The following is a 107,260-nucleotide window of genomic DNA, read 5'->3' on the forward strand; positions in this document are numbered from 1 at the left end:
ACACATTACAGGTGTGGGCTTAGAGGGATTGTATAGTTATTGGTTTAGACCGGGGAGGTGAGAGGAAACTTCCCTGTTTAGACCTAAATTCAGGTTTCTAACATCGCCATTTTTTTTTTTTTTTTTTTTTGGGGGGGGGGGTTAGGTAATGAAAAACCTCTAATGAAATGTGAAAGAACAAGTAAATTCAGGAGGAATTCAATGTTTATTTTAGGAAAATTTGTTTTAAAATGGCTAATACATCAGAAACAGAGCAATCCTATGAAAAGATGGGACCCACATTTTATTACAATATCTTTGTTTAACTTTGTTTTTGGATGTCTCAGCCATTCCAAAACTGAATTTCATCAAATAAACTTTGAATTCCTCTTAGAATGGCATGCTCTGTGCTATTTCATGAGTGGTTTCTTGGTATCTCCAAAAAAAAAAAAAAAAAAAAAAATGAACAGCCCAATCCTCATCTCCATCAATACTATATCATCCCTTTAATAGACAGTGTTATTACTGTTGTTATTATCATATTGCATTACTATTACTGGTTCCATACAATCTCCATGTCACAGAAATGGAAGCCCATTTTGCAATGCTTGAAGGGTATAGAGAAGTAATATTAAAAGTGATGATCAATGTTACATCATACTGCTCAAAAGTATTTGCAACACTCATGCCCTGCAAACTGTACCCACAGTGAAAGGGTATAATATGCAGTCCTATCACAATATCAAAACACAGGAACAAGAGCTTTTCATTGATGACATTTCAGGCCATCATTCATTTCTGAGGGAGCTCCTGATCTGAGGCATGGTGACTTTAAGATCAAACTCACCCTGGGTTCTTGTAGAGTGCTACCGATGTGAGGTATTTCATGAGACATCTGGTGTTCCAAGTCTACAGGTGCAGGATGGAAGAGAATCATAAATAAAGATAATAATAATCATGTTTACGTATCTATTATTGGCCAGTGTAGCACTAGGTTTCATAATATTTGATGATGTTTGATATACACTGTATATTGAAGTCAGAAAGGTCATTATCAGAAAATATAATTTTGGAAACGGTGAAAGGAGTGACTACTGTGGTTCACCTAAAGACAATCTTTTGTCTGTCGTACAAAATTAGTAAATCCAGAGGTATTTGTGTTTTCCACATAGAATATGGGAAAAATATTTGGAAAGGATATGCTTTCGTAGTATATACTTCCAACTTGAAAAAGATATTCCAAAATATTACATGTGTGCAGATATCGGTTTCAAATTGCCATTAATTTTCAATTGCATAACCAAACAAATGCTGTATGCAGGGTAGAATGTATACAAATTCTTGAATCATTATGAATTGAAACATTGCTTGAGTGTACATATGAAATGCGAAGCAAGCTAGAATTTGCTGTTACTTTCACTACATGAGAAGAAATTGCAGCATTCTCATCTTTAAAAGTGGTTCAGTACAATGTAGATGAGTTTTAAAAGTCCTAATGAATATATCCCTTCACATGCCAGAGAGAGAGCAAATGAATGGAGACCAACCTTTCCAGCACCACTCTCCCCACTGACCACAATGGACTGATTTGGACAGCCGAGGGCATAGCGCAAACTGGAGAAGGCCTTCTCAGCAATGGCAAAGACGTGAGGGCTACCATTCTGTGAGAAAAGACAATGTGTCTGTTGCAGTCAAAACCTGTAGCATGTAAGACATAACTGTAGTTTCATCCATCCTAGATTTTGTTTTTCCTTTACACAGGAAAGCTGGACAAAGGAACAATTAAGTGCACTTCTCATTAAAACGTCTGCATGAACACAACAATTAGTCCTACGAAGAAACATACAATTAGGAGTGGATAATGACTGTTCTGTGCCTTATTTCACCTTGGAGAAAGGATTTAATGTCATGATTATTCTTGTCTATTTGGGACACACGATCATTCTGTCCACCAGCTTCTGAAATAAAACGTTACAAGCTAAATCCTCACCTCAACCAGAGCTGTACAGTCCCTTTAATATGTATTATTTGACTTGTTTGTCCACCCACCTGTGAGTTGCTTTGCTGGTGGTAGCTCTGGATGACCTCATCTTCATAGAGACCAGGAATCTCTTTGAAGGGGTTCAGTGAGACCAGCGTGATGCCTGCCTTGCTACAGACGTGAGAGTTCAGGAACCGGTGTCTGAGGCTCTCGAGAACTGAGGAAGAAAGTAAAGAGATCTTTGATTGGAGGACCAGTTACAGGCTGATTTAAAGAAGTTTGATATGAGCTCATGAAGAAATGCACCATGAAATCATGTTACGATTAACAGATTTCAGTGGCACCTTTGAACTAACAACTGTATCACTCCTTTACAACAGGTCAAACTTCCACTTGACCAAAGCATTTGATGGTATGATGGGCACCACTTAAGAACGAAGAGAAGCTCACAGTGATAGAAGAACTATAGTTTGAGAGGCTATATGCAAATTAACATGGTTCAATGAGAACTTCTTGTTCTGTCCCTAGCAGTGTGCCCGGAGCACATTCAGGTATTCTCGCTTCTTCACATTAACAATAACAGTTTATATACCACTCATCGACACACACATGCTTACTCAAACACACATTGAGTAATTTTGTGTTGTAATTATTTTTATGTCATACATAAAGAATGTATTTACCTGTCAAGCCTCAAAGGCTTTTACTGATACATTATGTACATCCTATGTCATTTTTCTCTATTATAATGCACTCTGTTTGTTCTACTGCATTAATATGCTACAATATTTTGATAAACATTTTCATACCTTTACATATTGTGTATATATGAATGCTTGTTATTTTACTATTTTTTATCTGAAGAATGAAATAAAACGAATGAATCAATGAATCAATGAATTTGATGCAATGCACTCTTTGTGAGGTGGTACTTTAGTTATACAGTGTAGGACTAACAATGATTGTAAGTTTTAAAACATCCCTAGGTTTGCATTCACCAGGAGTGATTTGAGTGCTCAGGAGAGAGAGAGAGTCAAAAGAGATTGTTGGTACTGTCTAAGGGCTTTTCAGTTTGAAGAATGACATCATGACAGTCACTGTTGCGATCTCATCCAAATCAAGATCTCACCTTCTGCTTCATTCAGAGGCGACAGCTGGGTCAGGTCGTCAACCTCCAAGTAGTTGTTACTACCACGCAGCAAAAGCACATCCTCTTTGATAATGGGAATGTCCCGCACCTGCATAATTAACGCAAGACAGACATTTGAATCAATCACAGCTCTGTGACATCCATCCATAGAGAATTCCTTCCGCATTAACCCTAAAAAGGCTGGGGGGGGGGTTTGAATCAACCTCCCCCCTCGACATTTTTCGCTACTCCACCGCACGAAATTTTTTGACCGCGTCGTTTGCTGACTTTTTACTTTCAAGTCTCGCACATCTTTTGACACCATTTTCGCGAAAATCGCGCATACCGTTACGACGCTGAAAATTAGTTAACCCTATTTTAACTGGGCGAGGGGTCAAATTCACCCCCCCTCGACATTTCGCGCCACAATTCCGCAACGCGTGAAGATTTTGCTGCATCGTTTCATGACTTTTTTTATTGAAGTCTCCCGCATATTTTGAGACCAAATTTGCTACGCCCGGGTACACTGTTCTGAAGTTACGCAATGTTTTGCATATGCATGTCAACCCGAAAACAGCTCAAATTCATGATTTCGTGTACAAATCCAATGCAAATTGTGTTCTTTTGTTTAATTGATATAAATTAGATTATTTCAACTTTTGAACATTGAAATTACTCAAGTCTAATGTAAATAAGCTAGAAAAAGTGCCTGCAACAAATTTTGGAAAAAAAAACAATAGAAAAAAAAGTCAAAAAACAATAAAATACATAAGAAATTAACAAAATAATAAAAAACAAAAGAAACTGGTTTTGATTGCGCTATTTTTTACAAGAAAATTGTTTATGTCTTGAGGAACTCTGAAAAAAAATTTAGCAATCCTTCATTCTTTCTGATGGAGTTATAGGTGAAAATATGATTTCATGCATAAATTTGCATAATTAATTTATTAAAAAATATAAAATCAACATTTTTCTATTGTATGACCATGCAATCTTGTAGTTGACATCCGGCTCTATGTTCAGGCAAAATTTTGCAGCGATCGCGCGATCGGCGACCGAGATCTGAAGGGGGGATCAAATTGACCCCGTAAAAACTTGGTCTCATATTATACCATTATTAGTTATTATTGTTACCATATATTAACAGTGCACAAGTTCTAGGAATTGCCATAATATCAATCTTTCACACTAGATACTATCATTAAAAGCTCTTGAGAAGGATATCTCATGAAAAAAAAATTACACCTGCATAATAACATGTACATCGGTTCTCATAAAATTGCTTTTTGGTACTTGATAAACGTAGTGATGATATTGCATAAATATGCTTTCAAAAAAAAAAACCCACTGTACTTACTAACTGACCAGTAAATAAACAAATTACAAGGAAGGCACATGGAAAATTGATACAAACAGAAAAGGATAACAACTAACTGAATATCATGATGGAGGGATGCTTTGCCACAGCATAGAGCAAAGTTCACTTTTCTTCGTACCTGCATCATCTGCCCCTTTAACCCTAAAAAGACTGGGCTATTTTGGTAGCTCGAAAGACTGGGGGGGGGGGGGCCTCAAGGGCCCCCCCCCCCCCAAGATCTCGGCCGTGGATCGCGCGATCGCCGCGGAACTTTGCACAATGGTAGTGTGCGATGTAATCTACAAGATCGTGTTTTTAAATTTTAGAAAATAGTCTTCTTTTATTTTATTTTGATTAATTATGATAATTTATGCGAGAAATCAGAATCTTTCATCTAAATCAGTAAATAAAGCTCCAAAAGTGCTCATTTTTGGTATGATTATTCTTTGTGGCATTCTTAGCAAATGTGCTCGAAAAAAAATTCGGTATCAAAATTAATTTCTTATTTATTTTATTGTTTCATGAATTTCTTATGTATTTCTTTGTTTTTTCGACCTTTTGTTTTTGTTGTTTTTTGTAACAAAATTTGTCACAGACACTTTTTGAAGCATAATACTCCTAAAACAAACTAATTTTAGCCATTGAGAGTAAAAATAAGCATATTTATATGAACCATGTGAAAAAACTCAATTTGCATTGACTTTGTACACAAAATCACATTTTTTAGCCATTTTTGGCCTCACGTGCATGTACAAAAAGTCATGTAACTTCAGAACCGTACCCCCAGGCGTCACAAATTTGGTGTCAAAATGTGCGGGAAACTCAAAAGAAAAAAGTCATGGAGCATCGCGGCGAGAACATTGCGTGTTGCAGAGTAATCGTGCGAAATGTCGAGGGGGGCCTCTGAGGCGCCCCCCCCGTGCAGTTAGGGTTAACCCTACTTGTAACTTACGGGGGGGGGGGGGGGGGCCATAATGGCCCCCCTCGACACTTTGCGCGACATCTCCGCAACGTGAAAACGCATCCACATGGCGATTCATGACAATTTACCTTGAAGCCTAGCGCAACTTTTAAGACCAAATTTGTGACATCTGGGTACGCGATATCGAAGTTACACAACATTATGTAAGTGCATGTCAGACTGAAAATTGCTCAAAAACGTGATTTTGTGTACAAAACCAAGGCAAATCAGGTTTCTATCTGAAATTCGTAATTGTATCATTATTTTACATTTTAGTGATTAAAAGCAATTAATTTTATGTTTCTTATGATTGAAATAGTGTTGCCAATGATTCCCAGTGAAAAAAAACACAATAAAAAACAAAAAGTAAAAAAAAGAGAGAAATACATACGAAATTATAAAAACAATAAAATACATAAGAGATTAAAATTGATTTAAATTTTTTTTTAACCTAAATTAAATCAGAATTCACCAAAGAGTCCTTAAGCAAAAAATTTTGAAGTTTGGGGGCTTTATTTAATGATTTCCAGCCAAATTATAATTTTATGCATAAATTAACATAATTAATTCATATAATATAAAATAAAGCGATTTATTGAAATTTAACAACACAACCCTGTAATTTGCGTCATGAGTGATGTGTGTGCCAATTTTTGTAACGAACGTGCGAATCGCGGCTGAGATCATAAGGGGGGGGCATCATGCCCCCCCCCCCCCCCAGGACTTTAAGCTCACAAAATAGCCCAGATGTAAGTTAGGGTTAAGTACTGCACAATTGGTACACTTACCTCTCCATTTTCCAAGCACACTGGAACTTTCCCATTTTTCGCTGGTCCCGCAATAGTTGTACCTTGCCAGGCTTCCTGAGAGTCTGTCCTGGTATCAGCCACCCAAACTCTCATGCCCTGTGTGGATAGATTACTATATATATATCTTTTCAAGAGACACCAAGCACAATAGATTCCTGAGATTTTTGGCTCATCATTTTGACTGCATCAATCAGCACCTATTCAACATTAGCCATTACGTTGAATTCATCATACAATTCATAATATTTTTATTGGATTGCTGGAAACTTCCACTTGACACCAAGACCCTCTCCCAGCGATTCCTAAAGATTGAAATAACACAATTTTAATATATGGCACGTCTCTTGCAAAGTCCACACTCTGTAGTGAATAGAATTTATTGCATCTTTATAAGTTTGCAAACTTTTCTTCAACAAAAGTATCAGAGTTGAGGTGTCTTTTCTGATTACACTCCATGAATAGATTCTTTGAGACAACTTTCAAAGGGCTCCACAGTAACTTTGTGCTTCCGAAGGTTTTGTTTTTGTTTTTTTCTTTGTAAAGAGAGATGGATACACCTCTATCATCAAGTGATGTTGAATGACAACATTGTCATTGAAAGCAAAATTAATATACATTGTATTTACGAGCACAAGATAGGAAGTCCCTTTCCTCATCGGTCCATTTCCCTATAGATGTGTATGCAAGCGAGGATTAATGGGAAGGGGGATGGAGGTTACCTTCTGGAAACACCTTTTGGGTTTTGTCACTGGAGGCTTGCAAGGTACCACTTTCTGCCCATTTTTCTGGACCTGTAGGAAAACATACAAATATACATAATGAATGTCAGGCATTGAGTACTAGAGTCCTCTATAACATTTACAAATATGCAATGCTATTATACAAATGATGCACAGGATAGAGTGCGTTAGTGTAGGGTATTTACAATTGTGAAACATGCACGAGGCGAAGCCGAGTGCATGTTGCACTACATTGTAAATACCCGAGAGTGAGCTACGCCTACACTAACGCCACGAAATAATCCTGTGCATCATTTGTTTTATAAAATGGGTCGAAAATTCGAAAACTAACATCATTTTTCAGCGTTTTTCACGTACCTTTGTGGGTCAAGACGTCCGAAGATGTTCGTCCCAAACTTTTACGCACGTCACACTCGCGGAAGTCCCGCACATACAGTACAGTGTGTATAAGTATAATGGGGGGTTGGGTTTCCGGACACCCGCATGAAAACTTACTTATTTTACATAGAATATGCACCCTTTACCTTAAAGACTTGATATAGACTCCTCATATAGGCCTACTAGACAACATACTCTGAAAACGGCGTGAGAATTAACCTGCTAAATCATTGGATTTGCTCTTCAAAGTGACTCCATGTACGCGTCCGGTCCCATAACGCTTGGTCTACTGTACTGTACAAAGTGTACGTATAGTACAGTATACGTACGTACGCCACATATGTTATGCACAAGGGAAGACAGGCCGGCCGGCCGGCAGCCCGAACTAGAAGTTGTTTACAGGATTGACAGCGCGTACGCGTATGCATGCAATTCATCAAAGGAGCCGCCGCGCGCACAGACGATCGGCAATCTACCATAGGATTACAGGCAGTGCAGTTGTACTGAAGTAAAGGAAGGAGGTGTGTCTCATTTCAGCACTTCCTATTGGCTACATTCTTGAACCCATTTTATAAAATAGGCCTAGATCCTACTACAAGAACTATAATTTTACTATACTAGAGTAGATTCCACCAATGTAGGAGAGTACCTACTACTAGACCTAGAGCACAAATTTTATGTTTAACACACTGTTGCCTCTACTACTAGAATCCAGAATTATATGCATTGCCAGAGCAACACACAAGTATGTACCGTACAAAGTCTGATAAAAATAAAAGGAAAATTAAAATGTCTAATTTAAGTGCAAACTTTAAAGAGCAAAAGCCAAAACCGAAACAAACACTTGTCACAAGATTATGACTCATCCGCTCAGAACAAGATTCAGCTTTATTTCCATGATAGATCTAGACAGAGTCTATAGTCTAGACTCTATTTTTAATACATTTTTTGACCAGGGTCTACACAGCATACTCTTTATGGGGAATATTTCATTTGCTATTTAATTTCATTTTGTGTAATGTGTTTTACTGTGATTTGCATTCTTTGATTGCCAAAGGCAAAATTCAAATACATTTAGACCAGTTGTTTAAAGAGACTAATGACGACCATAATCACCATAACAATAGAACGCGGGATTAAAAACAAAAGCAAAAGCAACACAAAACAAACAAAAAAATAAGGTAGATCTAACAGTTAGGTTTCTAGTCTAGGCCAGGGCCCGTCCAGTATCCGGAAAGGCGAGAATCACCTTTCTCGTACGCAACTTCGCCAATTCGGATTATCACTCATATCATGTAGCAAGTGCCAAGTGTCCAGTTAGACCATGATACCATCATCATCATCATCATCATGCCAGAAGCAAGAATATTCAAGGAACATGGTTGAATGACAGAAGCAGACAGACGGACATTAAATTTAGACACGTTACCGACCATGCCGAACACGCGTGCTGCGGCAGAGACTTCTAGTCCTACCTCCAAACAAATCAAGTCCAAGAAGAAACTGAACAACACTAGCTCTAGTCGGTAGTAGTGATATAGGATTAGTATTGCATTGAATGGCCAGTGCAGGTTTGTTTACATTAAACCAATTCTGCTTAGTGGTTATTTTCTACTTCTAAGTTCTAAAAGAAGCTCTAACATTAACAAATTAAAAGGTTAGATATTCTAATTCCAGATCTAAGTGAATTTAAGTTTAGGCCTAGATCTATTCTATGCCTAGGGTAACACCCCCAGTATTCAGTCAACACCATCAGTATTCGGTCACTTAAGCTTTTTTGTGATATTTTTCAAACTAAAATAATACATACATACATTATATCTACAGCATTGTATGTGAAATACATGTATATCAAATTTCTTTAATCTCAAAAAAAATTTTCATTTTGTTAAACATCACACAGAATTTCACAAAATCCCCAAATATACAAATGTAATATCACCTTGAAAATTTCCCAGAATACGGTCACCGCGACCAGTATTCGGTCACGCGATATGCGCGTTCAAGGCAGCTGAAAAATGCGCCGCGCGCTACCTTGTTGGTGCAAAATTGCATCGGCAACGTTGTGGCACCCGTTGGTGACCGAATACTGGGGAATCGGCACTTGCATTCAACCCTTGTACATTGAGACACTGTATCGGCACGTAGGGAAATTTTGTTTTTCGTTTGCGTTTTTGAGGATACCATCACACTCCAAGCTTGCGATAAGCAAAAAAATCCAGCGAGAGAATGGCGTATTTCTCAATTTTTAGCGCTTTTTCGGCGACCCGTACTCTTAAAACTGGGTTCAATCCCCGCGCTTTTGAAAAGGAGCGCCAATTCTGAACTTTTGACGGTAAAATTTGGGATTCTGGATGGATTTTTGGAGGGGGCTAAGGGGGGAGTTTCCTGTTGTGAATGAGTGTGCAAGTATGTGAATTGATGTGATTTGCGTGTGTTGTGACAGTTGAACTTACTGGCTGGTGACAAGTGATAAGTGACCGAATACCGGTAGCTGACCGAATACTGGTATGGATGGACCTACATAACTACACATCGACCGCCTAATCTTTATTTGCTTGATAAGAATATTTAACACTAAAATTCACGTAAAAACTTGACCTACGTGATTGAGAAAATCCAGCACTACATAAATGCCGTTGTTCCCTTTTCGATTCAAAGTTTCAGTGCAAAAATATCGCCGTCGAACTTGCGTGGCCTCGTTTCAGCTCCCCGAGGTATCGCTATACATCGGTAATGGCAATGCTCCTAAATATTGAGTAAATGAGATCAACCGCTGTTTTTGCATTGACAATGCACACAACCCGAGTTGTAAATTTGTATTGAACACCGTGTTGTACGAAGCTTTTTTTTAGAAATGCCATTGACATTGCATTACATGTACGATTCGCTTGAAAATATTCATTCGAAATTTTGTCCTTGATTAAAAGTAAATGGACAGTGAATTTTTGCGTTTCCCACCCATCCTCATCAACTTGTCAAAGCTAATCCATTTTTATGTCATATGTGCTCTGCGCGCAGTGCAGTGCGTACTACCAGATCTAAGCATTCTGTGCGCCAAAACTACGCGGTAGGTTTCAATAGAATAAGGGTGGTCGATATGTAGAGCTACCATACCCTCGCTCTGCCTTATCCTAACTGGTTAGACCTTATCTAATTACTAATACTAGTTACTTGCAGGATTTACTTTAGAACTCTGACACAAATTTATTGTATTTGTAACATCATTTGATTTACTAACAATTAGTAACAACAGAAGGCCTGGCTAAGTCAAGTCTATTGACTGTATATGAATTAGATAAAATACATGTAGCAACATAACAACATTGACTCTTTAATTGATACAATTTTCTTCTCTCATATTAATTAATCAATGAAATAAGCTCATTCGGAGTGCGATGTCTTAATTACTCTAACAAAAGTCTAGGCCTAGATCTAGCTAGTCTAGTCGTTAAATTGGTCATGTCACACACACGTAATCAAACGTCAGGGACTGTAGCACTAGCAGTGTAGGACACCACTCGGTAGACATAGAAGTGCTGGACATCTCTGCAAACTGCATGTGCCTGCAGCCCACTTTGTAAATCATAAGAATTCGACTAACCTTGTTATTTTGAGAGCTTGCACTAACCCTTTTATCTGCATCATTTGGTTGTAACTCCCTCAAAATGCTCGCCATTGCGTTGAAAGATACTACACACACAGGGATGTACGTGGGTAATGTAAACGATTTTGAATTTCGCTCTTTGATCCGTGACGTTTCTTTTCATTTGTGATCGATCGTATACACATACTGAGTAATGCCCACAGAGGGCGCCACAGAGAGCCGTTTGTCCCGTTTGTCAGTGCCGTTTGTATGATTGTATCCACACTGCACACTGGGTGTTACAAAAAGCATTACCCATTGAGCTTTTTTTTATGAAATCTGGAGTATCTATCTGGGGACGTTTCATCAATTTAGTTAGCGCTGACAAGTTGTCAGTCTCTGACAATTTCAGCAAAATCCTTGGTTTTGATTGGCTGAGATGCTCTGGTCACTGACTGTTACCATGGTGATTGTCAGAGACTGACAACTTGTCAGCGCTGACTAACTTGATGAAACACCCCCCCACGGGTAACACTGTTATTGATATGAGCTCCGCCGGCGGAACGTTTTCAAAAGTGTGTGGGGGGGGGGGGGGAGGGGCATAACAAGCAAAAAAAAAAAAAAAAAGGTTGTCAGCTCATCTTTCTCATTCCATATCTGGGTTTCTTCAGCTGACAAGCAAAAAATAAAATAAAAAACATTAAAAAAACACAGAAAACAAAATTGATAAAGATAAAAGTAACCTTACCGAGCTCGCGCTCACACTTCGAGGTTTTTAGTGCCACTTACGCACTTCCGGTGTAAAAAAAAAAAAAAAAAAAAAAAGTTGGGGCCAAAATGGTGACACCTTATGTATTTGTCTATATGCTGCAAAAAAAAAAAAAAAAAAAAAAAAGTGCGGCGGGGGCGAGCCTCCTCCCCCCCCCCCCCCCCCGGCCCACGGGTTTCGCTGGCGATGATGAGTATATAGCTGAATAGTGTACAATTTAGTTGGAGCAAGGAGGTACTAGGCGAGCTCGCCTAGTACCTCCTTGGTTGGAGATGATTTGAATATGAAACCATCAATCAGTTTCACTAAATTCATGATTACAGATTTTGTTCAAATTTCAACCCTCTGTACAAAATGAAATTTACACAGGTACCATGATGTGTATGTCACTGTCAGTGTGTGCTACAATGACCCGGGAGAATAGAGTATACCACGAATACCATTTCTTCAGAGCTCTGCTGAAAGGCTTCTGGTCTCTTGCTCCAAGGCACATTAATGCTTTATTAATAATTCGTGATAGACTGCCCTGGGCACTGCTAGTCTGAATTCATGGTAAAGGGTAAAATGCATGCACATGAGAGAAAAAAAAAGTAAGCACATGATTTCACGTGCTTGCACACACTACATTTTAGGATGAATAGAGACTTGCTGGGAAAGTGAAATTTCTCATGAATATGTGATAGAGGATTCAGACCCTGTCCATTGTTCAGGACTATTATTGTCTGGGTGTGTCTAACCACACACTCTCATCATGGACCTAATACTAGTATACATGGACTGTTCACGGCAGTCTTTCTTTGATGTAACCATCGTCACTGACACATGATTATGTGCATCTTAAAGGACAAGTCCACCTTATACATGTGGATTGAGTGAATGCAACAATATTGGGTAGAACACATCAGTGAAAGTTGGGGGGAAATCGGGCAATCCCTTCAAAAGTTAGGAATTTTTAAAGTATCTGCACAGTCACTGCTGGATGAGAAGACTACTAGAGTGTATGATGCACACATGCGTACAACGATATAAGGAAAATACCAAGAGAACTTCCCAAAATTTTACTTTTTGAAAAAGGAGCACATTTCCTCGACTCGTCACTGACGTATTTTAAGGGCAATATTATTCCCCTTGCCTTCTGAAAGAGGGAAGTCAAGTATTCTTTTATTATGCGAGAAAAGTGAAAATATTTTGAATTTTCCTTATACTACTGTTTATATCGTTGTACACTTGTGATATCACAAGCCGTAGTAGTCTTTTCATCCAGCAGTGATTAAGCAATAACTTCAAACATGCATAGCTTTTAAACGGATTGTCCGATTTCCCTCAACTTTTGCTGATGTGTTATATTAATATTGCTGCATTTACTCAATCCTCCTGTCTATGAAGGCGAACTTGTCCTTTAATGAGTTCATTCAGGTGTCTGGACAATAACGATTGTATGATCATGTATCGTCACTATACGAATAATAAAAGAATCGTTTCCCTAATTGTTTCGCTGATGTGCTGATGAGGAGCAGCAAAACCTGGGATCATGACAAATTTTGTGTCAAAAGATGTGTAATTGCTGATTCGCACATTTTCGCACACGCATAAGACCTTGCCTAATGGCAAGATATGTTCTGTTCTCTACCATTACCGTCCCTTTTTGCTCTGGAATAAGATGCGGAAAAGTGAGAAATTGAGATCACAAATGACAATCATTCTGCCAAAATGTTAGCTTTCTTTTAAAAACTGCCTGCGTCTCAGAAGTGAAATTGTTTGAGGCATGATTTCACAACATACACCACAACTGCACATTCACTTAACTTGATTTATTGTGAGTTATTTTCTTCTGCGCACATAGTTTTAGATTTCTCGAATCTCCGTCTTGTTCTTCTCCCGGCTTGCTGGCGGTGATGATGGGATCAAAGTAGCAGTGAAGCATGATAAAATGTCTTTGTGACGCTTTTGAGATGTACAGGGGCATGGATTAATTAATGATAACATGAATGTCCTTGTATATTAGGTCCATGCTCCCATAGACATCAATTATTGAGCCCTGTGCAAAGTTCAAGTTTTGTACAGAGAGGGGTGAAAATGAAGCAAAATCTGAACCCTATAACTTCAAGATATCTCTTAGATTAAATGAAATTGAATTAAGATTTCATTTTGAAATTACCTTCAACAAAATTGCACACTATTTATTCAGCTACATGTATTGCTCACATCAATGTCAGTGTTATCTGATGTATAGTTTTTTAAGGGTCAAAAGTGGGATTTTTTTAGTAACAAATCACTTTCTCGACGTGAAAAAACAAAGCTGGGGCCTGACGCTGGAGTGGGGGGCTCGGGGAGGGGGATCTTATTAACTTCTTCTGGTGGAATCGAGAAACACCCCTTCCCCTTCCTCTTTACGTGCCAAAGAATTACGGGTTTTGTGATTTTACATTCTTTGAATACATTGCAGGTAATGAGGGTGTTCTGTTTTGTCTTGGTCAACACTTTTTTTAACTATAGAGTAGCATCTCTTAAGACCTATCAATTAAAGCTACAATAATCTTAAAAGCAACGATATCTTCTTTCTCAAGGGAATAGTCTCTTCAGTGTTGTCACAACCAGTGCACATGACATTATAGCAGATACAGATACTTGATTAATCTGTCTCTTATGCACATTTTGTAATTCTGGTGGAATCGATTCAGTATAAATAGCTGAATAGTGTACAATTTAGTTGGAGATGACTTGAATATGAAAACATGAATCAGTTTCACTAAATCCGTGATTAATCTTTAAGTTAAGTTCCAGATTTTGTTCAAATTTGAACCCTCTGCAGGCCGTACAAAAATTAATGAACTTTACACAGGAACCAACGATGTGTATGTGAGTGTGTGCTACAATGACTCGGGAACAATAGACATGAATACCACGAATACCACCTCTTCAGAGTTCTGCTGAAAGGCTTCTGGTCTCTTGCTGCAAGGCACATTAATGCTTTATTAATAATTCGTGATGGACTGCCCTGGGCACTGCTAGTATGAATTCGTGGTAAAGGGTACAATGCATGCACATGATTAAATTAGTAAACACATGTTTTCATGTGCTTGCATACACTACATTTTAGGATGAACAAAGACTTGCTGGCAAAGTGGAATTTCTCATGAATATGTGATAGAGCATTCAGACATTGTCCTTTGTTCAGGACCATATTGTCTGGGTGTGTCTAACCACACACTCCCATCATGGACCTAATATACATGGACTGTTTACGGCAGTCTTTCTTTGATGTAATCATCGTCGCCGACACATTAATTGTCATGATTATGTGCATCTTAAAGGACAATCCACTTTCATATACATGTGGATTGAGTGAATGCAACGATATTTTGTAGAACACATCAGTGAAAGTTGGGGGAACATCGGACAATCCCTTCAAAAGTGTTGAATTTTTAAAGTATCTGCACAGTCACTGCTGGATAAGAAGACTACTAGAGTGTATGATGTCACATGCGTACAACGATATAAGGAAAATATAAAGAGAACGTCCCAAAATTTTACTTTTTGAAAAAGGAGCACATTTCCTCGACTCATCACTGACGTATGTTAAGGGCAATATTATGGGGGGGGGGGGGGGGTCCCACGAGACCGACACCCACGAGTCATACGGTCCACGAGACCGACATCAATATTAGGTCCATGAGTCATGCAGCCCACGAGTTATACGGCTCAGGAGTCATACAGCCCCTGAGTTCGACACTACGCACAAAAGGCTCACTAAGCAATAAAGGCTCATGAGACCGACACTAAGCAAAGAAAGCCCACGAGGCCGACAGTAGGCAAAAAAAAAGGCCCACGAGACCGACACTAAGCTAAAAAGGCTCACGAGACCGACACTAAGCAAAGAAAGCCCACGAGACCGACAGTAGGCAAAGAAGGCCCACGAGACCGACAGGATAAACAGCGCCATCTACATGTCAATCACCTGTACAGGGTGTTCCATGAACGGAAAAATAACATACTGGCGGGTGTAATTTCGTAACGCTATCATTGAAAGATGTTGACCATCTTTATGAAGGTCATCAAATATGTATTTCTACATACTTCTGGGGAGGGGGGGGGGGCAAGTGTGTCAGGGAGCGACATTGTTATCAAGTAGAAACATTGAATTGTATTCTTCATGCCCCCGGCCCCCCCCCCCCCCCCCCCCAAAAAAAAAAAAAAATAGAAGAATTTATATTCCTCATCCCCCCAAAAAAGAGACAAAAAACACAAATGGATTTGAAAGAGGACAATAACGATGTATGGATTAATTTTAGAGCTTTGATAATGCCATCGTGCTATTTTTAATAGGCTTTCCCAGTTTTTAACTAGAAGATGGACAAGATATAAATTTTACCTCTTCTCTTTCCCGATTCACTAGTTGCTTATTCTATTTTAAATATTCTACCCTCCTGCTTTGACGTTTTGCAGTAAGATCTATTTGTAATTTTCTCTGTAACTACAAGTATAATTTAATTCTAACTGATTAAAACGTTTTATATCGCAGGGATTCACCTCAATTTTGTGGCTTGTGTTATTCTCCTTCCGAACAGTACATTTTATCGTGAAATACAATAGCTGCTTTCATGGATGCATCTGGTTTTTTTTCCCGAATCCCTAACGCTACCTTAATAGAACGATTACGTTATTTATTTTTATTTTAATTAATACTAAATCAACAACCCTCGCAGGTTTATTGTGGAAAGATCTGTTACACATTTTTACTGTACTTTGTTCATTATTTTTTTCCCACAAACACACACCCATGCAAACACAATTAAAGATCCTGATCATTTGGGGGGGGGGCAACTGATGGGGTAACCCCCTGCCGTTCTTTTCCATCTCTCATATTTTCCTATGCTATTATCAGGACACCCTATATAATTTATTGGTCTATAGGTGGCGCTGTTCATCCTGTCGGTCTCGTGGGCCTTCTTTGCTTTATAGTGTCGGTCTGGTGAACCTCTTTTGCGTCATGTCGGTCTCGTGAGCCTTGTATGCGTAGCGTCGGTCTCGTGGACCTTTTAAGTGTAGTGTCGGTCTCGTGGGCTTTGTTTGCTTACTGTCGGTCTCATGAGCCTTTTGTGCGTAGTGTCGGTCTCGTGAGCCGTATAACTCCTGGGCTTATTTTACTTGATGTCGAACTCGTGGGCTTTAATTACTCGGTGTCGAACTCGTGGGCTGTATAACTGGTGGGCTGTATGACTTGTGAGCTGTATAACTTGTGGGCTGTATGACTCGTGGGTTTCGGTCTCGTGACGTGCACCCCATATTATTCCTCCTGCCTTCTAGAAAGAGGGAAGTCAAGTGTTCTTTTATTATATGGGAAAAAAATGAAAATATTTTACATTTTCCTTATATTGCTCTTTATATCGTTGTACACTTGTGACATCACATGCCGTAGTAGTCTTCTCATCCAGCAGTGACTAGTATAAGCAGAAACTTCAAAAATGCATAGCTTTTAAACGGATTATCCGATTTCCCTCAACTTTTGCTGATGTGTTATATTAATATTGCTGCATTTACTCAATCCTCCTGTCTATGAAGGCGAACTTGTCCTTTAATGAGTTCATTCAGGTGTCTGGACAATAACAATTGTATGATCATGTATCGTCACTATATACGTATAACAAAAGAATCGTTTCCCTCATTGTTTCGCTGATGTGCTGATGAGGAGCAGCGAAACCTGAGATCATGACAAATTTTGTGTCAAAAGATGTGTAATTGCTGATTCGCACATTTTCGCACACGCATACTTGCCTAATGGCAAGATATGTCTTGTTCTCTACCATTACCGTCCCTTTTTGCTCTGGAATAAGATGCGGAAAAGTGAAATATTGAGATCACAAATGACACTCATTCTGCCAAAATGTTAGCTTTCTTTTAAAAACTGCCTGCGTCTCAGAAGCGAAATTGTTTGAGGCATGATTTCACAACATACACCACAACTGCACATTCACTTTTCTTGATTTATTGTGAGTTATTTTCTTCTGCGCACATAGTTTTAGATTTCTCGAATCTCCGTCTTGTTCTTCTCCCGGCCTGCTGGCGGTGACGATGATGGGATCAAAGTAGCAGTGAAGCATGATAAAAATCTCTTTGTGGCTCTTTTGAGATGTACAGGGGCATGAATTAATTAATGATATACCATGAATGTCCTTGTATATTAGGTCCGTGCTCCCATAGACATCAATTATTGAGCCCTGTGCAAAGTCAAAGTTTTGCACAGAGAGGGTTGAAAATGAAGCAAAATCTGAACCCTATAACTTCAAAATATATCTTAAATTAAATGAAACTGATTTGAAATCACCTTCAACAAAATTGCACACTATTTATTCAGCTACATGTATTGCTCACATCAATGTCAGTGTTATCTGATATATAGTTTTTTAAGGATCAGAAGTACGATCTTTTAGTAACAAATCACTTGCTCGACGTGAAAAAAAGAGCTGGGGCCTGACGATGGAGTGGGGGGGGGGGGGGGGGCTCGATCGGGGAGGGGGATCTTATTAATTTCTTCTGGTGGAATCGAGGAACACCCCTTCCCTCTTTGTATGCCAAAGAATTACGGGTTTTGTGATTTTACATTCTTTGAATACATTGCAGGTAATGAGGGTGTTCATTTTTGTCTTGATAAACACTTTTTTTTTACTAGAGTAGCATCTTTTTAGACCTATCAATTAAAGTTACAATAATCTTAAAAGCAATGATATCTTCTTTCTCAAGGGAATAGTCTCTTCAGTGTTGCCACAACCAGTGCACATGACATTATAGCAGATACAGCCACTTGATTAATCTGTCCTTTACGCACATTTTGACAGTGATTTGTATTAACTATAGCTCCAATAATTCTGGTTGGTGTCTTGCATGGGCGTAAAACGGCCATGACTACAAAAGTCAGTCGTAAGAATCATGATACATCTTCTTTTGATCTCTTGTCAATTTCCGAAAAATATTTTAAGAAGTGATTTTATGGATCAGTTACCATCACAGTTGAATTCTCTAGTTTGTGTTAGTACCCTATCACTCATCGCGAGTAGGCCTAGTATGTCTATCCCTGCATGGGTAGAATCAGGACATGGAGACGACAGGTAAAATATTATGCTGACGTCACCTGGCAACCCATCTTATTCTTCCCTCATCAGAGCGTCTGTCAACTTTTGCACAGCAGTATAAGGAGGAATAACAATTTCACACTGGGATGGCTCGTCCTAAGGCATCCATAATGGGTGATAATAATCTTATAGTTCGACATGTATCAAGCCTGCAGGCTGGTCATGGCAATTGCTTCATCACACCATAAGTCTGAAGAAGTTTTGTTTAGGCTTACTAAAGGTTTGCGACTGTGAGATACTCTCTTGCTCAAAGGTCTCTCTTCCGCCAGTCCTAAGTTTGTGGTGAATGGCGGCGCTTTTCATGAAAATCATTGTCAAGTGTTCTATTGCCTGTTATTGTGCATGTTGTCTTTCTTCTGGCAGTAGGACATAATATTATTATAAAAGAGTGTTTTTGTTCATCGTATATACAGAGGGGAGAAAAAAGGAACAAAATCACAGACAAGAAGAGGAATTAAAATAAGGAAGCATCTAATCAGCATGCGATTATTTTTTAAATCAGCATCAAACATCCTTTACTTGCCATCACTATTTAAATCATGCTGTTCTCTGATAGCTATGGCTTGTCTACTACAAAATAGCGTAGACAGGTAGAAAGCAAACAAATATATATATATATATGTGTGTGTGTGTGTGTGTGTGTGTGTGTGTGTGTGACACACATACACACACTATAGCTTCTGACCACACGAGCAAAGAGAATTAAGGGTTTGGGACGAATACCGATCTAGGGCTTGCAATAGCTCAGTCGGTAGAGCACCGGTCTAGTAATCCGGAGGTCTCGGGTTCGAATCCCGATGAAAACCCATTTTCTTTGCTCAAAGTTTTCGCCATTTATTATTTGTTTCTGGTCAGTTTTCCCTCTCTTGTTTCAATTTATATTACAAAAAAAATAAAAAGCTGCATCGCTTCGGTGATCCCTCGCATTTATTCCAAAGTTGATTTACGTCCTTTGGGTCTATGTCAGGTTAACGTGTGTGTGTGTGTGGCACACATACACACACTATAGCTTCTGACCACACGGGCAAAGAGAATTAAGGGTTTGGGACGAACACCGATCTAGGGCTTTCAATAGCTCAGTCGGTAGAGCACCGGTCTAGTAATCCGGAGGTCTCGGGTTCGAATCCCGATGAAAACCCATTTTCTTTGCTCAAAGTTTTCGCCATATATATATATATATATATATATATATATATGTATATATACAAAAATAAAGTGAATACATTACACACTTGACGGAACGACTGTATTTATGTAAAGGGCAATGATGGAGTAACACTAAAAAAGAGGGTCTGAACCAAAAAGATAATACAGATGAAAGATAGAAATTAAATGACAAGCATAGAACAAACGGTACAGCGAGATTTAATTAGCCCTATAATAAAAGCATATGGAAAAATCATTCACACGCACATCATGACACGAGATTTCATAGAACATCGGGCAAAATTTCACCTCTAAATTGCAGCAAAATGTCGCAATCACGCCCCCCCCCCAAAAAAAAAAAATAAATAAATAGTAAATGAATAAATGAGTAAACAAAGTGATATACATTGTCGGTTAATTTCTGGACTTCTTATTATGAAAATTCAGGTATAACCGAACACCGTGAATGATGGATCGAGATCGGCGATGGCTGATGCCAGTGACATCACCCATCACATTATTGAAATCAACAACTTGCCAAAAATGTTGGATCTATATCAGCTACTCGCTGCTCCATTCTCTTGTCGACATGGAAAGTGTCATCTTCAACAAATCAAGTTGGGTTAGCCAGCTACGAAATTTCATTTCCTTACCGTCTGCAGGGGCGACGCAGCCGTGGGGGCCGTGGGGGCTCGGGCCCCCACACTTTTTGTGCACCATACAAAGGAATACACAATTGGGACACATCACTTTGGGCCCCCAAACTTTTTTTCAACCCGAAAGTACGTAAGTGGTACTAAAATAGAAATAGGTAGAGATCTTGGAGAGAATGACATGAGGACTTTTTTTTTGTTTTTTTTTTTTGCTTGTCAGCTGAAGAAACCCGGAAGTGGACGGGGAGAGATGAGCTGAGGACCTTTTTTTTTTTTTTTTTGCTTGTTAGCTGAAGAAACCCGGAAGTGGACGGGGACGGGGAGAGATGAGTTGAGGACCTTTTTTTTTTCTTTTTTTTTTTTCTTGCTAGCTCATGAAACCCGGAAGTGGGCCCCCACACTTTTGAAAACACTGCGCCGGCCGTGGTCTGTAAATCTTGTTACCTCAGTGATGTTTTCTATGTTACGCGGATTCTCTGCATTCATTATTACACTGTGCGCGCGCACGATTGATTGCGCTGGTCTAGAACATCGCCGCCTTGTATTGCGTCCAAAAACTATAGATGAAGAACGAATTACCTATCTGAGGTTTTCTCAAAATTTCCCAGTCTCCCATTTGACTTTAATTTCTCACTCTCCAGCATACATATGATCTTTTGATATCCCACAATGATTATTTTGGGAAAATTACAGTAAAGAGACTTCCAGTTTTTGGGGGGCATATTCATTTTAATCGCCATGATCGTCAGGTCCCCGTTTCATAAAACTTGTTATCAGTGAAAACTGCCACATTTCTATGACAAATTTGCTCTCAGCCAATCAAATGCAAAGATTTCAGTAGCTTGTAACAACTATGACAACTTGTCACTGATGACAAGTTTTATGAAACGGGGCCCAGATCGAACATCATCTGTATACAGATTGGGAAGGCGAAGTATGATAGGAAAGGCTAAATGTCAGTTCTCGAATCGTCGGAATTTGATACTTTGTACCCGCCACCGCACATGCACTCATGAACTCTCGTGAACACTCCGGGGACCTTGTGTAATGCATGGGCACGAGTTGCACCCACACTTATACACATAAGAACTTTAACCTGACGCCACTGTAAACATAGGACTCGTGCAGCTGCGAGCACGGCTCGTCGTACACAGGTTGACAACTGTTCTGAAACTGGGAGGAAAGAATTGGGGTAAGAGAGATCAGGGTTTCTTGTCCGTGAGTAGACCGTCTCTGATGTGTGATTGGCTGGATTATCTTTTTACATCTTTTCCCTGAGGCATGCATATTTAACTGCTAGGTCCTAACACAGGAGAAATGACTGCTAACAAAGTAAATAAGGTAAACATAAGGATGGATTGATGCACTGCTCAGTTCGAGAAATAGGGGAAGGGAGGCGTTATGTCAACAAAATTTAATCGCAGTGTAGTTGTTTCCGAAGCAGTTATCTTATTGATTACTTTACTCTGTTTATTCTCTTTCGTACGTTCAATTGATGATACATGATGTTCAGCCAGAGATTCCATAGCCTTTCTAGAAGGCCTTCCGCTATTGATTGCTGGCGTCGACAATCGTTTTGATTGTATACATAGTACAATGGCGGTTATCATGATTATCTCCCACTGTGACTGTTAAAGATAAACAACACAACAATCAAAGTGAAAAATAGCCATCATCTTTGCCATCACCATCATAAACTCAGATTGGCTGTCAATCATTAATGTTCAGCGTTTTAGATATCTCTGTAATCATAAGTTTAGTAATTTTGTTTATCTTGTCATTATTTCTTTTTGATATATTTTAGACATGAAGATGCATCGGATTTGGTACTTATCAGTAACAGGAAGCAACGTAGATATCTTAGATAATACTATTCAATTCAGGTATACTTTTTCTTTATAGTGTGTATACCTTGTGCTTGTATACTTTGTATACTTTGTATACTTTGATCGCATTTTCTATGATTATGGAAATAAAGAATTTAAATTGAAGAATATGTAATTCTTAGCTAATTCATGATAATTTTGTAATCTTGTCATTTATTGTAATATGTCAAATGCATGAAGATGCATTGAACTTGGTCTCTTGCAGTAACACGAACCAATACTTTTCATATCCCCACCCCTTAAATGAATGGTACAGTAAATTGGTTTAAAAGGGGCTGCAGGTTTCCAACTGTCTGTGTGTGTGTGTGTGTGTGTGTGTGTGTTTGTTTGTTTGTTTGTGAGCTAATGATATATTGGTAGATGCTTTGAATGAGGCTTTTGATAGGGGGAGTTCACAGAAGGAAGGGGTAATAACACTTAATGAAAAGGAAGGTAAAGATAATTTTCAGAAAAAGAATTATAGACCAATAACACTTTTAAATGTATAGGTTATAAGATTTTGTCTAAAAGTGTTAGCTAAAAGGCTTAAAGAAGTTCTCGGAGAAAAAAAAAATACATTTTGATCAAGTAGGATATATTCAAAATAGAAATATTGAGGAGGCAGTACGCCTGAAATTAATAAATGTAGACATTTTGAAGATGATAAAAATAACCCTATTCTTTTTAATAATAGACATATTTGTATAAGAAATAGGATTGTAATTTGATGAGGATTTGTTAAAGAAGGGGGTTGTTCAAAATAGATAGTGGATGGAATACATATGAAACCGTATTCTTTATTTTTGGAATTTAGGTACTGAAAGCAAAGGATTATTGATATTTAATGATATGTTTAACGTTAGTCCAAATGATTGGAAAATGAGAGACCATCTGCAGATTGGCGTTCAAAATTCTGGTATTAGATTAAAAATTGGGGTCAGATAGGCACATTGTCTCATTCGAATTCAAAGTAAATATATGATTACTTTATTAGACATATTAGACAAATTTTGGAAGATTATAATATACAAATACGAGATGGGTGCAATCAATATAATTTGGCAAGGAAGAAACTAAGGAAATATTTTTGAGAATAAGACGTCCAGTAATTTGTCGTAAGTACAGGGAATTTCAATACAAGTCACTACATGGTGCCTTACATACTAAAGAACACCCTTATAGATTTGGATTTGTGTTTAATAAATCATGTTCCTTTTGTAAAAAAGGAGGAGGAGACGTATTCGCATTTATCTCTGCTTTGTGAACAAGTTCAAAGAACTTGACAGGAAGCGATAGATTAGATTTGAGGGAAATAGACATCAGTGACTGAAATTTGATTTTATGGGGATCTAGGAAATTCTCATAGAATCAAAATGTGCAATTCCTTTATTTTCATGATATGATATATCATGTATTTTTCCGGATCAAAAAGGAGTGCTTCCTTCAATGAAAGAAATTTTGATGATGATTATAGATTGTAAAGATCAAGAAAAGAAATTAGCGATTAAAACTGGTAAAATAGGGCTGCATTTATTGAAATGGGAAGAGTTGAATATTTAGGGAATCTATTTGTAGTACTTTGTTGTTATTGAACTTTTTTTTATTATTTTGTCTGGCAGGCTGTAGGATGTAATTGTTTGGGTTTATATTGTTGTTTCTACTTTCTTACACACCCATAATTAATGCTTCCCTGGCAGTATCAGCACTGTAAATGTGTAATTTAAGCATTTTATTTATGTTGTTATAATGAAATTTATGTTATCTTGTCTTGAATTAATTTATATATTGTTTTATGAAAAAAAGATTGACCAAGAAAATCTTATGAAATATGAAAGAACATGTGATTATTAGAGGAATTCAGATTATTTGATGAAATTGATCTTTAAATGGATGAGATATCCAGAAATGCGATTCTAATAAAATGTGACAGACCACGACCTTCATTAGGATCTATTTCTTTTACCTTTTTCTTTATTTTTGGATGTCTCAGTCATTTCAAAACCGATTTTCATCAAATAAACTTTCAATTCCCATTAGAATTGTATGCTTTAAGTGCATTTGATAGAGTGGTTTATAAATATCTCGCAAAACGTTGAAGCTGATTCCTCACCTCAACCAATATTATACCATCCCTTTTATTGGCCCCTCCCCTTTCGGCTAAAATCCCTTGATTCTTTTCCTCCCATGCTGTCGATATGTGATGCACATCACAGAAAGGGGACAGCTAATGACGCATTATACAGCGTCTGTCATTGCAGCCAATTTATATGGCACTCCGTCGATCCAAGGGGGTGGAGGAGCTCTTCCACCGGCCTGGTTGAACAACATTACCAAAAGGCCTTTGCCAACAACCATGAATTGAGAATGTTTCTATCGTTATCGAATTCCTGAAGTACAATTACTGTAGAATTTGGGAAAATGAACAATGACGAAGAAGACAGAAGTGATAACCAGAAATACAGAAGCTAAAGGAGAGAGGGAATCAAAAGGAGCATTAGATATAAACACGGAACGAAAACTGATACATGTACTGACATTGCGGCGACGCGAGGGGCTATAATATAGAGAATATGTGACGATTGTTTGTGAGGGAAAAATAGAGAGAGCTTGAATATGTACACCATTTCAACAACACCCCAGTTTATCTTCAATGCCTTGTCCTTCTCAGCTCCGTTTCATTCCTCCAAAATAAAGGTATTGTAGGTCTCCGAGAAGACACAAAAAGCTTTTCTGCCTCCCTGCACATCAATTCCATATCAAGGTCCAATGCTCAGACGCCACTCTGGGAACATACTTATAGCAGACAATCGCTCAGTAGGACAATGATGAAAGAATCCACGGAAAGAAAGTAACTGCAAAATTGAGAATGCTAATGGTGTGCTCAAACAGGTGAGAATTTCGTGCAAAACATGCAGCGTGCCTCTTTTCAGCGACACCTGCACCTCATGAAAGGCACACATTGGGTATGCGTAGCTTCAAATTCTGGTAATTCTTTAATAGACCACGTCCATGTTTACAAAGCTATATTGTTTCGGGAGTTTTTTGTTCTTTCAACAGAATGCACCGAAAAATACGTAAATTGGACATGCATTTCAAGGAATATATACCTAGGTATAGCAAAGAATAACATGTTCATGTCTGTAGACATTACAAAATAAAGCATTATTCATACAAACATATTTATACATTCTGTGAAAAAAAAAGTCGTCCAAGGGAAGATCTCTCGATTTCTACTATATTTTTGAATCTCTCATTCTCATTATTTCTCTCTTCTTTCCTTTCTCTCTCTCTCCCTCTCTCTCTCTTTCAACATAGTTTATCTGAGAATGCTCGTCTAACCCGTGATATATTACACCAGAATTTTTTTAAACCAATCTTAGAATTGTCCCGTACATCAATCAGCTTTAGTATTAAAGCAAAAAGTCACAGTGTGTCGTGACGGGTGCACGTCACGAGACCGACACCCATGTGTCATACAGCCCACGAGTCATATAGCTCACGAGTCATACAGCCCATGAGTTTGTTTGTTTGTTCATTTTCCATCTGAGAAGATGGCTGGATAGCCCATATTCAGCTTCGTTAAGCTGGTCTTCCATGGGGTCCAGCTGGATTTAAGGTGGGACCACTTCACCGGGTTAAACACCCTGCTCTTTACGATGAATGAATGAAGTGGGATCATTTACGTGCATGAGTTGTTACTCTTTCGTACACGGGACCTCCATTTTATGTCCTATCCGAGGGACAGAGTGTTTGCCTCTTTCTAGAGGGGACGGTATGCTTACACACAACATTGCTCAGTCCAGACTCGGGTTCGAACCCGGGCCGAGTGATCGTGAGGCAGACGCGCTACCGACTGAGCCAACTCACCGCCCTATGTTATACAGCTCAAGTGTCATACAGCCCATTATTTCGACACTATTAAAGCTAATAAGGCCACAGTACTGACACATTAAGCCCCGTGTTATATCTGTCGAACTCATGGGCTGTTTGTGTCTAGTGTCGGACTCATGGGCTTTATTTGCCTGGTGTCTCTTGGAACTCATGGCTGTATGACGCGTGAGCTGTATGACTCATGGACCTGTTTTCAATGTCGAACTCGTGGGATGTATGACTCGTGGGTGCCCGTCTAGTGGGATGACCCCGTCGTGTCTTGTGAAAAGAAAATGAAATAACGAATTCAATAAAGTGTGATATTAAATCATATACCATTAGACGAGATACTAATGAAGTATTTGATAATTCAGCTAATTGAATGAATCCGTATCTCTTCATTGATGATTTTAAAGTCGTCATGACGTCATGATTATAGTCATGATAGCAAGATGGCGAGAAGACGGGATCTCCTAACACGAATTCTCTATAAAGGGTTAGATACGTTTTCTTCCGCGATAAGGGAAAACTTATCGTGATATTAAAGTGATATTTACGGTTGAATGTTTCGTCTATGTCGATTTATGCTGTGATCTTAAGTAGCTAAATCTGCTAAGCACTCCTTATCAGCTGTTCATCTGTATTTTGATACTAGTATGTGGAAACTCTTTGTCACGACAAACAAAACCAAAGTGGTTTCTAGTGGTCGAGTTCGCAGGTACCCAATGGATGATTCCATTTACCTTGAAGTGTTTTTTTTTTTTATTTCAATGGTCTTTTTTTTAAGTTATGAGAAAAGAGATTAATCAACCTGGCTTAGTTTCGTGTTCGCAGGTAGGGCCTACCCAAGGGAGTTATGTATGATTGAATTTACCTTGGAGTATTTGTGTTTTTTTATGGTCTTTTTGTTTTCAAATTTTTTGAGAAGAAATGAATCGATCACACTGAGTTAAAATATCATTATGTTTAATGTGAAGAGCAAAGCTCGTAAGCAGTGGTAAGTTAACTTTGCAAGTTGATGAGCAGTGTGAAATATTGAATGTCCTTGTGGTTCCGATTCTGCTCAGTGGTTGTGTGGATTGGGGCTATGAGAATTTACCTTACATTGGAATGTTTCATAGATGAAAATTAAAGAGATCGTTAGGATTTAAAAGTTTATTAGCATTAAAAGATTACCTGCAGACTAGTCATTCTTTCATCGTTGTGTATTCATGTCTCTTGTCGTGAACATCATTGGGCCTAAGCATGTACATGACTGACCTTTGCGCAATCTAAAATAATTCCATGTGTATCAATATTTCTTATTTCGCTAACAGTAGGTGTTGAAATCAAGTCAAAGATATTGCCTTGTGGTAGTTATGGTTGAGATGGGGCTTCAGATTTCCAACTTGTGTGTGAGATAATGAGAAACCTCTTGGGAAATAATTATGAATGAGCGTGTAATTCTAAGAGGGATTCAAGGTGTATTTGATAAAAATTGGCTTTGAAATGGCTGAGATATCCAAAACAAAGGATCCGAATAAAAGATGGGACCCAGCTTTTAGAAGGATCGATTTTTTTTTTTTACTTTGGTTTTTTTGATATCTAGCCATTTCAAATCCCATATTCATCAAATAAACTTGAATTCCTATTAGAATTGTATGCTTTGTAACACTCATTTCATAAGTGGCTTTTCAGTATCTTGCAAAAAAAAAAGTCAAAAGCTCAATCTCATTTCAAACAATACTGTACCCATCCCTTTAATCTTACAGATTAGAAATGTCGTGTGTGCATAAGTTTTGTTGATAGCACATCACTATACGTTTTGACATCAGAATCGGAAAAACTTTGAGTCAAGCTAGTCTCCTCTTCAGACCGCACAACTGCATGGTCAGCATGATGAATGAGACGAAGGATAACCTTGTCTTCTTCTGCAACGGAAAGCAGGTAGGAATACATTCATCGTATTACAATGGTTGATTGCAGCTAGTAGATCAATATTTTATCTTTAAGTACATGAAAATAGCATACCAATCGCATACCATCTGAAATTACTTTTTGAGATAATCTGGTGACTGATTGTTGCGGCCTATCACCCGCGTCGACCCTACCCACGCTGTCAATACCTGTTTTAATTGAATTATTTTTCCCCACTTGTTTACAATTTGCTTGGTAGATGTGTGCTTGTAGAATATTGTGAGATTAACTATTCTCTTTCCCCACAGTGGGATTTTTAAACAAAAGGTTCTGTCTGTCTGTTCTGTCTGTCTGTCTCTCTGTCTGTCTGTCTCTCTCTCCCTCTCTCTCTCTCTCTCTCTCTCTCCCTCCCTCTCTTTCTCTCGGTATGTCTGTCTCATATTACAATAGATCTTTTTCGTGATGAACTCGCCAACCTTTCGAATAGTGTCTCTGTTGTGGCTTTGATAAGTCTTTGTCAGAGGCATCTGACTGTTCTGCACAGAGAAATGAAAATGATTGATACTTAATATTCGTTTGATCATTGATACTCTTCCATTAATTAGCCCTGCTGGTGCAGCCACTTTAGGTCGTAGTTTACATAACAATTATACATGCCATGAGGATGTAAATCTGATTATCCTGTGATGTTCTCCACGGCTAACACAGTAATATTTTAGTAAAACGTAAAACGACGTTGTGTCTGTCTTAAAGTGTTTTATCGGCAGCTACTGACAATTTACTAAAGGAATAATTACGAAACTGAAGCACATAAAACTCTTCCTCCTATATGCAGGTGGTTGAAAGTAATCCGGATCCGGAAATGAACCTTCTTTACTACCTGCGGAAACACTGTATCCTTTTCCATGTTCTCAAGATGCCATTTACAACAGCACTAAAACTAAATGGGGAAAACACCGTTTAAACTAAACTAAACCGTGATGGTAAATTGTCCTTTATATTCAAATATGGAAAGCAATAAAGACGTTAACACGAATATCATGTGTACAAAAGATATATTAATGTCCACCACTGCATGCATGTATTAATTTACAGGGTGTATACAGTTGAAAGAAAACAGAACAAAGTAACATATCAAGATGAGACAATGTATAGCGCTAACGTATGACTACCAAACAATGCCTATTATACCATTGTGTTTACTATTGTGTAATAAAGTGAGAAGTATACTTGACCATCCGGAAAGAGATATAGAAAAAAAGGGAAGTAACAACAACAACAACAACAACAACAAATGCTTGAGCATCCCATAGAAACCGGGCTTCGGTGCATTTGTGAAAATAAAACATGTTCTCATTCTTCGATATATAGCTGGCCAAATAATGGGACGTTTTGTAAAGAGAATTGAAAAGAGAGTTGTGATGAAAAATTAAAACACTAACAACAAAGCTATCCTGACTTTGATAAACCGGATGATGTTCCTTATTATATTCGGAACTTTCGCTATTTCAAAAATAGAATAATGTTTGTTATTCCGAAACACAATTTCCCTGTACCTTTTAGAAGTTTGTCAATCTGAAAATAGAAAAGAGTTCGTTGAGCCGACACGAGCATTATTTTGTGGCGTTATTCCACAGGTTCATTATTCCGAAGGTTCGTCAGTCCTAAAATAAAATGATGTCCGTTAACATGGTTAATCCGAAATGTAAAAACATTGCGGACTAACCACTGCTAACGCACCCTAGAATTTCGAACCTTATGTCATTTTTTAATTAAGGAATCTTTCGATTAACGACTCTTCAGAATAACGAACCTTTTGCCTTATTTCATTTTCGTATTAACGAACCTTCGGAATAAGAAACCTTCGGAGTAACTGCAAAACCATCAATGGCTCACCACCAAAAAGGAGTAGAAGTGAAGATTTTTATATCCTTGACGGCGATATGTGTACCATCAGTACGACTGACCGGAAGTAAGCTGAGCTGTTCTGAGGGAGGCTGCGGGGCGTGTACTGTGATGGTCTCCTCTTCCACCCCAACAGGACATGTCACGTAGGAAACATTCACTATAAAGACCCTATTATATTCATGTCCAGCAGCTATAGGCCACACGCTGCTATAGTTGAAACAAGGAGGTATTCCAATAAACACTTACTAACAATCACTCAAAATTATACTCCATCCCAACCCTCTCCCCCGTTTCCCTCTCTCCCTCCTGCTCTCTCCATCTTTCCCTCCCTCCTCTCTCTCTCTCTCTCTCTCTCTCTCCTTCCCTTCAACTTTGTTGTCAACAGCGTAAGACGCAAATCCATAATATCAAAGTGGAAGCTTGTAATTTAATTCAATTAAATTCCAATCTATATTATTTTTTCAACAAAACATAAAAACATACAATTCACCGGGTTTTGTGTAAGAAAGTGATGATTTAGGTGATACATTTTTGAACTGCAGAGAGTAATCAGCAATAGCGAAACAATATTATTATAGAAACATTGTAATGAAATAATATCGGACTCTTGTATAACATAATCACCATGTCCTTTTAGTCCAACTGTGGATAAGAAATTTGTATAATTCAAGATAGATAGATAGGTAGATAGATAGATAGATAAGATAGATAGATAGATTAGATAGATAGATAGAGTAGATAGATATGTATACATATATATACATATATGGCTTTATAGACTGATAATTAGAGAAAGAAATATGATATGAGTTGTGATGTAAAAGCTTGTTGCATTGACACATGCAGCCATCGAGCGGTGAACGCCTGTCTTGTCCCAGTCTGTTCGGTTCACGGTACTGCCGTCACGACGGTGGAAGGTATCGGGAGCGTCAAAACGAAGCTACACCCTGTACAGGTTAGCAAGAATAGATGTGACTGGTAAATAATGATAATGGAGTTGTTTGATAAGCCATGTCTGTCACACAGTGACACAGACTGGGTGAAAGCTCTGTTGTCCCATGAATGATGGATGGGGGGAACTCGAAGAAAAAAGAGAGTAAAGAAGAAGAAATGAAGTTCTTTGTAATTGATAATGATTGTTGATGCTTATTCTGATTCTTTGTTATGTAAAGTTATCAGTGTTATGTTTTATTTTACTATAATTCATCGTTACGTGGAGTCCGAGATCTGAATTAACAGCGCCCCAAAGGAAAAAAAAAAACAAAAGTGCTTGCCCACATTTTATTGAATATACTATTATGTTATCTACCTATGTATGTTTAGTGGTTGTTGTGGTTGTTGTTGTTTTCATGTTAGACTTTTAGATGCCTCTTCTTCGTAGTCATTCATGACATTGGTATAATCATGTTGATACGTGCACCTCTTCTATACGAACTTTGACCCTATGATACCCAGGAGCGCATCGCCAAGGCGCACGGATCCCAGTGTGGTTTTTGCACCCCTGGTATGGTGATGTCCATGTATGCCCTTCTGAGAAACAACCCCCAGCCGACGATGGAAGACATTCACAGCTCACTGGAGGGTAACCTGTGCCGCTGCACGGGTTACCGACCCATACTGGAAGGTTTCAAGACATTCACTGGGGTAGGGAATTCCGTGATGATGGTGATTGTATCTCATTACCAATGTAGAATAGAAACACAAAGCGGACATTTAGTAGATATACAATCTGACAATACAAAAAAAAAAAAAAAAATAATACAGGTATACAGTATGCTGTCATATTTTCTTTTAATGATTTGTTCAAATTATGCACTCACACTTAAGGCTCGGTCACAAATGCCTTTACGAACTGCTACGAACGCCGTTTTTAGACAATTTCGTAACATCTTCTTAAGAAGACCGTACGAAACCAGCGTTCGTAGACCGTTCGTAGGCCGTTCGTAAGTTCGTAGCCTGGTCGATGGTCTTGTCCTAGATTTTATTTTAACTTCGTACGAAACCCTCTCTTCGTAAGGCGGGAGTAGGAACGTCGTACGAACATTGTAAGAACTACGCAAGATTTTGTAGGATCGAGAGACAATTCTATAGAAGCCTTACATTCTTACGATGATTGTAAGAACGTCTTAAGTTCTTCATAGAGGGCTCTTACGTCTTTCGTAAGATGGCCGTAAGTCTAACGAAAGAATAAAGCTACGGTCACAAAGCAACGATGCGACTGTTACTGTTCTTACGAATTCTGGAATTCGTAGAGATTCGTAGATCGGACACAGATTCTTACGGCCTTCTTACGAGTTTCGTACGAACGCTTTTTAATTCGCAAGAACAACTTAAGACCTTTTAGAGAAACGAAAGGATTTTCAGTTATACAACGGCCGTAGAATTCGTAAGTTATTCGTAAGAATGCCTTGAGTTATTCTTTCATCAGACCTACGGGCATCTTACGATTTCTTTTTGTCGTAAATTGGTCGTACCTGCAACTCACGGCACTCTTAAGTCATTCGTAAGAAGATTTCACGATTTTTTGTATATTTTAAGGCTTCTAGAATTGTCTCTCGATCCTAAAAAATCTTGCGTATAGTTCTTACAATGTTCGTACGACGTTCATACGGCCGTCTTACGAAGAGAGGGTTTCGTACGAAGTTAAAAAAATCGTGGACAAGACCATCGACCAGGCTACGAACTTACGAACGGTCTACGAATGGTCTCCGAACGCTGGTTTCGTACGGCCTTCTTAAGAAGATCTTACGAAATCGTTTAAAAATCTTTCGTACGGCGTTCGTAGCAGTTCGTAAAGGCATTTTTGACCGAGCCTTAACTCAAGGCATTCTTACGAAAAATGTACGAATTCTACGGCCATTGTATAACTGAAAATCATTTTGTTTCTCTAGGAGGTCTTTAGTTGTTCTTGCGAATTAAACAGCGTTCGTACGAAATTTGTGAGAAGGCCGTAAGAATCTGTGCCCCATCTCTACGAATCTCTACGAATTCCAGAATTCGTACGAACAGTCACATTCGTACGAACGCATCGTTCGTACGAAGCTTTGTGACCGTAGCTTAAGGGAGATATAAGTAGAAGCATGGAACACTTTGTAATAGCAGTTACTTTTAATAGTTTATATATAGGTTATGGAGATATAGTGTGCAAGAATTCTTGCAGAAATATCGATGGTGATTTCTTACAGAAATATCGGTGGTGATTGACATTGTATAGCATCATGTCAAAATTGTACTGATCTTTTGGAAAATTGCTCTTAATATATGTCATCAGACAAAATTTCATACCCTCACCATGATTGGTCAATAATTTTGTGTTGCTTGTTTGCTGTTTTCGTTTTATCGTTTCAAAGGATGGCTGCTGCGGAGGAAAGTGTATGACAGATAGCAATATCCGAAACGGAGAACAGGCCACAGACGATGAAAATACGGTATGCCGACATAGATTAGGTGCACAAATAAAGTCAGTATGCAAAATGAGTAACGTTCGAGTGTAATGAGAAATTGCGTATACTGCTTTTCAATGAAATATCACCGCGTTGAAGTGGACATACACACTTATGATTATGAGAACTTACATGAAGGAAGACATGTTTCACATGATTTCTTTGTTTTTTTTCAACTAATGATTAGAGTGAGTATAGAGAATCAAGATACTTTCCATATTATATACTTCAGCGATGCATTTTGAATATTCACACTTTTTAAAGGCTTTAAATACACTAAAATACATTGGTATGCCCTATTTAAAGTTCAGTTAACATATACATGGTATGGTATGGTATGGTATTTATTTCCGTATAAAAATAAAAAACGGGTGGATTGCCCATATTCAGCGTTGCCAACATGGCAACGCTGTTCTTCCATGGGGTCCACATACAATGAGTACAATATTTATGGACACGTACAAAACGAATTATACAGACATGCAGGTGGAAACACATACAGTAAAATGAGGGAGAGAAAAAAGAACAACCGATAACAGAAAAATCTTAAAAGGCAATTAGATATAACAATGACCAAATCAGAATATGTTTAGATATAAAATGGAGTGTTTGAAAATAAAATCCTCAAAGTTATCTATGCAGTGAAAGAAAAAAACAGATTGTTGTAAAATAATTACTTTGATAGATTTAGATAAAAATACGTAGTAACGAAACAAAAAGTAACTGGAAACTTGTGTAAAATGCTTAGATAAATCTATGACAATTTAAGAAAAGTAAAATTCGTGGCAAGTGATATGTCAATTACGGAAAACTAAAGGTGAGGTATATAATGATTGTATCGAAATCAAAGAATAATAATTCAATGGATAAAAACAAGTACAATTTGTAAAAAGTTTTGAGAAATATTTTGAAACATGGAATAAGTTGGAAAGCTGATTCAAAATTTCAGATGTCTTGAGTTGTTAGAAAAACGAAAATGATAAAATATTATTAACTGATACGGATTGCATACAATGTATATACTTATTTACATGAGGTTTAAATCATAAGTAAATGACAAAAATTCAAAAGCAAATCCAAAGAATAGATAAAACAATTGAAAATTAATACTGGGCATGCAATCGCAGCATTACGATGAAAAGAAACAAGTTCAGAAAATACAACACCAAAACAGATTATATCACATTATATATAACTTAATGAAAGACAATTGAGTGAGATTTGAATAAAAAGTACGAAATATATATAAGGACAGTAAAAACACATCGAAATCAAAAGATAACTTCAAGAAAACAATTGACTGAAACTTGAATAACAAGTATGACATAAATCTGGAAAAAAAAACGCAATTAGAAAATCAAATACGAGGGTTGAATTACAATCATTGTTAGCTACATGTAGTAGGAAATATGAAGTGGTTAAGGTGAAGATTTGCACAGTAATTGAATAGTTTGAACATTTTACCTCTTGGGCTGAAAGGATAATAACAAACAAACAAACAAACAAACAGATGAACAAATTTAAATTCAACTCTTACGGATTTAATACTATTTTGGATTTGAAAACATCAATTGTAGTAGAAGATTTTATATTAGAAGGTAAGGCGTTGTACGCCTTCGCACCTCGATATTTGAAAGACTTCTTTAGGGATTCTGTTCTTGGTTTCGGTAAGAGCAGTTTTTCACCTAGTCGGGAAGAGTAGTGTTGAACACGATGAAAGTTTTAATCGATGTCATTCTTCACTGCAGACTTCACGGTAACGTTCAGTCACTTATCTTCAGTCACTCACTTCAGTCATTATGAATACCCACATCCCATAAAGCACAACGAAAGTACATTCACGCATTATACACCTACACACTTCTTACACATAGACCACAAGCACTGGTGAGTTAACTTTTCTGAAACTTCTGGAGTGTTTGTAAATGTGCAAAGAGAGGAAAATAGGTGATAAATAATTACAGATACCTATACAATAATCTAAGGGTCTAGTTTTTCATTTCATTTGAGGGGATTTCAGGGTCGGCAGAGTGTTCTACAGCCGTGAGCTATATCTGGCACCACTCAGTGATCATGACTTGTTTTTCTATCCCTTTAAACTTAGACGTACTGTTTTAACTACCGCCTTTGTATGCTGACAAACTATAAAGTACCAGTTTTTGCATTTTCTACCGCAGAAAGAACTAACATAAGGATCTCCTCTACATAAAAGCAAACATTTTGCTTTTGCTGTGGGATATAACCATTGTCCCTACTTTGAAGGTCTCCGAGGCGTCAAAACATTGTTATGTGGATTATGAATAAGACCTACATATAGTGAGATGAATAATTGATTGCATCTGAACTCTTGCAGGGATCATAACAATAGCCATTGATAACAAAGAGTAGTGGAGTCGTATTGAAATCACGCTCTCTGCTAGAGGACATGAAAATAATGACCTGCATACACAACGTTGCTTTGGGATGTGTTTATTCAGTGTAAAGAGACTCTGGATGAACTTTGAGCAACTATGTTTGCCGGTTGGCGCAGTCGTTTACCCGAGATAACACACAAAACAACAACAATAAGCAATAGATAAAGCGGAATAAAAATATTTGGCAAAAGAATATACACAAAAAAAAAAATGATCCTCCCTCCCCCCCCCCCACCCCCATTATAGACATGCACTTTGGCTAAAAACCAAGAGCGGATAAAGAAGCAAGAAGAAAAAAAAAACAGACAATAAGAAAACCCGTTACTTTCGTGGGTTCCAGAAGGGGTTGGGGAGGGGGGGGGGGGGGGTCCGCCTCCAGATTTTTCCATAGTGTGCGTGTTGGCTAGTCTATTATTCAGACAGTTGTGGCATATCATAGATTGTAAATGAATATTACTTTAGATATCTAAACATGGGGCACTATATAATATGAAATAGCTCCATGATCACAAGGTCCGGGACCCTGTTTCATACAGCTGTTCGTAAAGTTACGCATGACTTTACGACTGGAATATGAAGTGCCAATATATGTGTTCCCATTTTCTTTTCCTTACGTTTTAACAAAGTACGACTGTATGTCAATTTTCATCTACAATACATTGGGGCAAAAATATACTTTGAACTGAAAATGTTGTTAACATGTAAGAATAATCATTATCTGCGATTTTCAACTTTAGCTATCGAAATTAACAATTACTAGGAAACCCACTTGGCTTGCCATATCTATAAGTCGTTCGTAAAGTCGTGCGTAACTTTAAGAACAGCTTTATGGAACAGGGCCCATAACTGGGTACTGTATACCAGTGCAAGTGTTGTTAGTGATTTATAAAGAATTCGTAAGATAACAGGATTCACCAAATCCGTTCATGTAAGTGAAGATGCATTCATTGTTCGCCTATCGTTTTACAATTATGTCTATATTGATCGTTGATTGTTGCTATCAGTACAAACGACCGCGATAAGAAAAGACATGATTTGGGGTCACCGTTGCGATAAGATCATATAAAGCAATCTTCCAGAGTTGGGTATATCAACTATTACCCTTGAAGCATCAAAATCCTTTATAAGGTGCAAAGCGTGAATAAACTGAAGCATTTTGTTTTTTACATGTTGGCAAAGAGTAGATAGTGCAGATAAAAATGTTCGTTATGGAACGGCCCTGTGCTAATATGGAAGGAGTTGCAATAGCTTTGAAAATGTATTTAATCCGCGACTGTAAAAAAAAAAGAAGAAGAAAGAAACCTGTCCCGGGGTAGCTTCTCCCACCCACACCCCCCCCCCCCATCCGTTTTTTCCCTTTTTTTTTTCTGGGAAGGTGGGGGTGGGGCAAGAGACAACTGAGCAATTATTGTACGAAGCATTCAGTGAAATCTGATAGGCGTTTGTCTTTTTGCGCCATTCTCCTGTGCAGGCTGCTGTGCTCTTTGATGAGAGTGAGTTTGCAGAGTATGAACCAACCCAAGATATTATCTTCCCGCCAGAATTGATGGTAAGGACGGTTCTAAGGAGATAAAGATATATAAATATTTATATGGATATATATATAAATACATACATATAAAGGAAATAAGTTTAGTGAAGGTTCATTGGAATGTGTCTTCTTTTCATTTTCGGACCCAACCTTATCTAATTTTAGGAGTAACAAACCTTAGGAATAACGAACCCTCGGTATAACAAACCCGTCCTCATTTTCGGATTATAAAACGAAACTTCGGAATATAACGAACCTGATTTCGTTTTCGGGGTTACAAACCTTGAGAATAACGACACAAATGTTTGGACTAAGGAACTCTTTGAATACGTGTGTTTCGGAACAACAAACCTTGTTTCACTTCGGGTTGACGAACCTTCGGAATAATGAACATAATCCCTTATGTAATCGCTATGCTATCAGGGAACGCAGCATGCCGCCAATTGGATGGGAAGCTGAATCAGGGTCTCTTTGTAGAAATATACATAGAATGCATGTAGATATTAAACTGAACCACCTCAGCGATAATGTTTAGGGGTTTGTATACAAGATCATTTTGAAGTAAGATTGAATTCTCAAAGCTCGTGTAAAAGAAAAGTAGCACGGCAATATCACGAACTATTTCCTGTCATTTAACATTCAAAAGAGCTGATAAGTGAACCGCATAATGAGACTTTATGTTGCATCACTAATAGCGCAACATTGAAGGGAACATCGGAAGTCTTTATATATATTCAGTTGATACGCAAACGTTCCCATTAAACACGTTAGATTGTGTGTGCCGAGGATACATCGGAATGTACTAATATTTTTATTACATAATCTTGATCGTGTGGGCCCCGGCCCCGCCTAAGTTTCTGTATGTTAGTATTGAAGTTGATGTGTTGCTTGCTGTTTGCCTGATGAATCCATCAATTCCAACAGAATTATCAAAATATCAATTTCAAGGGAAAATCGTTGAAAGAAAGCTCTGGTAATGTTGTCACGAATACCCACTGAATATCACCAGGCGCTTCCAAGATCTAGTACAAGGTTATTATCAGCTGGGCCAATATGATTTGTCTTTTCAGCTCGCTTCGAGCCAACCTCCGCAATCTCTGACGTTCCGGGGTGAGCGCGTCACGTGGTACCGACCAACCAGCCTCGCCGAAGTACTAGCCTTGAAGGCCAGGTTCCCGGATGCTCGTCTTGTGGCGGGAAACACTGAGATTGGTACCCCTTCACTTTAATATAGTTACACAATTTGCATAGACCATGTTGGTAGCACAACTACGAAAGACTACTGGATTAGGGCATATTCACGATTTTTACAGGTCATGTTCGTAGCACAATTACTAAGACTACTTGATTGGAGTTACATCGTATTTGCATAAAAAGAGACGAAGAGAAAATGCACACTGCTCTGTACATCCATCATGCATGAATTATTTAAAGAGAAACCTGTTCTTTTTTTTTTCTCACTCATTTCATATCAATAAGTAATTATCATGGTATGCATAGATAGTGTAACAGCGTTATTGTATACATCTTGCATTCCGTGAGGCACAATACAGTCTCCAATGAATATAAATTATCAGCTTTCTGGCAGCAGACGCACATCAGTGTTGCTATCGATATCTCCTTCGACAGGTATTGAAATGAGGTTCGGCAATCAACTGTACCCAGTCCTAATCTGCGTGACTCACGTACAGGAGCTGACTGATATGGAGGTCAACGACGACGGGATCGTGGTGGGGTCGTCGGTCACCCTTTCTAGGCTGGAGCAATTCCTCAAGACCCTCATCTCGGACCATCCAGGTTCTTTATGCAATATATACGGTCATCTCCCTACTGGCGATAATGGGTTTTTGTTTTGTTTTGTTTTGTTTTGGTTTTAGGAGTGAATTCCTCAAAGGCCTCCTTCAACTACACTCTCTTGCCCTTGTACTTGTACGTTTCTAAATATAATCACTTTGGAGCGTTAAGGATAGGATCAGTGTAAAATTAGAGCTAGTGCATCACAGCATAAGCTCGATTTGCCTTCGATGAAGTTTACACGACATCTGCCTACAAATAAAGTGTGGCAGAAGAAATTTAACAGCTTTACAAGTGCATTAAAAAAAACAACTGGTACTAGTAGTTCTACTATAGACAGAGGAGACAGAAAAAGGTATGAATATATGAAATACCATGTATCTAGGCCCTAAGAAAAGTAAGGAGCTGATAATGGTGTTCAAATAGCGATAACGACCGTGTAGTAAATTGATGATAGTACTAGTTACTGAGAGGAGTAGTTATACAGATATTTTGTGGTGTCGTGACTTGCCTTGCCCGCAGTTTGCCTATCAGCTGATGATGGGTTAGAGACCCACGGACAGACTGACCCGGAATTCAATACGGACGCTGTTGGAGGGCGTGATTATGTCTGACATCTTCAGTACGAAAATAAGACGATGTAAATCTAGTTAACTATGAATCAAATATGGGTCGCAGGCGCGTATTGCGTGAACTTTCTGTTGTAAAGATTACATTGCTGTTATACGCTGAACCAGACAGAAACAACAGCCGAATCAAGAGAAGAACTGATCAGCTGCTGATATTGAGTTTATTGTGATCAATTTCGAATACTCAACGTACAAAAGGATTTTATTCGGACGTTTGGAATATAGCAGATGCCTAATGCGTCCTTCAATAACGCCCTCTCGAATTCCTGGTCCCGATACCTTAAATATTTGTTACTTCAGTATTTTGAAAGTATTTTTTTTTCTTTTTGCGTAGAACACAAAACCCGGGTTTTCTCAGCTATCGTGGAAATGCTCCGATGGTTTGCCGGTGCCCAGATCAGAAACATGGCGGTGAGTTTGAGTTTCATCTCGCAGTCATTATGTCGACATGTCATTTCTACAGAGGATAACTTGCCCGTGAATACTTATTATGAAAATAGTAATTTGTCCTTGAATATTAGTGATAAAGACGCTAAATGCTGTCAAACCTAATACGTCAGATGTTGCAGCTGACTTAGACATGAATACCATATTAATACGTGTTGTTACTGGGGTCAACATGGTTTTGTTTTGTTCAGTTTTTGGGGGTGTTTGTTTTGTTTATTGTTGTTGCTACTGTTGCTTATGATGATGTCATTTCATGATGGTGATGTTTTGTAGATTCACATGTGCTATGGTTAATTTTAGATTAAATTGTCTTTTGATTATTCCTACTAGACAATGACGTGCTTTCGAGGAGGAAAACATTAGTTCAGAATTGGACCCAAACTTGCTACATGTATCCCAATATGCCAAAAGGGATAGGTCAATGTTGAGTCAGATCCTTTACCCGTATATCTGCCTGATACTCGCTAGCTCTTGAAGACGTCACCTTTTTAAATTCCGCCAAAATATATAGTTGTCAGCATTTCAAAGGTTGTCACGTTCTCTATCCAAATGTTTTATACTGTGTGAAAGGCTGTCGGTGGGAATATTGTGACTGGGAGTCCAGTGTCCGACCTCAATCCAATCTTCATGGCTGCAAAGTGCACAGTGGAGCTGGTATCACAGTCCCACGGTGAGAAAGATCATGTGACGTTAGAAAGCTGTGAGAAAGGTGTGACATGTATCGGGAGAGAAGCGAAATAGACACATGAACAATGAAAAAGTTCTATTGCGCGTTTCATTCATGTAAATTAGTAAATTGTCAATCAGCTGCAAATCATATATTGTTTGTTTTGCAAATGCTTTGCAAAACATTGAAAACATGAATTCATGAGCCAATAGTCACGCTCACACGACGTGTCTGCGCCACTCTTATCAAGTATATATAAAGGTATGAGCGAGATACTGTATAATAAATATTGTTTGCAATCTTATACTGAGTGAAACATTCTATGAAATATCGAGTTTATTAAGTTTATTGTGTTTATGTTTTATGATGAGTTGCATCATGTATTTTGTTGTTGTTGTTGTTGTTGTTGTTGTTGGGAAATACAGTCCTTGTCTATGCATTTAAAAGGGCCCAATCCAAGGGAACCCCAAATGGAATGATATAAAGGATGATGACGTTACATGGTCAAGCTAGATTGAATCAACTGATTTTTTAAATGAAACACGTGCTCCCACGCCAGCGTAGACTAAACAACACAAAGAATCAAATAACTGAGCGAGAATATGCCAGACATTAAGTCAGACGAGTTTAAAGGAATAATTCTCCCAATCGCTGGTTTGAAGAATATAGCACCTGCAATTTATTGTGTATAGTGTGTGATGTAAGACTGCTAGAATGACGAAATAGCATGGCTGTAAACGTTCTGTGTTGAAACATGAAAATGTGAGGATTGTTGCATTAGCCATCCAGACTGTTAACCAGAAGATTGAACAAGGAACTATCAACGGCTCTTTACAGGATCATTGTCAGTCGTCCGGACAGGTCACGTCCAAGAGTTGTTAGCTCCGTTCTTGTCACGGACTTATCAAGAAAGGAATAAATATGATATTTTACTTCTTCTGACAGGTTCTCGTTTTGTGACGATGAACGAGGATTTCTTCACGGGCTACCGCAAGAACATCTTGATGCCGGACGAGATTCTCCGGAGCATTACCATTCCCTTCACTCGCCAGGTTTGACTTGATCTCAGGTCACTTCATAAAACAACTTTATTTCCACAAAATCCTGCTTCCTTAGAGAAAGTCTTAACTTGGTCTATGCCCTGTGCGCGAAATATGATTGTGGTTTCCTGTTAGTTGAATAGGAGTGGGGATTCACAAGTTAGATCCGAGAAAATTTTCAGAAATGTGGACAATTAGAATATGGAGATTTTCTGCCACATCATTTGGGAGTTCGGTCATCTAACATCGATATGAAAGTGTTAAAGATATGGGTAATACAAGTGCAATATTTCCCATCAAGGCAATATTTCTAGCTTCCCTTGCCTTCTGCTGCGCCACATGGTCAGAAGTGTTTTCAAATGATGTTAACTTTGATGTGAATATCGAACAGTATATATCTTGTGTTCTCGCAGGTGTTGTGACTGCAAAATAGATACGTAGGATCTAACGAGTGAAGTGCCCCTTCCTTCCTTTCTTCTTTCCTCCCCCCCCCCCCTTCCATTCTCAGAACGAGTACGTCTTCGCCTTCAAGCAGTCGCCTCGTCGAGAGGACGACATCGCAGTGGTCAATGCCGGGATGAGGGTTCTCTTCGGAGTGGAGGCTGCCACCCCAGTCATCGAAGACATCACCTTGGCGTTCGGTGGAATGGCCGCTACCACAGTGCTGGCTCTCCAGACTATGGCTAGCCTGAAACGAAAGTGAGTTAATTCCTCGTACGGACATTCGTTCCTCGTGCTCCGAGACAGATGCTTCCACACATTGTCATGGTCAAACCATGTCGAAATACAACGTAGTGCAATTAAGCAAACTAGCCAGTGATCACAAATATTATGTCAAGTTAGATTAGCCCTTTTGTACTCAGTTAAAAGGCAAAAATCAAATAAGTGAGACTTTGTTGTCACATATCTTTCACGTATTCAAAGTGAAGTTTAGCAGGATAAAGTAGTGTGGTAGATGAAATCCTGTTAAATTTTCAATGTTCCAGCTCATAAATCTTATTTATCATATCGATGGTTCCATGACATTTTGCTCCTGCGACGATTACTCCCGTGAAATATCTGCGCGCTAAGCCAAACATAAATTTCACCAACAAACATTACCCTAACCCTAATCCTAATCCTCACATCAAACTAGACCAAAAACCCTAATCACAGCCCTAACACTAACCCCAGGTCCGTGGAGAAAATAAGACCGGAACAAAATTGATGTCGGAGGAGCAAATATCAGGTCACACAAATCGATATTCATCTTCTTTTTTTTCAGATCATGGGACAGTAACATGCTAGAGAACGCTCTGTCAGCCCTGGAGAGAGATCTACCTCTCCCAGCCGGCGCCCCAGGGGGAATGGAGACGTACAGAAAGTCCCTGACTCTCAGCTTTTTCTTCAAGTTTTACCTCATGGTCTTGGACCAGCTTAGCATGTGTCAGGTGGGCCCGATTGATACCCAGCGATCAGCCGCTATCGCTCAGTAGGGGCATCGGATTACTTTGTCATTTAATTATCGCGTGATATGGATATGTACCGGGGCGGATCCAGGAATTCCGTAAAGAGGGGGCGCGTTTACAAAATTAAAGGGGGCGCAGGCACCCCTCCCCCCATTTTTTTTCTTTTTATTTCTTTTGTTTCAACGAAAAATAAAGGGGGGGGGGGCGTGCGCCGGTTGCGGTCCTCCCTGGATCCGCCCCTGATGTATATATTTGTATACATAATGTATTTCAAAAAGTACAATTATGTTTTCTTCATTTTGTTACTCATTACCACATTGTTTTTCTATTTACGTTTTTGCAGTATGCTCTTCTTATACATTGTATATGATTCTCACTGTTTATTTGATGGAAATCAAAATAAATTTGGACTTTGAACTCTGATATCCATAAAGTGAAATATGGCGCATCGTTTTCATCTATTACTGCTAATACCAAGGAGGTACTATCCGCCTAGTAGGCTAGTGTAGTACCTCCTTGCTAATACTAGTGCACCTGTCTGAATCTTACTAGTGTCTGCTTTACTTTTTTGTCACAACAGCCTGACCTCAACGTTTTTTTGTCATCTCGCGAAAAGAGTGCCACTTCATTGTATCAACTTTTGCCTGTCCGCGGTGCCCAAGTGTATGAGGTATATGATAATTATGATGGTTATCTTTGTAATAGAAGTACGGTCTTGTTTACCCAAGGTGTTTCAGCCTCTTCAGCGTTAGCACTGTCCCTCTTCAGGGACCCGTAACAATAACCCTCAGCATTGCAAGGTACCCATTTTTACACGCTGGTAGAAAGGGAGGGACAATATGGATAAACATCTGGCGCAAGGATTATTAGCACTGGGCGGGATCTCCGTTTCAAAGTCCAGAGTCTTATCCACTGTACCACAATGAAAAAATACAAATTTGCAGTTGTGTACAGAATCTTTCCTATAGCTCTAGAGGATTTGCCATCGCATCGCCCAGGTTTTGCAAATGGGCCTACATCCTTTCGAAAAGTCATCTTCCCCACATAAAGCAATTGTAAAATGAAGAACTTAAAGAAACTGTTTTGATGTCCAAGCCTACTGTTCTCTTGACCATTGGAGTTCAAGTTGTACAACTTTTGAAGTGAAAATGATCCTATATGCCCCCGTCACACACACGAGCACAAGCACAAACACACTCGCGCAAGCACACACATGTAGGTCTATACACACGATGCTCACACCAGGGAAGACTTTGCACCTCCCTACTCACGCGCTTCTATATCAGGTATTAAAGTCCGTTATTCTTCACCATCCATATATTCTAGTATGATTTCATTTCCTCGCCTAGCCATCTAAGAAAGTGTGTCTTAAAGCCTTGAGAGTTTCGACCATTTCTACCAATTTTCCATTTTGATTTTAACCGTGCTCGTTGACTAAAACGTCTTGACTGTTATATCCCACGATTCTCACACTTAGAGAGTTCCTTCCGGTCAGCCGAGCCGAGATCCAGTAGGCCGACCCATACCTCATAAGGCCGCTCTCCAGCACGCCACGGGAGAAGCCGTCTACGTCGACGACATGCCAAGCGTGGTCGGTAGGCTAAACAATGCGACTGACTCCATCAATAAACAAGGAAATTTCGTCTGAAATTCAAGTGCTCTGTCGTTATTGAATTACATTACTTTTACGATAGTATCATGGCTACATCTGCTGTAATTACAATGAAAGAAAGATTCATGCTTTGATATCAACCAACAGTTAGGCTACGGTGGTAAGACAAATGCAGCCAATAAACATTAGTTGCCCAATCCAAGGCACGTACATCTGCCGTACTGTATAAGAGGTCCTATTGTCAACACTACCCTATATCTGAAGTTCTTAAACTGAAACTCACTTGTTATGTAACATTCTCGCTAACATTGATATCATTTTCTGTTACTCTCTTTAACCCTTCTTAGGGGAACTCTACATGTCCTTTGTATTGAGTCAGCGAGCCCATGCGAAAATTATGTAAGTACCTATAGGTTCTTCATTCTAAGAAAGACGATATACATTACGGGGAGGAGCATAAAGCTGAAGCTACTTTATTTACAGAAAATCAGTTAGAAAAGAAAGTATTCCTTGATTCGTTTCTTTTATTTGCCCTCTTTCATCATCTTCGTTTGGTGCTTTGCAACATACTGGCCACCTACCCTCACCTACATGCTCTCGACTTCAGTTTGGAGCATTTTCAATGTAACACGGTGATTTTGATCTAAATACATAAACTCCACTGATACTAGATATTCTTTGGAAAGATACTGTTCAGTTTTGAAGGGGTAAATACGACGGGTAAAGGGGCTTTAAAAAGCTAGGGTAGGCCAGTCTGAACTATCTCACTAAGATTTAGTCATCATCGAAAGTTCAAACGCCTTCTTACGTGTCTGTACAAACTGAAAACAAATAACTCAATAGGTACTGTTGTACTTTTTGTATCAATCTTCTTGTAGAGAATAAAGATAACACATAATGGAAGCTAGCGTTGTTTACAACTCACATCATTGTCATGACAACGATTTAAAGTTTTTGAGTAATATGAGGCATACTGTCAGTGGCGTATCTAGGGAAAACGGCGCCCGGGGCAAGCGCGAAAATTGCGCCCGTAATTTCAGAAAAAGACTATTGTTCAACCCCAACCCCATCCCGGTAGGGACTTTAAGCAAAGTCCACATGATATGCTTTTCAAGCCCTTAAAAGGGGTCTTTTGAGGGTGATTTAAATGTAATGAATTTTGATAAATTTTGGCGAGCGAGCGCAGCGAGCGAGCCGAAAATTTGTGTATTTCAGCTGACAAAACATGGAATTCTTGTCATTTTTTGTTACCAAATCTTACAATTCTAATCAAGATAGTGACGGCCTTATAGATAACGATTTATCTATACCAACAAACTGAGTACTTTAAAAAATATTCTAAATCAGAGGGGCATTTCATGAAGCATTTTGTCCGACAACTTGTCGGACAAAATTTGCTTTCAGCCAATCAGAAGCAAGGATTTCAGTAGCTTTTAACAGTTTGTCAGACGAAATATCTGACGAATTGCTTCATGAAATGCCCCCCCCCCCCCCATGTACGCGCGAGTGAGCCGAAATTTGTATATTTCTGCGTCATCATCACGTTTTGTTCTTATCTCCTTTTTAATTTTGATAAATTTTGGCGAGCGAGCGCAGCGAGCGAGCCGAAAATTTTTGTATTTCAGCTTACAAAACATGGAACTCTTGTCATTTTTTGCTTATCAAATCTTACAATTCTAATCAAGATACAATGTATAGTGACGGTCTTATAGATAACAATTTTTACCAACAAACTGAAGACTTGAAAAAATACTCTGAATTAGTACGAGCGAGTGAGCCGAAATTTGTATATTTCCGCGTCATCATCACGTTTTGTTCTTATCTCCTTTTTGTTTTGATAAATTTTGGCGAGCGAGCGCAGCGAGCGAGCCGAAAATTTTTGTATTTCAGCTTACAAAACATGGAACTCTTGTCATTTTTTACTTATCAAATCTTACAATTCTAATCAAGATACAATGTATAGTGACGGTCTTATAGATAACAATTTTTACCAACAAACTGAAGACTTGAAAAAATACTCTGAATTAGTACGAGCGAGTGAGCCGAAATTTGTATATTTCCGCGTCATCATCACGTTTTGTTCTTATCTCCTTTTTGTTTTGATAAATTTTGGCGAGCGAGCGCAGCGGGCGAGCCGAAAATTTTTGTATTTCAGCTTACAAAACATGGAACTCTTGTCATTTTTTGCTTATCAAATCTTACAATTCTAATCAAGATATAGTGACGGCCTTATAGATAACGATTTTTACCAACAAACTGAGGGCTTGAAGAAATACTCTGAATTAGTACGAGCGAGTGAGCCGAAATTTGTATATTTCCACGTCATCATTACGTTTTGTTCTTATCTTGTTTGATTTTTTTGGCGCCCCCCCCCCCCCCCGTATGTTCGAAACCGTTGGCGCCTTCTTTTGATCCAATTGGCGATCGCTTCAGAACGAAAGAAATTGCAGCCGCTGCTCAGTGAAACATTTTGCCTGCTAAATATAAAATTACATGTGTGAACACAATAGAAATTGTCATTTTGTCCGCTTCATCATCACATTTTGTTCTTACCTTCTTCTTCTATATAAAATTTAGAAAGCGAGCGCAGCGAGCGAACCGAAAATTGTATTTCAGCTTACATAACATGGAATTCTTGTGTGAACACAATAAACATTGTCATTTTGTCCGAGTCATCGTTATGTTTTGTTTTTATCTTTTTTTGATTTGGTTTTCTGCCCCCCCCCCCTTCCGGTGAGTTTCTTCTTCTTCTTCTTCTTCTTTTCTTTTTTCCTTTTTTTTCTTTTTTTCTTCGTTTTTTTTTTCTTCTTCTTCGTTTTTTTTTCTTCTTCTTCGTTTTTTTTTTTGCGCCCCCAAGAAGTGGCGCCCGGGGCACGTGCCCCCCTTGCCCCCCCCCCCCCCTAGATACGCCACTGCATACTGTTGATTCTCTCTTTGTGCACGCTGAAATGTGAATTCTTAACAGATGTGATAATCGTTAGGTGTCATACCCACTTAATACTGATCAGGGATTTCAGGGATAGATGATCAATTATGATAATTTTGAGTTTAAATGGGCGTGACAGTACCGCAACGCCAACTGATATCCAATGACGAAAGCACGTTGAGGCACGCATGTGCAAGGTACAAGGTACGTCTTTATCGCATTTCGTGTCACTAAGTTTCCTGCGCAGGAAGTATACAGGAGATAATGCATTCTCGTTCACATGGGCTTCTCATTTCAACAGCTCTGTAGATGCTTCGTCGGCCTTGGCGCTAGATGGCGTCCTTGATTTTGTGTCAGCCAATGACATTCCGGGCATCAAGAAAGTGGGCGGGCCGATAGTTGCTGATGAGGAGCTGTTTGCCACTGAAGAGGTGAAAATGCTTAATCAGATGCAATTTGCATCAGTGCACTGAGTCTTGTTTCGCAATGATTAATAATGCATACCATTGATTTTTAGGTTTTAATTTTAAAATGTCTGTACTCTTCTGACTGCTTCTATGGGAAATCTTTCTTATCTAACGCAAAGCTTATGTGCTTTGTGCAGACAATCTTTAGCCACCCTTTGACAGTATCTTCGTCCAATTTCAAAGTATCTTGGTTTGCCTGGGAATAAATGATTGCTGAATTCGCTCTGAAAAAAAAAATACGGTTACATTCAATGCAATCTATTTTTGAACGACTGGTAGGTTTTTCACGTTGGACAGCGGATCGGAGTCGTCCTAGCTGAGACTCAGGTTCTTGCACAGAGAGCCGCTAAACTTGTCAAAGTGGAGTACGAAGACCTCGAATCCATCATCACAATTCAGGTAAACTGTTAATATGTACTCTTGAAGAATACATTACTTATTTCAAGCACATGAAATAGACGAATTCAGTGTGACTTTGCCCCATTTGTTAGTTTTATTCTTATTTGTTTGTTCCAGTTTGATGATTATCTATTCATGCTTTCTATTCATGGGACATTATGATATCACTACTCGTTATCTTTTTTATAGCTTCTTAAACACACGTTTCTTGCTTGTTTTCTTTCTTTCTAAAGTCCACCCCCCCACCCCCCCCCCCCTATTCATCTTTTAATTCTTGCCCGGGTCAGATTCTCCTTCTCCAAATTCTTTTGGGGATAAAAAAACAAGATTTAAGACAGAAAAAAATTGCATTGTACACAACATTCATTCATTTCTTCTTTGTTTATTTTCATTTCCAAACAATCATACTACAGTGCACTCCCGTTATAACGAACATGGTAATGACGAAATTCCGGTAACAACGAAGTAAAAATTCAAGCCACAGCACTATCCGTTCTATGTTTTTTGTTTTGTTTTTTAATTGTTAATTTGTTCGGTTATAACGAAATTCCGATTATAACTTAAGAAAACTGCCGGTCCCGAGGACTTCGTTTTACGGGAGTCCACTGTACATCATACGATTCCATCATTACTTCTGTTTCAGGAAGCCGTCGAGAAGCAGTCTTTCTTCGGCGATGCGGCCGTCCTCCAGCGGGGCGACCCTGAGGAGGTGTTCAGCACCTGCGATCACGTGATCGAGGGTGAACTCAGCATCGGAGGTCAAGAGCATTTCTATTTGGAGACGCAGTGCGCCCTCGTCGTCCCTAAAGGGGAGGATAGCGAGCTGGAGGTGTTCGCGGCAGCCCAAGATCCCACCGCAGTGCAGGTAAATGGCCATACCCTGCAGCAGCTGGCCACAGTGTCGCACAGTGTGAAGCACAACATAGAACACAGTGTGAAATCTCTTCATATGTTAAAGTCGAGCGTTTTGATTATGTGAACACATTGTAAATCATATATTCACAGTGTAAAAGTAAAAACAGAACATTATACTGTGTTAACTCTCTGTGAAAAACCACACCACAGTGTGGAAAAATCTTCACACTGTTAAATTCACAGAGTCGACTATGTGAACACATGTGAACACACCGTGAGAGACTGTGTTCTTTCCAGCAGGGTAACTACTTGATAAAATACAACATTCCTAAATTCACCTAACTTTTAGGGTAATCTGTGTGTTAACCTGTACAGAGGACAACCTGATTATATTTCTCCCTTGAAATGATAAAAAACATAAACACACTGGAGAACAGCACAGGTCTTTTTGCGTATCTATTGAGAGCTGGCAGTGAAGTCGGCACAGCACTTCATGAGAGCAACTGAAACTTATTCAAGCAGACAAAGATACAAGGTACGCGTTATCATTGAGCTGGAAGGTTTAAGTAAAGTAGGCTGCTATGAAAGCAAGAGTACAGTGAATGTAGGAATGACCGGTAAAATGTCTCACCCATCTGCATACTAGTATCTGATCTTGAACATACTAACACCAGTCACTTTGTAAATTATCATGGGTCAGGTTCGGGAAAAAAAAAGTACCTGACATTTTCGTACAGTTGAAGATGTCTTAACAACTAATGTACTAAAAGAACGTGACGTAAACGTATTTACGTAGACCGTCCTATACTGACAGAATAAGTCAAGCCCTAGAAAGTTGTGACATTATTATGATGATCGTTGTCTCTAACAGAAAATGGTGGCTGGGGTTCTGGACGTGCCGAGAAATCGCATCACTTGTCGAGTGAAGCGACTAGGAGGAGGCTTCGGGGGCAAGGAAATCAAGGCGTCTATCGCCGCGTCAGCCTGTGCCGTGGCAGCTAACAAGTACGGGAGAGAAGACGACTTCGATTTCTGTATCATCATTGATAATGAAGTGATCACTTAAGTTGCACACTGATTACGGGTAATATTAATATAATAGAATCAGATGTAATAGTAGAATGTGTACCAAGGTAGTAGGCCTAAGGAGCTCATTTCGGTGGCTACACTGTTAACATCATTGAAACTATACATAGAAGTAGTCGTTAAACGTATAGTAAGGGAATTATTGAAATGCCGTCACTGTTATCATTACTGATACCAAATATTTCAGTCAAAACATTTGTTGTAGAAAGAGAAATATAGAAGCGCCACACAAGTAGGGAAAGCCATGGAGGAAACACTCTATTAGATTCAACTTTTCTTCTTTTTACCAAAGCGAATTGTGTGTACAGTGTTTGCATTCAATACTCTTGCCATTCAACTTGGAAAACACACTGCCTTTTTCAATGTTTACTCAAATTAACAATAAATGGCATTGAATTCAAAGTCTCCTTATGACCTAGTATGCCAGCTGATTGAGTACAGACTATCATTACCCAATTCGAAAGTATTATTTGTCATCTGTTTGACTATAACCAGACTACAGCGACCAGTTCGATTCATGCTGGAGCGAGAAGACGACATTCAGACAACGGGAACTAGGCATCCTTTCCTCGGTCGCTACCGGGCTGGCTTCACCGGGGATGGCAAGCTGCAGGCAGTAGACATCCAGCTCTACCTGAATGCAGGCTTTAGCGTCGACCTCTCCCCAGTGGTACATTCTTCTCTGCCATTATTTACCTTTTCCTTTTATACTCTCGCTAGCTGAACATGACGTGAAATTGGGAGGTTCCGATCAATGTATAATTAATATACAACAACCACTTTGTCAGTCACTCCCATTTCGCAAATTGATGTGTAAGCGAATGTAATCACGTAGATAAAAGAAATAGTCACGGTAGCGCAGTTTGAAAGAATATCAGGATAATAATACGCCACCACTCAGTGGACAAAGTTTTATTTTTATGAACTGATACACACACACATACACACGCATGCACGCACACACACACACACGCACACACACACACACACACACACACACACACACACACACAAGGTTTTCTGGTCATGAGAGCTGCGGAATGGGACCATTCACAATTTCCACAAAGGAAACGCACAGGCTCATAAAGATACATGCTGTAGAAATTTGATCTATCCCCGATATCTTTCTACTCCATGTTTAGTGCTAATCAGTCTGCTTTCACAAAATCGACTTTTTCGGTTAAAGTTAGTAAAACACACACACACACACACACACACACACACACACCCACACAAACTGACTGCATGCATGAAAATGTTAACGCTATAGTGGATGTAGCTGTCACGAGTTTTTTTATACCCCCGCCACACATAGTGTGAAGGGGGTATATAGGATTCAGCGTGATGTTGGTCGGGCGGTCGGTCGGGCGGGCGGGCGGTCGGGTGGTCGGACGGTCGGGCGGTCGGTCGGTCTGTTGCAAAATCTTGCGTCGCGAACTCCTCCTACAGTTTTGAAGCAATTTAAATGAAACTTAGGTTAGTAATGATTATATTGAGGTATAGATGTGCAAGACATGTTTTTTGTGTTTGTCGGACAATGCGTTGCCATGGTAACCATAATTTTACCAAAACCTTGTGGATTGAATAATTTCCAAAGTATTTGAGCAATCAATTTCAAAATTGGTATCTATGATGATCTATAGGTGTAGTTATGCAAGACACTCTTTGTGTTTGTATTTGACAAAGCGTTGCCATGGTAACCGCATGTTTTCTTCGAAATCTTGTGGAGTGAACAACTTCCACAGTTTTGAAGCAATTGAAATCAAATTTGATAAGCATAATGGCCTTGAGGCATAGATGTGAAACACATAAATTTTGTGTTTGTCGGACAAAGCGGTGCCATGGTAACAATAATTTTACCAAAACCTTGTGGATTGAATAACTTCCACAACATTCAAGCAATTAAGGTCAAATTTAGTATGTATGATAATCGGGAGGTGTAGTTATGCAAGACACCAATGTGTTAATAAAATAAAAATGTGTTGCCATGGTAACCACTCATTTTTGTATCAAATTGAACCGTTTAATATTTGAAGGTGAAATTTGGTGTGTATGATGCTCTTTAAATGTAGTTTTGGAAAATGTCCTTTGTATTTGTATTAGACAATGCGTTGCCATGGTAACCGCGTGTTTTTTTTAAAATCCTGTGGAGTGAACTTCTTCTACAGTTTTGAAGCAATTGAACCGAATTTGGTGGGCATTATGGCTCTTAGGTATAGATGTGGAACACATAGTTTTTGTGTTTGTCACACAAACCGTTTCCATGGTAACCACAATTTTACCAAAACCTTGCAGATCGAATAACTTTTCCATCATTCAAGCAATTAAAGTCAAATTTAGTATGTATCATGATCTAGAAGTGTAGTTTTGCAAGACACCAATGTGTTAGTTCAAGGAAAATGTGTTGCCATGGTAACCACTCATTTTTTTAATCAAAATAAATCATTCAAGCTATGAAGGTCAAATTTGGTGTGTATGATGGTCTTTAAGCGTAGTGATGCTGGGGGAAAGCATGTTTCTATTTGCTTTAAGTTTTATACTCAGTGTCAACTCTGTAATTGTACAGTACACTAAAATTATTCTGTTTCCAATTCGACAAGTGCACAAACTTGGTATTAACGTCATTGCTCTTACGACATCACATACTATAAAGCAACACTAGGGGCGGGGGTATTAATCACCTTCAGTGATAATTCTAGTTAATAAAATGGTTATCCCAGTGATCATTTTGTGATTTGATGCAAAAGAATACAATTTCTAACATTTAACTACCCTGCATATGAGCAATCCTTCTGAACCGAAATTGATTTTATGTCAGGTTCGCCACCTTGCGATGCACTTGTTCGACAATTGCTACTTCATGCCTGTGGTTCGCGTGGAGGGGCACGTCTGTCGCACCAACCTCGTTTCGAGTACAGCCTTCCGGGGCGTCGGGGGTCCGCAGGCCATGCTGATAACGGAGTCCATGATAACCCATGTGGCGTACACGTGCGGAATCTCGCAGGAAAAGGTTTGTCCTACAGGGGATTTCCCACCCACACCCACCACGCCCACACCCATACCCACTGAAGGGGAAACGCGCAACCGGGTGGCTGAGGGCTCGGAGCTGGGGCTGCACTCCCACATATACCCATACATACACTTTAGACTCTTTGGTTAAGAAAACCATAACTATTTTCGAGGGTTCCGCCCGGGAACTCTCTGTCCCCCTCCCTCCCCCCACCCACCTGACCATTCCCCTCTTGACCCAACGTATAGGTTCCCTTTCACTTTCTCTGACAGCCCCAACCCACCCACCCGCCCACCCATCCACGCACATAATATGCACAAACATGATAAAAACGTTCCGCGGTCCCTGACAATGTGTATTCATCGTTACACCAAACGGAAAACTATTCATAGCAAAGGTTATAATGCATAACGAACAGTGAACAATCTTGCCTTTTTTTCAGTGTACAGACTCTATGTGATAACCACGGCTGGCTAATGTTTCCATTGTTATTCTCTCGTTAACCAATGTTTTCAGCATGATGTGCAGTGTGGATGAAGTCCTATAAGAAAAGCAGATAGGGAGAACTATAATGGTTTGGATTGTCCTATGATGCTTTTTAAGAAAGGGTCAACGATAGGCTTAATTGTGATTACATGTTAGCATTCATATCGCTCAGGTGCGCGAGTTGAACTTCTACCAAGATGGCGACATGACGCCAGCGAACCAGAAAATCGAGAAGTGCACCGTCAGACAGTGTTGGGAGCAGTGTCTTGAGAACAGCGACTTTTACACAAGGAGAGCGAATCTAGATTTATTCAACAGGTAAGATTTATGCGGCGGCCTTCTTTTCCCTCTCATGTATGGTGGAAGTATAGCATTTAGATTATGTAATCGATAATGTTGATGATTAATGAGGATAAAGTGATATCTAGTCAGAATGATCCCAATTTTGTTATGATGAGAATGGCTTCCGTGATCCTTTGCATTACCATGACAAACATTTTGATTGCTGGTTAAGGCATTCATTACTTCTTGTGACATGTCTTAAAGGCATAATTTGTACAATTTGCAGATGAAACAAAAACCCATCATTAGTGCTTCAAAATAGTTCTAAAATGTGAGTTAGGGGTAGAAACAACCAATGTAAAAATTGAACCAGTATAGTCAATGTTAAGTATTGTTAAATATACAAAATGCGAACAATAGTTATAATAAAAATGCTTCCAGACTCAACCGTCTACAGTTATGGTTTGATAAGAAAATAGTGATATCTCCTTATATTTTAGGCTTTATTGCCAAAATTTTATGCGGTAGGATGTTCTGTGATACATACAACTTATTTGATACACATATGCGTCAAAAGTGATATCTTGAACATTTTCTAAATCACTGCTCCCAAAGGTAAACAGTACCTTTCACTTGGGTTGGCGTTTTATTTGTCATTGGTGCTATCATCAGAAATAGTGATGTTGTCTCATATTATCATGACTGTTTTATCATCGTCAAGGTTATTCTTTAGTAGTGACCTGCTTTCGTCATAATTATTTTCCATCATTCTTTCCTTTCAGGGTACTATCAAATACAATACTCTGTATGAAGTGGAAGTGACGAATTCCATTCGGTCATTTCACGTGCAATATAATTATGCTGACATTGCTCAATGACGATCAGTAAGGACTTGCTTGTTTATCTTTGCAGAGAATACTTTCGATCGTTTGTCACTGCATAAGCGACTGAACATTTACTGCTGTAACAAAGCACTTCGGCTTTCACAGGGTCTATCTCGGTTTATATTACCATCGAGTGTATCTCCTCTTCTTCTCAATAAACACAGACAAAACCGATGGAAGAAGCGAGGATTAGCAATTATTCCAGTAAAGTTCGGTGTGGGATTTCCCCTACTTCACATGAATCAGGTGCGAGCATAATTATTATGCTCTGTTTGTTTTTAAGACCTGGTATATTGTTCGTCTACAGTATTTTGGCTGTTCCAGTACAGTTTATTTTCAAATTATGAGATGATTTTAGTGAATGGATGACTCGATAGAAATTAATGTTTCGAGCTAAAGAAGACAAGCGTCACTGTGTAACGTTTTGCTTCTACTGTGGTCTCCTTTACAGCAAATGAATAAAGTGTACATTTTACACGTCAGGAATATCAAAGATAGATCGGTAGTATCATGAAAGCACAACTTTAGAACAACAATGCTTATCTTCGACTTTATCTGCAGTTGATCCACAGATTGGAAAAAAAAAGATTGATTGAATAATTCATGGATTTGGTAATTGATTTGCCCGGCCATGTCTTTGTTGTGTCTATGGTGTGTCTTTACTTTTCTATTTACACACAGATATCTCTGTTTCCATTATTTCATCCATCCATACGTCTATATAAACTTCCTCATGAAAATAATGATAATATGATAAAAATGATAAGCCTGCTCTATGTCCGGACATCCATTATAACAGATTCAAAGTGTCATAAGTCGTAGTTTTACGACGGAACTATAAAATCTACTGGCGCTGCCATCATAACAGATTCAAAGCGTCAGTCGTAGTTCAACAACGGAACTGTAAAATCTACTGGCGCTGCATTTTCATCCATCCATACGTCTATATAAACTTCCTCATGAAAATAATGATAATATGATAAAAATGATAAGCCTGCTCTATGTCCGGACATCCATTATAACAGATTCAAAGTGTCATAAGTCGTAGTTTTACGACGGAACTATAAAATCCACTGGCGCTGCCATTATAACAAATTCAAAGCGTCAGTCGTAGTTCAACGACGGAACTGTATAATCTACTGGAGCTGCATGATTTATGAAGTATTTTGTCCGCTCTATACGATGACCCACTTTTTGTTTGAAGGGAGCGGCACTGGTGCATATCTACACAGACGGGTCAGTGTTAGTGACCCATGGTGGGGTGGAGATGGGACAGGGCCTGCACACCAAGATGGTCCAGGTTGCTGCCAGGACTCTGGGCGTTCCCGAGAATCGGATCCACCTGTCGGAGACGAGTACAGGAACCACGCCCAATACCCTGGCGACCGCGGGCAGCTTGAGCTCCGATCTCAATGGTGGCGCCATACAGGTGAGTGTGGATAATCCGTTCTGGACAACCCCCTGGACAATTACCCCAGAACCTTCCCCTGATCCTATAATCCTAATTCTAATCCTCACCCTAACCCAAACTCTGTAAACCTATAAACTTGACCCTAACCATACTCTTTACTCTAACCTTTTCACTAACCAGTATTTAGTCGGGGGTTATTGTCGGGGGACGGGGGGAGGGGGCAATTGCCCTGATATGTGGATAATCATGTAACAGCATATAAATATATACAGAAATGCAGAATGTAACAAACATATATTATACAAGTTGACAAACAATCAAATAAAGTAATAAAGGGAAACCGCTAATACACACACATTCAATTGGAATAACCGACACCTGTGCGGTGATATACACCTTGACAGGTTGAGGTGTTTTGTCGTATATGATGATGTCCCAAGTGAAACTATAAAGTGGAGAAAGTACGAAGACAGCGGGACATCTTTCTTACATCTGCCGAAAATCCCATCCCTGGTTGATACCGTTTATCTCATCATCATCATCATAATCATCATAATGCACACAAGGGACATTTACCACATTCTTTAACTCAATATTATGAGCCAATGAATCATGCATACAGGACTAGAGGCAAAGATTATTTCATGCTTAGACTCCCGAAATGTAAAATGACACATGGTACATTTTCTATATCTTTAATCGGGTCAAAGTTCTGGAATAGTTTGCCCCAAAATATTCAAGAGGAAAGAACAAGATCTTCATTTCGAAGAAATCTAAAAAAATCACTTGTTCAATAATGTTTAGTGATGAAAAAAAAATTAAATGTTTAGTTTAATGTACTTTTATAGTATAGTTACTTTAGAAGGGCAGACCTTGCAATGAGCATTTTAAATGTAGCTATAATGGGAGAACCATTCTCGATTAGCACTTGTGCTAACTTTTGGTTCCCCCTTTATCAACATCATCTTCTGTTTGTTTGTTTTTTGTTCAGAACATTTGTCTAGGCATATACACGCTGTATGTCTATATTACATACCTATTCATTCTTTTTGCCTTTTCAGTGATAAATATAATATCATAATGAAATTAAATAAATTACACCACATGTATTCTTATGTAAGATAAATAGAATAAGTATGTCAAATGTACGCATGCATAGCTGTACGTATCTTGCTATACAAATGATGCACAGGATAGAGTGCGTTAGTGGAGATGTAGCGCACTCGAGGGTATTTACAATTGTGAAACATGCACGAGGCGAAGCCGAGTGCATGTTGCACTACATTGTAAATACTCGAGAGACGCCACGAACTAATCCTGTGCATCATTTGTTTTATAAAATGGGTCGAAAACTAACAGCATTTTTCACGTACCTTTGCTGGTCAATACCAGTCAGCTACATAAAAAGTCAAGATGTCCGAAGATGTTCGTCCCAAACATATTACGCACGTCGCACTCGGAAATCCCGCACATATAAGTACTGTACGTATAAGAGTATACGTACGCCACACATGTTATGCACACAAGAAAGGCCGGCCGGCAGCCCGAACTAGAAGTTGTTTACAGGATTGACAGCGCGTATAGTAGCGCGCGACGCACTTGTAACAACTGATTGAGTGCGCACTGCTAGTGTAAACATTGTGACGTCAGGCCGTATGTTAGTGAGAAATTAATGCAGGCACACGTGACTCATTTCAGCGCTTCCAAGTGGCTACATTCTTGAACCCAATTTACAAATAATATTATTGCATTCCCATAAAAACTTTCAGGTTATTGTATCTTATCCTGATGCAATTTCATGTTATCATATTCACATGTATATGTACGTTGTACAAATATGTTGTTAATAAACTTAACTCAACTCAACTCCTATTACGTGATATTCATTTCGAAATATGTCGATGCACTTTGTCAAAATGAAAAGAAAAATAATTTTCTTTCAGCCACTCAAGTCTGATTTTTTTTTTCGCTCTGCGGAGCATAGTAACGTGTAATGGGGGTCTCAAGCTGTCTTATTGACGCGTAAACATTCCTCTCCTAACTTGGATGAAAGACGAACCCATTCGAGTTAAACAATCGGATAGTCCATTATTCATAGAGTAGTACTTCGCGAGCTAAATATTTGATCTTATATTGACAATGTATGGGCCTATACATCGTCTAAAGACGGTACAGTGATGATGGGGCAGCTGGTTTCAGGTTTGTATTTCGCTCTTTTTTTTTTCTTACAGAATGCTTGTCAGATTCTTCGGCAGAGGTTGGAACCTTTCGTGTATTCTAACCCAAAAGGAACATGGGACGAATGGGTAAGCGTATTATATGAATCTGAGTCTGGGCGCGACTTTAATCCCGCTAATATTCAATAAGCGTACAAGCAAAATGCTTCCATATGTTCAGTTTAAACTCACTTGAAGTACAATTCTGGTGTTACTGTTGACGTATAATATCCATGATAACTATCTCTCACATTGTATATGTCTGTTCTTCATTATTGCATGCAAAACGAAACGATCTTCTGGGTCACAGCTTTGAGCAATGTCTAAAACATTATGCTCACAGTTGTATAACGGTGGGATCATTAGCCCATCAAATCCCAAGACCTAGAGAATGATCAATACGAATCTCTGGCAATCTGGTGCGGTGCTGTTAATGATTATTTGTAATTACCCTTCATTGTTGATGTTTTATAGATTAAGCCCTTAAGTGTTCAAATATAATATTTGTTTATGTTCAAATGGCAGATTTGTCAATACACTCTTGATCGCTTACTAAATTTGTTATTGGAAGATATAAGGGTCATGTTTTCTCTCGTAAATGTTGATGTAAGTTTGATCTTTGTACAGATTTAGTGACCGTCACTCAAGCATCGAAGGTGTCTCCAGTATAGAAAAAAAAAATCCAAAGAAATCCAAAGATGTCAATATATTTATGACAAGAGGACAATGATAGTAAAGGAAAATTCTTCAAGATTTGGTAGTTAAGTAAATGACTGTAGAGATAAGAACGCAAAGGCTGTATTGTCTATATAATCCTCAATTGCTACAAGTCTTTTGTTTGTCATTAAAGGTTGCTGAGGCTTACACTAACAGAGTCAGTCTTTCTTCGACTGGCTATTACAAGTGAGTGGAACCATGTTTGATCTGAACGTTATATAAACATAAAACCGTATACTGTTACAGCAGTAAAGAATAGACTATGATAGATATTAGACTTTATTTCATTCCATTGTAGCATGTTCCTGCCGTTTTCAAGAGAACATGCTTGTCGAAACGTCGGAACTGGGTAGGCCCTTTTTAGTTCCACATAAATACCCAAGAAAGAATACGTGGTGTACCAGTAAAGCCTTCTACCACCCAACGTTCTACCGCCACGGAAGCCTTCAAAGATTTCTTCGCAATTTTCCTTGTCTAAAGTTCCTTGTCTAGTCATTGTATTGATTATTGATTATTGATGACTCTTGACTGACGTATTGATTATCTTGTTTATCCTTGGATGGTGATTCATTGCTGTATATTGAACACAATGGTCATCATGATGATCATTATAGTATTTGTATGGTCTCCGTTTTCAAGGGGACATTAAGGTAACCTGACCCTCGATTCGTTTTGTATGACAGTCAGGATATAATCAGGTCATTCTGATGTGTATACCTAGTCACTTTGACCAGTGAGGTAGTAGAGAGAGACTCTCCTACCTCCCTGCTAATTGTGGAATGGAGTTTTTTTTTAATGATAATGTTATTCACTACGTATGGCAACCCTTTCTGTTTTAATTGGTCTTATCTTTGTTTTGCTCTGTCGTCTTCTTATGCCATTATTGTGTGAACGATAATTGAAATGATAGTGTTTTACGAGCCTTTATTTGGATGAACAGAAGAAACGGGGCAATATTATTGGATTCAAAGGCTCATTGTTTTCCTTAACCAGGACCCCAGAGGTTTCATACGACCTGACGACACAAAAGGGGAAGATGTGGCTCTACGTCTGCTACGGTGCCGGTGTGTCGGAAGTGGAGATCGACTGCCTGACAGGAGACCATCGCGTGCTGAAGACCGACATCGTTTTCGACGTCGGACAGAGCATCAACCCTGCCGTGGACATCGGTCAGGTAATGAAATATAAATTTGTTTGTTATTTCCTCTGTCTTACATAACTTGATGAATATATTTATGTGTTTCGAATTTTTTCTCATTCAGCTTCCACTTCGAGAATTAATTCGAGAATTTATATTAGTATAAATATTCTCCTTAGCATGCCTCCACGCCTTGTCCAGGCCTGTATGTTGCAGAAAAGTATGCAAATTATTTTTGCATATTTTCTCAGATTGAAGGTGGCTTTATGCAAGGCTACGGTCTCTTCGTACTGGAGGACCTCCGCTGGACACCCCAGGGGAAGCTGCTGACCACTGGACCTGGTTATTACAAGGTTCCAGGTTTTGGGAGTATTCCTGCCGAGTTCAACGTGACACTCCTCAAGGGCGTGCCGAATCCGGCAAATATTTGCTCCTCCAAAGTAAGCACATGACGTCGAACTTACAACGCCTACAATCTTGAGCTCAACTGGTCTCTAAGTTCTAATGTGCAAATATAATTTGAAACTTGCCGAATATTCGAGGGGCATTTCATGAAGCGTTTTAGTCGGATATTTTTCTGAAAAAAAAAATGTTTCAATCTATTGAAATCCTTGCATCTGATTGGCTGAGAGCAAACAATGCTTCATGAAGTGCCCCCAAGATGTGCATTTCGAACAAGCGTCGATTAAACTGAAACTCGTCATTCAAAAGAATTTCTTACAATTCGTCTCGACAATCCATAAAATTGTTAATTCCGAAAGCCATTATGTGAAATTTGCGATACGATTTCGCTTCAGATGGCCTAATGGAAAGAAAATGTGATATGCATTTGGCATGGAGAGTAGACTGATGCCTGCATGTTTCAATCTCTATACATGGCAGTATCATGTGGAAACTGCAAAGGTGCCCTCAGGGCATGGCATGCAAACTTACTGTAGCATTGCTGACACTGTTTGCACATAAACTTGGCAATAAGCGAAAACCCTGAATGCTGATTTGCTGTTTTCATTGCAGTTACTTGCTTTGTTTTGGTTGTAATTTTGCAAGTCCTGTATTAATTCAATGTACCACAGAAAAGGCTGGAACTCTGGAATTTGGCGACTTTACCACAATATTCTGAAAGAAACTCTTTTGAAATGTGTTCTCTCTCAATAATTATTGAAAATATGGCGGAATATTATGTTATATGCACGCTTCCTTTTCTCCTTTATTGCGTCACTATCTACACGTGCGTATACGTAAAAGAGGTAGGTAGGGAATGAGACGAGAACTGAAAAACAGCCTGACAATCATTCGATTACGAGAATCATTGGATTAATCAAAAATTATCACGTAGGAACACATAAACTTTTTGCCTATGCCTTCGATATAGAGAATGTAGCATAAAAAAATACCTCATTAGTCAATAAAATCTGAATTTGTACAAAATTGCCACCGTAAAAAAGAGAGAAGTGACAATTGATTGATTGAAATCGTCTTTTCTGGAAATACAAAATGAACTTACAATCATGTTATTGTGATGTCATACAAACCGAATGCATATGGAATTTCTTCCAAAACACATCACAAAAAAATGTTCTTGATATTGGTGCTTCTTAAAAGCAAAGGAACACAGACAAACAATCAAGCTAAATGAAGTGCCTGAACTCCGGCGGCCCTGTGACCTATTGTTTGGATGAAAATGATACAGACATATTTCACAATATTGTTTGATGTTATGATTGTAAATCTCACCCAAGGCCATTGGGGAGCCGCCTCTCTTCCTAGGATCCACGGTGTTTTTCGCCATCAAAGACGCCATCAAGGCAGCAAGAGCAGAGGAAGGGCTGACGGGGAATTTCCGGCTCGACTCGCCAGCCGTAGCGGAACGAATCAGACTAGCGTGCGAGGACAAGTTCACCAAGCGGGTGAGTCCATGACTGTGCTTTATCCTTATTTGCATGCGCAACTCATTTGCATAGATGACGTGAGGTATTCTTATCACATAGCAACTGATGTAAACAAACTCGTTAGATTACTGCATTGTGTCTAATGAAATATGTGTTTGTGTGATGAAGAAGTCTTTGCCCCTTGAATTACAGTAGCAGTATCATGAATTAACATTGTGGAAACTACATCAGCCATCAATCCACATTATGTCTCAGAACTTCAGATAAACCCTTTCTTTTCAAGAAGGTCGTCTGTATCCTCATTTAATAGCAGGGAGGTGAGTCTCACCTCCCTGTTTAATAGCGTGTAGGACTACATAGCTTTTAGGCGTCTATCAACTATGAAAACGATTAGCAATGCGCTTATGTTCTTTTTAACTTCTACTTCACCGAAATTATCTCGTCGAATGTGACAAAAGATGCAAATCTGCTAGGATCCTATAGTTTTATGTTTTGTATATACTTTACAGGACCTAACAATGTGACTGGTATTGTCTCGTTTTTCCCCGTAGTTTCCGGAACCTGAACCTGCCACTTTTCAACCATTCTTTGTCCGGCCCTAACCTGGGAGGTCCATGCATCGCGGAACGTGTTATCGCTCAGCCCGTTCTGTACTGAATTCTGAAATTCCCATTGACTTAATACACAGGCCACCAGGTTCTTGTATGGAACGGGTTAAATTTTTGTTTTGTGTTTTTATCTGATTTTAGGGAGGTTTGTTGTTGGTAGTGGTGTTTCGGTTTTCTTCTTTCTCTGTGTGACCCCGAGGCGGGCGTTCTGGCCTTTAGTAGCGTGCCTTGGTGTCGGCACATTCTATTAAGTACATGTGAAAATTAATCATCTATTTCGTGCACTTCTCCGTATTCTTATCGACGCTCTTCCCCACATGGAAAAAATCCTCTGATGCGGAGGGGGGGGGGGAGGGGAGGGGAGGGGGAAGACAGAATTCTGCGGTGATTGTGGGAAACTACACGTGGATATCACAAAGTGAATCAAGCGAAAGGTGTTTGCTGCATTCAAGTATAACGAATTTGAAAGGATGTTGAACAGTTGTGCTGCAATTCTCCACCTGCTTTGTGATTTTTTACATTTATAAGTATTTCATTAAAAAAAAACTTGAGTAATAGAAATTGTAAAGGATATTTCCGAAATACAGTAGTTGGATATGACGTCATCAATATAACTTAACGCAAAATAGTGCACCGTAAATTTACTCCATATAGACATGACAGAAAGCTAGGCAACGGTATAAATCTTTTTTATATTCTAATTTCGGCTTTCGCTTATGTATTATTTTTCATTTTCCTGTTATAGTAGTTTGGTGTTTTAAAGATATGTTTAAAAAAAAAACATCTTTTGAATTGTGCACAGCAGGTGGTACGCTAAAATATAAAAATTTTCGGCCTCGTTGAAAATTTCGACATTACTTGAACTAACATATGGAGTGTCGTACGTGTTCTGAATTGAGTTTATATGACTGGAAAGATATAATCGAAATATACCACAAAGTCGATTTTTAAGGGACTTGTACTGGAGGAACACAAGAAGAGGAAATCATCGCTAAGTAAAATGGTCTCTAACATTTTGTAAGGTCAAGAAGCTAATTAGGTGGTAAGATGGTATTCGAGAAACCCTGAATAGTGTATGATGTCAAGATCTTTTAATCTCATACTTATTCACAAAATTAATGCAAAGTAGTTAATGATTTGTGTATAATCTTATTTCATCTTGACGCTTGTTATCGCTATAATTACGTAGCTGCAGTTTTCTAATCAGTAGGCCCTATTTCTTTTCTCGTTTATGTTCAATGATGCATTTTAACTCTAACAAGTCCAGCATACAAGTCATTCGAAAATACTTTCTTTCTTCCAATACCAACATATGAAATCGGAAAAAACGCTATTCAAAAAGTTGTTATTCAGTATTTTTTTATCACTTTAACTATCATACCTGCAAATGAAATCATTTTGAATGTATTATATTTTATTAATATACTAGTATTTGATTACAGGTGCACTTTCAATAAGGGTGTACAAATGAAGAAATATAAGATATCGCTTTGAATTGTTTATGCAATTCCTATCATCTAAAATGAATAGAATTTAATACTGTTACTGCTGGGAAGAACTGAAATGTTACACGAACAGATCAGTCATAAAATAAACATAGGAAATGGAGTCATTTAGTATGTTACTAATTTTGTTATAGTGGTATTGTAAAATGTTCCTGGGTGATTCTAGACGTGCACAGTGTACTGCAGTGCCGTCATTTCATGTATAGATTCCATCATCAATATTTATCTTCCATTTTTTTTAATAGATTCCCTATTCACCTAAATCTGTAAAGGATAAACATTATTGTGGGACTATAGGTACATAATGATCTAGATACACTAGATGCAACACATTTTACTCTCCTCAGCCACATAAAATACGTTTAAAAAATCTATCTAAAGGATGGATATATGAGTTGTAAATATAATTTCAATCTTTCTGACAATGGTCAATGCCAGAGTGAGTAAGCTAAATAAAGGCATACATTCTATTCAGAACAGCACATAAATATCTTCCGATGAACAAATTATTATGTAATAAAATCCGTTCGCCGACCACAGTATACAGACGGGTCATGTAAACAAGGTATGTGCTGACAGATAGGGCATCCACGTATTCACAGCTTGCCTCACTCCTTATTTGTGTCCATGTTCATACACAAAGTATATCGTGCTACGTATATACAGTATATATATATATATATATATATGAGTATTGGTAGTTTATGATTGATTAAATGAGAACGAGTATACAGTATATATATATATATATAAGTATTGGTAGTTTATGATTGATTAAATGAGCGAGCCTCAGTACAGAAACGCTCCCCCCCCCCCTCATATACGCAAACACATTTATAAGATACACCCGACCATAACTTTCACACAGACAACGTTACAAGACCACACTCAGCACCATCACAGTAAGTTTTGTTTTTAGATTGTATTTAGTAACAGTATGTTGGTTTGTTTTTGTTATAAAATGCGCTGAATTGAGGTATATGTTTTATGTTGAGTATAATTCGAAATGTATAATATATAAGGTTACTTAAGTTTAGAAAGATTTTACACCGAGGCTGATTTTGCCTATACACGTTGTTGTCATTGACCCTGACTCCATGATATGCCTCAAATCTTGAATAGAGGCATGTCACATTCACACTTCGTAAATGTTTTTCGCCAACCATGCACACGTGCCTTTTCACACCACGTGACAGTCAAACATGAATAATCATGATAATACGACTATTCTTCAGTTCACACCCAAAACCCAAGTTAATCATGTTAATGAAAGAGAAGGGATTGATCAAATCGGTAAGATACATGTATTATATATATATATATATATATATATATATATATATACATGTATTATATATATATATATATATATATATATATATATATATATATATATATAGATAAGTAACAAAGCTGCAACAAAGTTCATGCTGTATTCACCAACGGTTTATTTCTTCACACAAATTTTCGAGCGTCTCGCCGCCCTTTCTCAAGTGTTGATATCAACACTTGAGAAAGGGCGGCGAGACGCTCGAAAATGTGTGTGAAGAAATAAACCGTTGGTGAATACAGCATGAACTTTGTTGCAGCTTTGTTACTTATATTTTTATCTTGCCAACACGTGGACTACCTTATCAACATATATATATATATATATATATATATATATATATATATACATATACCTGTATTTGATCTGGTACGTCACTGCCTGGATACTTAGGTCTGCATGATTTATTTATGTTTCAGTAACACTAATTTATACATTTTGAGAGAAGATATGGCATTCATTTAGTATGCGATATGTATTCATGTATGCTTATAACCATGAACGTAATTTTTAAGTGCTTCTTTTACATACAAAGTTACACACTTTACCAAACATACTAGTATTTTTGTCGAGCCCACCGGAGGTGCGGGGAGACTAAGGGATCGCCTGCAGCGTCTGTCCGTCCGTCGTCTGTAACGCTACAAAATTTAAATAACTCTCTACTGACCACTGTAATTTCAACCAAACTTGGAGGGAAGAGTGGTTATACAAAGTTACACACTTTATCAAACATGAAAGTCACCTCAAGGTCAAAGGTCACAGGTAAGAGGTCAATGAACAATGTTAAGTTTACGGCGCGTTTCGATTATGGCTCAAAACTTTTGATCCATATGTCTGTTTGTGACCAGACTTGGATGGAGATTTCCCTTGGGGATTTGAAGGTCATCACAAGGTCAAAGGTCACAGACAGGGGTCAACGAACTTTTAGGGCCCAATGTTAAGTTTTTACGGCGCGTTTCGATTATGGCTCATAACTTTTGATCCATATGTCCGTTTGTGACCAAACTTGGCTGGTAAATGTCCCTTGGGGAGCTGAAGGTCACCACAAGGTCAAAGGCCACAGGCGGGGTCAATGAAGCGTTATTCTCATATCAGTTAGACCATACAGAGTGCGATCATGTCTTATTGTCACCCCTCTTTGACAAACGATATAAATCAGTGTATGTGTTTATGTCTGTGTGTGTGGGCTATTATATCGAATAAAGAATGGCGTTTCATATACAAATACCCCAAGAATAAAAGTTGCAGCGAGCACTAAAAGCCAATTTACAATTAGTTCATTGAACGTTGGTACAAATGTCGCTTTGAAAGCGAATGAAATGCCTGACCCACACCGAGAACAAAAAGAAAGGTCATTAACTTGTACCAATTAGCACGTGAGTTATTTGTAAATCAGCTTATAGATATTGTTGCAACTTTTATTTTGGGGGTATTTGCATATGAATCAACATTGTGCTCACATTATTTATTCGATTTTAATAAATAAAGTGTTAAAATGTTCGGAATTAAATTTTCTTCCAAACTATGTTCAAAGTTTCCAATACAACACCCCATATTTGACTTTTTATCCAAAGACGAAGTGGTTAGTTGCTTTCTGTAGGTGTGTATGCAATATCATATTATATACGTGTAGATCTATACATAGACAGATATATAGATACACCTGCATAGATGTATTCATTCATTATAAAGACCGTTTTAACTGTCAAACAGCAATGATGGCCTAAAAGTAACCGATATGTTTTTTCTCTGACGATGCGCGTTCTATACGAGGTATACTTTTTGCGACTCAAATTCGAATCTTGTGATTATATGGTTTTGTGTGGGTTATTTCCCAGTGTTATTTTTTTTTAATTTTATCTTATTTTTTTTTTTTTAGTTTACGAAGAATGTAAAGGGAGATTCCGGCCATGACAAGAAAGATTGATACACCTTATTGAACTATTTCCCAGATAGATTTGAAAAGGAAACCCTCAGTTATGTATGTACGTTTTCGGACTCTTTCCTAACATCTACATTAGGAATTGGGAAATTAGGACTTCTAAACTGATTCACTACGTGATACTTTTATGAACATATACTGATGCACTACTGTCACGTGACTTGTACTGTATATACACTTGTGGGCAGTACATTCCCTTTTCAGCCAATCAATCATACATTGCCATCAATTAAGTCAGTCGATCAGCCAACTATATAAGAAACGAGAACTGAATATAGTTATGGGGGGTACGCAATTAAAGTGATGATTGCAGTCATCTTTTTTTAGAAATTATGGTAACATTTCTTTGTGTAAATTGCATTAAAAAATTTTATTCAAATCTACATCACACCTGGCTCATTCATGTTAATTATCTTTCACATTACCCACAACGAGATACATTACATATACCTCACTAACGTCTCTGATAACTTCGGTAATATCATAAGCCAGTGGAACAAAATCACGTACGACAATCGAGTGCGCACATGAAATTGTGCGAATTTATTTCAAGGTGCTATTTTGTTTTCCTTTTACACATAGCGTAGTAAAGAGGTTTTTTCCTTCTTACACTTATATGCATCACGTCGCTTAAAGGCACTATTTACCATTTGCAGATGAAACAAAAACCCGGCTTTAGTGCTTCAAAATAGTTCTAAAATATGGGTTAGGGAAAGAAACAACCAAAATTGTAATCAGGATAATCAAAGTTAAAGGGATCATATAGTTTTGGTTGAGACCTAATTTCAGGTTTCTAACATTTTTTGGTGAGATAATGAGAAACCTTTTATGAAATATGAAAGAGCATGTAATTCCATGAGGAATTCAACATTTATTTGATGGAAATTGGTTTTGAAATGGCTGAGATATCCAAAACAGAGCGATTCTAGTAAAGTGTGGGACCCACACTTTATTACAATCGCTTTGTTTTACTTTGTTTTTGGATGTTTCAGTCATTCCAAACCCGATTTTCATCAAATAAACTTTGAATTCCTCTTAAAATGGTGTGCTCTGTACTATTTCGTAAGTGTTTTCTTGGTATCTCGCAAAAAGTTAAAAACCCAATTCTCATCTCCACCAATACTGTACTATCCCTTTAAGCATTGCTATTGTACACAACGTGAACAATACATTGTTTGAATAAACGTGTTTCTAGACAAAACCGTCTACAGTTATGGTTTAGTGAGAAAAATGGTAATATCTCCTAATATTCTAGGTTTTATTGCGAAATTTTTATATGGTATGATGTTTTGTGATACAACTGACCTACACATAGGCTAATTATGCATCAAATGTGATAACTTGAACATTTTTTTAGAATCACTGCTTCCCATGATAAACTGTGCCTTTAGGGTATTGTACAAATTGTTCACGGGTGATTCTTCTCAGAACAATTACTCCCAGATTTGATGAACCGTAGTGTTTTTCAGACCCCAGGCGTATTGGCTTTTTTAGCGTATCACTCGTCCTACGTGTCTTTACCTGTTGTTTTTCACATCGTTATCACTACTTTTCGAAAATAATCAGGTATCTACAGTCAAAATAAATAATTACAACAGAATGTGTAAAAAAAAAAAGCTCGTTTAAGTTGACCTCGCTGATATTTTGAACAGATCCACAGGCTAACCTGTCCAAAGCGCTTTAGATTTTTTTTTAAAGTTAAAAGTGTTATTTTCAAACGACATTGCTGCATTACTTTGTTTTGTCATTTCCTTTGCAGGAATCATATCGAAGTACATCTTGCTGCAGAGTTTCACAATCGGTGAATTTATGTGTCACTAAATCAGATCTGCCAACATTCCCACATCCAAATCAGGGAGATATCTGTGTGATGTATGCATTTCAATGGGCGGAAATAATTCCAAAATCAGGGAGATTTTAATTTTCTCTTATTTAGACATGAGCAGATTTTGACATTTTCATGGAGACTCCTGCAGAATCAGGGAGACTTGGCAGCTCTTCTATATCGGATCAACTGAAGAGCATTAAAAATCAATATCCTGTTTAGAATTCAAACTTGTCCAACTAGCGATCATGAATGTCCGTGTCACATATTGTGTTTCATACGTTCATAAGATAACATCCAGATATTCTTATCTCATATAGCATCATGATACAGAACTGAACAGCTTAAGACATCTTCTTTTGATTATCCGTTTTTCTGTCACTTTAATATCAGTGCTAAGGTAATAGTTCCACAATCGGTAAATATTCATATGTTACAATATACAAAATTATATCGGATCAGTTGGGGATCAGCAAAAACAACAATACATGTATTAAAATTCAAACTTGTCCAAATATAGCGATCGATGAATGTCCGTGTCACATATTGTGTTACATACTTCTTACATCTCATACAACATAATGATGCAGATCTGAACAGCCTCAGACATTAATCATTATTTTGATTACCCGTTTTCTAACATTTTGATATCAGTGCTAAAATCGTAGTCCATTCTCGTTTCCGATTGTTAGAAAGGTGATCAAAATGAAAGAAAACAAATTTCTCATGTTTGTGCAAACTAAGAGTATTAAGTGCATGCGATTACGACAGTGGTATGATCAAAGATATAATCATAGGGTGTAGAAAGAAAAGACATAACAGTATTTAGCCACAAAACTATAAATCAAATGATAAAGTTCTTATAGAATACTCTTTTCTATCAAAAAGGTAATTAAAGCTAAGAACAGAGACAGAAACAAACTAACAAAGAAAGTGAAATTATCAACCTAATTAGACACTGGAAAAAGCAACTTGCCCACACACACACACACACAATTTCAAAGATTACGTGTTGGGTGAGAAGAAGCCTTTCCCAGATGTATAAGCATAATATATAATACACATGTGTATAATGTAAAATATTTGCAAGTGGTCTTACTTTCTCTAGATTAGATTACGTAACAATAATTGTTTGCCTGATTTAATGAGTACATGCTTGGAATTCTTCATTTCATAATTGCAATACAAAAAATGTATTAAAATGTTACAATCTTCTATTATTATAATTACTTTGGAATAATGTGTAGTAAGTCTTTAAATCAATTGAAGAGACTTTATAAAAAAAACAATTGTTTGATGAAATTGAAACTTAGTTTAATCTATGAAATTGATATTAGAGATTTCCTTCTTTTCCTTTTACCGTACTCTTCATATTTTGTATGTTTTAATTTGAATTTCATTGCCTATTGTGTGCTTTCTGTGATTCCTCCACTATTATCATATTCGTATGTTCGGTATTTCTTTTCTTATGACCAATGCTGCTGTTTTAATGCTTCATGTGGAAATAAACTCAATTCAATTCAATTTAATTCAATCTAATTCAGCTGAGTTTATAGTCATTAACTTGACGCCATATTCATGTACAGATATGCATAATTTCAAAAACATCGACGGATAAGAAAATAGTTGTTAAGCATCGTATAGCTAAATTACAATGCAACACGAAAACAGACAAAAAGTCAACACCAAGAATTACGTGAGGGTTCTCGGATGACGTAACGTCGTTGTCAATAATACACAGTTAACAACAAAATCATTCATACCCCTGAGAAATTATTAGTTATGAGCAGATTTGTTACAAGTGAAGGATGGAGTGATGGTGATTGGGTGTTAACTTGTTACTCTTATTTGTCCTCTACAAATTGAAATTAATTCCAGTTTCACCTCATTTGCATAACAATAGAAATGTTTGGATATAACACCCAATCATCATCACCCCATCCTTTACTTGTAAGAATTCTGCTCAAAACTAAAAATTTCCCAGGGGTATGAATAATTTTGTTGTTAACTGTATATGTAAAGGGTTCATAATAATCAAAAGGTAAATTAAATTAAGACTATGGAGCTAAATAACGTGCATTTCATATAGAATGATATTAATAGAAATATTTCAGAGTCTGAATGCCAATCATTCTCCGGAATTAAAATTCTCCATCATTAAATGTTTCTTTTTGTATGAATGATTATTTTTACATTCATGCCACAAGTTTGGATGTAAAGTCTTAGCAGTAACATGAAATTTGAATTATTGTGGGGGTCATACTTTTTCATAAGATATAATATGAGGCGACTTTGCGCATGAGCAAAATAATGTTTGCTATCTGAAAAACATTTTGAACTCCAAATAAATTCAATTCGAGAAGGATCCTTTTCTTGACCTATATGCTAAAATTCATCATTTCCTTCACCAAACCGTATACGTCGATCTTGCCCTCTAGCTTCAAGCGCAGGAACTGCTCCAAGGATCTGGCGCTAACCCTACGGAGACTTGGGAGGCGCATGAGCAGCTTGCCGTACCTCGTGTTATCCCCGGGGAAGGCGCATTGCTCATGCTTATGAAGGCATTCCAAGTAAAATTTCTGCAGCGCCCTCACACGATCTATCTCCTTTAGGCCAGTGGCATCTGAATGAAAGAGATATAAAAATAATAATTACATAAATAAACAAATAAAAGAATTCATAAACTTATGATAAATAAACTGCAGTGTGTTAATGGCAACGCGTTGTTGCAATTTTCAAGCGTAGGGCCTATTTCTATGATTTAACACCCCCCCCCCCCCCCACCCACACACACACACACACACACAATTTATTAAAGTGGGAACCTATAGTATTGAATCGAGGTCCCTGAAAGTCCTGCTCCTCTGGATTGTTTTTTGCCATCAGTTTGGACTTGCAACCCGCATGCCTCGACTCTGCTTTTTATCATTATGAGTCGAGACAAGGCGAGGTCAACCAGGAATCGTGCGAACGGGAGAAGGGTCACTCTTAGGTTTGTGTATGGTACTAGTATGTGCTGTTCGCGCTGAATTGTTTTTGCAATTTCGGCTTTTCATACCTAGGCTAGTATAATTAGCGCATCAAACGTAGCGATGATTGCGTGTAAATGTATGCGCGCGCGCGCGGAATATAGTAGCGTGATTTTCGGCCTTCCATAATGGGCTAGAAAGATGGCGCACGAACCGACGGTTAGCTCGTTCGTGATTCTAGCAATTATGCAGCAAATATGTAAGATTATCTCACGATAATCACAGAATTCCGGATGAAAGTCCTTCATCTGATGGTTCTGCCTTGGGACAGGATCACAATCCGAATGCGTCGATCACAAGGTTAAAGCTTCTAGGCTTGGAAGAGCACAAGTCTTTTTACCGCTCCCTTTCACGTTCGCTCGTTTGTTCACTCATTCGTACGTTCGTCATAGGCCTACATACATGCGCACACGCACATGGGCTTGTAATTGCGCATGCGCACGCACAGCAAGAAGGAGAATTCAACAAAGACAAGAGTGCAACGTTCGACTCGACTGTCTGCAATTTTATTCTTGTTGTATATTGTGTATACGGCGGTTAGCTGACTGGATAGGATCTAGTTGTACTTAGAAATCCGAGGCCAGCATATGGCCATGTGAAGCTTGGAAACTGAGGTTTTTGATTAATGTCATATTAAGAGCTCACAGTATAGCTTGCCTTGCTTGCCTACATTTTGTCGTTTCTCTGCATTCGCAAACCTTCAATCCCTGTGAATAAACTTCTCAAGTCATTACATCTTTGCAGTCGAAATAATAAAATCTACATTATGAGTAGAATCATCTACGTTTCCCTGCCTCAAAACAGACATCATTGTTACAGACCTGCATGCATGTTTCTCGGTTGACGCTGCCAACTATCATCAATTTTAATTCAATTCATTTATTTCATTCTCATTTCCTTCCAACAAAACATAACACAAAGTAAATCAGGAATTCTATCATAAGCATAATAGGCCTACATTACAAAGTACGAAAAATAAACGAGTCAACAAATTGATAAAGATAAATTATGTATACATACCGGAAAAATACAAAGTTATACCGGAAAATACAAAGTTATAGGTAGGCCTCTTTAAACGGTCGCAGTGCTTTAGCTGTTTAGGGTAGGTATATACAGGTATGGTATTACCGGACAGCATAGTAATTTCGGACACGCACATTTTTGCGTACTAATGACATTCAGTACGCGCGAGACTTCGTAGATTAGCCTCACAGAACGTTGTGTGGACCGAAATCGTAAAAAAAAAACGCGACATAAAAATGTAAAAACGCGAAGAAATTCACATTTTGCCTCAAATTTATAGTTGAGTGACCCGCACCTCGTCATAGTTAGATCATCTAAATATGCATGTTTGACTCACATTTCGTAACTGAAATTCTATGAAATCCCACTCACATACCGGAAAAATGCTGAAGATTCCAATAGAATCACAAGTTCACTGATCGATATCGGAAATTTGCAGCTATCGTCATCAAACGCGAACGATGCATTAGCTGTGCGCTAAGGAAGGGGCCCGCAACTCGTCACCCGCGCTCCCATAGACCATGCATAGACAAAGCACGTAAAATAGAAGTTATCGATTTTTTATTGCGTGACTGTTCGAAATGTTCAAGATAGACATTTTACCGTAAAATACAAAATTTGAGCCTCATTTGCCGATTTTTTCTTTGTCGTCCGCTCGGTAAGAATGTGTGCGGTGATTCGTGGGGTGAATTGTGATTCTGCTGCAAGGACAAGGTGCGAAAGACGTCGATTATTTCATTACGAGAATCGTGTCCGGAATTGCAATGCGATTTTACACCGCGCAAAAAGACAACTTTTGGAGAGGGGTATTATTTGAAGTCTATTTTCCCAAAATCGTAGTGAATGATTTTCATAATTTTGCCGAATTTGTAATTTGCAGGACTTTATGAATAACTCGTGCTATTTTGGGCCAAAATTTCGTCTTTTGAGTACGGAATTCAGAGCCACGAAAAAAAAAAAAGCGTCAGGTGATACGATCAACTCTCCTATATTACCAAACACATATACACATCAGGGCCGGCGGAGCGTTTTCAAAAGTTAGGGGGGCACTTCCGGGTTTCATGAGCTAACAAGCAAAAAAAAAAAAAAAAAAAAAAAAAAAAAAAAAAAAAAAAAAACAGGTTCTTTCTATAGTGCCACTTACGCACTTCTGGGGTTAAAAAAAAAAGTGGGGGCAGTGGGGGCCCCCCCCCCCCCCCCGTTCCGCCGGCCATGCACATACACACAAAAATAAGAAAGAGCATATTAACAATATTGCTGCACATAGTCATGATGAGCTTGCACCATAATATAGCTTTCACCTGAGCCTATTCTAAAAACGTCAGTAAAGGAGCAGTAGCTACCAAATGTTGAAAAAAATGCCAAGCACTGCATGAGACACTATCACAGGAGCGGATCCAGGGAGGACCACAACCGGCGCACGCCCCCCCCCCCCTTTATTTTTTGTTGAAACAAAAGAAATAAAAAGAAAAAAATGGGGATGGGGTGCGTGCGGCCCCCCCCCCTTTAATTTTGTAAACGCGCCCCCTCTTTACGGAATTCCTGGATCCGCCCCTGCTCGCATACTACAGTAAACCTCGGATAAGTCGACGTCGAGTGAGTCGAAAATCACTTAAGTCGAAGCAAAATAAAAAGTCCCGATTTTTCCCTATGTATTTTCTCTAAGAAATATTTGGATAAGCCGAAGTACGAGAGTCGAATTTCGGCTGTGTCGAAGTAAAACATTCAGTCCCTTTTGTACAAAATACATGTAGTTTACATCACTTGAGCCGAAGAAGATTTGTCTGGCATTCTCATTACATTTAGAGGAGAACAAAAAAAAAAATCGGCATGTCGCAGAACCCCGTCCCTGACCTGCTGCAGTGCAGGTAAGCATGCACACTCAATATCTTACACCGTACCGCTCCGCACGCATGTCGAATACATACACATGTATACATGTATACACACAGCACATCGATCCATACTTTATCCATACACACAGAACATCCATACTTTATCCATGTCAAGCCAGAACTCCTTGGTCAACCAATCAATCGCTGCTTTAATAGTTCAGTGACAGGCCAAGTGGGCGGAGCTTGTTTGTGCGTGCCCGGCTGGTTGTACAGTTTTGTTCAATGGAGGTGGGATGGGCCTGGGAGTGTTTGTCTCAGGGTAGGTTGACAGAGATGGCTACCTATGTTGCACCATAGACGTAGCACATGCACATTGCCACATTAGCGCAGACATTCTCAAAACGACGTTTAACTACCAGTATTGATACAAATTCCATGTTCAATTTAGAACAAAATAAGAACATTGTCTTCAAGAACAGACAAATTTGAATGCAAACACACACACGCACGCACACACACACAAACATGCATGCAAATGTACTATAATACATGTACATAACTGTGAGTCGAAAAAAAAAAATCGACTCTCGCGAGAGTCGAAGTTCACTTAAGTCGACGCATTTTTGTCAGTCCCGAGAGCTTCGACTCATGCGAGGTTTACTGTACTTTGCAAAGCCCCATACACCGGTTGACATAAGGAGCTTTAGATTTGCGACGCGGACATTTGAGACGACGATTGCGCTTGACGTTCTACCCAGTCTCTCTCTGGGTCGAGCTGAAAAAGGGCAGCTTTAGATTACGAGCAAACTTTAAAAAAAAATAAATGGCGCCGTCAAATGATCAGCGCATCAACCAGCTCTCTGCGTAGAAAATAAGCGTAAAAATAGCCAGACATTTTCTCCTCCTCCTCACAGTCATAGAGTTTGTTTGTTTGTTTATTTCTTTATTTGTTTGCTTTGTTTTGTTTGTTTGTTTGTCCGTTTGTTTGTTTCCTCTGAACGTCCCCGTCGCAAAAATCTTTAGCTCCCTATTATGTTTTGGTATTAACTACCTTACAGACGCTAGTAAGGAATCGCTGATCACACAAAGAATTTGTCCACTTAATCTGTAGTGTTGACGTACCAAACACAACCAAATCATAGTGTATCAATACTTATGTCTTAGACCACAGCCCACGTCGTCGCTTTCGATAATATGTGACGGATCGATATTGTAACCGCAAGAGACTTTATAGTATTGTTCTGATCTGGTCAAGATGGCGAGGGTGGGGGAGAACGCCCCCGTTTGCGATCAAAGTCTGTTTGAGAAAAAAAAAATCGGCTTTCATTTGACTCGGAGGTCATTTTTGTTTAATATAATGATTATGAAAATTTATCATACACACACACACACACACACACATATATATATATATATATATATATATATGATCATGGATGATAGAGATACTTAAATCCACGTACCAGGAAAGCAGAGAACCAATGCCTGCAAAATGCTGAATTCGAGGAGATCCAATTTGAGTTCCACGAGGGTGCCGCAGAATCGGATGGTTTCCTCGCAAGCTTCGCCCCACCCCAGCTCCTTGCTCTCAGCCTCCGTCAGAGTGTTCTTATCAGAGTAGCGGATGAGCGGGTATGTGTCTATTGATCTTTACGAGAAATTTATAGGGAAGGAGGCTTTTTGCGACTATAATAACATGATTTCCTTTTTTTTAAGGTGTTATAATAGAAAAGATATTGAAATTATCATGTGTTTGGGTATCATTATCTCGAATATTTAATGTGCTTATTTTTCCCCTTCAAGTTTAAACTTACGTTCCCTGCAATGACAGTAGAGTGGATCATGACATTGTGGGCAAAAGTACAACATAGAGTGTCAAATACTTCCAAAAACGCATTCGAGTCGATATTCTAAACTTGATGTTGTATTTTCTTCACGGGATAATCATTGCTCAGTAATGTACGTGCATATTTTCACTGTTTTCTCTAGGTGCAGAAAGAAAAAAAACCGACAAGAATATGACAATGCAAAGTGTGAAAACACATAGACGTTGATCAATCAGTATAATCCACATGCATTAAATGCCATGTCACAAGTATAATGTGAGTTTCAAGAATACATCAGTCAAAAAAGTAAAACAAAACCACAAAATCCGTTCAAAGGCTATGCACTTAAAAAAAAATGTTGAGATAATGTAAAGAAAGTCGAATATATTATACCTTCACTTTTGATGTATAATGAAAGAACATTCAACTTACCTCTTTCAGAAAGCAGAGAACGAAAATGCTACGCTATTTTCGTACACTAGCAACATACTGTGTGTCAGTAAGAAATCGAGGAAACAAAGTCATGACCTAAAACCTTATAATCTATTTTTTCTTGTACCGTTTTCCATGTGTCGTTACAAAGTGAAGTTATCTTCTCATCAAGCGATGGCGACACCAAAACTGAAAGAAAATATTAAAAAAAAACAGAAAAAAACACAAATCACCTGATTGTCCGATTTCTTAAAAAACAAACAAACAAAAAACAAACAAAACAAAAACCCTTAAGCTAATTATGTTCTACTTTGATTTTGTTTTATGCCATTGTGACGTAACGACCCCGGTAGTACCTGTATGCCACCCTCATGACCTGGAGATCCATGAAGGAGGATTTTAGTAGACACATTTGGTCTTCCAGAAGAAGGCTGCGGAACCTCCCGATGCCCTTTGCCCACTCGATGATCATTAACAGCTCGTTGTATCCAACCTGTATCACCTCATGCTGACTTAAACCGCGGGTGGACGTCACCGGGATGCCGGCGCGTTCCGTCGATGGGCCCAGCAAGAAGTCCTCCTCCGCTCCAGCAATGCCAGCTATGGACGAGGTAAGGGATATCAACGCATCTAAAGAGGCCAATCACGTGTTCACAAACAAAAAAAGTGAATAGTATAGTGCCAGCAAGACTTAGTTATATCATCGTTTTAAGTTGTGTCATCGTTTGTGTTTTACTTCTTTCGTTGGAAGTGCGTTTTGTCGCAACCAAAAATTTCCGAAACAAATATTATGAATAATAATTATATAATCACGAGTTTTAGAACCAACTGAAACATACTCACATTATTATGTTTGTATTGTGCAATCAAAGTAACAGCCATGTACTAATGCTGATTTTGATACTCACTCAATCACATTACTATACGGAGGGAGCACAATTATGTAATGATAAAGAAAAACAAACTCAAGACACAGGAAAAACAACACAAAGAAAGAGAACAAGGGGTGTTCGTTTGGAAATAAGATCTTACATAGAGTGGGGAAAAGCGCAGTTGTTATTACCATATGCTTACCTCTCGATCCTCGCTTTCCAAAAGATCTATGTAATGCTGACTTCTCCTCGCTTTCCACACATCTATATGTAGGCTCGGTCACAAATACCATTAAGAACTGCTACGAACGCCGTACGAACGATTTTTAGACAAAGATCTTCTTAAGAAGGCCGTACGAAACCAGCGTTCGTAGACCGTTCGTAAGTCTGGTCGATGGTCTTGTCCAAGATTTTTTTAAAAACTTTGTACGAAACCCTCTCTTCGTAAGGCGTCGTACGAACATAGTAAGAACTACACAAAATTTTGTAGGGTCGAGAGACAATTCTTGAAGCCTTAATATAATATACCCCCGTCACACTAGAGGCGGAATGAACCAGAATGCCGTTGGGAACGGTGTTGCACCTAAAATTCTGTCAAAATATCTCAAATGCTCAAATGCTCAAATGCTCATACAATTACCCTCAGTTAAATACTGGTTAGTGAAAAGTTTGGATTAAAAATTAGAGTTAGGGTTAGGGTTGGAGTTAGAGTTTGGGTTAGGTTTGGAGTAAGTGTTTGGGTTAGGGTTAGGGGAACGTTCTGACCGCATTCGAAATCAGTTTGTATAGACTGCATTCGAGGCGCTTTCCGACCATCAGACGTCGAGCAGCATCGAACGGCGCTCGTGCGGCATTCGAAGTGCTTTCTAAACATTCTGACCGCATTCTAACAGCATTCTGAATATTCCTACAGCGTTCCAAGTACATTCGAGCAGCATTCGAGAGCTAATTCATTCGGAATGTGAAAGAATGATTCGAGAAGGGTTCGAAGTGCATTCCAAGTAATCGAACAGCATTCCCTAACAAGCTGTTAGACTTTGAATTTTTCTCCCGAATGTGGCGCGAATTTTGAATATCCTTAATTCCGGCTGGTTCTGCTTGATTCGTGCTGATTCCGACTTAGTGTGACGGGGGTATAAGAACGCCTTTTGCTTTAAGTCGTTCATAGAGGGCTCTTACGTCTTTCGTGAGGATGCCTTACGAACGGAGATTCTTACGCCGTTGTTACGAACAACTCTTCGAGTTTGTAAGGCGTTTGTAAGGGACTCGCAAGGCGTATAGGTACACAATTTGTTCTTGCGAATTAAACAGCATTGTACGAAATTCTTGAGAAAGCCGTAAGAATCTCTACGAACTCCAGAAGTTGGACGAACAGTGACATTCGTACGAACGCATCGTTCGTACGAACCTTTCTGACCGTAACTTAACTAAAGCTACGGTCGCAAAGGTTCGTATACATACGAATCTCCCTGTTCGTACGAATTCAGGAGTTCATAGAAGTTCGTACGAACACCATTTCATTCGCGAGAACAACTTACCTTCTTGAGAAACGAAGTGAATTTGGTTTTTCATGAGGAATAGAGTTCGTATGTTTGTTTGTTTTTTTCATAAGAATATCTCGAGTTCTCATAACGTCAAGCTTCCGGTCATCTTACGATTTCGTTGTTGTTGTTGCTGCTGCTGCTGTCGCAAGATTGCCGTACGTGCAGCTCACGGCATTCTCAGGTCACTAGTGAGAAGATCTTACGATTATTTTTTTTCATATTTTCTTCGATTGAAAAAAAAAAAGAAAGTACTGCCTTGTACTGTCAGCAGGTGTATGACTGTTGAAAGTACCATATTTCTTTGACAGAAAATGCTCCTTCGTCCCACACCATGAACAGAATGAGGACAAGAACTTCGCGCGTTTGGCTTCATGCTCCCTCTGATCCAACAATTGCACAAATTGTATATACGTACTCCTTAAACGAGCAGCTTACGAACGTCTTCACGAAGGCTATGAGTCATTCGTATGAACGTCGATCAGGCTAAGAACTTACGGTTTAAGAAAGGTCTGGTCTCTTCTTATTTGCATGGAAGATCTGACGAAATAGTCTAAAATGTCGTTCTCACGGTGCCCTTAGCAGTTCAGAAAGGCGTTTGTGACCGAGCCTTGAGGCAAGTCACACTGAAAATGTCATACTTACTGTATGAGAGTATGTGAAATATCTAAGTGAAAATTATGATCGAGTAAAGGGACAAAGCCAAAGGAAAAAAAAAAGATAAACGAATGCGCCACTTGAGGATCTAGCTGTGCGTGCATTGCAGATCACAGTGGCGGATGGGGGGGGGGGGGGGGCGCACCGAGTGCGCGCCCCCTTTAAGTTTTCTGAAAAATAAGAGAAACAAAAAGAAAAAAATGAAACGGAGCGCGTAAGTTCCTTCCCCTATAATTTGAGATTGTAGTGACGCCATATAATATTTTGCTTGTCAGCCGATGAAACCCGAAAGTGACACGAGAAACGAAAACAAAAATTAATAATAATGGCAGCCTTTTTAATTTGTTTATCTTTTGGTTGTCAGCTGATTAATCCCTGAAGTGGCACCAGAAATATATATATTTTTTACGCCCTCCCCCCCCCCCCCCACACCTTTATGGAATTCCTGGATCCGCCCCTGAGATCATAATCCTGGTCCACTCACATAGAACAGGTGATTGCATAAAAATAATTGGTGCTGGTTATCGACTGCCAGCATACTTTACCGGTAAGCGAAAAGAGGGCATGGGGAATGCATTCGCGGAGCTTTATGATATCATTGGAAAATAACAATCCTTCAATCATCATTCAAACACGTCTGTAAGGTATCGGGTTGCATAAATCAATGATGAGACCAGTGTCCCATTTGCCATTCGCATTACTTGGAATTATATTACTCAAGATCACCACCAGATAGTGATATCCTATAGTCATTAGTGTTAGTATAATCTCAATTATCAATCATCATTCTCATTTTTCATAATATCATTATTTTGCATTGCCATCAAAATGTGACGACTTAGTTCGAAAAACATTTTTAAAGAATATTACATTATAATGTAATAGTCAGGAATGATTTATCGACCACTTTATGGCACAGAAAAGCAAAGGTTTTGCATCAAGTTGTGTCTATCTTTAGTTCTCAGACGCTGTACAAAACATATTGCCTCATAAATATAAACGGAATAGTGGATAGCCATTCACATGCATAATTATTTTTCCCACTCTATAATGCACATGACGTCATTAGACGTGTGTATAAAATCCACTACAGCTCTACTGCCAACGAATAGAGTGAAACAATTCTGTGTGGACATACCTTTACCGACTTGTGGAATGGACTCGGGTCTCGACTGGATGAGTTCGCGGATGGCAAGCTCCCAGGGCTCGGCTTCGTCTGCATCCAGGGACTGGTAGTAAAGAACGCCCTTGGAGCTCGTATCGACTTCTGGCTGCTCCGCGTCACGTCGGGGCTGGCGCCAAGAGGAGGTTGCGGAGGGTTTTTCGGGGCATTGTGTCTCCTCGTGAAGCTCCTTGGTCTTTCTCTGGCCTCCAGGCCTTCTGTCTGGCCTTACAACTGTATTGAGATATATTGTAATAAGGTCAAATCCATATAGCGGCCACCCCAAGTCAGACGAAAAAGCGGCCGTTATAGACAAGTGGCCGCTATAAACAATTTTTAACATGCTTTTTCTCTCGGAGGGAATTGTTTTTAGCAGTCGTATACGACAAGTGGTCGCTATAGACAGGTAGTCGCTAAGGCAGGTTTGACTGTAGTTGGTAGGCCTACATGATTATGAACTGCCTACAGAAAGAGCACACGCAATTCGTACTACAATGAGTGAGTTCTATACCCAAGGATTTGGATCTTTTGAGGCCTATAGCAATATGATGTTATTTTGGATCTTGATTGATTCATTTGCTGGTTTTGAGAGAACTTATTTAGGTAGGCAAGTACTCCTTGCGTGTACAAAACTTACAACATTTTCAATGAAAAGTCGAAAAAAATATATTTTCTCCTCTGTGATATTCTAGTCTTACCCAGGTACCTACCCTCAAAAGAAAGATACGACTTCTCGGAAATGCGTCGTTTACTATACCTACGTGTATATGCAATGGCTATATACTGATGTACAAGGGGCTGTAATTATGGGTTCTGAGAAGTTGACTGGTTACTCCGGCATGACTACCAGGTCACTTTCAAATTGACTTACTACAATCCGTTTGCATTCTCTTTCTTTATGTATCTGTGTTCACCCCAAAGTTCCTATAGCTTTCATGTTCAAAGCTGATATCTTTCTGAATAACACTGCTACCACGCTTACATTACTAATGTAGTTATAAATTTTGTATGAAGGCGCACTGGCATTTTGGTATATTATACAGAAGTCGAGTGCGTCTTAACTGTACATGTTATTTCAACGCATGCATGGGCTATCACCAACTACGTCTGGGCAACTTGGACCCCGTTTACAGTGCGGGGCTGGGCCGCGCCGCGGCCGAGCCCAGCCTCAATTGCGCGGCCGAGCCCCGCAATTTTGTCGGTTTACACTGCCGGGCTCGGCCGCGCTTTTAATTCAAACCTTTCAATATTTTGTCGTAGTGGCGCTCTGCTTGTAAACAAACGCAATTTGGTACAGTCTGGTTTTCAGACCCTTTGCTAACTGGATTCCGTGGCGACGAAGTCGCCGTTCGGGCAAAGGCCTTTTGCCGAAGGAAAAATCCTTTGCAGGACAAAACCACCTTAAACTATACTAGTTTTCGACGTTGAGGGGTTTAATATCCTGAATAGCGAAATAGTACAGGCAGAGGGTTTGGAAGCCAGACTAAATTTGGCCGCGCATTTGGCCCAGTTTGCGTTTACACTGAGAAAAGGCCGCGGCCGAGACCACCTCCAGAGCATGGCCAAATGCGGGGCCAATTTTGGCCTCGCATTTAGCCTTTTGCGCGTTTACACTGAAATGAAGATGGGCTCGACCCATCTGTGGCTCGACCGCGGCCGAGCCTCGCACTGTAAACGGGGTCTTGCTTTGTTTGTACAGGGAGGTTTTGTCTCACCTCCCTGGTTTGCAATACATTCTTTTGAGATTTTGAGCTCATGCTCCCGCGCGCAGGCGTGTGTGTGTGTGTGTGTGTGTGTGCCAGTTGGTGTTGTTGTTGTTGTTGTTGTTGTTGTTGTTGTTGTTGTTGTTTTGTGTGTGTGCATGGGTGTATGCAAGGGGGGGGGGGGGGTCGTGAGGGTCTTACGACCCCCCCCCCCCACACACACACACACAAAAAAAAGAAATTAGAAGGTCCACATTTTTCGCAAAATACAATTTTTTCTGAGGGCCTTTCTACAATGACCTAAATGAAAAAAAAAACACACACAAACAAACAAACATTGACCAGGTACCAGCAAAGAGTCCAAAAACCTTCGCCAAATGCGTGACATAATTCTAACCCAATTCCAGCCATTCTGACACTGAGTCTGCCATCCGCTTCAAGCCGGGTTGCAATCGATTTTCGTTGTCTCACAGCAACTTATCGCCACTGACTGAAAGTTACTCGCGCTTCGCCCTGTGCCAGTTGTTTGCCGGAAGTTCGGAACAACACATGATTATTGTTTCAGAGACTCCAACTCTCCCGCTTTCGAAGGGAGATCTCCCGCCGAAAGCCCATTTTTGCAAACTCTCCCGTTCTCCCGCTTGAGATTTAATTTCTCCCGCCCTGGCTCTGTGTCTCCCGTTAGAAAGGATTTCTTACTTATAGCCACTGTATTTTGAAAAATAAGCCTTAGATAGCACGAGAGAGCATCTTGAACCCTATAGCTTCCAGGGCCCTTAAGCGGGCCCTGGACCCCGAACGCAAGGAACTTCACACTTCGCGCATATCAACTGGAGTCTCCGTTTTTTAGGGGTTTTAGGCGGGAGAATCTCCAGATCAGACGGTGCTTGGGGTTGGAGTCTCTGTTGTTTGCACGCGTCGCCTTCCCTCTGTAGGCTAGGCCTATATACTTTGTGATGAACAGCAACACAAACCTCGACATGTCACAAGCAGTTGAACTGCACGCCAGTCAGGTCAGTACTTAAGTACTGTCTTAACTTACATTGGCCACCTTGCGGCTTCGTTCACTGTCAGTGAGCTCTATAGCGTTGTGCACCTCCATAGACTATATACAAAGGCACACACGCGAAAAAAGACGTGACAGATTCCATGTTTTAGCCATTCAGATTGTCCCTCAGTATTCATCTTCTTACCTTTTTTTATTGAAATGTTTCTCAAAATTCCACCAAAAGTGTGCACCAGACCGTTGAATTACATTTGTAATAATGCAGAAGCTCCCTCGTATGAGAGGGGGACCCCTCCCATCCCCTCCCCACCCTCTCCACCTCCGACAGTGATAGTATAGTGACTGGAAAAAACACAATTCAGACACTCTCATTGTGCTGAGTATTTGTTTTTCACTTTTTTAATAAAAAATAATAATATTGTTAATATTCCCCCAGAAAGTGTGCTGCAGCAGATAGGTGAATTCAAGTCTAAATGACATATGTAAAAGCTCCCTCATGTGGAAGGGGGGGGGGGGAAACACCCTCCCCCCCCCCGGTCTGTCCATCTCCTCAGACTTGGTACACAGTCAGTGAAGACACGGAAAAAGAGGTGAAAGATACCACATAGATTAGTCTTGAACATTCCTTTTTCTACCTTTTTGATTGACAATTATACAAATATTTCACAAAATGTGCACCAGATTATTCAATTTCAGTCCTAATTATACGAAAGAGCTCTCGTGGGAGGGAATTACCCCTTTCCAAACTACCCCCCCCCCCCAACAATTTGGTCTATCTCCACTGAAAAAGTGCAGACACACAAGCGGAAAACGCCGGAGGTGGCATAAGACGATATTCACATTGTTCTTGAACATTCAGTTTTCTAACTTTTGATTAATAACTAATTTTTATGAAACATATTCCACCACAAGCGTACACCGGACCGTTCAATTTCAGTTATCAAAATGCAAAAATGTTCTCATGTGGGAGCGACATTCCTCCTCCCACACCCTCCCCCTTCGGTCCATCTCCATATAGACTTTGATAGTACACAGTCAAAGGATGTCACATTGTTGTTGAATATTATTATTGCTTACTTTTTGAGTGAATATATTACTCCCCAAAGTAGGCCTAATGCATCCAGATCGTTGACCTCCAGTTCTAAAAATGCAAAAGCTCCCCTAGTGGGAGGGGGACACATTGCCCCCTTCTGACCATCTCTCCTGACTTAGTTAGCACACAGTAGAGACGCAAATGCGAAAAAAAAGAGAGGTGGCAGTCCCCTCAATTTAGCCAATTTCTTGATATCCTTGAATATCTATTTTTCTTATTTTTTATTGACAATTTTCTAAATATTTCCTCGATTAAGAGTGCACCAGATCATTCAATTTCAGTTCAAAAAATGAAAAATCTCCTTTATGTGGGCCCACACCCTTCCCCTTCAGTCCATCTCCATAGACTTTGATAGTACACAGTGAAAGGACGCAGACGCGGTGTAAAGAAAAATGTGTCAGACACCACAATTTAGCCTTTCACATTGTTCTTATATCCCTCCCGTACCCTCCCCTTCTGTCCATCTATAACCTGCCTTAGCACACGGTGAAGACGCAAGCAGATGGGGAAAAAATGGTGACACACCCCTCAATTTAGCTATTCTGATTATCCTTGAATGTCTATATTTCTTGCTTTTTGATAACAATTTTCCAAATATTTCCCCCACCCCCCAAAAAAAAAGTGCACCAGATTGTTGAATTTCAGTTCTAAAAATGAAAAATATCCTTTATTTGTGTGGACCCACACTCTCATCCTGCTCATCTACTCCATCGCTTCAGTGTTTTCCATAAATGTTGAACACACTTTTGCCCCCCCCCCCCCCCCCCCACGGTAATATTCCTGTGTACGGTCTAGCTAGTATTATCAGGGACATTCGAATGCGCGCGCATGCGTCTTACCGTATTTTCTTCGCATATACTATCTTTCATTGCTAAAAGGTCAAAAAAATTCTGATCACGACCCCCCCCCCCCCCCTCCGAAAAAATCCTGGATACACCCCTGGTGTATGTGTGTGATGTGTGGGGTGTTATGTGTTTGTCACAAATATCCTTAAACATGCTCTATGAAATTCATTAAAATATTTATGGCCCATCTGACCTTGCTCTATAGGGATTCCTCTTAATCTTACTGCCGCTGTGTTGATGAAGTATATGCAGTATTTTGTCATTATACTGTATGGTTTCGCTTGATTGGAAAAACGAGTTCTTCTCGTGTCTATGGACAATTTTTGATACGTAAATTAGGATCGCATCTCTTCGATGTGGTGGATGACCATCAAAATGGAAATCAACACAACTCTTGAGGAGACTACCTTAATTGCCTTAGGATGATTACCATGTTCAGTTGATACCAAACAACTACAAATGACCAGGATTCCGCTCCACACACATCACAAGTTGAGAACCAAAGCTCACAATCTAATAGATACACCATGACTTAGTTGAAACATTTCATTTTGTCTCATTTTATGTCCACATTTGAAAGAAAAAAAATCAAAATTAAACACAGAATATCGGATTTATACATAAACATAGGAACAATATATAGAAAAAAAGTATACAACATTTTAAAAAGCGACAAAACACATCATGTCAATTATTATTTTGGTATGTGGGGGATTAACTGTTGGTCTTTCTGGAGCCGTTCCCGAGATTTACAACTAAAATTTGGCATAAATGGAATCAAGGAGTTATCTGATAACTCCTTGATGGAATACAAAATATAGAGAACTATTGAAGTTATCGAGTTATCGAAGCGATGTACATATAGGCCTACATTGAATGGAGCTGAAATGTACTATGATAAATGGAATTTTTACGGACAAGAAAGAATCTGCATAGCTCCTTTTGAATGTTGAGAGTCTTCTAGGCAACTGCGTGTAATTTGGCATCTTATTCCATTACACTGGTCAGAGTTAAAGTTAGGAATTTGGAAGTTAGGAAAACAACTCATCTGTTTAGTTTAATTATTATTTTGAAAAGACACATCAAGAAACTTTGGTAAAATACTATTTATATGAATATATATAAGACTACCGAGGAAAAAGGTGTCCTTGGAAAAATAGTCAATGAGTTACATTAGATTAATGGACCTGTGTGAATAAAAAAAGTGTGCTATTGATCATACAAATTGTACGATTTTGCACAAGAAAAAAAATTGCTTGAAGCTTGAAGAGACTTTGCACACCCCCCCCCCCCATATAAAAAAAAAGAACATTAGTCGCATAGGGTATGAATACTAGTATATCTGCCGAGAAAGTGTATTGATAATTCAATATGAGTTGGTAATTTCTACCACGATTTGACAAAGACAAAAAAAAAAAGGAAAACTGCATCCTTTTCTGAACAAAGCAAAACGAACATTGGTTCGTTTTATTTTGTTTTATATCGGTTTGCAGCCTAATTCATTGTTCATTATTCACTGTCTTGTGTATTTTCTGAGGGTCCCATATCGTACAAGCTTTGCTTCTTTCCTTAGTGGGACCCTCCATTTCAATTTCAATTTCAATTTCAATTTCAATTTATTTTCATATTTCTCGATGAAAAAATACATCAAATATAACAAAATTAAATGAAGTACATGATATCAAGCTGGAGACATACATAAAATATTGCAGATATATAAAACATATAGTGGTCGATCTATGAAGTTTGGAATCTGTGAATGAATGCTAAAGAAATATGAAGGAACCTACTTAAAAGCGAGCTTGTTGAGCGTAAGTCCCAGTTAAAATCGAGATAAAGATTAAGATGGGGAGCACGGGTACAACAATGACCGAAACATAGAGGGAAAAAAGTACAATTATACAGTTATATAACAAATTCTTCTCTAATGCAGATTTGGGGTCGGATAAGCCACATGCTGTAGGCAGATGAACCATTGTCGTTCTGGCAATAATAAGAATATGATTCAACATATAGTAACAATGATACGGTTTAGAAAGTATTAGAAATTTATACATTGCGTGTATTAAGGAGGGAACACATGCACCTGCAAATCCCCCCTCCCCCCCCCCAAAAAAAAAGAAGACATTCAACAACCAGTTACAGTGCAGAGAGAATTAAAATACCAGCTGTTATACTAGTACCTCGCCCCAGCTGTCTTAAAGAAGGAGGAATATACAATAGGTCATAAACACAGTGACAGAATTTACAGGGCACAAACAGCCGGTTTAACATGACAACCCTGGAGTAAATCCTGTACAGCACAAAACAGATTTCAATGCGCTGAATTAATGTAATCATTCAATAAATACTGACTTAATTTGCATTTAAAGGATGATAGTGATAAACAACCTGTGAGTTCAGAGTGGAGATCGTTCCAGTATTTACATACATAATTATTGTTTTCATCGCGAATTTTTTTCGAGTACAGTTTTGTACGTGGAAGGTGATAAGCGTCCCGTTGGCGGGTGGGATAATTGTGAACTGAGTAGTTTCTTTTGAACATGTGAAGAGAAACATCAGGAAGATCATTCGTGGAGTATTTATACATGAAAATACCTAAGTTGCAATCAAACAAGTCAGTCAATTTCAGAATTTTATTCTTGTGAAAAAAAAAATCATTTGTATGAGATAGATATCCGGCGTTATTGACAATTCTGATGGCGCGTTTTTGGAGAAGGAAAAGCGAATCAAGCAAAAATCTGGACGAATTACCCCATGCAAGAATTCCAAATAGTTGAGGTAAGGGGAAATCATTGTTGAGTATATAATTTGTAATATATGTATGGGGAAAAAAACATTTCAGCTTATTTAAAATTCCGATGTTTCTGGACAAAATTTTACTTAAATAGTAAATATGGGTTTTCCAGGATAGATCACTTTCAATGTAAAGTCCTAGAAACTTGATACTATCTACCTGGTTTAATTGATACCATTGATCTTAACATAATCAGAAACAGAGTGCAGAGAATTGCTGAACAGCATATAATACGTCTTATCAATATTTAGTGACAACTTATTTGCGTGGATCCTGGACTGAACAAGTTTCAGTTCATTGTTTAACATAATGTATATGCGTGTTAGAGTTACGCTGTGAAAGAAATAAATTCATGTCATCAGCAAAGCATATGAAAGAAAGAATCTGAGACGAAATTTGGAGGTCGTTTACGTACAAAATAGATAATAATGCGCCAAGTAGGGAACCCTGGGGGACTAACCTGTTTACTTTGTATACTAACCTGTTTACTTTGTCCCCTATTCGGAGAATGAATGGTATTTTTCCCCTGGATGTTTGCAATGTTGTCATCTATGCCATTTTTACCCATAGCGTCTAGTAGCTGACTTTCCGTATGCTACTTCGGTTCATATATCCCTCTATTTTCTATTTTCTTGTCTTTCTTTAAGGCGTCAAAATTTCACTTTCCCCAGCAACTATCTTCTGTTTCTCTTGGCATGCTTCTGCCGAAGATCCACATACTACAAGCTCTGTCTTTTTAGTGGGTCCCTCCATTTTTCGCATTTAAAACAACGGTATACATGTATTTCACTTTGATCACTTCTGTTTCTTTCTTGCAATACAATGTATGATTACTATAGGTCCTCAATTGTTGTAGTCTTTTTATTTCACTATATGTTCTACTTACCTTATTTTCTGTTACTAAATGAAGTGAAACATATGTTTTTGTTGAAAAATGAAATAAACTTTGAACGACCACAAGAAGTTTTTTTCAAGAGAGACTCGTAACCGTTTAAATAAACATATTGCTTTCTATTAGCATTAAACCCAATCTATAGAGCTGTCCCATGAATGCCGAAATGGCTTAACTTATAAAGCAAAATATCATGGTCTATCGTGTCGAACGCTTTCGAGAAGTCGAGAAAAACACCGATGGTATGGGAAGCGTCGTCTAAAGCATGTGCTTTTTTTTCTAAAATGAAAGCTAACAAAGCGTGGGTTGTGCTGTGCTGTTTTCTGAATCCAAACTGAAAATTTGAAAGAATATTACAATTGATAAGGAATCTAAGAGTTCGTTTGTGAACAAGCTTCTCCAAAATTTTTGAAATTGAAGTTAAAAGAGATATTGGACGGTAATTGCTAACCGATTCTTTAGAACCCTTTTCAAATATTGGAACGACTCTAGCAATTTTCATCTTTTCAGGGACTTTTTCAGTTGACAAAGATTGATTGAAGATATAAGTAAGGGGAGTAAATATTTCAGTTGTTATATTTTTTTGAAAGAAAAACGGAAATTCCGTCATCACCAGTACTTTTCTTGTTATTTAGTTTGCGAACAATTTCTTTGATTTCTTCCTCGATAGTAGGAACAAGAAACAAAGTCTGTGTATTCCTATCCCTTAGAAACGAATAAAAAGGTGTCCCGGAGCGAGGTATTTTCTTGGCAAGATCTGGCCCAAGGTTAACGAAGAAGGCATTGAATACATCTGCCATCTCTCCTGGATTGTCTATCACGCGACCCTCGTTTAGAATACGATTTGGGGAATTCGCCTCAGTGCTGGATTTTAAAGCTGTGTTGATCACCTTCCACGTACTCTTTGTGTCAGATTTGCATCTATCGAACAGTCGGTAAAAATATTGTTGCTTAGCTAAGCGTAACGTAGAGGTCAGCGTATTTCGAACATAACGAGATTTAATTTAAACGTATGAGGATTTACATCCCCACCCTTAATTAAATTGTTTTATATGCACAATTTGTGGTCACACACATATATATATATATATATATATATATATATATATATATATATACATATTTAAACTAGATATATCGCTACGGCGACTGATATGCCTCCGCCATAATGCATGGTTCTCCTAATAGGTCTGTAGTACAATGTCTTGACAATGTGTGATGACAGTTTCACACAATTGGCAAAATATTAAAATGACAGGTTTGACACAAATGTGCTGAATGTTCACTTTCCTAGAACTAGGTTCAATTGGATGAATGATTAAAATGTCAGAGTGCAGGTATTTGGGGAAGTAGAACTGATGATTTTTACTTGACTTTTGACCCTTTTATAAGTTTATGCATTGAGTAATTTTCAAGGTATGGAGAAAAAGTATAATTTCAGTATCAAATGGGAAAATAGCATTATCTAAACCTGGCCTTTGACCTTTGACCTCACAGTTTGACCAAGACAAAATTTGACCAAGACAAAATTTGACCAAGACAAAATTGACCAAGACAAAATTTATGGTTTTTAGCAATATAATCAATATTTTACCGGGTAAGTTGGTTGTAAACGACGTAGAATTGAACCAGGTGGAATATAGTCTGGGTGCCAGAGGCTGAACCTTGTTTTACCGTCCACCCAATGTTTTTTTATGGTTTTACCCTATTTCGGGGGTGCTGAATCCGAATCCGGATGATGCAACTCTTGCATCCTTGAGGGTTTTGAGATATTCAAGATGGCCGCCAAGATGGCCGCCAAAACCGGAAATTCCCACGTATTTCCTTCTAAATGGTGAGATATTGAAAACAAGTGATGGTTTTACCCTATGTCGAGGGTACTGAATCCGAATCCGGATGATGCAACTCTTGCATCCTTGAGGGTTTTGAGATATTCAAGATGGCTGCCAAAATGGCCGCCAAAACCGAAAATTCCCACGTATTTCTTTCTAAATGGTGTGAAATTGAAAAGAATTGATGATTCCCCCTATTTGGAAGGTGCTGAATCCGAATCTGGATGATGCAACTCTTGCATCCATGAAGTTTTTGTGATATTTAAGATGGCCGCCAAAATGGCCGCCAATTAAAACCGAAAATTCCCATGTATTTCCTTCTAAATGTTGAGAAATTAAAAACAATTGATGGTTTTACCCTATTTCGAGGGTGCTGAATCCGAATCTGGATGATTCAACTCTTGCATCCATGAAGTTTTAGAGATATTCAAGATGGCCGCCAAAATGGCCGCCAATTAAAACCGGAAATTTCCACGTATTTCCTTCTAAATGTTGAGAAATCAAAAATAATTGATGGTTTTACCCTATTTCGAGGGTGCTGAATCCGAATCTGGATGATGCAACTCTTGCATCCATGAAGTTTTAGAGATATTCAAGATGGCCGCCAAAATGGCCTCCAATTAAAACCGGAAATTCCCACGTATTTCCTTCTAAATGGTGAGATGTTGAAAACAATTGATGGTTTTACCTTATTTCGAGGGTGCTGAATCCGAATCTGGATGATGCAACTCTTGCATCGTTGAAGATTTTGAGATATTTAATATTGCCGCCAAAATGGCCATCAAAACCGAAAATTCCCATGCACGTATTTCCTTCTAAATGGTGAGAAATTGAAAACAATTGATGGTTTTATCCTATTTCGAGGGTGCTGAATCAGAATCTAGATGGTGCAACTCCTACATTGTTGAAGATTTTGAGATATATTATTCAATATGGCCGTTAAAATGGCCGCCCAAAACGGAAGTTCCCATGTATTTCCTTCTAAATGGTGAGAATTTGAAAGCAATTGGTAGTTTTTATCTTATTTTGAGTGTGCTGAATCCGAAGCTCAGGATACAAGTCTTGCATCCTTAAGGGTTTTGAGATGATAAAGATGGTCGCCAAAAATGACCGCGAAAAACGGAAATTCATATGTAGACCCCCTATTTCCTTCTAAATGGTGTAAAATATAAAACAGTTGGTGGTTTTACACTATTTTGAGTTTGCTGAATTTGAAGCTCCAGTATACAGCTCTTACTTCCTTGAGGGTTTTGAGATAATAAAGATGGCCGCCAGAATGGCCCCTAAATGGCCGTCAAAAACGAAAATTTCCATGTAAGCCCTCTGATTATTACCTTCTAAATGGTGTAAAATTGAAAACAATTGGCGGTTTTACTCTATTTCGAGGGTGCTGAATCCGAACCTGGTTGATGCAACTTTCGTGTTCTTTTTTAAGGGTTTTGAGATGTCCAAGATGACCGCCAAAATAACTGTCAAAAATTGGTACATTTTATGCCCTATTCAGCACCCTCGAAACTTGGTTGTTGAAATTCGTCAATTCTTTAGGGTTTTTAGACGTCCAAGATGACAGCCAAAATAAGTGGCAGAAATTCCAATGTTAATATATTTTTTCTTAATGGTAAAAAAATTAAAATAAATTGATGGTCTTACCCTATTTCGAGGGTGCTGAAGGTCTTTAAAGGTTTTCGGACATCTATAAATGTCCTGTATGAACGGAAACTCCTTAACATGTTCTTATACTGAAATGGTGAAGTATTGTGCTCCAACGCGAAGCGGGAGATTAAACCCATGCAGGGTGAAAAGCAATAATTCGTATTCTTGAATTCAACTCAGTTGAGCGAATTTGTCAAATCAGCCAAAATTTATTGACAGTCAAAATGTCTGTCACAATGGTATTGTAATATACTGAGATATTCCGATAGATTCTATGTCTCAAACGGAACTTTAACACGTACTGGAAAAAAGAAGTGATATTGACATCATACTGAAACGTACAAACGCAAAGAAAGATACGACTGAAAATGTCTTTATGCATAATTGTTATGAAATAATGCTTGTGGTCGCCAATAATATGGCTCCATAGATGTAAAGTTAATCCTTTTCGGCTATCAATAGAGTAAAATTAAATTATGGCACCTTGGTATTTGGTGTTGAAACTTTTCTTGTATTCTGACGAGTCTCGCCTCGTATTCTTGTGAAACTTGTCGCATATTCTGATTAGGTCATTGGAAATGGTTGCATCCATGACCACTATAGTAGATATCAATAAGGGTAATTTCAAAAGCACTCTGCGCGATTATGATATTCGTAAGTACTGGATTATCAACCATTACCTTCCATGTTGTCGTTTGATTTTTATTTAGTTTTTTTTCACGGCTTGTTACCTGTGATTTGTCCGTCCCCTCGTGTGTGTTTGTAATAGATTATATATACATATATACACATACATAATGTTACATCATATTGAAGAAAAAAATGAAGCATAACGATAAAAATGTCCCACTCGTGTCTTCAACAATGTCATCAAGACCACCAATATAAACCAAATAACCAATTTGAGTGTTCATGGATAAAGAGATTAAAACTGCTCATGGATTAAGGCAGGTAATGATGGGTAATTTCAGTACACTTCTTTACATCACTATCACAATATGATTTAGATGAACATGTCTTGTCCATTAATTGTTAGTGTTCAAAACTTATCCATCATATGTAGAGGAAACAGTGTAATCTTGCAATTATTCAACCGCATCTGTAGTCTTGAAGGGTTAATTGCTGGCACACTTGTATCGTACCAACTCAAAGATATCCAGTAGAGCTGGTTTCACTGTATATACAGCAAGTTCAAACTGTGCCATTTACGAAAACCATTAATTGTTATCAATTTCTCACCATTTATAAGAAGGAAATACATTGGAGTTTCCGTTTCGGCGGCCATTTTGGCGGCCATCTTGACTATCTCGAGGTGCATCATCCAGATTCGGATTCAGCACCCTCGAAATAGGATAAAACCATCAACTGTTTTCTATTTCTCACCATTTAAAAGCTAATACATAGAAATTTCCGGTTTTGATTGGCGGTCATTTTGGCGGCCATTTTGGCGGCCATTTTGGCGGCCATCTTGAATATCTCAATACCCTCAAGGATGCAAGGTTTGCATCATCCAGACTTGGATTCAACACCATAGAAATAGGGTAGATCCATCAATTGTTTTCAATTTCTCACCATTCAGAAGGAAATACATGGGAATTTGCGGTTTTAATTGGCGGCCATTTTGACAGCCATTTTGGCGGCCATCTTGAATATCTCAAAAACTTCATGGATGCATGAGTTGCATCATCCAGGTTCGGATTCAGCACCTTCCAAATAGGGAGAATCATCAATTATTTCCAATTTCACACCATTTAGAAGGAAATACGTGGGAATTTCCGGTTTTGGTGGCCATTTTGGCGGCCATCTTGAATATCTCAAAATCCTCAAGGATGCAAGAGTTGCATCATCCAGATTCGGATTCAGCACCCTCGAAATAGGGTAAAACCATCAATTGTTTTCAATATCTCACCTTTTAGAAGGAAATACGTGGGAATTTCCGGTTTTGGCGGCCATTTTGGCAGCCATCTTGAATATCTCAAAATCCTCAAGGATGCAAGAGTTGCATCATCCGGATTCGGATTCAGCACCCCCGAAATAGGGTAAAACCATCAAAAAATATTGGGTGGACGGTAAAACAAGGTTAGGCCCAAAAAGTGGCTTTGGCACCCAGACTAATATATAAAATTCTTTGGTCTCTATATTGATTGTAAGTTGACATGGAGAGTTCATGTTGATTCTTTGCGTAAATTATTATCAAAAAATGTAGGTGTTATGTATAAGTTAAAACAGTTTTTTCCTAAACATGTTCTGCATTTATTTTATTCTACTCTATTTTTGCCTTATATAGGTTATGGAATCCTTGCATGGGGAAACTGCTGTACAACTAGACTTAATTCTTTATTATTGATATAGAAAAGAGCTATACGGATAATTAACTTCGCCACATTTTTCGAACACACTAATGTCTTATTCTTTTCCAGTAGAACACTTAAGATCCAGGATTTATATCATTTTAATATCGGGTCATTTATGTATCAATTAAACTCAGGTGGTCTCCCTGATGTGTTTTCTTCGATGTTTGTCAAAAATACTGAAGTTCATTCTTACCCTACTAGACAAAAAGATTCTTTTCATCTTTCTCCTGTACGAACCGTATCTGCTTTAAAAACAATAACCACTACAGGACCTAAATTTTGGAATGAGTTGGATAGAGAAATAATCCAATCTCAGTCTCTTTATTCATTTAAACATAAACTTAAACTAGTTTTTCTGAATTCATATCTATAGCTATTCTTCAATCCTCCTCGATATTCTCTGTTCATACTTCACGTTACTGACATTATCGATTATGTAACATGTGCCTCGCTCGTGATTTCTGTATTATCTCCTGAACTTCCTTTGTACACATTTGGTATCTCTGCTATTGTACACTGCATCTGACTTGTACCTCGCTCGGGTGATCACGCAACACTCAAGAAGTCTGTGCCGCGGACATTGTTTTCATTGTTTTCTTTTTCTTTTTCTTTTTACTTTTTGGCGTTTATATTTCTCCAATTCAGAAATTGTCATTCCTTTAATTACATACCCAAGTAAGAAATAATCTCACATCCGCATCTGGGAATCTACACCCTACAAGCAATGCTTCTATGTAGATTCCTCATATTTCACATGTTTTATTGTCTTATAAGCTGTACGTGACAATTCATCCAGGCTTTTGTATTGTGATGTTTATGTTTTATGTATTTGTTGAAATGTGGAATATGGAACAATAAAAAACAAACAAACAAACAGTTCCAAAGAGAATCACTGTTAGGTTGAACATGCATAAATATGTAAGTTTCATGATGATACCTTGAGTTACTTTTGAGATATGGAGGAAAAAGTGCAATTTAGCACTTTCACTTGACCTTTGACCTTCGACCTTTTGGCAAGAAACTTCCCACAGAATATATATTGGGTAATGCATGTATACATCAAGTAAAAAAAAAACCTTCAGGCATTGCATAAATATAAGGAAAGTAGTGATATTTTGAGGAGTTGACCTTGACCTTTGACTCCCTGACCTTTGAACCATGACCCCCAACTTCCCTAGATAATCACTGCCCATTGGAACAAGCATATATACTAAGTTCCATGAAGATACCTTGAACCATTTGCGAGATATGGAGAAAAACATGAATTTTCAACCTTTTTTTCACAAAATAACCTGAGACCTTTGACCTTTGACCCCGTGACCCTAAAATCCAAACAAAGTATTATCCTCCCAGTATATACCCTCATACGAAGTTTGATGTAAAACCACCACACGGTTTTTGAGATATCGACAAAAACAAAACGGGACGGACGTACGTACGGACGTGCGGACGGACGGACGACCCGAAAACATAATGCCTCCGGCCACTTCGTTGGCGGAGGCATAAAAAACTTGTGTTTTCTCAATCTGTTACTCATTGTCACATGTAATTTGTTAAATCACTGGGGTTTTTTTCAATTATTACAAATATCTTCTTCTTATAAATTGGATATAATTTCTCTGTTTATTTGATGGATCGAGATGAAAATAAATTTGAATCTTGAATCTTAAATCTTAAATCCCTTGTCGTAAGTATAACTGAGTAATTAACGCCATGACCTGGTATGATCATGTTAATAATGTATCAAGTTTAATAGAAATATAGGTATATTATATAAATTGAAAGATTTGTTATCTGTGAAGTCTTTTTGTGTTATATAATGCTTTTATTCTTCCGCATTTGAATTATTGCAACATTGTTTGGGGAATTGCTTTAAAACCAAGATCAAAGCACTCTCGTTATTACAAAGGAAAGCAATCAGAATATGCTCCCAATCCAACTAAAGTTTTGATCACATCACTCCCATTTTAAAAGACGAGAAAGCACTTTACAAAGTTGAGGATATTCACACATTCCAAACAGCCATTTTTACGTTTAAGTATGTCACACACTTACTTCCATCTTCATTTGAAATATTCTTTGCCTACAATACTGATAATCATTCTTACCCCACACGACGATCATCCCACTTTCATATCAATAATCCTAGATCCCTGTTAGCAAATAGACATCATGATCCTGACGTATGGAGCTCATTATCCGTCACTTTTAAATCACGAATAGCACATTATTCTGTCAAGGCAACCATAAAAAAAAAAATAGATATACCAATTGAATTGTTACTGTGTCTGACATCTGAATTTGATTTCAAATATGTCATCTGCATTACGGTTTAAATGCAATTATTTCTGAATCTTTTTCTTTCCAGGTATGTATAGTTATGTGTTATTTTGAGGTTCATGCATTTTCGCGCACAACACGCTGCTTGCACCTTGCACAATTTCAGGCCCAACACTCCGACTCTTTTTCGATCTTTTTTCCGCTACCACGTTCTCAGGCCACTATCACTTTTTTTTTTCAAGCACACGCTTACAACATGTGGCCCGAAGCATTTTACTCCTTATATACATTCCCTTTTATCTGGCTCCGATTATCATCGTTGATAATAGATTTGTAAGTTATGTTTGTACTGTATATTCTCTTGAAAAATATTATTGATGATGTTATTTTGTATTGAAAACATTTAGAAAAATACTATTCATGATGTTATTTTGAATCGAAATGATGAAAAATGCAGAAATAAAACCAAACCAAACAAACAAAATGCTGACTAAATGAGCAACACTCGGATATACAGTATGTCCAAAAAAAAATTACAACGGGGCCCTCCGCAATGATATCTTTAAAAATAGTGAATCAATCTAAACACAAATTCAGGGTATGAAACTATAACTCATTGCCCACATCTTAAAGAAAAAACCACTCGATTTGCTTCAGTGGTCAAAGAGAAATATGGAATTTTGTAGAGGATGTCGGGAATCTCTTCTGTCCAAGTTCACTAAAAATTTAAATCATATTGGGCATTATCAATGCGAAAATCTGATTGTAAATTTTTGGGGGACATACTGCAGTAAGTCGCCCCAAAAATTACAACCAGATTTTCGAATTGATAACACCTAATAATGATAAACCTGTCTAACTGCTACTTCAGGGTCTTAAAATATAACATCTTAGCTCTATTTTGCAGAAAACCCCATTCAACTTGATTAAGCGGTCACAGAGAAATGTGGATTGTTGTAAAGCATGTCATGAGTCCCATTCTTCTAATTTTAGCAATTCAATGCTCTTGTGTGTGAATAATTTAATTTTTAGTGAATTTGAACAGAAGAGATTCCCGACATCCTCTACAAAATTCCGTATTTCTCCTTGACCACTGAAGCAAATCGAATGGGGTTTTCTGTAAGATATGGGCAATGAGTTATAGTTTTATACCCTGAATTTGTATTTAGATTGATTCACTATCTTTAAAGATATCATTGCGGAGGGCCCCGTTGTAATTTTTTGGGACATACTGTACAGTGGTCTTAACTATACTATGTATGTTGAAATTTCAAATAGGATAAAATTTGGTGGGCCATTTTGCTCGAGATATCGACAATGTAAAAGCTTCTGACAATCTCACCGCCTCTCAAAACTTCCCACCTCGTCCCTAAAAGTTATTCCGAAAGGTCAGATACGATCATATGTATTTCCTTTCACTTCTAATTGTACCAGTCCTGTAAATGAGTCATATTTCAAATGCGAAGACTTTCCACATGAACCGTTGAGCTCTGTTGCATTATCAAGGTTGTCGTTAATTTCATGTTTGGCGCCCGTATTTATCTCGATCCTCGTTTTTGTCAATATCTCAGTTAATAAATTTTTCTAATCTACTGATGGAACACTAAACTGAGGATTTGAGTTATCGTAGCAGGATATTCATCAGGTTCAGACCACGGACAACCTCGACGATTTACAGTGTATGCAATGCATTGAACGAAACTTTTTCGGGACAAACAAAATCTTCGTTATTTAAGCTTTAAAATAGTATCCTGAGTTGATCTTTTTTTATTTGTATATTCCAGTCTACAATATAAAAAAAGTGACAAAATGCAATATGCCCTTACCATCTGTTCTCATGCCCACCGACAGGCACTTCTGGAATCTGCAGAATTGACAGTTGTTTCTGTTCGCTTTATTGACCACACAGGATTCGCCAGAACTTGCCGATCCTTTGCAAGTGTACGTAAGACTCTTTTGCACGGTTCTCTTGAAGAAACCCTTGCAAGCTTCGCAGGAAAATGCTTTGTAGTGAAATCCCGTGCCATGATCGCCGCATACGAGACACGACAGGCAATGCTGATCGTCATCGGTGGGTTGGGCTGAACTACCTGCGGATGAAACGGCAGTCGGCTCCGGCTGCAGTGCGGCGCCAGAAAAGATTGAGACATCCTTGCCTAAAATCGAGCAACCGCCAGCTGCAACTTCATCGACCTCCCTACCTTTCAAATCCTCATTAACATTGCCATTGCCTGATGCTTCCATTTCAGCGCGACTGATGGACAGCGTAAAACTCGTAAACTTCACCGCACGGAGTCTCGAATTAAAGTAAAGCTTAAAGTCCTCAGAGACGTCTAATATTGTTATTTGGCACTCACAAACCCGCATCTCCTGTCAATCCTTGTAAGCGCGCATGCGTCCAACACAGGTTTATGTAACGAGGAAACAGTATATTAACATAATGTAATGTTATTAATATCATATCTATATTGTCGCAGAGTGTATAAATACCGCCGTATGTCTCTTTTTTGTACTGATCTTGTAGACATGAACATGTTCTTATCCTTGGCTGCATGGTATGTATATTCTCAACGACAGGCATGTCAGATTTTTCATATTTCTTTGTACATTCTGTTGATAAAGGTGACGAAATGGACAGAATTTCTTTATTTCATTCTTTCAATTTAGGAATTTATGAATTCACCGAGACAAATTCAAGAACCAAATGATATTTTCAATTTCTTTCATTTGAAATAACATTTCAAATTTCTACCATTGTTGTTAATATTGTTTCTTCTCTAATGTGATTTGGATTTGGATTTGACCGAAAATTTCATTTTCCTGCATTATTTTTTGCCTTTCTTTATTTTTGGGTGCTACAAAGACATTATACAGATCAGGAGTTAATTTTTGAATATTCATTTGTTCTTTTTATTGTGTTAAGATTGTCTTTTGTTCTCATTAATGGAAGAGTACGTATTCATGAATAATATCTTGTCAATTTTTGCAATTTTTTATTTTTATGCCTGGGAAGAGAAAAATGAAAGTGTTCACTCGTGCATATGAAAGTATATGCTACCCACAATGAGGCACTGCGTACGTTTGGGAAGGGAATTATCTCTCGCACTATATATATATATATATATATATATATATATATACATTCGATGATTACAGTAAGTTCTGGAGTATGGTCAGATGGGGCTCTGGGTGTGTGTGTGTGTGTGTGTGTGTGTGCGTGCGTGTGTGAACATTTAGACCGCTGGGGTTCGTATGTGTGCAGGTTACATACGCGTCAGTGAAAAGATGCGGGCTTTGCTTGTTTGTTATATACTTTTGATACTTTTTTCGTGTAATATTCAGAATTCTGGTTGACGGAGGTCAGTCTGGACTCAGGATTTTAAGGCTTTAAACGAACTGGCATGCCAGCATATCTCCGCCTATTTGGCACTAAATGCAGGTAATAAAATAACGAAAAATGCTACTTTGGCCGAATTCTCTTCTTCGATATGTTTGATACCTTAAAGCAGTTTTCATTCTTCAATTTGACGAAAATACTTTTTGTCACACACTCTTTAGCGGTTGATAATCAATTCAATTAATTTCACTTTTATAAAAAAATAAATAGAAATTTCACTTGCTTTGGTAAAAGAGAACAAGGTTTCATTAGCAAAATAAAGTTAAGTGAGAAGAGTATAATGATTGTGGAACCAAGGAGGTTTACGAGTTGGAGTTCCAACTGGCTGTAATTATTCAAACAGTTGTCAGATTTCTATTGATGTACAAAAGAATTTCACAGGTGCATTTGTGCCTTTGATGATCGATGTTCGAAGCCGCCGTCTTGCTGAACAATCTGAAGATTCATTTTGAACGTTGATATAATATTGGCCATATTTTGCTTATTTATTTATTAAATGAAATGAAATTTCACTTAATGATAAAGCATGTAAAACAAAAGTCAATCCCGTGCAGAAATTTGTTCAAAAGTATAAATCAGCGCTGTGTATCATGTGAAAATGTTTAAAACCGTACCATCCTGGAAAGCCGGTTTTATCACTTTTCCACTTAATTCCGACAAATGAAATTAGCATGGAATAATCTTCAAGTATAATTCTTTATGATAGATATATCAGATTAGTGCCCGGGTATGCCCAGTCGAGTAATTTTCATCTTTATTTCAGCATTTTTTGCGCAATTTCTATTCGCACATCCTCGTGTCTGTACCACCTATCTTTTATAAGAAGGGATAGCGAAAAGTAATTACCATCACAAAGACATATCTTCCTTAGAAAGTGGCTGGTGATTATGCAATGAGACACGAGTCAATAATAGTCTTACTATCTGCGTGGCAGATCCTGTTTGGCATATGCTTCAAATATTTTTGAGCGGCGGCATCGAACATCTAGTAAAGGAAATAAGACGGTTGTGACTCCATTCTCAACGACAGGCATGTCAGATTTTTCACATTTCTTTGTACATTCTGTTGATAAAAAGTGAAAATAGAACTTTAAGTTCGAAGTTTGGTATATTATTAGGAATGAAAAAAGATAGAAACATGGATTGATATGTATATTTACAAGGCATAGGGCCTATAATAATTTGTATACACTCAGCAAAAAAAAAGACACTCTTTCCGGTAATTTTTTTTTTTAATCGTTGTTACATATACCACATCAAAGTTTATTCGATTGGCTATCAACCTGGTAGATTAATACAAAGGGAAATTTTACGCATGAGTAAACACGTCCGTCTTTGTCCTCCAAGGCACAGAAGTAAAAATTACAGAAATTGACATTTTGTCATTCACTTGCAAATGCCCTTCAATATGGCAATAACAACAAAAGATCAATTTTGCACAATTACAGATATAATGAAAACGCAAAAAAAATAAATTTTCGTACCCTTGTACCTCTTTATATCCTCAAACAAACACAAAGCGGGAAATAAAGGGGAAAATAAGGATTTTTTTTTCTTGAAATGAAATAGGGAGTAAGCCGCAAAGGTGACGAAATGGACAGAATTTCTTTATTTCATTCTTTCAATTTAGGAATTTATGAATTCATGAGACAAATTCAAGAACCAAATGTTATTTTCAATTTCTTTCATTTGAAATAACATTTCAAATTTCTACCATTGTTGTTAATATTGTTTCTTCTCTAATGTGATTTGGATTTGGATTTGACCGAAAATTTCATTTTCCTGCATTATTTTTTGCCTTTCTTTATTTTTGGGTGCTACAAAGACATTATACAGATCAGGAGTTAATTTTTGAATATTCATTTGTTCTTTTTATTGTGTTAAGATTGTCTTTTGTTCTCATTAATGGAAGAGTACGTATTCATGAATAACATCTTGTCAATTTTTGCAATTTTTTATTTTTATGCCTGGGAAGAGAAAAATGAAAGTGTTCACTCGTGCATATAAAAGTCTCCCCCTTTTTTAACCTTCCAAGTAGATAGCCAATAAATATTTAGCTTAGAAATGCTATGACAAATATGAACTTGGAGAAGTGTGTACTTTCTTTTTTTGCTGAGTGTATTATAAAACGTATATAAATATTATATATATATACATATATATATATAAATATATATATATATATATATATATATATATATATATATATATATTTATTAAATATACACATTAGATATATTTCTTTCAGTATATGCTACCCACAATGAGGCACCGCGTACGTTTGGGAAGGGAATTATCTCTCGCTATATATATATATATATATATATATATATATATATATACATTCGATGATTACAGTAAGTTCTGGAGTATGGTCAGATGGGGCTCTGGGTGTGTGTGTGTGTGTGTGTGTGTGTGTGCGTGCGTGTGTGAACATTTAGACCGCTGGGGTTCGTATGTGTGCAGGTTACATACGCGTCAGTGAAAAGATGCGGGCTTTGCTTGTTTGTTACTTTTGATACTTTTTTCGTGTAATATTCAGAATTCTGGTTGACGGAGGTCAGTCTGGACTCAGGATTTTAAGGCTTTAAACGAACTGACATGCCAGCATATCTCCGCCTATTTGGCACTAAATGCAGGTAATAAAATAACGAAAAATGCTACTTTGGCCGAATTCTCTTCTTCGATATGCTTGATACCTTAAAGCACTTTTCATTCTTCAATTTGACGAAAATACTTTTTGTCACGCACTCTTTAGCGGTTGATAATCAATTCAATTTATTTCACTTTTATAAAAAAATAAATAGAAATTTCACTTGCTTTGGTAAAAGAGAACAAGGTTTCATTAGCAAATTAAAGTTAAGTGAGAAGAGTATAATGATTGTGGAACCAAGGAGGTTTAAGAGTTGGAGTTCCAACTGGCTGCAATTATTCAAACAGTTGTCAGATTTCTATTGATGTACAAAAGAATTTCACAGGTGCATTTGTGCCTTTGATGATCGATGTTCGAAGCCGCCGTCTTGCTGAACAATCTGAAGATTCATTTTGAACGTTAACATAATATTGGCCATATTTTGCTTATTTATTTATTAAATGAAATGAAATTTCACTTAATGATAAAGCATGTAAAACAAAAGTCAATCCCGTGCAGAAATTTGTTCAAAAGTATAAATCAGCGCTGTATCATGTGAAAATGTTTAAAACTGTACCATCCTGGAAAGCCGGTTTTATCACTTTTCCACTTAATTCCGACAAATGAAATTAGCATGGAATAATCTTCAAGTATAATTCTTTATGATAGATATATCAGATTAGTGCCCGGGTATGCCCAGTCGAGTAATTTTCATCTTTATTTCAGCATTTTTTTGCGCAATTTCTATTCGCACATCCTCGTGTCTATACCACCTATCTTTTATAAGAAGGGATAGCGAAAAGTAATTACCACCACAAAGACATATCTTCCTTAGAAAGTGGCTGGTGATTATGCAATGAGACACGAGTCAATAATAGTCTTACTATCTGCGTGGCAGATCCTGTTTGGCACATGCTTCAAATATTTTTGAGCGGCGGCATTGAACATCTAGTAAAGGAAATAAGACGGTTGTGACTCCATTCTCTTGAACCTCCTCGGTGGAACCCTGTAGCAATTTCACGTTGTCATGAAAACTGAAGAGATGAAGAACTCAAAGATTTTGGAGTGATCCCTGAGGTCACTCCAAAGTTAGTGAAAAAGAACATTTTCACTCAAAATTCACTCCAATTTCACTTGAAACTCACTTTTCTGTTATTCACTCCTGAGTCCTTCAAGAGTGAACATTTTCACTCTTCTTTTTTTTTTAGAGAGTAAGGTCTTATTTTCCCAAAGTAGCCTCGTCAGTGTTGCCACTGCTCTACCATAGGGCCCTGCCATTATTATTACCCTAGCGTTGTCAGATACGCATTTATACACCTGGGTCGAGAGGGACATGGTGGGTAAAAATATCTTGTCCAAGGACGTAAGCACTGGGCAAGATTCTAACTCGGGTCCTCCGATCAGGAGTCGGGAGTCTTATCCACTATACCAAAGTGTCCCCACCCACCCAATGATAATATACTAAACAAACACGAAAACAAAAAAAGAAATTGATATTGACACTTTGCTGAAAAAAGAAATATCGAATCAGACATCATAGAGATCAGATAATTTATTTCATTGATTGCAGTTAGTACACTGTAAAAACATCGGTGTTAGATTTAACACCATGGGTGTTAAATCTAACACCGATCAAACTTCAATAGTGGACCACATCCACAGGTGTAGAAAATGTATTGTGACGGTGTTAAAAAGTGTTCACCTGGCACTTCGTGGTGTTAATTTGACACTGTGGCTGGTGATATTTTTGACACTGCGCTAGAGTTAATTCAATAATGACACCGCATGGTGTTGATTTGATATTGGTGGTGTTAATTTCAATGGTATAACACCCGTCCAGCTTCAATAGGGGACCACACCAACTGGTGTTACTGTGGTGTAAATGTGTTTACACATTTTTTCAAAAATCAAGTACTTATCGGAAAATTCTTTATCGTCTTGTTGAAGTTCAAAATTAACAAGAAGTGCAGTAACTAAGAAACTATTCAAAAAACAATGTTAAATTTTGAAATGACATCCGGAGGTGTTAATCTAACACCATGAATGAGCACCGGAAATTTAACACCAGCTCAGTGTTTCATATTGAACACCGGACTTTCTGCAGTGTACACGAGAATGGTCAGGGTGTGTGTGCGTGTGTGTGTGTGTGTGTGTGTGTGTTTGCTTAAGTGTGCTTGTGTATCTGTGCTTGAGTGAGGTATACCTGTGGTGTGCTTAGAGTGGGAAATGTTGATGAGGCGAA

The 107,260-nt window shown here is 38.3% G+C and overlaps 3 protein-coding genes across 3 annotated transcripts in view; 1 reads left to right on the top strand and 2 right to left on the bottom strand.

Annotated features, from left to right (window-relative positions):
* The window catches only part of LOC139730102 (unconventional myosin-XIX-like), a 20,984-nt gene extending 14,675 nt beyond the window's left edge, over positions 1-6,309 (bottom strand). Inside the window, exons 1-5 of the mRNA XM_071641009.1 lie at positions 6,196-6,309; positions 3,090-3,198; positions 2,029-2,177; positions 1,527-1,640; positions 827-888 (exon numbers count right to left, since the gene is read on the bottom strand). Coding sequence (XP_071497110.1) covers positions 827-888; positions 1,527-1,640; positions 2,029-2,177; positions 3,090-3,198; positions 6,196-6,309 — 548 coding nt within the window. The remainder of the gene's footprint in view (positions 1-826; positions 889-1,526; positions 1,641-2,028; positions 2,178-3,089; positions 3,199-6,195) is intronic.
* Positions 6,310-28,172: 21,863 nt separating this feature from the next.
* LOC139730113 (xanthine dehydrogenase/oxidase-like) lies at positions 28,173-63,634 on the top strand. Its single transcript, XM_071641020.1, has 32 exons — positions 28,173-28,279; positions 29,085-29,142; positions 30,207-30,300; positions 31,004-31,112; positions 31,613-31,801; positions 33,508-33,585; positions 37,486-37,563; positions 38,616-38,757; positions 39,175-39,342; positions 40,303-40,379; positions 40,986-41,085; positions 42,028-42,134; positions 42,631-42,821; positions 43,387-43,552; positions 44,151-44,240; positions 45,048-45,165; positions 45,530-45,581; positions 48,410-48,539; positions 48,855-48,974; positions 49,618-49,839; positions 50,701-50,834; positions 51,411-51,585; positions 53,734-53,925; positions 54,584-54,729; positions 55,742-55,823; positions 56,782-57,006; positions 59,220-59,294; positions 60,055-60,107; positions 60,915-61,095; positions 61,311-61,499; positions 62,799-62,966; positions 63,500-63,634. The coding sequence occupies exons 1-32, from the start codon at positions 28,220-28,222 to the stop codon at positions 63,548-63,550; spliced, it is 4,020 nt and encodes a 1,339-aa protein (XP_071497121.1). The 5' UTR covers positions 28,173-28,219; the 3' UTR covers positions 63,551-63,634.
* Positions 63,635-72,536: 8,902 nt separating this feature from the next.
* LOC139730124 (steroid hormone receptor ERR2-like) lies at positions 72,537-101,234 on the bottom strand. Its single transcript, XM_071641029.1, has 5 exons — positions 100,817-101,234; positions 82,512-82,769; positions 78,660-78,933; positions 77,509-77,693; positions 72,537-72,781 (listed from the first exon to the last, which is right to left on the bottom strand). The coding sequence occupies exons 1-5, from the start codon at positions 101,232-101,234 to the stop codon at positions 72,537-72,539; spliced, it is 1,380 nt and encodes a 459-aa protein (XP_071497130.1).
* Between the last annotated feature and the right edge of the window lie 6,026 nt (positions 101,235-107,260).

Source organism: Diadema antillarum, unplaced genomic scaffold, assembly GCF_040938485.1.
Source record: "Diadema antillarum isolate AM-2024a unplaced genomic scaffold, OU_Dant_1.0 scf00000021, whole genome shotgun sequence".
Lineage (NCBI taxonomy): Eukaryota > Metazoa > Echinodermata > Echinoidea > Diadematoida > Diadematidae > Diadema > Diadema antillarum.

What these genes read in the sequence shown, in the direction of transcription:
- LOC139730113 (XM_071641020.1), top strand. Translation starts at nt 28,220, where the DNA reads ATGGTCAGCATGATGAATGAGACGAAGGATAACCTTGTCTTCTTCTGC. An exon ending in CTGCCGTGGACATCGGTCAG is followed by an intron (nt 61,096 to 61,310) that starts GTAATGAAATAT and finishes ATATTTTCTCAG; the next exon opens with ATTGAAGGTGGCTTTATGCA. An exon ending in CAAATATTTGCTCCTCCAAA is followed by an intron (nt 61,500 to 62,798) that starts GTAAGCACATGA and finishes ATCTCACCCAAG; the next exon opens with GCCATTGGGGAGCCGCCTCT.
- LOC139730124 (XM_071641029.1), bottom strand. Translation starts at nt 101,234, where the DNA reads ATGGAAGCATCAGGCAATGGCAATGTTAATGAGGATTTGAAAGGTAGG. An exon ending in GGTGGGCATGAGAACAGATG is followed by an intron (nt 82,770 to 100,816) that starts GTAAGGGCATAT and finishes ATCTCAATACAG; the next exon opens with TTGTAAGGCCAGACAGAAGG. An exon ending in ATTGGTTCTCTGCTTTCCTG is followed by an intron (nt 72,782 to 77,508) that starts GTACGTGGATTT and finishes TCTTTCATTCAG; the next exon opens with ATGCCACTGGCCTAAAGGAG.